General features: G+C 42.5%; 3 protein-coding genes across 7 annotated transcripts in view; 2 read left to right on the forward strand and 1 right to left on the reverse strand.

Moving 5' to 3' along the window:
• Window positions 1–281: 281 nt before the first annotated feature.
• Pcyt1b (phosphate cytidylyltransferase 1B, choline) lies at window positions 282–71,111 on the reverse strand. 4 transcript variants are annotated; one of them, XM_075958890.1, is made up of 8 exons: window positions 70,722–71,111; window positions 43,181–43,280; window positions 36,995–37,111; window positions 25,776–25,927; window positions 23,429–23,507; window positions 17,701–17,843; window positions 14,607–14,795; window positions 282–3,616 (listed from the first exon to the last, which is right to left on the reverse strand). In XM_075958890.1, the coding sequence occupies exons 1-8, from the start codon at window positions 70,836–70,838 to the stop codon at window positions 3,404–3,406; spliced, it is 1,110 nt and encodes a 369-aa protein (XP_075815005.1). In that variant the 5' UTR covers window positions 70,839–71,111; the 3' UTR covers window positions 282–3,403. The 4 variants fall into 4 exon arrangements, with proteins under 4 accessions (XP_075815005.1, XP_075815004.1, XP_075815003.1 ...); XM_075958889.1 differs by lacking the exon at window positions 70,722–71,111 and adding an exon at window positions 44,042–44,279 and having other exon boundaries at window positions 2,026–3,616; XM_075958888.1 differs by having other exon boundaries at window positions 3,274–3,610; window positions 70,722–70,940.
• A 1,716-nt stretch (window positions 71,112–72,827) lies between these two features.
• LOC142841350 (large ribosomal subunit protein uL1) lies at window positions 72,828–73,552 on the forward strand. Its single transcript, XM_075958190.1, has one exon. It carries the CDS (start codon window positions 72,861–72,863, stop codon window positions 73,512–73,514), a length of 654 nt encoding a protein of 217 aa, XP_075814305.1. The 5' UTR covers window positions 72,828–72,860; the 3' UTR covers window positions 73,515–73,552.
• A 65,161-nt stretch (window positions 73,553–138,713) lies between these two features.
• Pola1 (DNA polymerase alpha 1, catalytic subunit) overlaps window positions 138,714–144,179 on the forward strand; it is a 321,162-nt gene continuing 315,696 nt past the window's right edge. The window contains exons 1-2 of one of the 2 annotated variants that reach the window (XM_075958886.1): window positions 138,714–138,996; window positions 144,003–144,127. In XM_075958886.1, coding sequence (XP_075815001.1) covers window positions 138,954–138,996; window positions 144,003–144,127 — 168 coding nt within the window. In that variant the 5' untranslated portion in view covers window positions 138,714–138,953. The remainder of the gene's footprint in view (window positions 138,997–144,002; window positions 144,128–144,179) is intronic. The other variant, XM_075958887.1, reaches the window with a different exon arrangement.

The following is a 144,179-nucleotide window of genomic DNA, read 5'->3' on the forward strand; positions in this document are numbered from 1 at the left end:
TGGGGGTGGGGTGATTCCAGTAGTTGTCACTATTCAGCACCAGAGCAAATGCTTGGGCATAAGGTCATTCTTGAATCCAGATGAGTCATCGTCATATATATATATATATATATATATATATATATATATATATATATAGTAGAATTTTAAGTAGATAAGCTGTTCTTATGGCTTTGTCCCCAGACACACTGCAGTGACACAACAGAAAACTAGAGAAGAGGGGAAGTAGAAAATGCCCGATGAGCTCACTACACTTCCTTTCTTCTTTTCCTTTCTTTCTTCCTTCCGTCCTCTCTTGCTCCTTTCTAATCAGATGGTCGGAACAGGAGTGCTGCTGAGCAGATGTCTGAAAAACAAGCTCATCTGTGGGGTAGCACTGGGCATTAAAGTAAGTCCTGAAGGTGGAGGGAAAATTCGCTGTGTTCTTCCTGTGCCCGCCACCCACCGGGGTAGCTGCAGTATCTTATAGCCTAGGTTGTAGCGTGCTTGGGGCTCCTGAACCCACAGCAGGTCAGAAGCCACGCTCCATCTGTCATAGGGCTGCTTTACCATTGTCTCTGGCAGATCTGACAGGGAAAGTTCTTGACAGAAATGGACATCACATTACAACTCCACCCCTGTTGCTTGCCTGAAGGGAGTCGGCACTTGGTTTCAGGGGGCGCATGGGGGTTGCTAATATGCCAAAGAAGCTGGAGAGGCTAGGACCGTACCTGCTGCATGGGGAGCCACTAACCACGGAAATATTTGATAGGAAGCCTTCCTCCTTCACCCGTTAGGGCCCCAGTGATGCCTGGGAAAGTAGAAAATCCGAATCCTTTCATACTCACCAAATTAGTTTCTATTTTTTCCCATCTTCCCTTTCCCAACCTACCCCATTCCCTAAGTTACTTATGTCACTTTCTGGAGCAAAAAGAGCGTTTTCCTTGCCTTTTTTTTTTTGGCATTTCTGCTTACTTCCCCGAGCTTGCAGCAGAGTTTATGTTCTCATTACATTCTTAACTCACTTTTGGTCATGAGAATTGACCGACTGACTCAATCCCAGCTCCTGCTGGGTATGGGAGAGGTAAGGTAGGGTAAAGACTGGGAAAGACTGAGAGATGGCCAAGAAGGGCTAGAGGTTGGATAGCAGACTCCCCCATTTTTTTGTGGAAGGCTTTAGGAAGGTGAGGAGGTGCTGACAGAAATGAGGAGGAGATTTAAACCCACTTATGGCTTGTTTGGGCCTCTACCTGGAATGATTCCAGTGTTGGTCATTTCCCATCATTCATAGCTACCGTGGTACTCTCTGATGAGTCAGGATGGTATGTAGGGCCTGCAAAATTATAGTCGCCTGATATATCCACCCTACACTCTCCGCCTCAAAGCAAAACTTAGGTAAAAGTGGATCTCTCCATCCTGGGTCATGAAGTCAGCTTCTTAAAAAGGCCTCATCAAAGAGAGCTCCCCCCATGCAGCCTGAAGTGTCTTAAGACGGCACATTTCCTTTTATCTTTCTTTCCTCTCTCTGGGATCCTCTCTTCTCTTCTCTTGTCTCCCAATCTTTATTTGCTTGGTTCCTTTATGTGTCCTTTCACGGGCACAAGTGTCAGCTGGCTGAAATGGAAGGCATTCATGCATGACTTGTCCTGGTGGAAGGGCTGAGCTCAAGCAGTTACAATGGGAGAATGGAAGCCCTTGCCTCTGGACAGTGATGCTCTGAGAGGAACTTTCTCCCAGGCCGTGTTCCCAGCACCCCGTGTCTTCCATGCACTTTACCCAGTTCTGGAAGAACTGCCCAGAACAAGGAGGCTCCCAGCTGGCTTAGCCTCACAACTTGGCTTTGCAATAATCACCACTGATCTGCAGGTGAGCGGGGAGGTGGCTCAACCCCAGCACAAAGGGAAAAGACAGGGTGCTTTCTCCACTGATTGCCATCCAGAAGGTGTATCCCCAAAGCCTCTGAACAAAGGGATGCTTCTGCCAGCGGAGGTGAAGGGCTTTGCCCACAAGTCATAGGTTATGGCCTTCATTCTGCCAGTGCCGTCTGACTTTACCAGGAAAATCAGGAACTTTTATTTGTACCTAAGAGATTGACTCTAAACCTTAGCTGGACCTGCACATTCCCTACACATGATTGGGGAACAGTAGCCCCAAATGTTCTACAGTATTCTGAGAGTCTCCATCCCATCCAGAGAAGCTACGGCCAGACATAACCAGTGTCCCTTAGACTGTTCAAAGGATTGAGCATCCAATTCTTTGCAACTCTTCGGAGCTTCCTTTTACCCAAAATGGCATGGGTGAAGAAGAACAGGAATTTTCTGGGACAAAACATTTCTACAGGAATCTAACATTTGATTGAGCTTTTGACAAGGCGCCCAAGTCATGAGGGGACCAGTTGGTTCTTTAGAGAAAGCATTTCAGCGGGGGGTCAGGGAGAGAGTGGGAGAGGGGTAGATAGCAAAACACCACCACCGTATATTCGTATTGTGTATGGTCTACACCCTGGGCTGGCATAGTGGAGGATACATAGAACAGACACGTGCAGGTAGCACCCCCATCCATATACTAAGAGTTTGTTACATCAAAATGTTCCTCAAGGACTATGAACTGTGAAGTGGTCAGAATGGAGAGAGCCATCCTTTAAGAAGCTCCAGGAGATAGTTTCTCTTCTATTCATGGAGCCAAAGCAAAGCAGCCCTTGGTTGAGTGGGTGATTTCTTTTTAGACAAGACAGGTTTCCGTCTGTGATTCCGTCAGTTCGGGGAATTTCTGGAAAACAGTGTCATCATGCCAGTGATGGACAGTAGAGCCAGAAGCATGGCAGGCCTTAGGTGGCATTCACCTTGACACAACTGTCCTTTGAATGAGAAGTTAAGGTTCATACTTTTCTATCTGGCCAAAGCGAAGCTGGGTCAGAGTCATGGTCCTGGAGCGGGAAAGAGTTGACAGTTGCTTCTTCAGGTCTTAGTGGCTGCACCGAGAAGGCTGCACTCAGCCACCTCATCTGGAAGGGAATTCATTCTGGGAGAGTTTGGGAGATAGGAGGCCGCGTGCAAGGCTCTTAGAGGGCCGGAGCTAGCAGGGTGAGGCAGCATCGCTTCTGCAGGTGGCTTAATTTGGTACGGATGAATGTGTGGACCAAAGCAGAAGGCACCCCACTTCATGGTGTGCTCTGCACCTTTCCATAGCAGGGCTAAAGTGGGGGTGATTCTATGATGCTAAGAAGGTTTGTACGGGTTTTCAGGTTGGGAACCTCCATGCTGAGCCCAGGGCAGGCTGTACAGAGAAGGAAGAGGAGCTGGCCCCAGTTCCTTCCCATGGCTGAACTCTCTTCTCGCTGCTGAGCGGCAGCTCTCAACACCACCCAGGCAGCCCGGGACCCCTTCCCATCCTGTGTGCTGTGGCTCTTCTTGGCCAGGCACCTTTACTTCTCATCCTCATCCCCCTCACTCATGCTGCTGATGGAGGCTGAGGCTGCTTTGGGTGAGGAGGGGGGAGAGGTCTTGTTCGGGAGCCATGAGAAGGTGGGAGATGGTGAGCGGGAAGGGGACCGGCTCCGGGTTGGGCTGCTCACGGGGCTCTGCTTCGGAGATAAGGCCTGTAGCATCCGGCTGCTTCTCTCCTGGAACATCTGCTTCTAGAGAAAAGATTGAGAGATGGTCTCTGTTAACACAATGATTTCGAGTGCAGTTATGGAGAAAGGAAGGGCAGGATGGAGAGCCGGTTCACCAAAACACCGGCATCCACAGACATTCCATGTTGGCAAAGGCTATAAATAGGGAGAAATGAGTGAAATCTGGGGCCAGTAAGAAGTGACCTGTTACAGTTTCTACTGATGGATGAGACTTTGCTCCTCTTTTAGCTGTACAATTTAACTGCCAGGCAAAGTAGCAGTGTCCTAGATAGTGTTAGCGTCTTATAAAACAAAAACCTTTGTCTTCGTGGATATTAGGAGAAATCACACAATGAACAAAGCATGTGGTATATCAGACGGAAACGTGATTCATGAGAAAGATAAGGCAAGAGAAGATACCATGCCAGGCCTGGTGGCTGACACCTGCCTGCTCAGCACTTGGGAGTCTGAGGCAGGTGGAGTTTGAGACAAGCCTAGGGCTACAAGAGACTATCTGAAAGAGCAAGGTTACCACCCTGGGGCGCTGGGCTACAATTGCTAATGAGCTTCCCACGGAGGGCCTCGCTGAGGAAATGCTCTCTGGGCGAAGACCTGCAGGAGAGGAGGGAGAAAGGAGAAGCTCTCCAGCAGCCGAAATCAGTGGGAAGCCAGTTCCAGACAGTCTCAAGAAGACAGAAAGCCACTGAGCCAGGAAGAAGAAGCTGACCGCAGGACTGGCGGGGTCAGCTGCCTGAAAAGCATGAGGAAAAGAGTTAGGCGGAGATACTGGAGAAGTAGTGGGGGGCTGTCATGGGGGCTCTGGCAACCATTATGGGATGTCTGCATCGGCCCACTGTGGAGAACCATTCAGGCACGTTTAAAGGGACAGAGGGAGGAGCAAGACTGTGTGCAGGCATACATGCAGGCAGAATGCTGTATACATAATAAATAAATAAATCTTTAAAAAAAAAGACTGTCCTCCCAGCAACAGAGAGAGCTAGTGGAGAAGGGCGAGTGGGTGGCCTAGGGGAAGTGGTGGGGGGCACTGATTCACACAGGACCTTCTCTGAGGGGAAGAGAAACTTCTGGAGCCTTGCAAGTAAAAGAGGAGCACATTTGCTTCAGTCTTTTCCAGTGACCTCCCTAGCTATTGTGCCCGGAAGAGACTGCCTTGAAGACTGCAGTGACCGATTAATGAGGAACCCGTAGCGGTAAGAGTCTAAGACCATAATGGCTCCTGGCTCGGCCTCGTGGCTGGGAAGATAATGAGGAAATGGCCAGCATTTCTCCGCACACTGAAGTTGAGGTCTGCGAAACCCTTCTGTTTTATGTGCACTTGTGGGAACTCTGACATGTCGTCACAGTTGTGTGACTACCTCTACACTCTAGGCATAGGGGACTTGATCAGGGCCAAATGCTCTCAGGGCCCTTTGTCATCCATCACCGCCTGTCCTACTCTCAACACAGACCTATTTTCTGTCCAATAAGTTTTGGACATTTACCAGGATGGCATTTTAAATGGGACCCTACAGTATAAGCATGCGCTCTGGCTGACAGGCGGGATGCGGCACATAGGAGGAAGACGTCTCAAAGGTGACTCTAGTTTCTGCTGCTGGAACTGGAAAGTGGCGGTGCCATTTGCTGGGTTGAAGAATGCTATGGGATGAAAGGGGAGTTTGGTGCTAAAACTAGATTTTCCTTAATATTTTGGGGGAGAGTGTTTTTTTTTTGAGGCAGGGTCTCATGTAGCCCAGGCTGGCCTCAGACTCACTAAAGAACTGAAGCTGGCCTTGAGCTTGTGATCTTCCTGCCTCGGCCTCCTGTGTGCTGAAATTCCAGGTGTGTGCTTGTCCAGTCTCTGAGACTTCAGGTGACTGTTGCATGGTGCTTTGTTCTGGAATACTGAGGGAAGCCTTGTCTCATAAAAAGAAAGAAGAAAAGAAGAGGGGGATATAGAAGAAAGGGAAAGGGAGTGGAAATGGTAGGAGAAAAGAAGATAAAAAATGCAGAGGGTATTATAAAGTGAACTAGAAATGGCCAGCCTCACTATAGTAATCAAAGGATCAGAATGAGCCACTGCCATGCTCCAATAACTGCGCTAATCAGCCAGGGAAGAAACACTTTTTTACTGTATCAGATTGCTAACATTTCCTTAATTTGTAATGGTGAGTGTGGATGGGTGGATGGGTGCACAGTAAGGGGCCACGCTGCTGCCGCTGGGCGGACACTAACACACAGCACCTTCCTGGGAGGCAACAGCAAAAGCTTCTTTTCCCCCAAGGGATTAGAGATGTAAGGAAATATTTATAAGTATAGATATTGTAGTAGTATAACAAATAAAAGTGTAAACTTCTGAAACAAATTAGACAAAGGATATTTAACTTCAAGATGATATACTAAACAGCTGACCAAAAACAGGTTCTTTTTTGGGAAAAAACAATTTATTCATTTTATTTAATGTGTGTTTCTCTGCATGTGTGTGTACACCACGTGACTGCCTGGTGCCCTGCCCTCAGAGGTCAGAAGAGGGCTTCAGATGCCTTAGAACTGGGGTTACAGATGGGGATGGTTGTGAGCTGCCATGTGGGTGCTGAGAATCAAGCCTGGGCACTCCACAAAAGCATCAAGTGCTCTTAACTTTTGAGGTGTCTTTCCAGGCAAGAAAGTCAGGCTCTGAAAGAATCCTTACTAATGTGAAAAGTGCTCTGCAAATGCTCTAGAAAACCGGGTGGTTTAGGATCACACGGCCTGCATTATTCCAGTGCTCGAGAAGAAATGATGGAGATGTGTGTGCCACGGGACGGAGCGCAAGGGAGCTTTTGGTCTCTTAGTCTATGTGTATGTGTTCGGGCTGCTCAGAACTGAACCCAGAGCCTCACACTGTGAGACAGGTGCTCTGCCACTAATCTAGAGCCCCATCTCCCCCTTAGATTTTTAGACAGGATCTTTCTATGGAGCCTGTCCTGGAACTCACTCTGTAGACCAGGCTGGCCTCAAAGTCACAGAGATCCACTTGTCTCTGCTTCCAAAGTGCTGGGATTAAAGGTGTGTGCCACCACACCTGGCTTTTTATTTTTACTTTTTGAGACAGGGTCGCTCTAATTTGCCCAGGCTGCCCTTGAACTTGCAATCCTCCTGCCTTGCTCTCTCATGTAGCCGGGATTATAATACTGTGCCTCCAGGCCTGTCAAGTCATTGCCTTCAGAGTAGTTCTGTAATGAATAAATCCAGTCTTTCATGAGTGCTAGTTCCACATCTGTGGCTTTAACTGTCTGCAGATCAGACATGGCATTTACAATGACCATGTACAGACTTTCTCTAGCAATTGTTCCCTGAACAATATAGCACAATGCCTAATGCATTTACATCATATTAGCTATTATAGGTCATCAAAATCATTTTAAGTATATGGGGGATGTGTGTAGTTTTTTTGTGCCAACACTATGCCATTTTTATTTAAGGGGTTTGAGCATCCCCAGGTTTTGGTATCTGAAGGAAGCCCTGGACTGATTCCCCAAGAAATACAAAACAGTAGCTGCTGCATGTTGCTTTTGCCTTCATAAAATGTATTGTGATAGGAAGAACGAAATTCAAATAGCTGGCGAGGGAGGTCGGGCGGGCATTTCACTAGTGACATAGCCGGGAAACATTAAGACCTGAAGTACACCATTAACTCCTCCCTGCACTCATTTTCCTTCCTAAGCCCTAGTCTGGCACTTTTTAGAGCCTAAAGTTTCCCCTGGAAAATAGAATAGAGAAGCCATGCTGATCACTGAGATTCTTCCCAGACTGAAAATTCCACCTGTCTACAAATACAGCAATTATTAAGAGCACTGATAATTCTGCCAAAAGACAGCCAACCCCCGTGAAATCAAACAGGATAAAAAAAAAATAGTGCCGTACAACAGCATTACCTGAGATTAAGCCCATTTATGAGACAAAATCAAATGCCAAAAGGATTGGGTAGCCTATTATTAACAGTAACATTAAAAAAAATCCTTGAACTTCTAGCAGGCACTTTAAAATATGTGTTTTTATTACTATAATCTTTCAGCATATTTTTAGTGGCAGCCATTAGCCCTCCTGCTGTTAATGGATTGTCAGCATTTCCATTAGAAGCCCACTTTCTAAGAAATCTACATCTTGTCTACTGTAGTTTGAATCAAGCTCATAACTTGAGACTATTCCGCCTAAGGGGATGAAAGAATTTGAATCTTTAATAATAAACAGTGGTGTCACCCTTCACAAAATGTGCTACCCATGTAGAAGCAGCCGGGCCTGGACTTGCAGGTTCTCCGATCTGTTTCTGCTGGACTTTCCGGGGTGGTTTCCCTACAAAGGAGCTGAATTGAATCCAATCAGGAGACAGTTCATAATGAGCTTCCTGGGAAGAAAAGCACTTTAGAAATATAACAAATAATGAAGACCATGGCATGACATTTTCAAAGAGAAAAGGTATTTCAATTCAATCTTTTATTGTATTAACGGGTTTCCATTTAGAAAGTTTTCCCCAAGAAAATAATCCCATTTATAGTCCTGTCCATGTGAGAGTAATTTTCTGTTTGCCTCCTACAAAGTTTCCCCTTTTAAGAAGTATTTAGCATCTAGTGTGGCAATGAATATCTTGCTGAATGCCTTTAAAGGCTTTTGTGTCTCCTATACATCCTGGCATGTGAGTCAAAATGAAATGAAAAAAAAAAACAACCTAGTATGATCTCACTTGGACCTCTGGTAAGGAAGATGAAAGCCAAGAAGACACAAGAGTTGGTGTTTCCACTCTGACCAGATCGATAAACACCATCATCTACAGTGACTGAGCCTTCACCGTGGCTGACGCGGTCTTGGTGTCAGGCTGTGTTAGGAAGAAATTGTTATGAACTGGCTTAATCCTCTCGACAAACCTAGGAGGAGTAAAGCTGACTTTCCCCTTACAGTTGCTGTGACTGAGGTGCGGAGATGCAGAAGAACTTGTCAAGGTGGGCTGGGGTCAGGGCTGGGGCCGGGACTAGTGTTAGTCATGGAACACTGGACTAGCGTGTTTAAGGCACCGAATATACTTTAGAGAAGGAACTCACAAAAAGAAACCATTTATGAAATTACAATAACCACAAAAGAACTTGCCCAAGGCCACACAGCTAAGAAGTGAATCCATGCTCGTGAGCACCTCTCCTGTTTCAGGGCTAAAGGCTTTCATGTTTATGCAGTCTTTATTTGTATATTTGCTTAAAAATACATTTGTTAGCACTATCAAGTCTTGCGTGGAAAGGCTGGGAATGTGGCCCACCAATAAAGCACTGGCCAGGTTCTGGGCTCAGTCCCAAGCGTAGAAAGAGGAAAATGTTCCCAGTGTGCGATCTAGTTCACACGCACACGCTTCATGGCATCTCTTTTATCAAAATCAAAATGATTCTAAAAATTAGCAGTGTGCCTGAAATGACGATGATCACCATGTGACCCAGCAGTTTTGTGTCTATGTTTGTGCCCAAGAGACCTGGAAACGGGGACTCAAAAGGCTATGTGCCGAACACCGAAGGGTTCGTTGCAACATTATTCACAACTGCCCAAAGTGGCACAACCCAAGCATCTACCACCAGAGGGATGGACAAAGTAGATATGGTGTGTACCGGGGGGGGGGTGTAATATTATTCAGCTTTTAAAAGCTGCTACAACATTGATCCATGCTACAACACAGGTGAACCTTGTATATTTTAAGTATAATAAATACTGTATGATTCGACTTATATGGCTACCTAGAGTCATCACTCAAATTCAGAGAGAAAGTAGGTGGATGTTTTCAAGCAGCTTTTGTGTAGGATGTTTGTGCTTATAAGGTGCAGCATCTTTTTGGCACTGAAGAAACATCCTGGAGATAGATGGAGATGATGCTTACATGCTGGTATGAATGTACTTAATGCTTACTGCTTGAACATGGTTAAAATGGGACTGGCCGTGTAGCTCAGTGGTAGAGCACTTGTCTAGTATGCATGAGGTCCTGATTTTGATATTCAAGTGTGAAAATAAAAAGTTAAACTGGGTGATGGGGGTGCATAAATTTAATTCCAGCAGAGGGAGGCAGAGGCAGGTGAATCTCTGTGAGTTCGAGGCCAGCCTGGGCTACAGAGTGAGTTCCAGGACAGTCTCCAAAGTCTACACAGAGAAACCCTGTCTTGAGAAAAAAAAAGTTAAAATGGCAAATTTTATGATGTACATAAATCCATATGCCACAATTTGAAAAATAGCAGTGGATCATGCAATATATAAATTCCCCACTCCCAAATCACCTCCATAGTATTTTTAAAAAACAACAAATAATTGCATGTAACAAGTGGCACAGTCTGGTTGGCATGGGATCTACTAGACTAGTCTGGGCCAGAGGATAAGCTCCTGGTCTAAGATAAACTAAAAGTTTCCATTGGACTTGAGACCTTTGTCTTTGGTTGTTAAAAGATTCATATCACTGTAAAGCAACAGGGAAGAACTTTCTTTTCAAAGTCAAGGAAGTAATATAGTGGCGGACACCAGCCCGTGATTGAGGCGCTAATATTTCAATCAATGTTTCTGCTCTGTGAATTCAGATGCTTCGAACAAAAGTAGTGGAACTGCTTTAAGAAGACCAATACCGGGGGCTGGAGAGATGGCTCAGAGGTTGAGAGCACTGACTGTTCTTCCAGAGGTCCTGAGTTCAATTCCCAGCAACCACATGGTGGCTCACAACCATCTGTAATGAAATCTGGTGCCCTCTTCTGGCCTGCAGGGACACATGCAGACAGAACACTGTAAACAAAATAAATAAATCTTAAAAAAAAAAAAAGAAGACCTATACCCAGCCTGCATGCTGGGCCAACATCCCTTAACCCAGCATCCCTCACGAACTGCCATTTTAGAGACAAGCAGCATCAGCCCCAACATAAGGTGCTACTGCTTGGATCTGGACTGCCTGCCCAGGTGTCCATGTATTAAGGGTTTGTCCTTGCAGACTGGGAGGCTGGCCAGAAACCTCCCAAAAAGAGGCCAAATGAGAAGTCTTCTCATCATTGTGGCTGAACCCTCCTCCCTCTTCTTCCCTTTTGCCCCCTTCTCTTAGGTGTCACAAGGTGAGTGACTTCATCTCACAAGCTTCCGCCATGGTGCGCTGCCCTACCAAAAAGCCCCAAAGCCCCCCAAACAGTGAGCTCAGAGAATTTCTCTCATATTTTCCTCCCTCTCTTTTTTCTTGTTCTTTTCCCCATCAAAATGGCTTCTTTTTTACTACATACATCCTAAGAATGTATTACACATGTGCACATGTTAAAGACAACAGCTACCATGTGTGAAAACTAAGTTTAAAACTTTTGTATAGTTTGGTATTAGCCCTAAAAAGTTCATGTATGATAAATTAAACTCACTTCAGTAGTGTGCATGAAATCAACTTAGATGTTTCATTACAGTAATATAAAACACAGTAACTCAGAAGGCTTCTCTTGTCATTGGGAATGGATTATAGGCCACCTTCTGAGTATGACTCGAGAAAACTTAGAAAAATCAATTAATAGTAGTTAAATAAATAAAGTGATGTAAGTACAAAAAAGAAAATAACGATTTGGGCCCTAATAGCCCACCAGTCAGGCTGAGTAAGCAGGAATGGGAGAATCTATTATTGCAGTTAATAGGTTGCTGGCTTTAAATTGTTAAAATTGTCTTCATGGCAGACAGCCTCCGACAATGCCTCCTAGGGTCCCATTCCTGCTATTTGCATCTTTGTGTGGTGCCCACCCATGACAACAGCTAATTCCTTTGACCCACCTCTGCAGCGTAAATCTATGAGTCAGGTTGGGGGAGGCAGAGGAAGCAGGGGAAATAAGGTCATGAAGAGTTAGCAAGTCTGACTCTTCCAAAAAGAAATAGAAACACCAAGTCAACCAAGTCCGTCTGGTTTTGTTTTCGTTGGTCTTTGAGACAGGTCCTCACATGGTAGCCTAGCCTGGCCTGGACGTCAGATAGCACAGGCTGGCTTGGAGTTTATCGTAAAGTTCTGCCTGTTGGATTTGATCCACTAAACAGTAAACTGGGTCCAGTGCCATAAGCGAAGGAAGACAGTGTGCGTGGCGAGTTTGGGCCTCACCGCGTCCTTTGCAGATGTGAGGAAGGTCTGTGACTAGGCACTTCTCACAGTCCGTTCCCTCATGCAGGCACTCGGTGAAGAAAGGCCCGTGTGGAGTACCCACTGTGAGCGGCATGCGAAGCCGCACACCAATCCTGCTCTACCCAATTTGGGACCTTAAATCTTCCTATGTTGCACCTTTCTAAGTCGGGCTGCTCTGTAGCAGTACTGTACTTGCAGGTAATGCAGATCCCTGTTTTAAGAAATGAGTTCCAGTCACAAATCCACAAATAAAGAATTATTATAATAATAGCATATTCATGAAAAGCAAATTACTTATCATGGCGTTTAACATCCTTGTAACTATTCCTGTACTTTTAATGTCAACAGAAAAAAAGTAATGTCTAAGTTTGGCTGATACAGTAAATTAATGTTAATAACAGTTTTGACACTAATAGCAAGTTTTTCAAAGGAAAAACCTCCAGTCTCTAAGCTGGGTTCCATTTCTTAAAAATCACCTCCGCTCTCTGTCACCAGACTTCCTAAGAATAATTCCAGCTATGTTCTCACCTTTGCCGGGAGCCTAAAAAGCCTGGGGGTAGAAAGTTCCCATGAAATGATATTCTCGCCTTGCCTTTGCTCTCCCCAGGTGCAGAAAGCATCCACCCAGTGAGTCACAACTCGAGGGCTTCTGGCAGAGTTCCCTTTCTGAAGCGCGGTGAGCAAATGAGCTGCTATGTGGCGTCATTAAAAACCACTCACTGGGTCTTCAGAGTCAGGAAACTGTGAAGGAGCCAAGTACGGAGGCATACACTGAATCAAAAGGGCGAGTTCAGAATTCATATACTAATGAACAGAGAGCAGGGCGTTCACTTGCTCTGTCTTTGTGCTCTTCCATAGTGCCGTGCACAGACAAGACCGTTAATAAATCTAATCATCTGAACTGAAAATGAACCAAAAAAAAATGAGAAGGAACCCAGCGCATGGTTTCTGCTCTCTTGCCAGTCCTCACTGGGAGGTCTTAATGGCTCAGTTAGCCCGTCCCTTTCAAACTCAGCCTGCAGCTAGAATACCGGTGGCTTAATAACAACTCCTCTAACATGGTCGAGTCCACTAGACTTTAAGCATCTCTTCCGACTCTGAGAACGTGTTCTTTTCCTATACTAACAGAGTGTTTTACTTTTAGATAATCCTATAATGAATGAGCTCAAATGAGCAAAGACACTAGTGACAACCCATCAATAAAACAAGGAAGTAGACATGGATTTCCTTAGAGACTCCTCATATCATAGCAAGAAATCTTGGCTATTTAAGATTAAGGAAAGCAAATGGAATCACTTCCTTGCATTTTCAAAAGAAAGTTGGCTTGAGGCTAGAGAGTCCCAGCAATGTGTCTCGTCTCTCCACACCTAGAATGTGGGCTCACAGCAGTGTACGGGACGGCTGCCTTGTTACACAGGTGCTGAGGTCCAAACCCAGGTCCTCGTGAATACGTAGCAAACACTCCTATTTACTGAGACAGGAGGGATACTGGTGCTTTCTGGCTTCCATCTTAGCCAAGAAAACAGGAGTGCTGTGTTCAGGGAGAAACTCTGATTTAAAGGAATGAGTGAGGGTGATGGGGGAGAACACCTGACATCTTCTACCGGCCTCTCACACAGACATCCATATCCCACGAATGTACACGTGTACACATAGGAACATATACATAGTATTTCTTTCTAAAAAGGAAGTGAATTTAAAATTAAAGATATCTATTTGTCAAAACCCTCATCAGCTCTACTCTACAGTTATGAATCACATTTGCCTAAAGAATTTAGGTGAGGAAAAAATTATGCCTCTCCATCCTTGAATCATGGTCTCAGTCCCTTAAGACTTTTGGGACCTATACCAACAACTACATGCCAAGGAGGAATGGAAAATCAAGGTTTTATTGGCACAGTTACAAGGCAAGATTCTGCTGCTCCTTTTTCTCTCTAGTGACAGAGACCCTGATAGCTTGGGGTGGTAGAGTGGCGCCATTCTTTTACATTCTTCTTCCGGGGAGCATAATAACCTCTGTGTAGTTAATTAGAGCAGATGCTGAATACCCCCAGGAGACTTTCGATGGCCCGGACTGTTGACACATAGAAAGAGATCATGAGGATGGTCATTAGACCCTCATCCAAGATTCTGACCATCCCTCCCTGCACCTCCCTGCCAACTGTCATTCTGCCCTGGGTACCTATGGTCTTGAGAGCCGCTAGGATATATAAAGTATGGAAGGCCACCTGAAAGGGAACTGTACCTACTCAGCTATAGGAAATTTGTTACCCAATCTGAGCTGGGACTTGGGCTGATGTACATGTCTTGAAGTCATTCACATACCTGTTAGTAAGCCCTCACTCATTCTCGTTAAACCTGATGAACTCATTGTTTCAGCAAGCCAGAATTGAGCCGAGTCGTTACTTTGGTCTGTCATTGGTACTCTATCTGGGGTGAGTACATGTTTTTTCATGTCTCTCCCGGAAAATTTAATACAACACCTCCCCCAACACGAATGCCTACAGTTGAGCTAAGAGCCCTTGGACTTGACTTCCAACACAAGCCCCATGTTGCAGTGACTCACGTTACCTTTAGCCCTAAGCTTTGCATCACCTCCAGCTGGAAGGCTGGGATGAACTACAAGACCAACATCTGCAACACAAGACACTCAAAGGCAAGTGAATGCCTTCCAGGTTCTGAAAACAGAAACAGAGAAGACCCCACTTCGTGTGCCATTTGGCACCATTCTGAGGGATGAATCAGTAACTGAATATAGACATAGCCTTGGAGTGACTTGAGATGGTGTCTGAGCAGAGGCCACCGGATAAGGGACATCCTTGAGTAGCTCCATGCAAGGAAGATAAGCTGAAAATACCTGCTAGGTCAATGCCAATTAAAATAGCTACATACCCATGCGCCATCTGGCCCAAACAGTTCCAGGAAGTTGCCTATGAACTCTCTTGATTTTTCTTCCCACTTTTGAATTAGGTCGTGACTCTTCTCCTCTACTCTGTTAACAAATTCCTTTGATCTTTCCTCCACATTCTTGACCTTCTCCTTCATCTTGTCCACCTGGTTCTGGAAACGGTACTTCTTCTCCTGGTAAAAATCAACAGGATAGATTGTTTCAAGAGGACAGCAGGGAAGTCCATCTCTATTAGTTATGTTTTATATCAAGTTGGGTTTGCTCCTAATGTAAAGGGTAGATGTCATTTTCCCCAAGAGCTAGACTTTCCCAAGCATGTCTTACACATCATTCTATTTGGATCTATAAAGGGAAGTACAAACGTACTGTACCCAACATCTGTGAGTTGAAATTGTATGAGAACAGAATACAGGACCACAGAACTACCCTTCATTGAGCAAATACCCATACTCAGTTCTTTTGGAACATAGATAAAATGATGCATTGTATAAAGAATGGTTGATCAGGGTCTGCCTGAGAATTCTGTTTTACTAGGGTAGCGCTAAAACCAATACTGTTTATGTTAAGTTGTCCACCGACTGGATTTAGGACCTATGCCTCATGCTAAAATTGTCATCATAGTTTTTATGAGGCCAATTAAACTGCATTGGTTTCCTTGGCTATAAAGAAAGCTTTTATTTTGATCGCTTCTCTGGATTTTGTGCTTAGAGACTTTATACAAGGATGTTGTCTACCTATGTTCCAGGAAACCATATTGTGTTGAGCAAAACAGTAGTCACCTCTGAGCTTCAGTTTTCTCATCAGTAATGGGGTGATACCATCCCTGCCTCCCAGGGCTGTTGTGACAGTCAGGTAAGGTCACGCATGCAGATGTGTGGCTCAAAACCTGGCATTTGTTTCGCGTGTGTTGGTTCCGTTGTTGTCATAAAGCACCACGGACATTTATCTACATCCCCTACATTTTATCTCAGTGACAAACATAATATCACACAAAGGGTCTTCCCTTTTGAAATCTCAATATATTGTCTCCTTTATTTTTTTCTTTTTGTACTTTAGAATTTTGTAAAAAAAATACTTCAAATATTATGAAACTAGGTCAGAATTCCCCAATTTAGACCTTTCAAAACTGCGTTGCAACCTCAGGGTAGGGTTGGCTATGAGCGGTGTGTGTTGCTACTGAGCTATACGATCACACCTATGTGCTACAGGAAGGTACTCTGTCTTCTGTCACCAGCAGTGTGGTCTGAGATGAGCTGTTTAATCTTCTAGACTTCTGCTTTCTCACCTCTAAGTTGGATAGCATCATTACATTTACCATTACCAGTGGGCTTACCGCAAGTATTTCATGAGATAATGCAGGCAAGAAGAAACTCAGATGGGCATCTGATCAGCTCTTGATAAGTGTTAGCTGTTGTCTTTATATCGTGTTCTTCCATGTTTTGCTCAGCACTGGAAATGGCTGTTTTGTTTAGTGCTCAATGACAGCACATAACAGTAGAGTGAGCACCGGGCTGTGAGGCACGAGATTTGGAGAGGTACTGCCGCCCCACTTCTCCCTCACCCTCCCTTGGCCTTGTCTACTCTCTGGGCTCTGTTTGCCTTATCTCAAAGTCAAGGGACATGGATTGGATGACTGGTCCTCATCAGGTCTCTGCCACTTCTGAGGTTCTGTGATTCATTTACACGCCCATCCAACACATTCAATTTCCTCTGTGAGCTACAGCCAGGCTTGTTGTCATAGAAAGGCAGTAAGCACACCCCCACTGTCCTCACGGTTCCCTGAGCTAAGTGGCTTATCTAAAGACCATTTAAAGAGAGTGAGCAATAACTTTTGGAAATGGCTTGCTATGCTTGGATGGTTGACTGAATTCAATTTAAAAGAACAGACAGTTTAATTTATTGAAATAACCAGGGCTTTATTCTCTCTAAGATACCAAATCATCACGTTAGCTGAATTCTTTTCAGCCACGTGTTTGGGTGCCACTCGAACCCGGCATTTTCCATTTTGTTGCCTGGCTTGTATGAAGTTAGAGGGGCCTGAAGTCCAACACTCCCTGCTTTATCGGGACAATGAATAATCACCGACTTACAATTAATGAGCCCCTCCTATTTTGAAGGTACCAATGATCAGTTGTGTAAGATGCTGGATAATTAGAGCTGCACATAATTATAAATGCCTCCTTTTGCAGACAAATCACCCTTTGAGAATACAGTCTCTATTTGGGGGCTGGAATTCTGTATGCATGGAGAGCGTTTGTTTGGATCAAAATCATGGGCTCCTTGGAAGCCTGGTAACCTCAGTTGTCCAGACTCACTAACATCCCCCCAACCATGCAGCTCCTCTCTTTGCCTTGTAACAGCTTGTTTTGCTTGTTTTAAAGATTGTTTTAACAGCGCTCTATTATTAACCTAACAGCAGCTCTGTGGGAACAATAAGGGAGAAGTACAAAAGGAAGCCAAAGGCTTCAGGCTTTATTTAAGCAGCTGTAATTTCTCCGGACAATAAAAAAACGGCTGTTAAGGTTTCTAATGAGCATCTGTAAGGCCTTAATAAAATGAAAATTGTAAAACGTTAAAACAAGAAAGCATTTTCTCCTGGCTTAACATCTCATCGCTTCCGCCCGCCTCCCTTTCCTTTGAGAAGACAACACTTGCCTTTCCCAAGGGGCAGATGTTCCAGAAACCCTTTGCCACATCTGAAAACTAAAGAGGGGTTCGGGGGGGCAGGGGAGGGAAGCAAGGAAGCTCCATTATAAAATGTGAAGCTGCCTATGCCCCTTGGTTGACGCATGCTCCCTCGGAGGACACTGGTTTCCTTCATTACTGAGCCGGGCAGGTGTGGTGGCGCAGGCCTGTGTATCTAGCTCTTGGGAAGCTGAAGCAGGAGGGTCATGATTTTGGGGCCAGCCTGGGCAATACAGTGAGACCCTCTCTCAAAAGCTAAAACACACCATTGGGTTTTTGATGTGGATTAAATGAGACAATAATGACACTAAGAGCACCACCCAGTGCACAGCAGACAGCAGTCACGATAGTATAATACAAAGGCCCTCAGAGTGCACGGGGAGGTGCACTTACGTTTATAAAGCTGACGTTGAGTTCCTTGGCCGTGTATCCTCTCTGAAGATTGCGTCGGGCATACACATCATAGTCACGGACAATTCTGGTGATGATGTCTGATGTTGAGATGCCTTCTGTTCTTTGTGTTGGAACAAACATGCCTGTCCAAGTAAGAATAAAAAGATAAAGGGAAGATCACCTCATTCAGCCTCGTTCCTTTAATGATCCTTTTTTGCTGGATACAATTGGAGTTTCTGGGTAGCCAGAGAAGCCTTCTTTTCTGGCCCCAGCTGAGTCTTCCAGTCTCAATACCACATACTTCCTTTACCATGGCACTGCTTGGTCATCATCCCAGGCTTGGTCCAGGAGACACCATCCACTCACCCGGCTCCTGACATTTGCTCTCGCTCAGCTCTTCCTTTCTGTCCTTGGCACCCATTTCCCACCCCCACCATCCACAAGAGTTCTTCCTCACCCTCGGCAGTTCACCTTCAAGGCTGTACGTCCGTGACGTCTTTGCTGAAATCAACAAGAGTACTCCCAGCATTTGGAAGACAACGGTATCTTGAGTGACCAAAACCGAATGTCTAATGCCTGTCTCTATATAGACATGGACATTTGTTTGTGTGTTCTTTGTATTTTTTTTTAATTTTTTGCTTCTTTAAATCAAAACAGCAATGGACATTTTGAATGCAGTTTTGTCTTAATTGCCTTCGCATGGCCAGTGCCCAGAGCAGTCCACAGGAAGAGGCTCAGCAAATGCAGAGCGAAGGAATAGTAACAACTGAGTCAATGAATGAGTCAGATCCCAGCAAAGCTTCTTCCTTCTGGAAGTCTGCCTCACTCTGCCTCACGTTATCCCCGCAGGAAAAGAAGGAGTCTTTGTAGTCTCTGCCTAAGGACGTATGTATGACATGCTAGATGATCTTATCTCCTTTAAGAATAGCCTACTTGGCAGGGCGGTAGTGGTGCACGCCAGCACTTGGGAGGCAGAAGTAGGCGGATCTCTGTGAGTTTGAGGCCAGCCTGGTCTACAAGAGCTAGTTCCAGGACAGGAACCAAAGCCACAGAGAAACCCTGTCTCGAAAAACCAAAAAAAAGAAAAGAAAAGAAAAAAAAAGAATAGCCTACTCTTCATGGTGGTTTCACCACCCAAGACCCTGTCATCTGGAATATGTGGGAAAGAGTAGAAACAAACAAGCCCAAGGCTGCCAAGTTCTAATGGCTCCAAACACAGTAAGAACTGGATTCATGCTCAAAATTCTGTTGTCAACCAAAATCTTGTGTTGGCAATTGAGATCTTTCTAGTCCATATCAAGGGTTCTCAGTTTACAGCAAGTCACTTAAACCTCTGAAGGCAAGCCACTTGGCCTTAGTTTCCCTCACCTAAGAAGTTAGCTAGACAAGGTGATCCGGGCTCATCTGGGCCACTTTTCTTCCCCACTGTCCGATTTCACTCAATGTACAACAACAAACCTGTTCCTCAAATGCTTCCCTAATTCAACCACTTTTCTCCATCTTTAGTCAAACCAAACCACTTACTCAAAGATTACATCAAGAGCCTTGAAATCAATCCTTAGTCATGCCACTGTGTGTGTGTGTGTGTGAGTGACTGTACACGCGCATGTGTGTGTGTACATGCATGCAAGCCATGAATGCAGGTACCCAGGAAGGCTAAATGATTCCTGGAACTGTCATTACAAGCAGTTGTGAGCTGACTGGCGTGGATGGTAGGAACTGAACCCAGGTCCTTTGCAAGAGCGATATGCACTCTTAACCACTGAACCATCTCTCCAGCTCATGGGATGCCATTTTTGTCCACTTAAACACACACAGCCAACAAACACAGAGTCATCCTTCTAAATGCATGTTGCATGCCTGCCCATTCCTCTTCCTTGGCTGGCTACCATGTTTAGAATAAAGCCTTTAACTTGGTTCTGCCACAGCTTACACAGTCCCTTCCTGTGCTTCCTCCTCGTCTTAGTCTCATCTCCCAGCCCCTCTCCTCTTTACTCCCTCAGTCAAGGCTCCTGCACTCTACCAAGGAATGGGATTGTTTTGCTTATAGGCTGTGGCATTTGGAATGTAACTGGCCCCCATAAGCTCATAGGGAGTGGCACTATTAGGATATATGCCTAGGTGTGGAGTAGGTGTAGCCTTGTGGGAGGAAATGTGTCACAGTGGGCTTTGAGAACTCCTTTGTCAAGGTCTACTCTGGGTGGAGCACAGTTCACTTCCTGTTGCCTGCAGATCAAGATGTAGAACTCTGTCTTCTCCAGCACCATGTCTGTGTGCATGCCGCCACGTTTCCTTCCACGATGATAATGGACTAAAACCTCTGAAAATGTAAGCCACCTCAATTAAATGTTTTCCTTTATAAGAGTTGCCATGGTTGTGGTGTCTCTTCACTGCAATAGAAACCCTAACTGTGAAAAGTCTATGAAGCCGGGCCTGTTTCTAGCGACACCAAACTTCTTCAGTGTCCTAAAACTATCAGCTCTCCTCTTCTCTGTCTGTCACAGTCTCTGTCTGCTTAACTTAGTCACCGACTGGGCTTCAGGTTTAGTGTCGAGGAAATTACGTCTCAAGTCTCAAAGCAGATCTTCCTGTTTGTCAGCCCCGCTGCTCTTTTCCCTCAAATATTGCAAGGGCTTTGAGAAAACACCTCCCTTAGCAACTGTCTTTCTTGCCTTGGGTCTGTAGGAGGGACAGGACCACACCCTTCTTGCTTTCCTGGGTAGTCTCGTACCAGGTGACCAGCGGGCACTATTAGACTATGTTGCTCAATGAGTGACAAGATGAAGATGCTGAGCATCCTTCCAAAGCCAATCCTCTCTGAGTGCGTCTGGCTGGCTGCCCCACAGGGTCCCTTTGGGACCTTTAAAAACATGTCATCTGCACACTCACAGCATTGACAGCAGAGTGATACTGCTGCTCTTGGAGACAGAGCATCGGACTCTGGCCCAGGGCTCAGAGGACAGAGTTGGAGTTGGCCACTAGGCCTGAAACTTCTCTGATCATTTTCTAGAAGAGTGAAACCAAATGCATGAAATGGAAGGTAGAAAGCGCAAACATATAGCCACAGGGAGGCAAAGAGAACTCCCACTCAACCAAGTATGGGAGCAGGGCTTTGGCAGGTGGTGGCTCCCTGTGTGACCCCTGAGTCAGCAGGTCTGGGACAGACAGCATCCTCACCTGAATTTGAACAGTTGGAGACTGTCTGCGGAAAACCTATCCTGTCTTTCTTCAGGACTGATGAAATGTGAAGGTTCTTTAGCTACTAATTGATTTTAGCAAGTCACTTAGACACCAGGGATACGATCTTGCCCTGTCTGAAGTCAGAGACTTGGGTCTTTACGACTGAGTAACGAGAGCAGATTTGGAGCTGGGGGGATTTGCTTTGGCTGCTTGAGAGGTAGGGCTCTGAAAGAAGCCAAGCCCTCTGCTGACATAATGAGGCACCCAGCTTCCTCCAAATCCTAATTATTGCTCTGCTAAAAATATTCAGTAATGAGCATGATCAGAGAACCGTTTTTATCATGCTTTTCAGAACTGCAGCGTTTGGTTATGGAGGCTATTTTAAGAAGCAGCAAAGCACATGTTAATAAAGCAACTTTCAACAGTAGTAGGCACTATCGGAATGACAATGAGTAACGTGGGCCTCACAGTCTATTTCGTCTCGGCGCCATCTTCCTGTCCAGCTTTGCTAGAGGATTCTGACGCTCGGCTCTGACAAACAGAGCCCAATGTTGTACTGCTTAATTTATACCCATGATGTCTCTGGCTTCTTTTAAAGTGATTTTTGACTTTCCAAATAGACTGCAGAGTAGAGAAGCTGCATGTGGGTGCTCAGATAATTTCTGAGATGCTCTCTTCCGCAGTGGCTACTCTATGGCCATTCTCTATGCATATCCCAACTAGATCTTCCTCCCAGTGAGGAGCCAGTAGAGGAGATTCGGGGACCACAAGGAAGGAGCTCTGTGCAAACGAAGTCACATACCCTTACTTAGTCTCAGGCCCGCACTTCCAAGGAAACAAAATGCCACCTAACTCTTCATTTCAGAAAGTGAACTGTGAAGGGTCACATGGGCAAGCTACCCATGTTCCATTGCATGGCCCCATGAGCAGCACCAACTGGACACAGTGGATTACAGTTTTTAAACAGGAAGAGGACACGAAGGTAGAAGATGAGAGTATTGGGGGCCTTAGAAGGCTGTGGAGAGTATTTGGCTTGGCCATGATCAAGATACATAGGATACATGTATGAAACTCTCAAGGAATAAATTTAAGAAAGCAAATGTTTTAGAAAGAGATACACAATACACAAAAGAAGAATATAGAAAACTAACTCCTAAAAAAGAGGCCCACACTCCTTTGCTCTTGAATTTGGGTTAGCCTCAGTGACTTGCTTATACTTAAAAGGTTATATAGATGATGGCCACAGGAAGCCTTATAGAAACGTTAAATTTGCTTGCTCTCTAGACAGTCGCTCCCAGCCTTCATGAAGCTCAAGTAACATGGAGACAATGTGTTTGTGCCCCAGTGACAACCAGAGCTGAGCTCCTGGCTTACAGTTAGGGGACAGCTCCTTCTTTCAGCATCTAGCTTGAAAGAGTCAAGCAAAAAGTTTTCAGCCTATGGTAGAGGTGGTAGAGGGTTTGCCCAGTGTATGGGAAGCTCTAGGCTTAATCCCCTGTACCACATTTTATAAAAACAACAAGCATGGTGGCCCATGCCTTTAATCTCAGCTCTTGGGAAGCAGGAACAGGCCAGCTCTGGGAGTTCTAGGCCAGCCAAATGTACATAGTGGTTTCTAGGCCAGCCGGAGCTACAGAGTAAGAGTTTGTTCCAAAAAAAAAGATAAAGATAAAAGAAGCATGCAGCCAAGGCTCCTGTTAAGACCCTGCCCCACAAGAATCATGAACAAAACTAGTGTTCTGAAATCACTATCGCCGGGTGTGGTGATGCACAACTTTAATCCCAGAACTCAGGAGGCAGAGGCAGGTGGATTTCTGTGAGTTCAAGGCCACCCTGGCCTACAGAGCTAGTTCCAGGACAGCCAGGGCTATTACATAGAGAAAACCTGTCTCAAAAAAACAATATCTATATATATCTATCTGTCTATCTATCTATCTATCTATCTATCTATCTATCTATCTATCTATCTATCTATCTATCTATTAAAATCACTACCTTGGGAGTCATTTTGCTGTTATTCCTCCTTTACTGAGACCACTCACCCGGGAAGGAAACTACTACCAGATGCTGAGGAGCTCTTGAACAGCAATGCAGTTAACCATGGGGGTCTCTTAGCTGATCCCAATCCCTGGTCTATGTGTCTGCTGCTGTTTTTAAGGAAGAGTTGTCGTGCAGCTCAGACCTTAAGAAGGTATTTGTCCCCCATGCCCTGACCCATCATGATGGGACTCATGCACCGAGCAGGTTTTCTCTCCCTCCCCTCTGCCAGCTCTTTCTCAGCTTCTCTGCAGCTTTCCAAGTTGGAAGTGCACGAGATCTCTTCTCTTTGAACTCCTTGCTAGCAAGGTTGCGACTGAAAGATGGCAGGCCCCCAGTTCTTACCAAGTTCTCCTGAGTTCTGAGAGAGTCCTTGCAAAGAGGATGGTACAGACCTGGCTGCTCCGGTGACAGCGGCTGTCCCAACACTCTGCATATACACGTTGTAGGCCCAGAGCAGCTGTTGTCTTAGGCTTGCCTGCGTGCTGTAGTGGACAGGAAAATGGCTCACCTGCTTCCTTTATATGCTTATAAACATCGTCAGAGCCAGCAGAGGAATATGGAATGTCATCATGAGCCACAAAGTCAATCTGGTGAAGGAAGACCAACAGGAAATTACCACTGACGTGGATGGGTAGGTTTAGAGATTTGGAAAGGGCTGGTGACTCCTCCCCTCTCCACCCCAATGTGGCCCCAGAACGCTGTCCTCTGGGCATAACAAGCCATGACCGTCTCCATCAGAGCTGCTGTGACAACATCAAGAGCCCCTCAAGGTCAGCCTCACAGAAGCAGTCCCTGTCATCTGAGTTGACCCCAACTTACATCTGGACTTCCTCTCCAAGCCGTCCTGTTGTCAGGTGGGCTGCCCTCTTGGGGTGACTAATTTTTTTTATCAATTCAACAAGATCTAGTCTCACCCTGGAAACATCTCTGAGCATGTCTGTGGGGGGATTCTTGGTTAGGTTAACTGAGGGGCAAGACCAACCCTGAACGTGGGTGGCACCATTCTCTGGCCTTGGCTCCTGAACCAAATGAAAAGGAGAAAGTGGGCTGAACCCAAGCTTTCACTGCTCTCTGCTTCCTGACTCTGGATGCAGTGTGGCCAGCTGCTTCCTGCTTCCTGCTTCCACACATCCATCCATTGTCATGAGGAACTGCATCCCCTGGACTTTACAAAATAAATCCTTCCTTTCTCCCTCCCTGCTTCCCTTCCTCCCTTTCTTCTTTGCTCTGCTGAGGTACTTTGTGGCAACAATGGGACAAGTAACTCATATGCATTCTTGAACAATTTTCCTCTAGTCCTCATGTCTGTTTCCTACCTCACCAAGTAAACATTCTCTGCCCAGATTTTAAAGCTGTTAACTGTGGGCCTTTAGTCCACCTCAAGAAGCAGTTTTGATTAATACTTTAATTTTCTAAGGTATCATTCCTACCTAGCACTTACAAGTTATAAAACCCATAAATGGGAAGGAGGAAGTTAGTTAGGATTCCTCGGTCTCAATACCGGCAGGGGCTAAGTAAACTTTTGGGTGTGTGTGTACAGGTGTCCTGTACATTGGTAGATGCCGAGCAGCATTTCATACCTCCACCCACTAGAGGTCAGTGGCACTCCCTAGCAATGACAACCGAAATACTTCCAGACAATACCCTTTGGGGTGCAAATTCAAAGAAGAATTTCTGTATTAAATGATATGTAACAGTGCTTAAAAATAGAAACCCATGCATGGCAAGCACTCAATATCTATTTTATTACCCTTGTTGTTACTAATTCTCTCTCCATACTCAAGCTTACTTCCCCCTCTTCAGTGCATATTAATAACAACTCAGGGTAGCCATGACACCGAACCCACTTCATATAATAACAAAGTCCTCTGCATAGTGCTGGGTATATGGTAAATAATAAATGACATTCAGCATGGTCATTATTAATATCCTCTAAAATGCCTGTCATATACTGAATATACAATATATGCTAAGTAAAAAAAGTATGATTGCTGGTAGTAAACCATATTGTAGTTTTTCCTCCTTTCTTTTCATTCTCACCAGGAAATTGTCTCCTCTGCTATTACCCATGCACATTTATCAGTGTTCTCTATTCTCTTCTGCATTGCAAATTTAAAAATAGAAAAGAAAATTCTTAGAACAGCTTAATCTTATTTTTTTTTGTACTGCTTATAAAAGGAAAGAATAGCTCCTAGTGTGGGGCTGGGAGGGAGATACAAAGAACATAATTTGATGCAGATCAAAAGAATGTCTCATGTTTTCAACTAATAAAATTCTTATGTCAGTAGGAACCTCAGAGTCACAAAATCATTGCTATACAGTTCTTTCCTTAAAGCCTCACCCCTGACCTCCCAGGTAAGATGTGTGTACATTTGTTCCATGCCTAAGGATGCCCGTAAGTGTGAGTACCAACAATGATGCTGTTGATGGTAGTAACAATGGCATCCTTGGAGCGCCTGCCATGGACAGCCAGCTTTCCAAGTATTTTACTTGGATTTTTTTTCATTAGCTCCTTCAAATGGTACCACAAGGAGGACAGAAGTCTCATGCAGTTCTGCAGATGAAGTGGCAGAGTCCAGAGTGGCTAAGAATCTTGCTCATGGTTCTTTAGAGAAAGAGGGAGGCAGTATTGGACCTGGCTAGCCTGGCTCTAATACCTGCACCCAAGGCAAGGAAAAGATGGCAATCCTTAGCTCCGGACAAAAGAGAAGTGTTACATCAAGTGACGCCACATGTCAGCTCCTAAAGCTTCCCCTTTCAGAAACTGGGAGAGTCTCCAGGTTTCCTGCAGGCTCAGTTACAGAGCCAGAGCCCCTAATCTGGCTCCTGGAAGAACATGGAAGGAAGAGCGGTACCTTGTGTTTTTCCAGGAACTCTGGCGTGAGAGTCCATGGTGCGTCTCTGATGACTTCGTCCACGTAGCGGCAGTGTCTCAGGGCTTCGTATCTTTCTGCCTCATTCATCACAGTAAAACCTTTGAACTTGTGAGTAAGGTCATCACTGCAGACTGAAACAGGCAAAGGTATTAAATGCTGTTGCCACCCACCCTGTGGTCGTTCTGGTTTCTTAGGCAAAACAAATGGACTGTGCTTTCACTAGGTGCCTAACATCAGTGAACTTGGGCTGTTTTCGCTTTGTTGTTATAGGAACAAAGGATTATGAGAGGAAAGCAAACCTAAATCCACTAGGAATTCGGAGTTTCGTTTTACTGCTAATTATAGCTGCATTCTCTTCTGAGGCCTTTATCAAAATTATTCTGTACGCTATCTAATGTGACTTTACTATCTTTTCCTCCTCCTAGCTCACCCTTTGGTGAATGTTATTATTCAGAAATGAAAGGGCCATGAGGAACCAGATGAAGAGACAACAGAAAGAGAGAAGAGGAGCCAAGAAGCCTGCATCAAGGCTGGACCAATCAATTTCAATTCCAATTCTTTCACAAAATTATTGTACTTAGTAACCCAGTTAGGACAGGGACACACACACACACACACACACACACACACACACACACACACACACAGGAGGGAGGGAGGGAGGGAGGGAGGCAAAGGGAGAGAGAGAGAGGTCCCTGGATAGAGATCCAGTCACTCCACATTAAGCTACACAACAGAGAGGTGAAAATTATACACTAGAAGATCTGATCTAACAGAGTTCAGCCTTCCCATAACTTCCCGTCCTTCCCGGATATAAAGCCCTTAAATGGAAATAGTCATTTCCTTTACCTTCAGCCTTAGAAAGGAGTGAGGTTTTTTTATCTTTTGAAGCTTTATTAAAAATGTTTTAGGCCAAGAGGTGGTAGTGCACGCCTTTAATCCCAGCTCTTGGGAGGTAGAGGCAGGTGGATCTCTATGAGTTAGAGGCCAGCTCGGTATACAAAATGACTTCCGGAACAGCCAGATTTACACACAGAGAAACTCTGTCTCAAAAAAAAAATTATTTTAAAATGAACAAAACAAAAATCATACTTACTCGCCTACATTTTGGTTAGCTAAGTCAGATTTCCTAATGTTCCCTGTGTACCAGGAAGAAAGGTCACAACAAGTACAGGTCCTGCTGAGCATCTTGCTGAAACTGGTCAGAGTTGCCCTCACAGCTTCTTGTAATGAAATTTTCCCACCCTTTGTAGTATTATGTACACATAGTAAACTCTCTGATCTTAAGGGTTAAGGTGACATTTACAGACAAAAGTACTTTTTTTTTTAAAAATGTGTAGCCCAGGCTGGCCTCGAACTCGTGATCCTCCTGCCTCTGCCTCCTTCAGCAAATCCTACCGGCGTGCGCCACCACAACCGGCCAAAAGTACTTTTTTTTTCTGGAACTAAATCTGTTCTGTCCCCTGAACCAAATCTGGCCACAGAGTAGTAGCTACCTGCCATGCTCGGCATCCAGAAAACTTGCCTTTATAGCTCCTTCGCACATCTAATGTCCAAGTTATCATTTCTGGAAATATTCCTCTGACCCTGGTGCTCTCGATCAAAGGATGCAAAGTTTCAGTTAGACTGGAGGAACACATTTTAGGGATCTCATGCATTGCAAGGTGACCACTTGATAATAAAGTGTGGTCTACTTTAAGATTGCTAAAACAGATTCTAGACACCCTCACAACATCAACAAAAAAAGCGAGACAGGTAAGGTGATGGATATGTTATCATATGGATATAATTGCTATATAATTACCTTGATTTCTATCATGTACATATAGATCAAAACATCAAATTGCACCTAATAAATATACACAATTATTATGTCAATAACAGTCATGTCTCTTAATAACAAGGGCAAGTTCTGAGAAGTGCATTGCTAGTTGATTTCACGGCTGTGCAAACACTGATGCATGCATTTATACAAACTTAGATGGTACAGATCAATAACTAGATTCTGCCTTTTGATGCAACCAAGAGACACAGTAAATACAAGATGCACAGGGCTGCCCATGTAAGACTGAAGAATGATTTACAGTAAGCTATTTAAACAAGTAGGTATACTCTAAATTAACAATAGAAAATAGAGTCTAGCCAGGGTTTGGCGGTATATACCTACAATCCCAGGACCAGGGAGGCTGAGGCAGGAGGATCATGAATTTAAGGCCAGCCTGGGATACAGAACAAAACCCTGTCTCAAACACAAATAGTTGTTTTATACAGTGTATAGACTTTATTTTTTTAGGTGGGAACTCAATGTGTAGCTCAGGCTGACTTTTACCTTGAGGTCCTCTTGCCTCAATCTTCAAGGTTTGGGGATTATAGGTGTACATCACCATGGCCAGTGTGGCTGTTTCAGCTTCTGATGAATAGTGCCTGGCCATAGTAGGTTCTTAACAAAGATTTCTTGAGTACATTAACGGTGTCTGATGCATAAAGATGCTCAATAAATAAATTTTTATCAGCAGGTACACTTTAACAACACATATGCACATGAGACTAATGAATCTAGAGGTATACACACAAAAAAGCTACATAGCTCCTATATGTTCATATCCTCTGTAAATACTTCCTGAGATGCTTTCTGTTGTAGCAGTTTAAGTGATCAAAACATCGCTGCATGGAGCTTATTAAATAGAATGGTGTCTGAGTCAGCCCTCTGGAGGCAGAGGCAGGAGGATCTCTATGAGTTCCAGGCCAGCCTGGTCTACATAGTGGGCCCTAGTTCAGCTTGGGCTACATCCCGAGACCCTGTCTCAAAAGATAAAAATACCGGTGTGATCACTTACTTATCTCCCATTAATTCACAATGACCCTTTGACTCTGAAAGCCATTTCTCTCTGTTTTGAAGATCTCAGAGGAGTCAATGTCAGCTGACCAAAACCACTTTGTTTTGGTCACTTACAGAGGGCCAACATCAAAGCCATGGTGCAGTCTTTAAGACTGTACAGCTGAGTGTGCCCCAGAGGAAGTAAAGTAGAAGCAGTTAGCAGGGGTGTTGCCTATGGGCCAACATTGCTCCCTTTGTCAGTGTGTGGGATTTTACAGTCCTTTCAATCAAATGGGAAAACAATTTGCTTTTTTTTTTTTCGAGACAGGGTTTCTCTGTGGTTTTGGAGCCTGTCCTGGAACTAGCTCTTGTAGACCAGTCTGGTCTTGAACTCACAGAGATCCACCTGCCTCTGCCTCCCGAGTGCTGGGATTAAAGGCATGCGCCACCAAACAATTTGCTTGTTATCAGTGTTTTAGGGATGTTCTATCGGGAATTCACCAAGGCCAGCTGGCCTGCGTCCGCAAAAGCATGGGATAAAACCGGACTTGCTGAACATAGCGGACATTGAGGACTACTGAGAACTCAAGAACAATGGCAATGGGTTTTTGATCCTACTGCATGTACTGGCTTTGGGGGAGCCTAGGCAGTTTGGATGCTCACCTTACTAAACCTGGATGGAGGTGGGCGGTCCTTGGACTTCCCGCAGGGCAGGGAACCCTGATTGCTCTTAGAGCTGATGAGGGAAAGGGACTTGATCGGGGGAGGGGGAGGGAAATGGGAGGCGGTGGCGGGGAGGAGGCAGAAATCCTTAATAAATAAATAAATTTAATAAAAAAAGTCACCCTGGAGTGAAAACCAGTCTATAATGGCTATGTCTGTTGTAGCATATTGCCACAGCTACATGTATCATGGAATGTTCTTTAGCTGGCCAGCGTAACCTAGAGGCAGCACTTCTTTACATGGTTAAATAAATCTAATGAGTATTTTTAAAAGATTCTCTCTCTCTCTCTCTCTCTCTCTCTCTCTCTCTCTCTCTGTGCACGCACGTGCTCCTCGGGGGGTCTTAATTCCGTGGGTCTCTGGTGAGATCCACTCAGCTTGTCTTTGACAAGCTTCATACAGGATTCTGATCCTTTATAACACGTGCAAGTCCCCTGAGGCATAATAGGAACAACTTGAGCGAAGAGAACAGCTTGCCTCTAAAGGGTCCACGCGCTCAGAGGCAGTAGAGGGTGTGTGTGTGGGGGGGCAGGTAGCAGGGCCATAATTACTATGCATTGACTCACTGATTGTGTCAGCTTTTGATTCCATACATAGGAACCATATATGGGCCACACTATTCTATTTACAAGTAGACCTAGGAGTTTTTCAATATTCTCCCAGAACTTTATTAAGATACTAACTCCATCAGGAATCATGCTGAGTAGAAATGGACTTCAGATCTGTCAGTTTTATCTTTCAGAGAGCCCAAAACTAGGTCTGGCACAGATCCCCCCTTTTTGAACTGCACCTGAGCAGTTTCATATGACTTCTACACGCCCACGATAATGGCCTCCCGATAGAGCGCAAAGAAAACAAACATCCTGTTTGTGGCAACACATAGCTTCTCTCACACTCGGGAGTGACCTCAAGAAGCAGCTGAGCGCGCCAACCCCGTATTGTCTAAACACTAATTATGCCCAAAGCAGCATTGTTGTCCTTGAGCCTTGGCAAATGTACTCTGACAACCAGATGGAGGACTCCAAGCGGTGGGATCCCATGGATGAATTCATGGCACTCTCTGGAAGCTCGGCTGCCGCTAACCTAGCCCGGCAGCTCACTGTGCTCCCAGTGAAGCACCCTGCAGGAGAAAAAAATAGCATAGGACTTGGATTTGGAACCCCCAAAGACTCGGATTCTAATCCCGGCTCTGCTCCTCTCCCACAGGGAAAGTTCTTCTAATAGTCTGGTCTTTGGAATAGGGTGAAATTTTGAGAACTCAGTTTGATGATCCACATGAACGAAGAGTGATGCTTGAAAATATTAGCCATTTATTAATAATAGTAGTAATATAGGGCCATTAGGAGAACTATTCCTTTCGTCTTTGTGCTGTCTTTCCCTTACCCTAACTCCAATTGCTTGTCTGGGTTCTGGCTACAAACCCCATGGCAAAGTGCTAATGATCAGGATGCTGGAGGACATTGGCTTCCTGGCTACAGCTCCTTGGCGGACTTGTATAGGGGAGAAGGTAACAGAAGAGAAGGTTCCTTCAAGCAGTGAGCAAAAGGTCAAATGTCTATGGAAACCACAAGAAGCAGGGCTAGTGGCAAAACCTAGAGAGATGTGGGATGAATGTCTCTAGTAATCAGTGTTCACATCTGGGTGCAGGCTTTAGGTTCTTCCCTTTGCTTGAGGGAGAGGCTGGTGTTTGGTGAGACTTACCCTTTAAAAAAATGTTCAGGCTTGACTCTGTGGATAAGAGAGCACTGGTTGTTCTACCAGAGGACCCAGGTTCAATTCCCAGCAGCCACATGGCAGCTTACAACCACCTGCAACTCTAGTTCCAGGGGATTTGACACCCTCACATAGATATACATGCAAGCAAAACACCAATGCATAGAAAATAAAAATAAATAAATAAATAAAAAAGAAAAATGTTTAGGCCTAAAGAAATCTTATTTGCTGCAAAATTTTAATTTATTGAGCTACACCTTAATGTTAAAAATGGATTAAACAGTACTTTGTAAGTAGATATTCTCAGTTTATTAAAATGCTGCCAACATGGTAAGATTGTACAGAAAAATTTTTCCAAACTTTACTGGTTGTGTGCTTAAAATTATACATGCAAGTATTGTAATCGTAATGAAAATATGGAAGTGTCTGTTACTCAAGCTGAAAAGTAAACCTCAGCATTTCTAGCTTCTGGTCCTTTGGAGACCAGTGAAGTGGCTCAGCAGCTAAAAGCAGTTGAGGCCACGCCTGACAATCTGAGTTCAATTCCTGAGACCTCTATGGTAGAAGGCGAGAACCATCTCCTGCAAGTGATCCTCTGACCTCCACACATGTGCCATGGTGCACACATGTCCACATGGGTATGCATGCACAGACACACACACAATAAATAAATAATTTCTGCTGAACACCAAAGACTGCCACCAAGAAGTTGTCCATGTACTTGGACAAACACAGTGGTTTTGTGAATGAAACCTTAGCTTAGTATCACCGGGAAGGAAACAGCAGATGTAATTAGTAGGACCCACCCTTGCAGTTTGCCACAAGCCTCTTTATTTGTTCACACATAAACTTGAGAGTCCCCCATTCAACCAATGATACCGAATAGCTTTTCTTGCAGTGTCCTAACTTCCCTCGGGCTAGAGCAGTCTGCTGTTAAGTTAGCTTGTGACACTCTGAAAAGGTAATCGAAGACAAAGGACTCCTTGTACCGGGTACACAGAGCCTCAAGGGCCTGCAGAGGTGACCGGGTACTTGAGAACAGGGAGCTTTAAAGGAGCCAATGTCCAGAACATCAACTTCTGGCAGTATAATTTCTTAAAATGAATATGCCAGGGAAAGTCTTTAGATCTGAAACTGCCTTCATCGCAGCTAGGAAAGAGGCTCATGCAAACCTCACTATGGAGCGTTGCAAAGGGAGAGGAGCAACACAGTAGCACAAACCTTAAAGACCTCGCTAACGCTGTGACCCTTTAATACAGTTCCTCATGTTGTGCTGACCCCAACCATACAATTTTTTTTTTTTGCTGTAACTTTGCTACCCTTACAAATCGCAATGTAAATATCTGAGGTACAGGCTATTTGCTGTGCACTCCCTGTGAAAGGGTCCTTCAGCTTGTGAAGGGGTAGCGACCCACAGGTTGAGAACCACTGCTCTAGTGCCTCCTTGTCTTTCCCTCCCACACACATTTCTATTACAGGTGAAAGCTGGTGTTAGGAAGCAAACAGAGTAGAATGGAGAATGATGCAAATTTTGGCCTAACAATTTTGCTTCTGCTTCTCTCATGTATTATCAAAGAACACATGGATCTTGAGGGGCAAAGTCCAGGAATTCAAAAGCAAAAGGAGCACTGGAAAGAAATATTGAATGTGAAAAATAGCTTTTTCAGGTAGTTAACAGTAAGCCTTTTGCCAGCTATTCTCAACACTCATATTGAATCCTAAAAATGGCTTTTCTCTTGTAGTTAAGAGTAAGCACTTTTTCCAGCTATTCACTTCAAAATCACTTTAATAAGCCAGAGCTGTATGGGCTGGATCTCAAAAATATATCTGGGATATTTCCAGAATTGTAAAATTTTTAAGATACACTGGAATAAAGGCTTGGGTATATCTTTATATGCATTACATTATCTTTTACATGCATTATTTTAAAGGAAGATAAAAACCTATTTTATTAATTCCCATCATAAAATATTTCATTTAGAGATAGACTTTACTGAATTTCATCTTCTAAAATGTTTCTTTCCTACCTCCTCATGATAAAAAATAAAGTTACCTACAATTGGTTTTTAGTAATATGCCTCTTTCTCTCTTTAAATAGGTAGGAAACTTTTAATCATGGTACCTAATAAAGATAATTATTTCTGATTTTTATATTTGATTTTATGGAATTATTCCTGAAAGCCAAACATTACAATAACACACACACACACACACACACTGTTTAAAGAATGACTAACATGCCTTTTATTTTACTTTGTTTTGTTTATTTATTTATTTGAGATAGGGTTTCTCTGTGAATCTCTGGCTGTCTTAGAACTCATTCTGTAGACCAGGCTGGCCTCAAACTCAAAGATCCACCTGCCTTTGTCTCCAAAGTGCTGGAATTAAAGGTGTGCACCACTATGCGTAGCTCAGAATAACATGACTTTAAAAAACATATTTCTCACTGGATGGTGGTGGTGGCACACACCTTTAACCTTGGCACTAGGAAGGCAGAGGCAGGTGGAGTTCGAGGTCACCCTCTTCTACAAAGCGAGTTCCAGGATAGCCAGGACTACACAGAGAAACCCTGTTTCTAAAAACCAAAACTGAAAAAAAATTTTTTCGTGTGAGACTCTGTCTCCAAGGTGAGGGAGGGGGGCAAGCAGGATGGAGAGATGGTTTAGCAGTTAAAACCAACTACTGCTCCTGATTCCCAGCATCCTCATCACCTGGCTTACAACCGGGCTTGCAAACACCTGTAACTTCTGCTCTAGGGACATGCAACACCTTTGGCTTCCACAGGTGCCTGCTCTCAGGTGCACACTCCTTTCCCCACCCCCACATATATGTACACATCTTTAAAATAGGAAAATAATTCTTTAAAAAAATCTATATTTCTCCTTGTATAAATACCCTATAATCTTATCTGTGAATTGTATCACACTGCAAAAAATTAAGGATGCTGGTTCATTGTCTTGTTTATAACATTTGTTGATTTTATTATTTTATCTTAAATGATTTTATATAATATATGTTATGACCATTTCTCAGTCTTTTTCATAAGGCTTCCTGGAATGTATTAATATAGTTGAATTAAAAGCCATTATGTTGGTTTCCAGATTTTAGTAAATCTGATAGCAAGGGCTCTGTTGTGGAATATTTGTATATTCTGTGAAGATAAACTGCTGTGATTGGTTTAGTAAAAAGCTGAATGGCCAACAGCTAGGCAGGAAGAGGTTAGGTGGGATTTCTGGGGACAGAGAGGACTCTGGGAAGAAGAGAGGTAGAGAGATGCCAACTCTAAAGAAGTTAAATATATAGTACAGATCAGAGGTAACCAAGCCACGAGGTAAACATAGATTAAAATAGGGGTTAATTAAATTATAAGAGCGAGTTGAGGAAAGGTCTAACCTAGGGCCAAGCTTTCATAATTAATAATCAGTCTCCATGCCATGATTTGTGAGCTGGTGGCCCAAAGAAAAATCTGTCTACAGGACTCATTTTGCCAATTAGATTAGAAGGTATGTTCTGCAAATTCAGTAGGCTAAAATCCCAACCCCAACACTTTGATTTTTTTTAAAAAAATGTTTTAAAAGTAAATACATAAAAAGACATTCTTTCAGCAATTGTTAGATCAGCAATGGTGTAACACAATTACCAATACTTCCATTTCTCTCTCATTTTGCATGTATCTGCTTGAATAAGTTGCTTTCAAGTAAAGACATAAGGGTGATAATTAAGAGCCATTTGATAATTCTTGATAAAACCTATTGTTATAAATTTCCATAGAGGGAAAAGAACAAATGATTCTAAAAGCTTATAACAAATCTCTTTGCAGGTCAGAGCCATTTTCAGTCCATTCTTTGCGACAAACAAATAAGACTGCTTTTGTGACAATAATAATAAAATTGTTTTTGTGAGTTAGGGAAAATACTTCAAGGAGCTGAGTGATATCACTTTAACCAACTCCTTGCATTCCTACCTGGACATTTGTGGGAACCAATATTTCAATACTTAGTACAGTAATGGAAACATAAACAACATTCTTGTTATACTTTGCCTCAGTCTGGCAATAAGTTTTGTTCACCCACAGGTACATCCATAAATAAGAATATCCTATTCATTTTAAGGGCAAAATTGCTGATCAAATGTATCTTTATGCTTAATGATCACTTATGAAAATGCATTCTGTGGTACTTGGTTGTGCTCTGAGATACACACATATTTCTCTTCTAGAGACTATGACAGAGGCAACTAAAGGTTTACAAGCACTGAAGTATCACACTAGGAATATTACAGACAAGAACGAATTTGAGGAGAAAAGGGGAAATTTATAAAATATTCAAAAATTACTTTTTTGTATTCTGTAAATGTATAATGGCACACTTCAAAGTTTTTAGATTCCACTGGAGGCATTTAAGTGATTGAGAAACAACTTTATTTAACCAAATTTCATTGTTTTTAGATATGCAGGTTTTATTGAGTAGCTCAAACTGGCCTGCAACTTGCTACATAGCCCAGGCTAGCCTAAAACTCATGATTCTCCTACCTTAACCTCCCCAGTTCTGGGATTACAGTTATGTACCAGCATATCTGGCTCTGTGTGGAATGTTAAAGAGTTTAAATGTCATCACAACATTGTTCAAAGTATATATATATATATATATATATATATATATATATATATATATATATACATACATACTCTGGTGGACCCACAGGTCACATAGTAAATTGTGACCTACCCATACCAAACCACATCTGAACTCAGATCATCTAAATGACATGAGCCCACATGCTGCAGACGTCTTCCCAGGGCTCCAGTAGCCCAGAAGATTCCAAGTGGCAATACTCTCTCTGGAGACAGGACAAAGGTAAGTGGGGGCAAAATAGTTTCTCCTTTGAGTCCCTTCATATGACTTGCCTATTAGCCATTGCTTTTACCATTGTGTCAAAGAATTCCATCCAATAGTCACATGGTTAGCACCCTTAGCAAAATCTGCAAGTTTTCCCTCTGAAATCACAAGAAAGTAGTTTAATACTTGCATAATATAACATGATATTAGATGCTAGAATGTCCTGGCTGTACGTGTTTTTCCCTCTTGGAGATCTCAAGGTTTATAGTGCCTAGTCCAGTGCAGCACCACAGAAACTGATCCCAGCAGATGGATATGAAATTAAACACAATGAACGGATGTACTGCTTCAAGAGCTACAGAAGCAACGTGCAAGTCTTCACAGTCAAATGCTACATTCTCACCAAAACTGGAATAGCTAAGCCTTCTGGAGGATGAAATGTTAGTCCGCATCAAGCCATGTTTCTCTTTCTATACTCTTCAGAAGTATGTCAGCTCCTTCATTGTGAACCAAGATGCTCTGGATGTATAAATCTCCATTTCCTTATTACACTGCACTTAGTTGTACAAACAGATAGGCCTCTCTTATTAGCATGACGCTGTCCTAAGTGCTACAGGTCACACACTAGTAAAATAGATAACAACTTGTGCTCCACCAATCATCCTAAACCCTTCTAGTTCTCCAAGATTTGAAATCAGAATAATACTGCTTTTTCCTTCATCCTCTAGAAAACTTTAGAAGCATTAATTGGATCATGTCACAAATACCAGTAGAAAGGCATTAATGGAAAATATGAGGTGGCTACCCTTGGCAGTATCATTACTCTCTCTCTCTCTCTCTCTCTCTCTCTCTCTCTCTCTCTCTCTCTCTCTCTCTGTGTGTGTGTGTGTGTGTGTGTGTGTTACAATGGTACACAATCTCATGATGTAATTTCTCCTATAGTTTTAAAGGTCATTTTAAATTTCAAGTAGTGAACAAGTAAGGAGGTATAGGCTGAACTTGAAACATTAACAATGTCAGATTTTATTGATGGACATCTGAAAGGGATATTTTTCAGGAAGCATATTATAAGGAAGGGTCTGGAGAAAAAAAAATGCACTTCTTACCTCCTACCAACAAGTAGCTGTTGGGAAACAGTGTTTTTGCTTGCATAAGTGCCCTTGCATGACCTGAGTGGAAGAGGTCAAATATGCCATCTGCATACACTCTAACAGGCCTGTCAACTGTGGAAGAAAGAGACGGTTAACACAAATGCAGGATAAGGAAGTCCCAGACCTTCCATCAGTACAGTGCTATAAGTTTGCCTACAGAAGACACAATATCCACACGTTATCAGTTTAACATTAGTGCATGAAATTGACTTTTTAAAAATAGACTTTTCTAAAGGTGTCAAAATACAACAAAAAATTAAGAACCCAACACACAGTGTTATCTTCCGAGGAAGATAAACAGAGCACTGGCAGCTCTCTGCACCTCAGATAGACTCTAGATGTCTTGTTGACAATATTTCTGTCCTGCCCAGTCCTGTAGCCATTCAGTCCCAAAGAAACATACAGAGGCTTATATTAATTATAAATTGTTTGGCCAATTAGCTCATGCTTATTATTAACTAGCTCTTATAACTTAAATTAAGCCATAATTCTTATCTATGTTCAGTCATGTGGCTTGTTACCTTTTCTCAGTAAGGCATTCTCATCTTGCTTCCTCTACATCTGGCTGGTGACTGACTCTCTGCCTTTCTTCTTCCCAGAATTCTCCTAGTCTGGTTTCCCTGCCTATACTTCCTGCCTGGTTACTGGCCAATCAGCATTTTATTAAACTAATACAAGTGACAAATCTTTACAGTGTACAAGAGCCTTATCCCACACCAATATCTGAACCAGTGGAGTCTACCTGTTATTGGGAAAACTGAAATTCCCTTTTAGAGTTCTTTATCTTGTCAATTAAAGATTATAGAAATAACTTGGAAGGAGACCTGAGGATAATTTAGAGTTTAGGGGGAAATCCTGTCAGCCACCAGGAAGATGGATGGAGAAGTAGTCATGCATTTTAAGTGGAGAACGGAATAGAAATAGATGATTATTAAGAAAGGAAAAATCACCCTCAAGAATGGAAGTGAAGGGCTGGAGAGATAGCTCAGAGGTTAAGAGCACTGACTGCTCTTCCAGGGGTCCCAAGTCAAGTCTCAGTAACCACATGGTGACTCACAACCACCTATAATGAGATCAGGTGCCTCTTCTAGTGTGTAGGAAAATATTGTATACATAATAAATAAATAAAATATTTTTAAAAAAAGAATGGTAGTGAACTAATGTGCTGAACAGAGACCCCAAAGTATCCAACCATGTAGAATATGGTCTTTTTGAAGTTCCCTCCCCTCTCATTTGTATCTGAGGCTTTATTTCATACAGGCTCTGTCCCTTGGATGATGGCAGTGGCGGGGTAAGAACAGGCTTCTAATTTTTCTCTGCAAACTCTGTTTTTCATGTTAATTTTTTATAGATTTATTTATTTATTATGTATACAACATTCTGCCTTGATGTATGCCCACACACCAGAGGAGGGCGCCAGATCTCAGTACAGATGGTTGTGAGCCACCATGTGGTTTCTGGGAATTGAACTCAGGACCTCTGGAAGAGGAGCCAGTGCTCTTAACCTCTGAGCCATCTCTCCAGCCCTCATGTTAATTTTTTAGATGGGATTTTTCTATGGAAGCTTGGTTGGCTTGGAACTCACTGTGCAGACCAGACTGGCTTTGAACTCACAAAGATGTGTCTCTCTTTTCCTCCTGAGTGCTGGGATAAAGGCAAGTGCCACCACATGCAACCATGTTTATTTGGATATAGCTTTTAAAGTTCCTACACTTTCTCACATATTTGTTGGGAACATCAAGGCCTCAGGAATGGAAGAACTTGAAGAAAGACCTGAGTCCTGTTCTCAAAGACAGTGATGGTTTGGTATCTACTCTGTGCTCAGATTGTTGCTCAGTTTTCTGTCTATTGGTGGCTTAAGTGAGCTGTGATGGGAATGTTTTCATGCCAGAAATAGGCTCATTTCACCTCAGAAGGCAAAATGTGTCCCAGCATTTTGTGGTATAAGAGAAAAGGGGAGTCATCACCCAGACATAGAGGAAACAAGATGAGAATGCCCTACTTAGAAAAGGTACCACACCATGTGGCTAACACAGACAAGAATTATGGGTTAATGTAAGATATAAGAGTTAATAAGAAGCCTGAGCTAAAAGGTCAACCAGTTTATAATTTAAAAAGAGAAGGAGAGAGAAAAGGGGAATGTGGCCCAAAAGAGAAGGCAGTCAATGTATCAATTTTGTATATAGGCTGTATATAGGGTTGGTGCTCTGGGTTAGAAACAACCAATCAGTACTCTAGTCTTTTCTAGTCCTGTAGGATGCTATTGCTGAGCCAGACCAGAGACCCATTTTTCCTTCTAATGCTGAGTGGTTGGGTTTCACCAACATAGTGTATAAAGTAGGCACAAAATGGAGGAAGAGTGTTGTTGTTCTTTGGTATCATCATCCTGATGGCCAAGGAGGAGGAGTGGGGAAGAGGAAGGAGTAGGAGGCAAAAGGAGAGAGTACATGGATGCATGTCACAGTGTGCATGTGGAAGTGAGAGGATAATGTCAGAAATCAGTTCACTCCTACTGGGTTTCAGGGCTCAAAATCAGTCATCATGACAATGCAGCAAATATTTTTACCGAATGAATCATCTCACCAGCCTGCTGATTTTCTGTATAAACCTAAGAATCCTACTGGCTTTTAAAAATATAAGCATTTATTATATTAATGCTATCAAATAAAATATTTAAGGGATGGAGTATGGCCTCATTGTAGAGTGCCTGCTTCGCATGCACAAGGGCCTGAGTTCAAACTTCAGCACCACACACCAAAAAAAAAAAAAATGAGGAATCAAAAAAAAAAGGAACCATTGCAAAGTTCTATTAAATGATTTAGGATTTAGATTTAAAATTGTGATTAGTTATTGATGTAACCCAACCTCATTAATTTAGAACATAAAGAAATATTACATTAATAGATTCAGATGGTATAATGTTGCTAATAAATTAAATTTCTCCAATAAAAAATATGGAGATTTTTATGTCAAATTGAGAACTGCAACTATTTTCAATTATATCCTATTTTGAACAAACAGAATTGCTTTCGCAGGATTATACTGTATTCTAAATAAGTCGCAGTAAAACAGAAAATGCCCTGAAATAACAAACTGTCTAATGAGGGAGCTCAGATTTCAATGCTCTTATTCAATTGCGATTCAATTGAGGAAAATTTGTTTTAAGATCTAAATGCCACAAGAAAGCAGATGGCAGTTTTGTGGAAGTTTTTTGTTAATGATTCAGAGGTGATCAGGATAAATGAATTCAGGAAGCAGAGAGGAAGAAAAGTGAAGAAAGATGACATAATTACTGGGGAAAAGGCCATTTAGTAAATTTGAAGACTATCTGCAGAGTTGATTTTGCAGTAAGATCACTTTTTAAAATTGCAATGTGTCAGCAACTTCCTGACTGGGAAACTCCTAAGGCAAAGAGAGGAACCTGGTTTCCTGGTCTCTTCAAAGGGGGGGGGTGGGGAATGGGAAAGGAAGAGAGGGCCAAAGACGGAGGGAAGGAGGGTGGGGGGAGAGAGACAGAGACAGAGAGAGAGAGAGAGACAGAGAGAGAGAGTTGAGAGAAGTTGAAAATGCAGAGCAAACAGTTACAATGAAAGCATTGTTTTTCTGCTGTATCCACACAGCTTTAGGCCTACACCTTTGGCCTCCAGCGCCAGGCCTGAGCCTGTTTTCATTCAGCCCCAAGGCTAGCTGAGGTCAGCACTTCACCTGGAAGGCCCTTCGACTGGCTAAAGTAGTGGCTTGAGGCAAAAAGGATTGGAAGTCCTAGGTCTGCTCAGTTATGTCATACACCAGTTCTCTAGTCTTCTGGGATTTTTCAAAGATTAGAGGAGATAGGGGACAGGACAGCCTATCAAGTAGAACAGAAACTTAAGGTCCTTTTCTGCTCACATTTGAATCTTATCCTTTAACTTCAGGTCAATTCTGTTTGCCACGTTGTTGTTTCCATTTGAGTCTTTCTTAACCTCTCCTGCCCCCACCCTCATGGCCCACATAGCTCGTTTGTTGAAAGCCTGGTTCCCAGACCACAATTCTCTTGGGAGGTAGTGGAAACAAGGAGGTGAGGCCGAACTAAATCTTTCCTCTTCCTAACTCCTCCTCAGGTAGTTTATCAGAGTGATATAAAGCCTACACACCCGAATTTTCTTTTGAAACTCATTTGACATTTTTTGCTGGGCCAGTATTTCTCAGTATGTGCTCTCTAAGCGCCAACTTAAGTATCCTCCAGGCTGTTTGTTAAAGATGCAGGTGGACACCCCTTATTCCTGGTCTGAGGTCAGAGGAATGGTGGATACTAGGGAAACTCCTTCAAGGATTATTTTTATTATAGGATTTATGTGTGTGCACCTGCTTGTCTGTATGTGTACCGTGTGCATGCAGGTGCCCATGAAGGTCAGAAGGGAACATCAGATCCGCTGGGACTGGAGTTATAGACAGTTAGGAGCTACCATGTGGGCACTAGGAGTTGAACCTGGGTCCCCTGGAAGAGCTCTTATTGCTGAGCCATCTCTCCAGCCCCTTTGTGGGATTCTTTACACACTTAAGTATAAAAATGGATGAATGACCTCAGCACTTTTGAGGAATGCCCTTAGAAAGGAGGCAGAGTGTTGTGGCTCAGAGGGTCAAACTCTACAGCGTTCTGGAGCTGACCCCCGGTGCTACTACTCAACAGGTGTTCCCCAAGTAGCATCATTAGCTGGGAAGTTGTTAGAACTGCGGCTCCTTGGGTCCCACCCCATGTGAACAGAGTCAGTGGGGAGTCGCAGCCCTGTGTACGTTCACAAGTGCTCCTGGTGATTCTGCCGCAGGCTCCAGTGTTTAGAAGCCCTGGCACTGACCAGCGGAAATACCTGGCACAGTGCACAAACTTGCTAAGCCTTCGTTTCCTTAAGTGTGAAATACTGAAAGCACTGGCCATGTTGAGTTGGGAGAGGAAAATGGCAGGAGACACATGAAGACCTTCGCACCTTGTACATATTTAATAAATGGCAATCACTATTAGATAATCCACTGCCCCTTACCCATTGATTCCTTTAAGTTTAGGTTGGTGGGTTTTGCAGTGGCGGCGGTAGGAGCTCACTCTGTTGTGCCATCGTATGTCTCAACGCCTAACTCACTTGCCTAGTCCTCTTTTTCACTCCACCCTAACCAAGGAATGATCTACCCTTACTGCTAGACAACTGTCTCTTGGGCTTTCCTACACTGTTTCTATTCTCCTGTCCCAGAATAACTGTCTGCTTTCTGTAGACATGACCCAAAACATCTCCCAGAAGAACCAGCTAGCTTCTGCTCCCTCCCTGAGGTCTTGCCCCACCTCTCCAGGCCACGTGACTCTGCAGTCTCTGTGCTGTCGCTTACCATCAAGCTGTCCATTCATACACGTGCCTGTGGCTTTTCCTTCCTGTCTAATTGGCTTGGCTCTTTAATTAACACGAAAGCCCTTGGGAAGCAGAAATGGTAATTTATGGTTGCTTTTACATCTCTTCCCCCACTGGCCTTCTGACACTGGCTAAAGGGATGAGTGGAGTTATAAACTTCTAGGACAGAACTGTCTTTTTTTTTAAGGGCTCACTTAAAACGTAAAATGAAGACATTTCAGAAGAGTTACAATTATACTGGCTTAGTTCTTGAAAAGTGGTACTTTTAAAAGAATCTACCTGTCACCAAAAACCAATGGAGCAAGTCATTGTCCCTGTTTTGCCAATGAGAAGATGAATCCAGATCTTTTTCATGAATTGCCCGAGTCTGTAGAATTCATAAACGACAGAGCCGGGGCTTAAGCATTTATATTCTCCCCCATTTTTGCCTGGGCTACTTTGATTTATATGCAAACTATTGCTGTTTTGATTTTTTTAAAAGTGGGGTCTCACTCTGCACCCCAGGATATTCTGGAATAGTCACTATATAACCCATGGTGGCCTCAAACTCACAGTGTCTCTCCTGCTTCAATCTCCCCAGTGCTGAGATACCAGTCGCAAGGGACCGTCCCCAACTGGTCCTCAGCATTAATAAAAGTGCACAGTCCTCGTGCTGGGCTAGAATCACAAAACTCCACCCTGAAAGTGAGCACTGCTCACATAATGCTTTGCGATACTTCAAATGTCAAGATGAAGCCCATTTGCAAAATGAGAACAACAGCCTCACCTGGTGTTCCTAAGCGGGCCTGGGCAATGGTTAGTTTTTCATGAGGCGCTTGGCACTGGCAGCTGGATTCATCTGCGAAAGGAGCTGGTGCAGTCAAGGTCTAGAAGAGAAAAGAGAGAAGGGGAACGAATATTGTCTGATAAATAATTCTTCCGCACCATCAACCTCCCTTGAAGAGTGCTGTTTGGTAGATAGGTATGACCGAGAATAACATAGCCGGCTAGGATGGCTCACACCTGTCGTTCAAGTGTTCAACTCAAGAGGCCAAGACAGGGGGATCACAGTGAGTTCCTCAATATTCCCCCAATGGATCAGGCTTCAAGGAGTGAGGCCCAAGGGGCTAGGGGAAGTAGTGGAATACATCTGACGGGCCTGCCAGAGCAACAGTGCGCTCCTAGAAACCAAGCGTGGGCACAGTCCCTTCCCCCTCCTCTTTAACTGATGCATCAGGCATATTAAGAGCAAGTCCGGCATGGTGGCTCACACACGTAATCCCAACACTCAGGAGGCTGAGGCAGGAGAATGGAGAGTTCAAGGCCAACCTGACTAAGACTCTGTCTTAAAAAATAAGAACAAATAAAATCAAAAGAAGTCCTAGAGCTGCGCAGTGCCTACCATATGCCAGGGGCTGGATGAGATGACCTGGAGCCATCATCTCTTTCTGGCCTCCCAACACACTATGCTGCGTACACAGTCCCATCCTTCCATAGGATACCATCATCCTGGGCCTATTTTACAGAAAAGGCAACCGAGGCTCAGTAGGATTAAGAAATATGCTAAGTCATGCCCTTGGAAAATCATAATGCCCGGCTTTGAGCATATTCCAAGTGACAAGGGCAGTCTTCAGATATTTAGACTCACCCACACCCGGGACACTCGGCTGAAAGGAGCTTCATATTCGGAAGCGTGGCGCGACATCTCCTGTAATTCACACACGCACACACGCACGCACACACACACACACCAGCGTGGCCAATCACAAGTGCCGATGTCTCTTCAATGCAAAGGCCAACGCTGATAGCTGCAACCGGAGAGAGCCAAAAAGCACAGCAATTCTGGCGGGCTGCAGATAACTGCTCCTGTGGTAGCTTCCCCAGCTACCAATGGCTAGAGGCCCCGCCCCAGGCAGCCTGGGCTGACGCTCTGGGGAACGCTGTGAGAAAGATGTAGTCACTTGGAAGCTTGCCCAGGAAGTGGCCCTGCATTTTTTAGTCAGCCTCTTAAAATGAAAACCTCACTCTCTCCAGACAGAGGAAGACAAAGCGGGTGGTGTTTTTGTAAACAGGGCAATCCAGAGTTGTCCGTTTGCAGGCTTTGAGCTATGTCATTACCACAGTCCCCACTAAAATCTTCCTGGGTGCTTTGGTTTTGTTTTCCGAGCCAAGGTTCACTTGTCACTGTAAACACCGGGCACAGCGCTGCACGAATTGCTTATCAGAGCTGGAGACAGGTGCTAGTCCTTAGCTTGGGAAGATTTGATTGAGGACGGATCTAGACATTCGAGCAGGGGATGTGGCTTACTTCTGTCATTCACTCATTCATATTTCTTTAATCACTCATTCATTCACCCATATAGATGTCAGGTGCTATACTAAAATCTGAGGTTAGATGTACAGATAAGACTAGCCTATCCTTGCCCTTAAAAAATGGTTTTTAAAGATAGGGGCTTGGGCTTGTTATATATCCCGAGCTGACCTTGAACTCAGAATCCCCACGCCTGGTCTTCCCGAGTGCAGGGCTAGCAGGCCTGTACCTTCATGCCTGGAAGTTAGTCTTTGCTCTTGATGAGACCATGTTCTCCAAGACACAAGTTCTCTACACTGACAAGAACAGAACCCTGCCCTGGCCCCTATCCTATAGCCCCATTCACACCACCTTCCGCTCTGCAGTAGGAATTCTGCTGTAGTTCTGTCTGGAGATCTCCCAGTTAGCTGCCTGAGACTTCCGAACCTCCCACCTGTCCTTCAGGACTCTGGAAGCAAACCAAGACTTGGGGAAAAGAATTGGGAAATGTGATTCCATCTCTTTTGTCCTCAGTTACATTGAGGCGACTCTGTGGGCTCTAAAGGACCAGAGAAACATGTGGAATGCGGCACAGGAGTTCCATCTGTGTTTGTAAGACTCGTGTTCAAATATCCTTCGTAGCCCCTACTGAGTGCACACACTAATTAGACTCTTCCGGCTAAAAACACTCACTAAAGGTAGCGTAAGAGATGGGGCCTTATTTTAAGGCACAGAAGTGGAAAGAGGGAGTAGGCAGAATGTGGCCTCAGTGTGCCAAGAATTCTGCACCAACCTGGCTGTTCGAGCATGGGCTTCTTTCTGCTCCATTTCCATCCCTCTGCACCCTTCTACCACAGTCAAGTCTCTGCTTGCTTTCCATTCCCCAGAACTTTAGCTTATACATGGCTCCCTTCATAAGTTTCCCCAAAGACTGTTTTATTTATTTGCTTGTTTGTTTGTATTGGGACAAGGGCTTGCCAGGTATCCCAGGCTGACCTTGAATTTATAATCTTCTTCAGTGGTAGGTGGCCTAACAAAGCCCTGGGTACCATCTCCAGTACCATTAAAAAAATTGTAAAGTAGAATCTGTCGGGCTAAGTGCATATTTTCTTTTCTTTCTTTCTTTTTTTTTTTTTTGCAGTTTGAATCTGAGTGTATTTTGCAGCTCTCAAACGAGGGTTTTTATACAAGAAGAACAGGTATTACAATTCTTAAAAGATATGTTCAGTAAAGCAGTTACAAAGAACAAATTATCATAATCACCTGGCACAAGAAGGCACAAAACCAATCAAGTATTACATTTCCTGGTTAGTGGGGAAGCTCATATTTTCAAATCAGGTCACAACCAGAATTGTTTGGAGCTGTGGCAGGTATACTCTTGGGTCCAATACTTGTGGCACAGAAAGTCAGGGCTAACCCAACATTGCCCCGTTAGAGCTAGCCATACGTGTGGTGAGAAAGTTCTTTGACTTTGTGTGTTTCTAAAAGCAAGTTCTTTAACTTCTCTGAATTCAGTCTCATCTGTGAAAGGGTCACTATCTCGCACGACTGTTGTGAGAAGCGGAGCTCATAGGCACATTCTACCACTCTATTGTCCCTGCAGTTGCTGTACTTAGTCCTTACTCAGTAAACCACACACAGCACTACGTGTCTCTAGACAATGGTAGATAATGTAGGTCTCCATACAACCAAGCAAAACGCCTTCTGACAGCACAACCCAAAGTAGTAAAGTGGTTGCAAATGAGTGTCTTTATGTGCGTGTGCGTGTGCGTGTGTGTGTGCGTGTGCTCATCATGCCCATGTCTGGGGGGGGGGGGGGATAAGCCACACGCTTGTAGGAGCCCACGGAAGCCAGGAGAGGGCAGTCAATCTCCTGCACCTGAGTTACAGGCAATTGTGAGCCTCCTGACAAGGGTACTGCAAACCAAACCTAGGTCTCCTGGGAGAGCAGCAAGTTCTCTTAACCGCTGGGCCATCTCTCCAGACCTAAATGGGAATATCTTCCATTAATGATTCATTACTTGCTTCTGGTTTGTTTTTGCTATTGTGGGTCTTTTTAAAGATAGAGTCTTACTATCTTTCTAGGCCAGCTTAGCTGTAACTTGCTAGACAGCCTAAGCTAACCTGGAACTCATAATCCTCCTGCTGTACCCTTCAAATGTTTGGATTATATGTGCATTCCACCATGCATAGTCATTTCACTTATGTGTTTATACAAACAGTGAATCTTTATCAGATGATCTAAAATAAACGACTTTAGAAATATTTTATGTACTGGTCACAAATCTTATTAGACAAAGCATTGTCATAGCATAAGGAAGGTGTATTAAGAAGGTGTGGCATTTAAACAGAGAGAAAATTTTGAAATGACCTTTACTGAAAGACGAAGATAGCGTTTATGGGTACTGTGCAGTTTGCTGTTGATTCTCGTGACTTGGAAGCAGGGAAATGGGAGACCTGAAGCGATGGAAGACAGACAGAATCCTAGGTGCGGTGCAAGGGTGTGCTTGTGAGTGCAGCATGCGCACAGGGGAGCACCTGCAACAGCAGCTGCCAAGGAAAGAGCCTATGTTCCGTAATATACAAGACAACTATGCTTGGAACAGGGACAATGTAAAACTAAACAAGTGGCAGCCCCGCTTCCCGGAAGATTGCCTTTCAAAGTGATGCAGAAGAGCCCTTAGGTTGAGCATTAAACACTCTACAGGAACAGTGAGGTGGCTTAGTGGGGGAAGGTACCTTCCGTGCAAGTCTGGTAACCTAAGCTCACAGTTCCCAGAACCCACGGAAAGGCAGACAGAGAGAACTGCCTCCACAAAGTCGTTCTGTACAAGTATGACCTCTACACCCACGAATTAATAATGGTAATTGCAGATTTTAAATTAAAAGTAATTAAACTCTATATTCACCAAGACTTAGTGAGGGCCTGGCAAATACCAGCTACCTCCTGTGACTTCAAGTAATATTTGTTCAATCTGAACACTTCAGACTACATTTTTTTCTTTCTTTTCTTTTTCTTTTTTTAAATCCCTTTTCAGGAGCAGAACAAATCATTTGTCTACTAAGGAATGCTCATTAGCTTTTGTTTTCTCCACGTAAAAGCAATGGACCAACCTCAGAACAATTGGAAATAAGATGTGTGGGTCTCCTAGGAGGAGGGAGGATGGGGACAAACTGGCCCTTGAACTATCTAGATGGCTACACAGGACCAGCATCCCTATTTATTCCTCAGCATTTACCAAATCTCAAAAGCTTACTAGTGTACTCCGGATGTATTCCAGACATAGGCCTGACATAGGTAAGACATAAAAGCCAGGCCCAATAACACAGTAAAACAACTAAGTCTTTGATTGTATACATAGTGATTTGTATAAAATGTCAAATTGGTCAAATTTGCTCACTAGTTTGTACAACAGCTCTGTAAGATTTGTCCAGTTTCCCACGAACTATACAGGACCTGTCTTCAACAGTGATGCCGACTGATGACGAGAAGCAACAGCAGTGGTAGACCCTTGCCACTCAGTTGTCTTTTTGGCTCTCTCTGAACTAAGGAAATGCTCAAGATTCTTAGACAGGACAAGGAGACCTCATAGAGAAGATACCGAAGCTCCTGATAACCAGGAAGGGTAAGCCTCAGCAATCAACTGAAGGAGTAAATGCATGTGGCCGATGTTTTTACCCCAACTTAGAGAAGCAAGGCAGATGTCTCGCATGTAGCCTTTGTGAGCCTCATCTTGGACCAACTCTAAGGCACCCAGATTCTGTTTTCTACTGTTTATTAGAATAAACTACACAGCTAAGAGATGCACGATTGTCCGGAAGGTAGATTTAAAAGAAGGAACAAATAAAGGCAAGGAAGAGAAGTGACTCCAGGCAGCAATCCACCACAGTGAAGAGCGGCCCTTTCAGAAGAGCAGAAGAACGTAGCTAAAGAGGCACACACAGCTTTCGGTCATTTCATAGCTGGAACCAAAGTCCCATTCTTGTCAACATACAAATCTTAGAAATCAAGTGACTAGTATAGTGGGGGCCATTGGAACCATAGCTCCCTGGAGAAGCGTGGGCCAAGCTGAAAGCTGGAGAGACACAGGAGATTGCTGTTCAGCATAAGAGTGAGGACTTTCAAGGAATAAGGAGCCCTGGCCCAGTGTGCTGAACCTCACACATACAAGGGCCTTGTGAGACCATAGACTTGGTGCTAGGCCACAGTCAAAGTTCTTCCTGCTCAATTTAAGATTTCAGAATACCCAGTCATTGCTTGTGAAAATGCTTCCCTTTCGTCGCATGTTCCAGTTATGTAAACTATACCACAGGGTCATAAAAAGCCATACTCCCAAAAAGGCTTTCTAAGGGAAGGGTATTGTATAGTGGACATTGCTTGTGTAGAATCTCCTTGACTGAGACTTGTATAGAAGAGAATATTCAAGAGACTGAGGCAGGAGGCTCGTGAGTTCCCAGCCAGACTAGGTCAAATAGGAATTCAAGGGTAGCTAGGGCATGTGCAGGCGTGTGTATATGCACTTGTGTGCACATGCTCTTGCACATGAACACAGACATACATGCACACATATATATGCATGTATGTTCACACATATATATAGAGAGAGCTATTAAGTGTACAATTCATCTCTTACTCAAGCGTAAAAAATGACACAAAGTACCTGAACTTATGCATAGTGCATCATTGACTGACAGCAGATTGAGAACCGCAAATTGAGAATTAAAAGAAGACTTCATAAAAAATTCTATTTTCTCATCTCTGAACATAATTTTAAACCCACATTTAATTAATCACAACAGTTTGAAGTCTTTTTGAAGATAGAAAAGAAAGAAAACAAAACACCTAACAGTTGACCAGAGGTCTGACATACACAAGTCACTAGATTTTTGAATTGGATCATTGATTATGGAGACGCCTACATCAGATAGCTTACCAGTAGAATCCCATGGAGTGGAGGCTAATGAGGCCCAGAATGTGGCTCAACACCAAGAAGTATACATTTTCTCATTCTGTTAAGTATAGTGTATACATATTAAGAAGTAATAGGCATCATTGCGAAGAGTGGGGCAGATATATATGTGTCAACAAGGAACTATCCCTAAGATATTTCACTGAATGCAAATTGAAAATCCATACACAGAATAAATGCATGTTAATACTGTATAATATTATTTTGTGATAAAAAGCGGGGAAAGAGTGATACAGAAATATATAAAAATTATACTGGCATGATTATGCCATTGTTCACTTGTGACTATTTAAACTAACAGGATACTTAAAATGAAACAAAATTTAAAACATAATCTCAGTCATGCTAGCCCCATTTGAAGTATTCAGTAACCACATATGGCCAATAGTGATATTGGGCAGTGTAGACAGAGAACATTCTTGTCATCTCCCAGCACTCGGGAGGCAGAGGCAGGCGGATCTCTGTGAGTTCGAGACCAGCCTGGTCTACAGAGCTAGTTCCAGGACAGGCTCCAAAGCCACAGAGAAACCCTGTCTCGAAAAACCAAAAAAAAAAAAAAAAAGAAAGTACAACTTAGCCTAGGAAAACCTCAGACACTTAATTACCTCTTTAGAGAGAAAATACATGCTGCTATTTTGCTTTGTTCTTATGACCAGAACATAGTCATGCAATTCACAAGATATAAAATAAATTTAAAGTATTTCCTCCTCTGTGATTTCAGAGTTGCAGCTAATTTAATCAAGGGTCAGTTATCCTGAATATAGAGGAGCAGGTCTTATAGGAAAGAAGAGCTATTAACCTATTATCTACAAACTAGCTGATATAATTCCTATGTATAGGGAAGTTTTAGAACTCGTTTGTGCTTTTGAAGGATTTAAATCACTGTCATAATATCTACCCATTATTTATTTGCCCAACATTTTATAGCACTTGAGTAATACTTGTGTGTAAGTAGTGTTGTGGATTCTGAGATCACATCAGAGGCACAGCAGCCCAAAATAGAGTTCAGTAATGATAAACAATGAACATAGCATAAAATATCTAGCGTGTTAAGTGGTGATCACATGCTATGTAAAAATAAGGTGAGGAAAGGCAACAGGGAGCTCAGGAGCAAGTGAGATAGAAAGAAAAATGGCAGGCCTGGAATCTCGGTTACTGGAGGCTGAAGGTCAAGATCTGCCTGGGCTAAAGTGAGTTCAAAGCTAGCCTGGCCCGTTTAGTGGGACCTTGTCTCCAAACAAAAGTAAGAAAAGGCTTAGGAAGTACCTTAGTTGTAGCGTTTGCCTAGGGAGGACAAGAGTTTAGGTTCAATTCCCAGCAGAAAAGGAGGAGAAAGAAGGAAGCAAGCAAGCATGACTTGATCTTTTTGTTTACGTAGGTGTGTGAGTGTGGCATATGTGTGGAGGTGTGGGTGTGTGCACACCTGTGCTGTGTATCTGGAGGTCAGAGGAGCATGTCCACTGTCTGTGAGTGTGCACACCTGTGCTGTGTATCTGGAGGTCAGAGGAGCATGTCCACTGTCCTCTAACATCCTGTGCTGTGTATCTGGAGGTCAGAGGAGCATGTCCACTGTCCTCTAACATCCTGTGCTGTGTATCTGGAGGTCAGAGGAGCATGTCCACTGTCCTCTAACATCCTGTGCTGTGTATCTGGAGGTCAGAGGAGCATGTCCACTGTCTGTGAGTGTGCACACCTGTGCTGTGTATCTGGAGGTCAGAGGAGCATGTCCACTGTCTGTGAGTGTGCACACCTGTGCTGTGTATCTGGAGGTCAGAGGAGCATGTCCACTGTCTGTGAGTGTGCACACCTGTGCTGTGTATCTGGAGGTCAGAGGAGCATGTCCACTGTCCTCTAACATCCTGTGCTGTGTATCTGGAGGTCAGAGGAGCATGTCCACTGTCTGTGAGTGTGCACACCTGTGCTGTGTATCTGGAGGTCAGAGGAGCATGTCCACTGTCCTCTAACATCCTGTGCTGTGTATCTGGAGGTCAGAGGAGCATGTCCACTGTCCTCTAACATCCTGTGCTGTGTATCTGGAGGTCAGAGGAGCATGTCCACTGTCCTCTAACATCCTGTGCTGTGTATCTGGAGGTCAGAGGAGCATGTCCACTGTCCTCTAACATCCTGTGCTGTGTATCTGGAGGTCAGAGGAGCATGTCCACTGTCCTCTAACATCCTGTGCTGTGTATCTGGAGGTCAGAGGAGCATGTCCACTGTCCTCTAACATCCTGTGCTGTGTATCTGGAGGTCAGAGGAGCATGTCCACTGTCCTCTAACATCCTGTGCTGTGTATCTGGAGGTCAGAGGAGCATGTCCACTGTCCTCTAACATTCTGCCTTTTTTCTTTTAGCCGGGGTCTCTCACTGAAACTGAAGCTGGCAGCTAACAAGTCCTAGTAATCCTCCTATTTCTCCCTCCTAAGGTACTGGATTCTATGTGTGCACGTAACAACATCTGCTTTTGTTTGCTTGCTAGTTTTAACACGGGTGCTGGAATCAAAACCCGAGCTCTCATGTTTGGGCAGCAAGCACTCTTTCCCAATGAGTCATCTGTTTAGTCTCTGGTCTTTGTGCTCTTTTTGAGACAAGGTCTATGTACCTCAGGCTGGTCTTGAACTCACTATCTGGTGATGGCCTGAATTCTTGATTCTCTTTCCTTAGCTTCTCCTATGCTGAGATTACAGGCATGCAGTACCACACTTTAGCAGCCAAGTTGAGAATAAACTGTTAAGAGCTCTAAGGTAGAAACAAAACCAGTGCAGTAGAGGTAATAAGAAATCAGAGTTTACACAGATTTTGGATAAATTAAATTTGATGGGGAGCTAGGATGATTCTAAAGTAACTGGGCAGAAGAACTGGGGCACCTGGATTGCCATTCTCTGGATAGGAAAGGCACTAGAAGAGGAAATCTGTGGGAGAACCGATTCGAAGATTTGGGGTTCTGTTCTCCCTCACTTTGATATTCCTGTTAGATCTCCAGGTAGGTAGGGATGTCAGGCCTGTATGTACAAGCCTGAAGTTTGGGAATAGGAATATGACTAGATATAAGTGATAGCAAGAGTAACTGGAATAAATTCACATTATAACACTTAGAAGCATGAGTGCAGGTAGAAGAGGGGTCCGAGTTGGCAAATGAGGGGACACTAAATTTGTAGCCAGTCTTTCCCCACCATTATGGAAACTCCAAGAAAGCAAGGACTTGGTCTGCCATTTCCCCAGTGCAGTACCTGATGAAGTAGACCCTTAACAAACACTTGTTGAATCACTAGAAAAAAGTGATTATGATAAAGACAGAAATAGGCAGGAAACTCAGGAAGGAAGCACACATATTAACAGTATGCTATCAGAATCTCTTATCATCATAGTATACATTTTAGAAAACTAGGGAAAGCTAAGAGAAGAAAACAAGTCTTCAATAATTCTGTTTTCTGGAGTCAACTGCGGCTAATACTTTTTAGGTTTCGTCTCAGCCTTTCTGGTATGCCATATTACATAGTAACAACTTCAGAATTTCACTGCATAAGCCCCTTACCACCCAGAAAAATCATAATTTTATCATATCACTTAAATAATTTTCAACCTCACTAATTTGGAAGGCAATAAAATATTACACTGAATAGAAAAATCATAAATAGAGCAGGAGAGATGGCTCAGTGTTTAAAACTGCAGACTGCTCTTGGCAGAGGACCCAAGTTCAGTTCCTAGCACCCACATTAGACAATTCACAGCAGCCTGTAGCTCCAGATGCAGGGAATTGGTTTTTTTTTTTTGGTTTTTCGAGACAGGGAATTGGATAGCGTCTTCTGGATTCCATGGACACTTGTGCGTACACATGCACACACCCATACACAGACATGCACACATACACATAAGTAAAAATAAAATAAATCTTTAAAAAAAGAAAAGTCAAGCCGGGCATTGGTGGCACAAGCCATTGATCCCAGCACTCGGGAGGCAGAGGCAGGCAGATCTCTGTGAGCTTGAGGACAGCCTGGTCTACAAAGCAAGTTCCAGGACAGGTAGGGCTGTTACACAGAGAAACCCTGTCTTGAAAAACAAAAACAAAAATAAAAAAAGAAAACGACGAGAGAAAAGGGAAGAAAAGAAAAGCCACAAAATCATAAATATTTCCTTATTGTTGAGGGTTAATTTTAATTTTTTTCTTAATTAAAGTAACATTCTAAACATAATTGTGAATCTCTGATTATTTTATTTGGATAGATGCCTTGAAGCTAAATCACTCAGATCAAGGCTGTAAACATTTTAAAGATAAACATTTGAAAAATGTTTTAACATATATTGGTAAATTACCTTCTACAAAAGTTGAATTATTTACACTCACATTGCAATGGATGAAAAAAATGCCATCTCACTTTGTCAATTTTATAGACCAAAAACGGCATCATGCTGTTTCAATTTGCATTATTTTGATTAGAAGAAAGATTGAACATCTTTCAAATGTTTATTAGCCATTTGTATTTTCTTCTGAGAATAACCTATCCTTTGCCCATTTTTCTATTGTTGGGAATAAGTAGGCTGAAACTGTTTAAAAGCAAAACAACATAACACAGTTAAAGAGTTACCTGAAATATCTTTTAAAAATGCATTTGCAACTTTATTTAGATTTGCCGTGTAAGAGCTCCATTAAGGAAAAACCTACATAGCTACTTCATTGCAGTCATCTGGACATCTGAGGGTTGTAGTTATGAACACACCGTGGCTGTGCGCTCATGCACAGAGCTGTGCAAAATCAAGGCAGATAAAGTCCTGGCACGAACTGGATCAGGGAGGGAGTCCCAAAGTACCACCACTACCTGAGGAGCTATTGACAGTTAATGGCTGCGGGGAGATGGGGAATTGGTTTTCTTCAGGGATGCAGCACCTAAGAGCCTATTTATGCTTCAGTAAATGGTCCCACGCCCATGTCCACACAGGCAGTAAGTACTAAGTGAACTCAGTGAGCTTAAAAATAAAAAAGCTCATGAAGTTAAGAGGGAAACATGCTGAAGGGGATGCGGGAGTCATTGGAGAAGAGGGCATGGGGGATGGGGGTGAGTTCAATAGTTTGGTTTTTAAAAGCATAAAAATTAGGGCAGTTGTGTGTGGTGGTGCATGACTTTAATCCCAGCTTGAGAGGCAGAAGCTGGTGTATATCTGTATGTTTGAGGCCATCCTGGGTTACACAAAGAGTTCCAGGATAGCCGAGGATACAGAGTAAGATCTCATCTCAAAAACAAAACAAAACCACAAAAATTAAAAAGACAAAACAAAATAAAGTGAGTGTCTAGGCACATGCATCTAAGTCAGACTGGTAATCACAGCCCTCTGCAGATCTGGGGTGAGATACTGTATTGCCCCGGGCTTTCTAAAAACACTGGCCACCCATAAACTGCAAGGCTCCCATGTGGCTACCTTCAGAACACACAGCAGTGGCTTTCAAATAGCATGAAGAATCCTAGAACTAAACCTGAACGCACGTTTCCCTGATTATAAAATGTCTGTCTCCTTCCCTCACATTTTAATGGGTTCAAGATTAGGAGGTGTCTCCCAATAAATCTTGCCGTATAATCAGTGTTGGCTGGTGTTTCATGTGTCACACCTCTGAAATGGAAATGCGGTTTACAGTTAACAGATCTCAGATTTGTGGCATTAATAGGCACTGGTACTAAGAAAAGAAGCCTTCCTTGGAGGTAAGAAATTCCTTACTCGAAGTTATGTTTCCTCAGGCAGTTGAGCTTCAAGAAGCAGCCACAGATTGTATTCCTATCCCCTTTCCATCCCCACCCAAATCCTCAGGTGGTTTAAAAAGAGTAAAAATTGGCAGCTTAAAGCTTGCTTTTTTGGGGGGCAAAGAAGGAAATATAGATGAGGTTTTTTTTATTTTTTTAATAGACTCTGGGTAAGGGCTGAAAGTGAAACTCAGCAAGAGAATGCTTACCTGGCATGTGCCAGTCTGCGGGTGCTAGCTAAACATCAGAAGATAAGATCAGGTGGGGGGGAAGGAGCCCGCAGGAGTGCGGAGCGCCTGCTGTAGTCGTCAGCATTTTAGAGAGGTAGACTACAAAGACGGCTTTAACTCTAAGCAGTCCCAGAAACCAGGAGAATAAAGGTACCAGGTAGTATCATTGTTCTTCTGTTTAAGAAAAAGAAAAGCTAGCTGGGCGGTGGTGGCACACGCCTTTAATCCCAGCACTGGGGAGGCAGAGGCAGGCGGATCTCTGTGAGTTCAAGGCCAGCCTGATCTACAAGAGCTAGTTCCAGGACAGGAACCAAAAGCTACGGAGAAACCCTGTCTCAAAAATAAAAAAAGAAAGAAAGAAAGAAAGAAAAGCTATTGAGAAAAGACCAGCATTCCTGGTGGCAAGTTCTGGAAGAAATCCCCTGCACCTTGCTGCCTTAAACGGTATGTTGCATGATGTGGTCGCAGCCCCTACAAGTTCAATAACAGCTCCTAGATGAAGACAGTTTTGTTTTGAAGGTTCGCCTTCATAGCACTCTTCTCCATGCAAGGAAGAGCCCCAGACCAAAAAGAAAAACAGAACCCATCCCCAAAATACAAAACAACGAAATAGCTGAGAAGAGCATTTCTATAACGGACACAACACACAGTCTCCAAACGCAGATCTCCCCATTACAGCACCACCCAGGGGTAAGATTTGAAATACGTAGCCTATTGGTTCCTTGTGCAAAAAGCAGAACACAATGCTGTTGAGGGAGCTGCGGGGGACTGCTTTTTGTCTCGCCCGGCTCCCACACGGCTAGCTTTACACCAGAAATAACAACACACAAATTATATTCTTTTAAACACTGCTTGGCCCATTATATCTAGCCTCTTCTCGGCTAACTCTTGCACCTGGAGTAGCCCATTTCTAATAATGTGTGTAGCACCCCACGGTGCGCTTACTGGGGAGATTCTAGCCTACGTCCATCCTGGGTCTGAGCTGCATCACGTCTGCCCGGGAGAGGGGAGCATGGCATCTTTCTGAAGTGTCTTACCTCACTTCCTCTTCCTCCCAGCATTCTGTTCTGTTTATTCCTCCCACCTATGTTCTAACCTATGAGGGCCAAGCAGTTTCTTTATTTTTTAACCAATGACCTTCCTCCATCACAATGCGATTGACAGTGAGTGACTCCTGCGCATACACACACACACACACACACACACACATATATATAATATATATATTTCCTTTTCATCTCAGTAGTCAAGAAAGGCAGCATCACTAATACCTAATTCTAACATATGAATTTATACCAGCATTCCATCCCTGTTGTGGTAAAGTCTATATATAGTGTCTGTGGCAGTTTGAATGTAATTGGCCCCCATAAGCTCATAGGGAGTGGCATTATTAGGAGGGGTGACTTTGTTGGAGTAGGGGTGGCCTTGTTGGAGGATGTGTGTCACTGTGGGGGTGGCCTTGGAGGTTTCCCTTGTCCAAGCTTTGCTCAGTGTGACACCCATTTCCTGTTACCTGCAGGCCAAGATGTAAGAACTCTCTCAGTTCCTTCTCTAGCACCATGTGTGCTTACATGCTGCCTTGCTTCCTGCCGTGACAATAATGGCTAACCCTCTGAACTGGAAGCCACCCCAATTAAATGTTTTCCTTTATAAGAGTTGTCATGGTGTCTCTCTTTTTTTTTTTTTTTTGGATTTTCGAGACAGGGTTTCTCCGTAGCTTTTGGTTCCTGTCCCAGAACTAGCTCTTGTAGTCCAGGCTGGCCTCGAACTCACAGAGATCTGCCTGCCTCTGCCTCCCGAGTGCTGGGATTAAAGGCATGCGCCACCACTGCCCGGCTGTCATGGTGTCTCTTCACAGTAAGAGAAACCCTAAGTCAGTGGCCTAAGGGGAGAGTTCAAATTGGATGGCCTGGCTTGTAGTTCACCTAGGCTTTGATCGACGCCCTTGTGGCAGATACTCCCAAGAGCAGATAGTGGCTTGAAACATTTCTTGCAATGAAGGCCTGGAGAGATGGCTCCATGGTTAGGAGCCCATGCTGCTCTTACAGAGGACCTGAATTTGTTTCCCAGCACCCACATCCAGGCAGCTCACAGATGCCTATTTCTCCAGGAGGATCCCATGCTTCTGACCTCTGAGGGAATCCACATTCAGGTGCCTATCCCCCACATATACATAATCTAAAATAATGAGTCTTTCAAAAAATATGTATTATAACAAAATAGAGAAGCAAAAATAAAAGCAGCAGAGGTGAAGAGAAGAAAATGGTAGACCTTAGATTGGGGACGTAATTCAATTGGCAGAGGACTTGCCTAGCATATACAAAGCCATGAATTCCAATCCCCAGCATCACACAAAACCAGGCTTGATGTCACATGCCTATAATCTCAGGACGGGGGAGGTATAAACAGGAGGATCCAAAGGCCAAGGACATCTCTGTCTATACAGCAAGTTGGAGGTCTGTGTGGGATACGTTAGACCCTGTCTTAAAACAAAATAAAATGAAACAAACAAAAAATCAATGAGCCACAGAGGAGAAAAAAGAAGAAAAGGAGGAAGAAAGACAGAGGCTACTCTTACTCCCTGTATGAGGTCTGCATCAACCACATGGTTTGGCACAACCAATGATAACTTAACGCCATCTGACAAGAAGACAGCTGAAATGAAAATTAGTATGCAGAAGATTATTAGAAATGCCAAGATGCTCCAGTTTGAGCATATATCATACTTCAAGATATCAGCTAATGGAGGAATAGAAAGCTATTGTAATTATCACAGCCCTCTAAAATGAAGCATTCAGAACATGAAGACAAATGATTCTTTTAAGTTTCATGTTTCAAGTCATGGGATACTCAACCCAACACTTTAAACATGCTGTCATATGTAATGATAAATATTTAGAAGTAGTTTTTCAGTTTCCTGTAGTTTTAAAGAGAAAAAAAGTCTCTTCTTCCTGCCACAGTAAAACAAGTAACTAACATGTAGGAGGGGAAAAACCTGATGTCAAACTAAACTGCACACTTTTGTCAGAAAATATGTTTAGAAGACATATAGAAAACATTGCTGAGGATTGGAAGAAACAAGCATTAGAACAAATTATGTAGTGTAGGAGGTTTGCTATGCACTCAGATTGAGCACAGCTATTTCTAACGTGTCTCAGCTTGAAGCATGTGCAAGATCGAATTTTAATAATAAAAGTGCTTTTCTGAGCAATGGACAAATATGCTCCAAAAAAGACAGACTCTACAAAAAATTAAAATAAATTAGCCAAAGCTAATTTATGATTTTATGGAGAAACAATGGAATTATCAATAAGGCGATGGTGTTGTCCTTGGCTCCTGATCACCCATCTATATCAGGAATATCATTCTGTCTTCCTTATGGAAATCTTCCTCTATTAGCCCTCAAAATGTTGCTCCCAGGGTTCCGTCCTGGGAGACTGTGGCAGTGAAGAAGAGGGATTTAAGCAGAATTCCTGCAGAGACAGGTGGATGTGGGGAGGATTAGACAGCCCTAACAAGCGAGTGCTCTTTGGTTTTCCCCTTTAAGCCTTTACTATCAATCCATCCCATGCCCCTCCTATTATGCTGACTTCTAACATCACTGGTGAGCTGTCTGTCCATGTATTTTGTGGAAAGGAGACTATGTGCTACATATTACATCATGTCTGACTTGTGAGATTTAGCTGCATTCTGGCTGGTGATTGTCTGTTCTTCTTTCTCATTGCCATATAGCTATACTAGAACATATTTACCAGACAGTTTCTACTGAGCATTTGGGTTAAAACATACTAGGGAGTTGTGGGGGGGGTGGTCATCTGTACAGGTTTCTTTGGAGAGGAATTACTGGGTCAAAGTCTTTCCTTTGGTACTGGGATGTAGCTCAGTGATAGACCACATGTCTAAAACAAAAAGGCCCGAGCTCATTCTCCAGCATTGCAAAAACTAGTACTCTGAATTTCTAATTGTCCTACAAAGTCTAGATATCAGATTTGATTCCCACCCCCAGTCCTGAAAATTAAGAATGTGCCATGGAAGGGTTAAATACAGCATTCTTCCAACTACAGCCACACACGTTGTTTCTGAACCCTTGGGGGCTCGAGCAGATAACTTGTGGCTCACTGGTTTGAGGCGTATATGTAGCTTAGAAGTCAGACAGATTCAATTTGAAATCCCTGCTTAATCCATTGGTATCTAGTGTTTGGGATTTTTTCCCCTTGATTTTCTTATAATGTGGGGGAATGGTGGTTCTTATTCCACGAGTCTCTGGCCTGTTTAAATGTGTTGAACATACATAGGGCATTCAACACAGTGCCCAATATAGTGTGACTATGTGACTATGAATGGCTATACCATTTCTCCATCACCTACAGAGAAAAATGAGTAAGACCGCCAGCCTGGAGCCAGCATAGAACAATTACCTTATAACTAAACAATTTGGCGCTACAATACACTTTATTATGTGACTGTGCCTACAGTCACTATTAGGCATGCTAGAGATGAAGCATAGAAACCTGTGTGTCCTAGGAACGTGCTTTCAACATCATTCATCTGGCAATAAGCTCCACACATCATTCACGATGTTTCTATTAACCTATTATTGCTGTTGTTATTTTTCTTAAATGCCCATTTAAATAACCCTCAGCGTCCTTTTACACTGATGTCAGGTTCAGCATGCATGAATTACGGAGTGGAAAACAAAAACACCAAGTCAAAGACTTTGGCTGGAGGGAGGAGATTATATGAAAATGAATCCTGCTCAATAGGCTAGCCCTGTGGGGTCCTGCACATTATTACACAGGCTTACACTACCAGGGCTTGCTGCTTTACTTTCTAATCACTGTGTTTTCAAGTCCGCCTTCAAGAGCATTGAGTGCTAAACTGTCTTTCCCCAAGCAGGGTCAGCTTCTCCCAGCCTCCCTTATAACCCAGTTCATGCTGGGATAAAGAGGAAGGTAGGAATGTTAAAACAATAATACTATGGTCCGAGGCCAGCAACGGGTAATCAGACCCTAGCAAGGTAGACGCTGTTACCTGGGAGATTATTGGAAGAAAATAGGCCCCGCTTGCAATGCCTTAGCTTGTTCCTACCTTCCTCCTTTTCTTCTTTTCATCCTGCCCCCTGTGATCAGAGGAAATAATTCTTTTTCTATGTATATTTCCCTATGAGTCACTGAGAAGCTTTGCTCGGGCTTTAGCTAAAGACACAGGAGCTTCAAGACTATTGCTTTTCCTGTTGCTGAATTTTAACCCCAAGCACTGAACTTAGATGGACAGCGTCTGTTAAGAAAGCTCCTCTAATTCAATGTGATACTGCCAAGCCTCGAAGAAAGCCAATGTTTCAAACCTCAGTATTATGAAACAGGTAAATTAGGAGGTTATTGTTCACATGAAGAGAAGATTCAACATAGCTTTCTTTAAACAATGAATAGAATATAACAAATACAATTTGGAATACATTCAATCTTTTGAGGAGGCACCTGAGACAAAAAAGCAGAAGTCAGAAGTGGTTTGTGCAAGATTAATGTAAAATTTCAAAGTACTTTGTGAATATTTCTTACACTTATTTAGCCAGTGTGTCTTATCATGAGATTATTCAACCTATCTTGGCCAAAAATGAATAAAACGAAACAGAAGTGAGGAGTGGCAGAGGCTTTTGGCTCAAGTCAAACACACCTACCACAGTGGCTCCCACTCCACGGCAAACAGTCGCCTATTTCCCTCATCTGGGCTGCTAGAATTGGGGTATAGAAGAAAAGTGATTTGCTTAGGTCCACATAATAATTGCAGGACAAAACTGTGACCGAACGACCCAGCAGGCTTTAGTGAGTGAAGACTAGGTTTCAGCTTCACCAGCCCGCAGCTCTTTCACTGTGGGCCAGTCCAGCTCACTCTGGCTAATCCTAGGTTCATCTTGTTGGCAGCTGATGAAGCTCCAGAGGCCATGAAGGACCAGGCTTGCTCTCATCATTCTGCCTTATCAAAACCCAACATACCCTTTCCCGTCTCTCTCTGTGTGTGTGTGTGTGCGTTTGTGTGTGTATGTGTGTGCATGCACGTGCGTGTATGGAAGTCAAAGGTTGATTTCAGGTGTCCTACTTAATCATTCTCCACTTTGGTTTTTGTTTGTTTGTTTGTTTAATTGGTTGGTTTGTTGGTTCATTGGTTTGGTTTTGAGACAGAGTATCACTCTAATCTTAGAGCTTGTTTAATTGGCTAGATTGGAAGGACAGTCCCAGAGAGCTTCTCACTCCACAGAGCTGGGATCATAGGCTTGTGCCGCTGGGCCCAATTTCTGGATCAAATGCAGATCTTCATGCCTGTGTGGTAAGTATTTTACCAAATGACCTGTCTCTCCAGCCATTTCTACCTGTCGGACTCCTGGTCTGACAACACTCTGTGACAGGACCCAACATCCCAGAATACTACAGAATGATACTTTTGCACCTGCCAGAACCAAGCCACTATTACTTTCCCTCTCCCTTTAGAGATGCTATCAGATAAGAGGGACCTTCAATTTTCTCTGTTCTTTCTCCTAACTTAATTGAGCCCAAACATTCTTTTCCTACCTGAAGCCAATTTTTCTATATTGCGTGGGTGCCCGACCTCTTGAGGCTCAGGGGAATAGCATCCATTGTTGTCTATGCCACCTTCGCCTTCTCCCTCTTCCACTGTCCCTTCCCCATTTACATTTAAGTACGAGTTCTGTCATCTTAAAAGAATGACCCAATCAAAACCTTTGGCATCTTGGGTGAATGGAAGGAAAGAAAACCAGAAGAAAAAGAAAGAAAGATGGAAGGAGTGAAGGAAAGAAGAAAGAAGGATAGTTTCTCTTGCTTCTAAATGCTTCTTTTCCCTCCTCTGGACACAACAGATTCTATTTGCTTTCCCCCTCAGTTAAGCATCCCCTTCCTCTAAAGTGTCCTTAGCCTAATGCCTGCTGTCTGTCCTCTACTCCCAGGGCTTTACCAAAACATAACCACTGACCGTTTCCTGAATCCAATGTGAAATTCTTCCTTCTGTCTTTTCACCTCATTTGATCTCTCTGCTGATTGGGATGTTCTCTCTGGGAACTTACCCTCCCCTTGATACCCTGATCTCTCAGTCATTTAAGCAATATATTTCTCTTTCCTTTCCAAAATCCTTCCTCTATTGGCTTTTTAAGTGTCTTCCTTGGGCTTCTGGCCTGGAAATATTTGGGCATAAAATTAGATTAAATTTAGCCATATTTCATGTACACACAGGCAAGAATTAGGAATATTCTAGTAGATTTAATTACAGCTCTTCTGTTCTCCTCCCCAAGAACACACAAGGATGTTTTAGCGTGCATTGATCCTGTGCTGGCTGGTTTTCTGTCAGCCTGACACAAGCTAGTCATCTGAGAAGAAGAAACCTCAATCAAGAAAATGCCTCCAAAAGACTGGGCTGTGTGCAACTCTGTGGAGTATTTTCTTGATTGACTGATGTAGAGGGGCCCAGTTTGTTTTCTTAGTTAGTGATTTATGAGGGAGGGTTCACCCATTGTCGATTGGGACACTCCTTGACTGGTGGTCCTGGGTTCTATAAGAAACCAGGCTGAACAAGCCAGGAAGCAGCTCGCCTCCATGGCCTTCGCCTTAACACCTGCCTCCAGAGTCCTGCTTTGGCTTCCTGAGACACACTGTGACTTGGGATATGGGAGCCAAATCAACCCTTTCCTCCCCAAGTTGCTTGTGGTCAGGGTGTTTCACCCCAGCAATAGTAACCTGTAGTGAGTGATAAGGCACGGCGGGCCTGTTTTTTGTCCATCTGGCTCCCGCACAGCTAGCTTTACACCCAAAATAACAACACACAAATTGTATTATTTAAACACTGCCTGGCCCATTAGCTCTAGCTTCTTACTGGCTAACTCTCACATCTTGATTAACCCATTTCTCATAATCTGTGTAGCACCACAAAGTGGTGGCTTACTGGGAAGATTCTAACCGCGGTCAGTCTTGGGTAGGAGAAGCACAGCGTCTGCCTGACTCTGCTTTCTTCCTCCCAGAATCCTGTTTGGCCTACTCCATCCACCTAAGGGTTGGCCTATCAAAAGGCCAAGGCAGTTTCTTTATTGACCAATGAAAATAACACATAGACAGATGACCCTCCTACATCAGTAACCCTGACTAAGACAAGCCCCTAGAGTTAGCCTTGTCACAGGGCTGTCTAGGGTGACCAATGATTGGTTTTGGTTAGATTTGGATTTTGTGTTATTGTTTGGTTAGTTGGCTGGTTTCTGTTTTTTTGTTTGTTTGTTTGTTTATTGTTTTTTCAAGACAGGGTTTCTCTGTGTAACAGACCTAGCTGTCCTGGAACTTGCTCTGTAGACCAGGTTGGCCTTGAACTCACAGAGATCTATCTTCCTCTGCCTCCCAAGTGCTGGGATTTAAAGGCAGACACCATCAAGCCTAGTCCAAAGCAAATCTTTTGGAGGCATTTCTTAACTGAGAGTCTCTCTCCTCAAATGACTTCTATTTCGGTCAAGTTGGCATAAATCTAGCCAGGACAGCACCTTAGCCTCCAAGTGCTGGTATTACAGGAGTGAGTCACCCACCATTAATATTATCCTGAGGCATCTTTCCTGATAATTATTTCAATCCACTTCCTTCGAAATTCAGAAGGTGACCCACTTTCACTGTTATCAATTAGATGTCCATCTCTTTTATGCAGCTTCTACAATTTCTACCTTCCGTTTAAAAGTCTCCCTGGAGCTCCACAAACACTGACTAGATAATAGTAAATGGAAATCCCCATGGTGTCTTTCACATCACCCACACACTCTTCCTTCTTGATGCTCCCCTGCAGTGACGGTACCTGCTTGCTGGATCTAGGAAAACTAGTCTTCCTTGACCCTGCCCCACTCTTAGACTAAATTATCAAATCCTGATGCATTTGTCTCTTTACTATCTCCCAATTCTGTCCAGTTCTTTCCCCACTTACCCCCATAACCTCAAACTCATTAACTCCCATCTAGATTACTGTTATAGCCTACTAACTGAAACAGAATAGGTTAACATAGAAAATACAAGAGTACAAAATGAGAGGTGGTGTTCAACTTTTCTTCTGGCTACATGTATGTATGTGTGTATTAAACACCGAAGCTTCCTCTTTTTTGGCAGTACTGGGGTTGGACCTAGGTCCTCATGGATGCTAGGCAAGTGGTCTATCACCGAGCTACAATCCCAGCCCTAAATGAACTGTACACTATAAAAAGTACTTATTATTGTGAATTCTCAGAGCTCATCATAAACCGGACTAGGCAAAAAGGTGTCTGAGTTTCCTCTAAAGCTATATGTGGCCACTGTGCCCTTGAAACTCTATTCTGAATGGAGATATATCTTAAGTGTACTGGATTTTAGACTTTGCATGAATAAACAGTAGCAAATGGCTCAGTGGGTAAGAGTACATGTTACCCAAGCCTGGTGGCCAGAGTTCAGACCCCCAGAACCCATGTGAATGCTGGATGTGGTGGCACATCTCTGCCATCACGTGTGCCGGCTCATGCACCTCACACGCAATCATATACACACACACATCATATGCACACAAATATATACAAATAATTTTAGATGGGTGGCATTTTGACATAATAGTAATCAATGATATATGACATTAAATAAGATATAGTTTTACAATTGATTTTAGTTTTTAAACTGTGACTGCTATATAACTTTAAATTATATGTGTGACCTGAATTATATTTCTATTGGATAGCACTGCTCTAAAGGCTGGCGTGTGCCACTCACAACAGGTCAATGAGACCCTAACAAATAGACTTATCCTTTGTGTGTGTGTGTGTGTGTGTGTGTGTGTGTGTGTGTGTGCGCGCACATGTGAAGATACACTTGTCGGTATGGAGGCCAGATATTAACATTGGGTGTCCTCCTCAATTGCCCTTCACATTGGATTTTGAGATAGAGACTCTTACCAAACCTGAAGATTACCAGTTCAGCAAAATTGGCTAGCCAACAAGTCTAGGGAATCTTCCTGCCTCCACCTTCTCAGTGCTGGGATTATAGATGTGTGCTACCATGCCTAGCTTTTACGTCGGTGCTAGGTATCAAACTCAGGTCTTCATGTTTGCAAGACAAGCTCTTTACCAACTGAGTCATTGTCTTAGCTCCAGACTGTTTCCTTTCTTGTCCCAATATATATATGGCTTATATAAAAGAGAATCAGGAAATAAAATCTTTCCCTCCAATGGTGGGACTTTTCTTAACTTGGGGATAAGGTTAACAGAGTCTTCCCTGATGGGAAGTACTGCTCAATGGATAAAATATAGCTTTTTAAGAAAGCCCAACCAAGGGCTGCAGAAATGGCTCAGAGGTTAAGAGCATGGGACTGCTCTTGCAGAGGTTTTTTTTTTTTTTCTTGCAGAGGTCTTGAGTTCAATTTCCAGCACCTACATGGTGACTCACAACCACCTGTAGTGAGATTTGGTGCCCCCTTCTGGTCTGTAGGGACACATGCAGGCAGAACATTATACATAATGAACAAATTCATCTTCAAAATTTTTTTAAAGAGAGCTTAATATATTAAAGTCACACTTACAAAAAATGTTATTTTAAGGGATTTCAGCATCCTGGCATGCATACACATACCAGACTACTGTCTTATAGTAAGTGGAAGTGATTTTTAAAGGTGGGACCTGGAGTCACTTATTTCTCTCCACATCACCTGGTAAATTACTGTATTTAGAAGTTGCCGGCCCTTGACTGGCTGTGAATCTGCTTGGTAAGGGATTGAGGTTTCTCTCAGTTACTTTCTAAAGTCCTGTATTATTTGGATGCTTTAACTCCCAGCTATCTGAATGATGACCTATGCATCCTTGTGATTTCTATATGCCCAAACACCAAAATAAATCAAAGTACTGATCTTTTATTTGACTTAAGCTTTTTCTTCCCATAAGGGGTTTAGCATTAGACAAATGGGTGCTTGGAAGAATAGTGAGAGGAATAAATTCATTGATTCCATGGGCAATAATACACCTGACTACTATCAATCTGTAAGAAATGGATGTTGCATTTGTACAGGGATCCAGAAGGAAGATGTCTAACTATAACCTTGGGCAGAATTCCAGTTGGCCAGAGTAAACAACCAAGGAAGCTTATGGTCATTTATTTCCACCAATACAGCACATTAAAAGCCTCTTGCTCTTAAAACCCATGCTCCTCTAAGTGGCTAAACAGATGATGATACTAGTAAAGGAAACATGCTGGTAGCTGGAAGACCAGTCATCTTTTTGAGTACCAGTGGGTGAGTATCTACATCCCAACTGACATAATGCACCTTCTGCAAGACAGCAGTCTCTTGGCACTACTCCACTTTGAAGTAAAACCCCAAATGAACTCCTGCTAACGTGGCATATTGAACCAGCCATTTTTTTTATTTCCAAAGCCTTCTAAGCTGATCAGTACCACATCCATCTTCATGGAACTGACTACTGCAGGCTAGAATTATAGCTTCCTTCTACCATCAGAATGGATCCCTAGAAGAACTTGACCAAGGTCATTAACTAAATCCTCAAGCAGACAGCTTTTAGGACAGCTGGTCCTTGTTTCTAGAGCCCCTGCTGGCCCCAGAGGATTTGTCTAGGCATAGTCAAAGGGCTAGGGAGACTTGAGGACAGGCCATGCCTGAAAGAAGTGCTCCTCCCTCAGGAGTTAGGTTTCCAAGGACGGTTGTTACATCATATTACCTAAGGCCACTCAGTTTTTCTTCTTCACGTCCAAGCTTCTGAGTCCCCTTACATCATATTTTAGCAGAAAACATTAAAAAACAGAAAACCAGTGAAGAATAAATATAATAATGAAAAATTCTTAGAAACATCTCTAACTGTATACTATAGTAATAAGGGCAATAAGGTTATACTCCTGAAATATAAACTACCACAAAAGTGAAATAAATTGCAGTGATTACTTTTTTTTTTTTTGGTTTTTCGAGACAGGGTTTTTCTGTAGTTTTGTAGCCTGTCCTGGATCTAGCTCTGTAGACCAGGCTGGCCTCAAACTCACAGAGATCCGCCTGCCTCTGCCTCCCTAGTGCTGGGATTAAAGGCGTGCACCAGTATTGCAGGGCTCGGTGATTACTTTTACAATTTCTTCAGCAATGCTAATTTATTCTCTTTAGTCTTTTCCTTTTGAATTTTTCTGCAATGTGGACTAAAGCAGCTTGGAAGACTATGTGTTTCTCCCTTCAGAAAAATTTCACCTTGAGTCAGGTGGTGGTGGCGCACTCCTTAATCCCAGCACTCGGGAGGCAGAGACAGATGGATCTCTGTGAGTTTGAGGCCTGCCTGGTCTACAGAGTGAATTCCAGGACAGGCTTCAAAGCTACACAGAGAAATCCTATCTTAAAAAAGGAAAAAAAATCACCTTGAAGTATGATTCAATAGCATCAATACCATTATAGATTTGCACCTAAAATGATATGGATCCCTTTAAAGCCTAGTTTATTCAGGAGATGCCAGCTTCTGTCTTCCTTTTGATGACTGGGGAATTTGAGTATGGAGTTTCATTCCTAAGCAGACCTCCCTCAAATCATTCATGAACTTTCCAAAGATACTTAATACAACCCAATATCCGCAACAATATCTGTTGACAGATGTATCATGAGTGACCCACACATGATCAGGGGGCATGGATGAATGGAGTGAATGGAGAAACACAGACTTTATAGCATTTGGATAACAAAGTTATTAGCAGTGCTTCATGATCAACAGAAAGAACTAGGTAACATGAAATGGTAATTTCCCATTTTACTGCGCTCCTCCTCCTTATCATCATCAAAAACCTTCAAGTAGCATGAGCCTTAGTTACTGAAATAAAATCCCAGGTGAAAGAAGTTAGTTGTGATAATGAAATAAAAATATAGAAGATAGCAAACTAGCAAGGCGGTGGTGGCGCACGCCTTTCATCCCAGCACTCGGGAGGCAGAGGCAGGCGGATCTCTCTGAGTTTGAGGCCAGCCTGGTCTTCAAGAGCTAGATCCAGGACAGCTAGGGCTGTTATACAGTGAAACCCCATCTCGAAAAACAACAAACAAGAACATAAAAAACTAACTCTACAGTGATCAAAGTTTGTTCCTAAGAAAAATGAATTTTCATAAAATTTAGTTTAAGCAGGAATTTAAACAGTCAATTTCAGCAGGCCATGGAAACTTTTTATCAAAGTAGATCAAAACAATTATTTCAACAGCTCAGTTTTGGTACCTGCCTCTCATACCTCTGCTGTGTTTGCATCACACACACCCCACCACCAAAAAGACAGAAGAGACTGTATCTCCCTTGAAGAGTATGTTCTACAGGAATGAGTTTATACTCTTCAGGTAGATTGTTCTGGGCTTAGTACCTAGTGGAGATCCTTCAACGTGCCAAAAAAAGTTACTTATATTCTCTGAAGGAATTCTCTCAATTCCTTCTTTCTGAAAAAGGGTGGAAGGTGAAGATGTGGCGCCCGAGAGAAGCTGTGGAAAGAGAACGTGGAAAAGCAAACAGAACCTGATTATCTGTGCCCACCTCTCTCAGGCCAGCAAACCATGGAGCAGAGTAGCTTAGAGATGAAAGGGGACGAAAAGAAGGAGCATGCATTTCTCTCCACTGCCCTCTCTGTTCAAACACAGATGGTTTCAAGTTTGGGTATTGCATTTACTTAAATACATATTTATATGTCTATATAGTATATATAATCTGGGAGATTTTGTAACAGACCATTAGTGGTCAATTTTTTCCCCGGTGCTAAAGTGTAAATTGTTTAGTGGCTCAGAGGAATCCTATAGTAAGCAACTGATCATAACAATTTACATGACATAAGTGCACAGATGTTACAGGAGACATGTCATCCAGGCACTGGATAAAGAGATAAGAAGCTGCTAATACTAAACTACCAAAACACATGCTTCACAACATAAAAACTGCTCTGCTTATAGCATCCCGTTTTTCTGATTTCAGAAAGTTGATCCAAGCCTGCCTTCAAAACCTTATTTAAAGAAATAACACTTTCATAATAGGCTAGCATTGGAATCTATAAGCACAGATTATGGAGGGGGGGCTCACAGAAAATTCTACATAAAAAATATCCTTTTAAAAAACCGTCTCTCTAGTCTCTAGACTCCACAGCCAATGAAAACATTTTACGTTTAACTTGGGGGAATCACTGAAGAAAGGATGACTCCTGTGTGTGTCTTGGATTTGGGGGTTCAAAGAGCAGTTTCCCCAAGTGCTATAGGACTTCAAGCCACAGGAAAGGCACAACCCATTTGACATGTTTTTAATTCCTTGAGGCTACTTTGCTAAAGTGTTTGAGAAGAAACTTCCCCATTTATCTAAGGGATCAGAACCAGTAGCAAAGAAGCTGATCAATGGGGCCGCAGTTACTGAGAAGGAAGCTCATACCCTGTTTCTGTACTTTCATTCTTAAAGGCATACAACCCCATTCTAAAAAAATGTAGTGTCTCCAGGTTGCCAGTGCCTGACGAGAAACCTCCAGTACCCTCCGAAAAGGTTCACGCTTCATTTTAAATGCAAATTATTTCTAGATGCATCCTCGATGCACTATTTATTCTGAAACTATCAAAGGAATAAGGGAGTTGTGCGTCCATGTCATTTTAATTTTTTCCAAAACAGGCATTAGATATAAAAAGAAGAAAAAGAGAAGAAAGAAAGGAAAAAAAAACAGTCGAGGAGGGCAGATCATTCCCAAGCTAAAATTTAGAACTTCACCAGGGAAGCAGTTCAAGGTTTGTGAAGAAAAAAAAACCATTTTAAAAACTGTACTGTAGAATTTTTGCCTCTAGATGACAATGCACCTACAAGAGGAGAAAAGATCATTCTTTCTCCTCCCCAAACCCCCAAAACACAACATATCCCGAGAAGCCCGTTTCCTACCCAGCCAATACAATAATGCCTTGTAAGCTGAGAACTGTGTCCGGTATAGGAGCTAAGTATAAACAGCTGAGAAGGATTAGGCTGCCGCTCCATTCTCATTTACATGAAAATCCTGTCAGCATCGCTTTTTCCTCGCTGGCTGCGGGCACAGAAGGAACTCTTTTGTGCCATAGCCACGCATTCATTTCCATCCTTTGTCTTTACTTACCAGTCGAGGCTGTGGGCATGTGTGCTCTATTTCCTCCATGGTTTCTGAGGGAGGCTCATTGGAAAGGGATTTTGGGATACCTGTTTCTGACTCAGCATCAGTGGTAAGTACTGGCATGGCCAGTGAATGCTCCCTCCAGCTCTACACCCTCTGGGAGTCTCCTCCCAGGCAGAGAATGTTTTCTTTGTCACGTATTTTTCTCTTCCCTACCCATCCCCCTTCTTCTTCCCTTCTTTTTTGTCTTCCCTGGGGGGAAGTAAAAAGGTTACCCCCCCCAACTCCACACACACACACCACCCCTTTCTTTCTCAGAGAAGCCCAGAGGCAGGGCCTCAGTTTATCACTATAACAACCAGACAGCACTGGAGCGTCTGGTGCGGATACAGTATCCTCATTTGCATGGAGCGCGCTGGTTGGTTACTGTCATCATAGTACCACTCCACCTGGGAGCGGCCCGGGCCCATTGGCTGGCCTGCTGTACCCACGGGGCCTGAACTTGCTTTTGTTTTTTGTATTGAATTCACTTGTGAAGGTCTCTGTCCCTGCCTGGTAAGGACTCCCTGCACTTCCTAGATAAGATAAAGCTGTTTCCTGAGTTGCCCCAAATGCCTCGCTAAAGAGCATAGCTATAAAGGACCGTGTCCCTGGCATGAGTGTGTGATGTAGTTGTAGTCAGAATATCTGCTAAATAGGAGTCACTCTGAAGACAGCCCCTTTAAAGCCCCAAGCCCCAAACCACTGGGCCAATTGCCAGCTGCCTCTGAGAGCTTCTCAGGGAAGTCACCGAGGGCACCTGAGTGTTCACCTTTTGGACTGCATTAAACAGGAACACTGGCAGACGCCTAAAGCCTGTCGTAATGGTGGAGTCTCTACCTGGGGCTGCTACAAGAGGAACTTTGAAGGAGGTAGCTTGTCTTTGACAGCTTGCCTCCCAGGTCTGACTGTGCTTTCTTCCTCCCTCAGCCTCTCTTTGCCTTTTAGTCTTACTGTGAACTTACCCAGCATCCCTATAGGATAGGACCTATGCTCTCATTTTATCAGTTTCAAGCCCCTTTTCCTAGGCACCCTGGTCTCGTCCAAGTGCTTATGGCAATTCGAGACAAACCACAGAATGATGTGCCTTAGTGTTTACATTGTCCTAGAGCATCAGTTGAAGAGGAGCATGCTGAAGACACACGTTCAAAGGACAGAACTTGCAAAGCTATTTGTTCTAGCGAATGGCTGTGTTTTAATATTAGTAAGAAATAAAATCGCTAGTTTTTATTAAGCCCAGATGCAGTGCCAAGTACTTAACTTAGATCTTCCTTAATCTTCATAAGAACCCAAAGCATATCCTATTATTATCCCCACTTTATAAGTAAGGAAATTGCAACTTAGAGTAATTGCTTAAGGTCTCAGAGTTCATAAGCAATGGAGCTGACGTCTGAAGAATGCAGAGTGGGGAGCAGAGATGCAGCAAGTACAGCAGAAAGGGAACTAAGGAAGACTCCACTTCACACAAATCTTATGCTTCGAAATCTTTCATTTTTGTCTCTAACCATGATTTTTAGCCAAGTGTGGTCCCAGACCAGCAGTGATAACATCACAGTCACCACCAGGGAATGTTCGATAAATGAAAATTATTACTCCCATGACAGAACCAAAACCAAATTTTGTAGGTTTGAGATGTGGCCTGCACTTGCATTTTTAATGAACTTCTTGGTAATTGTGACAACACCAGGTATAGGGACCATAATTTGAGAAACAGTACTTCAAAGGGTGGAATGAAAGTAGCCAGTGCTCAGGAGGCAGAAGCAGGTGGATCTCTGTGAGTTTGAGGCCAGCCTGGTCTACAGGGTGAGTTCCAGGACAGCCAGGGTTGTTACACAGAGAAACCCTGTCTCAAAACAAAACAAACAAGAGCAAACAAACAAAAGTCTTTTTCAAGAATTGAGGAGGATCAAATGGATACATTATCATCCTCCATGAATTCAAATGTGCCCTGCTAATGTAAAGAGACACTGTTTTTATTACCCCTCAAATAACAAAGAGCTAGCCTTAAAAGAAGAAAAATGGATACTACAGCAGAGTATTCCTTAAATTGACTGTTAAGAACCTGTTAATCGTCTCTTCCTTCCGGTTCCCGCAGCCTCTCCAGCCATGAGCAGCAAAGTCTCTCGCGACACCCTGTACGAGGCGGTGCGGGAGGTCCTGCACGGGAACCAGCGCAAGCGCCGCAAGTTTCTGGAAACGGTGGAGCTGCAAATCAGCCTGAAGAACTACGACCCCCAGAAGGACAAGCGTTTCTCGGGCACCGTCAGGCTCAAGTCCACCCCTCGCCCCAAGTTCTCGGTGTGCGTCCTGGGGGACCAGCAGCACTGCGATGAGGCCAAGGCCGTGGATATCCCCCACATGGACATCGAGGCGCTGAAGAAGCTCAATAAGAACAAGAAGTTGGTCAAAAAACTGGCCAAGAAGTATGACGCCTTTCTGGCCTCTGAGTCTCTGATCAAGCAGATTCCGCGTATCCTGGGCCCAGGCCTGAACAAGGCTGGCAAGTTCCCTTCCCTGCTGACACACAATGAAAACATGGTGGCCAAAGTGGACGAGGTGAAGTCCACGATCAAGTTCCAGATGAAGAAGGTGCTGTGTCTGGCTGTTGCTGTCGGCCACGTGAAGATGACGGACGACGAGCTGGTCTACAACATCCACTTGGCTGTCAATTTCTTGGTGTCCTTGCTCAAGAAGAACTGGCAAAATGTCCGGGCTTTGTATATCAAGAGCACCATGGGCAAGCCCCAGCGTCTTTACTAGGATGCCCCAATAAACCTTCCTGCTACTCTAAAAAGAAAAAAAAAAAGAACCTGTTAATCTAAGCTGCTGAGGTGGTGCTCACTTTCAATCCAGCACTCGGGAGGCAGAGACAGGCAGATCTGTGAATTTGGTCTATAGAGTGAGTTCCAGGACAGCTAGAGCTACGCAGAGAAACCCTGTCTCAAAAAAATCCAACCAAAACAAAACAAAAACCTGGCCATTTAAATCAGGAATACATCACTTGATAGCATATTACCTGTGCTTAAGAGAATTCTAGGGGCTAGAAAGACGGCTCAGTGGTTAAGATGACATACGGCTGCTTTTGCAGAGGATGTGAGTTCAGTTGTCAGCACCTACACTGGACACCTCACAACCACATGTAAATCCAGCTCCTAGGAGATCCGATGCCTCTGGCCTCAGCAAGCACTGCCCTTCACATACATACACCCCTCTCCTCCTCAGATATATGTATACACAAACATTTAAAACTAGCTCGAGGAGAAGAGAACTTTAGCTATGTGAAAAGCCCAGCAACTATTGAGTCATCTCAAGAGGGGTCTTTTCCTTCCGATTCTACCTGCCCTTCTAGAAGCACAAACTCCTCAAGCTACAGGTTTCATTATACTGAGGTGATCCGTGTGTAAGAAGCAAACCCTGAACTGTATTTTAAAATAGAAATTGCTTTATTGTAGTGAACTCACAAATAAAAACATCATACAATTAGATTAAAGTAGCCACTCAAACAGCCGGTCCCAAACTCTGTACATCTCAGTGAATTTCTATATGGTTAGAACAGTCACTCAGAAACCCTGGAGCTTCAGTTAGGCTTTTACGCTTTCCTTTTGATTTAAAAGCCCCTTTCCAGCTACGGTGGATGACGTGAAAATGCCATCGTCATTCTTACTCTTGATAATATTTTCCATCTGGATTTTTTTTTTTTTGCCTAAGGGAAGTGATTCTCAAAGTGCTGTCTCCTGAGGAGCAGTCACAAAAATACTGACTACTTGTCAGACACTCTCACCCATCTCAGACTGAAGGAGAAACTGAGGTAGTGGAGGCCAGGAATCTGGCTTTTTACCAGAAACCCTTGGTTTAGTAGGTATTGTAACACGCTAAAGTTTGTGGGCATTGAGCTACAATCACATGTTCACACTGGAAAGCACCTAACTCCCAGGGCATTCTGGGTCACTGAGATGCCAATTTGGTTCTTAGCTGGTTCTTGAATTCCCTCTCTAGAATAGGAGGCTCACCATAGGGTAGGAAGTTTGCTTGTTCTGATGTCTAGCTGGTTCCTGAAGCCCTCTTGTTCCAGAGCCTGGACCGTAGCCTTGTACTCCAAGCCTTTTCTGTCTCAAGATTGGCAAATACCCTTCCCTCTCCTGTATTTTTCCTGTCCCAGCAAACCAAAGGCTGCCTCTCCACAAGATGCCGATCTTCACTGAGTAACCTATGTCAGACTCTTATCCATCCTTAGGTCTTGAACCTGGAAGCTCAGGCTTCTAGTTGCCCTGGGAGTCAACTGTATAACCATGGCCATGACTACTCGTCCTATCCCAGCCTATTCTTGGCTTTTTCCAAACCCTTTCCCTGCAGCTGATATCACAGCTGTGGGCCACCATAAGCAGCTACATTGCCCTTGTAATTGGGACAAGTAACATTACCCTCCTTCTAAAAGGCATCAAGAGCTAGGAGTGAGGCAGGATTGGTTAGCACACGTGCAACTAGAAAAACATGTGGATCTCAATGCAAAGAAATAAGAAAGCTAAAGTAAGGGGGAAGAGTGTGGCTTTCTATCTGTAATTACCAGAGGCAGAGGATGCAAACCGGGGCAGCTTATTAGAAACCTCCCCCTGAGGCACATCTAGATTTTATAAGCTCTCCCTCTCTGGTTGAATTTCATTTGAGTCACATCCCCAGGTGTCCCTCTGTGGCTCAAGGTGAAGGGTTAAACCCTGACAGTCTAGAGAAAACCAACCACATTAAGTAATGAAATTCACGCACAAATCCTTTTCATCCACTCCAGGAGAATGATGGTAATAAACATGCTCCACAATGGGGAGCATTTCGCGCTTTTTGGAGTGCTTCCCCTCATTAGATGATATCATTGGAGCACAAAATTGATTGTTGAAAAGTTTCAAATGATTCAGACTGATTAGGTGACTTACCCAGCAATTACATAGGAAATGATAAAAGTCCCCATTAACATTCTTGCCCACTAAGCTATACCGGTTCACTGTTCAGTAGAAACCTGATTTACTTTGTCAACAAAATCCTTGGGTGATTCCGGTATATCTCTTCATCCATTATATCCTTTATTCGTCTTCTACTGAAGTCATGAGACAGGAAACACTCTTCACTTTGATTCATATAGTTCATTTCAAATATGTACGCCCATAGATCTGAACTTATTGTGGTGCTCGCGTTTACTCATGATAGAAAAATCAAACATTTTTGTTAAGAGCAAGGTTCATACAAGACCATGATCCATAAAGGTCACCGGGGGGTGGGGATGTAACAGAACTTCGAAACTTTTTTTTAAAGAAAAAAAATTCAAGAAGATAACATTAAAATGCTTGTTTTCTTCTTAAAATGTATTTTCTACTTTTCTCAACTCCAATAGTAACCAAGAAAGAGTTAGTCTTCACTCATTTAACCAAAATATCCTGATTCTGAGTGCAGTTTTGTGATACTAAGGAGCAACTACATAAACCCCAAACCTCAAACCTACTGTATAATCAAACTGTGGCTAACTACCTCTGATCTGACATCTAGTCTCTGAAAGAAACAAGCTGGCTCAGTAGGTAAAGGCACTGCCAAACCTGCTAACCCGAGTTCACCTGTGGGTCTCATGTGGTATAAAGGAAAGAACAGCTCCCTCATGTTGTCCTCTGACTTCCACAACATGCTGTGGCATGTAAGTGACAGGCGGAAACATGTGCACATACACACACAAACACATACACCTCATAAGTAAATGTAATTAAAACACTTTTAAAAAGCCCAAATATTTGACACCAAAGGAGACAGAGAATAATGGCTGTACCTGTGTTTGAGAAAGTCTTGAAAAGAAATACATTTTTTCTCAAAATACAATGCAATTCTCTAAATACTGATGATTAAACTCCATAGACGTATGATCTATTTTGTTTTGCTGTTGTACACCAGATATAACGGGGATTTGGGTCAGAAATTAGAGTTGCCATTAGCTGTAAAAAAAATCATTCTTACTGACATTAGCAGCTGTGTAGTCAGTAAAGAATTATTGTTGCTATCACTTGGTGGTATTTATAAACACTTTTCTATTCTAAGTGCTTTACAATCACTTATTGTCTAATTAATATCTAATCATCTGTTTACAAGTAATAATCACACATGTAGTGCAGTTTAATCAAAACTCCAAGTGCTGCCGCCATCACGCTCAGAATGTTGTGTAAATTTTGGTCTCTCCCTCATGGGATTTGAGTCTAACATGACTGAAACACTTAATATTATAGAGAAAAATGGGTAAAAATTCCCCACTTGGATTTGTGTATACTTTAAAGGTAAAACTAGGTAAGGCTTTTGCATACTAAATTCACTGACTGGATGTCAGTAGATGTCTTAGTTAGGGTTTCTATTGCTGTTAAGAGACTCCATGACCACAGCAACTCGTATAAAGGAAAACATTTTAATTGGGTGGCTTGCTTTCAGTTCAGGGTTCAGTCCATTATCATCATGGCGGGACATGGTGGCATGGAGGCAGACATGGTGCTGGAGAAGTAGTTGAGAGTTCTATATTTTGCAGGCAATAGGAAATGATCTGAGACATTAGGAAGTATCTTGAGCATATCTGAGACCTCAAAGCCTGCCACCACAGTGGTACACTTCCTCCAACAAGGCCACACCTACTCCAACAAAGCCACACTTCCTAATAGTGTCACTCCCTTTGGGGGGCATCTTCTTTCAAACCACCACAGTAGACAAGTAAAACTCTAGTTTTCTACACATAATAACTTCATTTCATGAATCTATGAAATTTTTGTTTGCTTAACCCAAGATATTGAATGGTAGGTGTGGCGTGATTAATAAAAGCTCAGAGACTGATACTGGGGTTCAACCTGAAGACCCCAAAACCAAAGCAGCCAGCCACTGGCTCTTAACTAGACCTCAGTCTAAAAATGACCACCTGCCTCCGGAAATCTCAGAATGAGACTATGACTAGCAGCTGTTTCCTCCCGTTTTTTTTTCAATTCCTGTCTTTTTATTTATTCATACACTGCAGGCCAGAAGAGGGCTCTAGACCTCTTTACAGATGGCTGTGAGCCACCATGTGGTTGCCGGGAATTGAACTCAGGACCTTTGGAAGATCAGGCAATGCTCTTAACCACTGAGCCATCTCTCCAGCCCTCCTCCCATTTTATAATCCTCTCTAGGGCTGGGATTAAAGGCATGCACCATTGGGAATAAAGGGATGCACTGTCTGGTTTCTATGGGAACTAGTGTGGCTACAGGGATTAAAGGTGTGTGTTACCACTGCCTGGCTGTAAGGCTGACCCGTGTGGCTATTTTACTCTCCCAGTCTCTAGGCAAGCTTTATTTATTAAAATACAATGGACATGCCACTACAGGTAGTTTCAATAATTGTACAACGCCAGAGAGCAAGTTATTGCAACCACTAGTCACAGTCACAGTGATTTTAGTGAGAATCAAATCTACCAAAAGTGGGTGAAGGGAATTCAACCAGGTGGTAGTCTGGACAAAGTGACAACTGGTGTGATCACCTGCCAGTCTTCATTATTTACTTTAAACGGTGTACTCCTGTCTCCCTTCAGTATCACCCCAAGTTATTCTATATGCCGTCATGGGAACCATGAAAGGATCAGAGTACATGAATGGTATGGTTTCCTATTCCAGTGGTTTTTCTCATAAGTAGAAATGTTAAGTCAGAGTGCTTGCCTTCTCAAGGCTTTTGACTTGTGTTTTTTGATGCTGTTATCAAATTATCCCCCAAATGTTTGATCACATTTCATTCCCTTATATCCACTTAAACAGCTGTCTTTCTTGTTTAGAATCTGCCTTAAATGGTTTTATTATTATTTTTTGTTTTTGTTTTTATGAGACAGGGTTTCTCTGTGTGTAGTCCTGGCCATTCGGGAACTCACTCTGTAGACCAGGCTGACCGCAAACCCAAAGATCCACTTGCCTCTGCCTCCCAAATGCTGGGATTAAAGGTGTGCGCCACCACCTCCAGCCATCTATTCTTTCTTTAAAAAAAAAGAAGAAGAAGACAAGGTCACACTGTGCAGTTTAAGTGTGAACTTCCTATCTTACAAATAACCTAACCCTACTTCTTGAGATTTGGTGTTACAGATGTGCGCCACAGAACTCAGTTTCCCAATACTGCAGCATATACCCTAGAGTCCCAAGGGTTTTCCCAGGACTTATCCAAGTATGACATGAAGGAGTCTTACAAGCAATAAGCTATCACGACAAGATGCCAGGATAGATGCATTCATTTATAAGTAGATTGTTGTTATGGTCCTTGGATTTATACTAACAGATTTTTAAATGACCTGGTTTCCAATGTGACCGACCATCTTGCAAAATCTGACTCAAAATCTTTGAATGCCCACACAGAGTGTGTTGAATTTTCTGTTAGTTTTCTATAATTGCCATAACAATTTATCACAGAGTTAATGGGTTTAAATATACAAATTTATTATCTCAAAGTTCTGGACCAAAGTAAAAAAAACTGAAGTGGGCCTTCCCGTATGAAAAACCAATGTGGCCACATGAATGCATTTCTGGAAGCTCGAAGGAATAATCTGGTTCCTTGCTGGTCTGCCTTCTACATGGTGCTCACGTTTCTTGGTCTGCTTTCTTCCATGAGCAAAGCAGCAATCATATCTCTCAAGCCTCCATGTCAATAATCTCATCTTCTAAATCTCCGGCGCCTCCTTTCACTTAGGAGGACTTTGGGGATGGCCTTGGGTCATCTGGATAATTCAGAGCTATTCTGCCCATCTTGAGATCTTAACTTCCATCTGCAGAGTCCCTGCTGGCGTGGAGGGTGATGTAGTCTCAGCTTCTGAGGACTAGAGCAGGCATCTTTGGGAGGCTGTTGTCCTCTCATTCTTCCTGCTGCACATTCCTTAGTGGGAGCCTGACCTGACACCACATATTGAGATAGAAGAATACACGGCTTGTAGTTTCAATACCTCGTAATTACGAGACTGTACTCCGTGTCAAGTGCAGGACTATGCCCAGTTTGCAGATAACAAGCAGCACTTGGAGACATTAAATGATTTTCCCAGGGTCTCAGAGCTTGTGCAAACCTGAGTTTGAAGTTCAGGGCTGTGGCACTTCAAAGCCTCTGTTCACTGCACACGGCTTCAGCGTCTCAGCGTTTGCAATGCTCTGATCAGTTTGCTCTCTTTGGATAGCCTTTGTATTGAAAGCTTTTCATTTGGTTTAGATGACATTTAATGATACAAATTAGCCAGATAAAAGCTTTTAGGAAGCCCCATATATCTCCTATTTTACTCAATCAAAAGATATTATTGTAGAACATCATTAGGAAACACACATTGAAGATGATACCCTGACTGGGGGGTGCAGTTCAGTCTCAATGGTTCAGCACTTGAGTGTGTACTAGCCTCTGAGCTCTAGCCACAGCCAGGAAAGGAAAAGTGCCTTCATATCCCCTATACGTCTCTCAGAAAGTGACATTGCCATCACCACAACACGAGTTACTCTGCACTGTGAGCTGAAATGGATTCATTAGGCCCTCTTCTCTATGAGTGGTGTGTAAATCTCCAAAAAAATAACTGACACTAGCAAAAAATTATCTTTGCCCAGCCCCACCAGTATACCAAATGCCCTGTTTTTGTTTGGTTTGGTTTGGGTTTGGGTTATTGTTTTGGTTTTTCAATATAAGGTTGTTCTGTATCTAGCTGTCCTGAAACTCGCTCAGTCGACCAGGCTAGCCTCATACTCACAGAGATCTGACTGCCTCTGACTCCTGAGTGCTGGGGTTAAAGGCGAACACCACCACTGCCTACCAAATGCCCTATTCTTTTTTTATTTTATTAAGAATCTTTTAACATTCCGAGAGTCCAGTTTTATCCCATGCTTTTTCAGTCACAGTCCAGCTGGCCTTGGTGAGCTCCCAATACATCAGCTCCGCTGTCTCAGTGGGTGGGTGCACCCCTCGTGGTCCCGACTTCTTTGCTCTTGTTCTCCCTCCTTCTGCTCCTCATTGGGACCTTGGGAGCTCAGTCCAGTGCTCCAGTGTGGGTCTCTGTCTCTATCTCCATCCATCACCAGATGAAGGTTCTATGATGATATGCAAGATATTTGTCAGGGGTTTTGATCCTACGTAATGTGCTGGCTTTGTGGGAGCCTACCCAGTTTGGATGTTCACCTTCCTAGATATGGACGGAGGGGGGAGGACCTAGGACTTACCACAGGGCAGGGAACCCTGACAGCTCTTTGGACTGTCAGGGGGAGGGGGAAAGGGGTTGGGGGTGGGGGAGAAGGGTGGGAGGAGGGGGAGAAGGGTGGGAGGAGGGGGAGGGAAATGGGAGGCTGGGAGGAGGTGGAAACTTGTTTTTTTTCTCATTTTCTCAATAAAAAAAGATTTTTTAAAAAAGGATCTTTTAATAAATCTTTTCTCATTTTACATAGTTTTCCCCATTCCCACTCTCTCCCCTCCTCCTGCTTCCCCCATCTTACCCCCCCCACTCCATCACCCATTCCTCAGAAAGGGTAAGGTTTCCCATGGAGAGTCAACAAAGTCTGACATTTTACTTTGAGGCAAGACCAAGCCCTCCCCCACTATATCTAGGCTCAGCAAGGTCCCCCTCCAAAGAGAATGTACTCCTAGTTGCCAGGTCAAGCACTAGGGATAAATCCTGGTCCCACTGCCAGTGACCCCACAGACTGTCCAAGCCTCACAACTGTCCCCCACATTCAGTGGGCCTAGTTTGGTCCTATTCAGGTTTCCCCCGCTATCACTCCAGAGTCAGTGAGCTCTCATTAACTCAGGTCAGCTATTTCTGTGGATATTACCACCATGGTCTTGACCCCTTTGGTCATATTATTGTCCCCCCCCCCCTCTTGCGCTGGTCTCGGGTAACTTGGCCAAGGGTTTCACTGTAGATCTCTGTATCTTCTTCCATCAGTTGCTAGTTGAAGGTTCTATGATGACAGTTAAGGTGGTCATCAATCTGTTTAGGCGTCCTCTCCACTGTTGCTTAGGGTCTTAGCTGGGGTCATTCTTATGGATTCCTGGGAATTTCCCTAGTGCTATATTTCTCAATAGCCCTTTAATTGCTCCCTCAACCAAGGTATCTCTTTCCTTTCTCTCCCTTATTTGTCCTTCCCCTTCTTGAGCATCCCATTCCCTCATGTTCTCTTTCTCCCTCCCCTTCTTCCCGCCTAATTTCTCAGGAGATTTTGTCTGTTTCCCTTTCCTAGGGGGATCCATGTATGCCTCTCTTAAGGTTCTCCTTGTTACCTAGCTTCTCTGGGATCATGGATGGTTATCCTTTGTTTTACATCTAATATCCACTTATGAGTGGTACATACCATGTTTATCTGTCTGGGTCTGGGTTACCTCACTCAGGATGTTTTCTTTCCCCCTAGTTCCATCTATTTGCCTGCATATTTCAAGATGTCATTGATTTTTACCACTGAGTAGTATCCCATTGTGTAAATACACCACATTTTCTTTATCCACTCTTCAGTTATGCGACATCTAGGTTGTTTCCAGGTTCTGGCTATTACGAATAATGCTGCTATGAACACAGTTGAGCAAGTGTTCTTGTGGTATGAGTGTGCATCCTTTGGGTATATGACCAAAGTGATATTGCTGGGTCCTGAGGTAGAATGATTCTCAATTTTCTGAGAAACCGCCATACTGATATCCAAAGTGGTTGTACAAGTTTGCACTCCCACCAGCAATGGAGGAGTGCTCCCCTTACTCCACATCTGTTGTGTGGAGCGGTGGGCTGTGTCCCGCCACCTGGCTAGCTTTACCCGAAATAATTACATGGAAACTGTATTTTTTTAAACACTGCTTGGCCCATTAGCTCTAGCCTCTTACTGGCTAGCTCTCACATCTAGATTAACCCATTTCTAATAATCTGTGTACCACCATGAGATGGTAGCTTACCAGTAAGATCCTAACCTGCGTCTGCCTTGGAGAAGAGAATCATGGAGACTGCCTTACTTGGCTTTCTTTCTCCCAGAATTCTGTTCAGTCTACTCCGCCTACCTAATTTTCTGTCCTATTAAAGGGCCAAGGCAGTCTCTTTATTTAACCAGTGAAATTAACACAAAACAGAAGACTCTCCCCCATCACACATCCTCTCCAGCATAATCTATCATTGGTGTTTTTGATCTTAGCCATTCTGACTGGTATAAGATGGCATCTCAGAGTCATTTTGATTTGCATTTTCATGATGGCTAAGGATATTGAGCAATTCCTTAAGTGTCTTTTGGCCATTTGCAATTCTTCTTTTGAGAATTTAGGTCTATACCTCATTTTTTTTAATTGTATTATTTGGTAATTTGATGTCTAGTTTCTTGAGTTCTTTATATATTTTGGAGATCAGTTCTCTGTCTGATGTGGGGTTAGTGAAGATCTTTTCCTATTCAGTAGGCTGCTGTGGTCTTTGCCTTACAGAAGTTTCTCAGTTTCAGGAGGTACCAGTTAATAATTGTTGCTCTCAGTGTTTGTGCTACTGGTGTTATATTTAGGAAGTGGTCTCCTTTGCTCATGCATTCAAGGCTACTTCCCACTTTCTTATCAGTGAAGTTCAGTGTGACTGGAGTTATGGTGAGGTATTTGATCCATTTGGACTTAAGTTTTATGCATGAGGATAGATATGGATCTATTTGCATTCTTTTACACTTTGACTTCCAGTTATTCCAGCACCATTTGTTGAAGATGCTTTCCTTTTTCCATTGTATAATTTTAGCATCTTTGTCAAAACTCAGGTGTTCATACATGTGTGGGTCAATATCAGGGTCTTCCATTTCAAGTGCTGGAATAGAGGCATGACCCACCAATGCCTACCAAATGCCCTGTTCTTACAAAAAAAAGAGCCTAACACTTCAAGGTTTTAAGTTCATTCCTAAATAAAGCTTTGCATCATCTCTGTTTCACTCCCTAAGGTTCTTATAATATTCTTAATTGTCAACTTGACTACATCTGGAATCAAACTAAAACTCAAATGGCTGGGCACATCTGTGAGGGAATTTCCCTTAATTAAATCATTTGTAGTGGGCAAACCCACTTCTAATATGTATCTTTTAGATGGGAAGACACCAGCTCTTTTGAGGTAGAAATATCCTTTTTTTCTTTTTTTCAGATAGGGTTTCTCTGTGAAACTTAGCTGTTCTTGGTTGTCCTAGAACTCAATCTATAGACCAGCCTGGCCTTGCAGTCACAGAGATCTGCCTGCCTCTGCCTCCCAAATGCTGGGATTAAAGGCATGTGTCACCGTGACTGGGAAAATCCATTTTTAATTAGGGCTACACCTTCTGCAGGCAGCCTATATAAGGAACATGTGAGAAGAACACTTGCTGTCTCTTTGCCTGCTTGCTCTTGCTCTCCCTAGAAAGTTTGTAGCTTCATTGGTATCAGAGCTTACTTCTGGATTCTGACATATACTAAACACCAGCTGAGACATCCAGCCTCATGGATTGAACAACTGCTGTATTCTTAGACCATCTCATTTTAGACAATGGCTATTGTTGTACTAGCTGGACCATAACCCATAAACCATTCTAATAAATAATATATATATATATATATATATATTCATGTTGCTCTACAATGGTGTTGCTGAACCCCTGTGAACTTGGACAAAATTACAACATATGTGTATGTATATGTATATACAATGAATATATATATATATATTCATTATATAAGTTATGTTCCTCTAGAAAACCCTGATTAATACAGTTCTCAATCTTGATTATAAAGAGAATTACTTGGAGAGTTTTCAATGACACAGAGGCTTGTTTTTATTTATTTATTTTTGAAAACAGGTTTCTCTGTAGCTTTGGAGCCTGTCCTGGAACTATCTCTTATAGACCAGGCTGGTCTCGAACTCACAGAGATCCACCTGTCTCTGCCTCCCAAGTGCTGGGATTAAAGGCGTGTGCCACCACTGCCCGGCTCTAAGGCTTGGTTTTTATGCCCTAGAGATTCTGGTCTAATATACTTGGAGCATAATATCTGGCAATCAGACAGGGCAATAGACACCTGTATCTCCATACTTGGAAAGCTAAGGCGAGAGGGTTGCTGCAAGTTCAGGTCTAGTCTGGCCTATGCTGTGATTTCCAAGCCAGCTTGGGCTATAGAACAAGAGCCTTTTCAAAACAAAACAAGCATGGATTTAAACACTTTTTACACTTATTGTGTGTGTGTGTGCTCACATATGCCTGTGTCACCATGCATACATGGATGTGACAACTTGTGGGAGTTGGTCCTCTCCTTCCACCAGGGGGATTTCTGGAACTGAATTCAGGTTTTACTCAGGTTGGCAGTCTTAATGGAAAGTACCTTTACCCTCTGAGCCTTAACCCCAACTGTTAAATTTTTCCCCAAGAATCCTCATTATGTTTGCTTCATGAGAAAATAGCTATTATTATTTGTGTTTCCAAAAGTTTTCTATATAAAAAGTTTTAATAGGCACCAAAGCAATAATTTAAACACATAGCCTACTAAAGCATTAGGAGGAGCTATGTAAAATAACTCTCTAATCATGAGTAGAGTAACTGTATGCAAGTCAGTGGCCTTCTGCAGAAGCCCATCCTTGCTATAAGCATTTTTCATATAATTTATTTATTTATTATGTATACAATATTCTGTCTGTGTATATGTTTGCAGGCCAGAAGAGGGCACCAGACCCCATTACAGATGGTTGTGAGCCACCATGTGGTTGCTGGGAATTGAACTCAGTACCTTTGGAAGAGCAGGCAATGCTCTTAACCTCTGAGCCATTGCTCCCACCCAGCTGTAAGCATTTTTTCTTGAGTAAGTAAATAAGTGAGAATGGGATAAACATAATGTCAAAGAAGAGAAATCTTTTATTCCTGCAAAATAATAAATTGAATAAATTCACTATCATTCAGCCATAGGAACTCACAAGGAAGAAAACCTACCATTGTTTTCTACACTTTAGAAATGAAATTTCCATCATGGCAACTCATCAAGGTGACTCATGAAAATCAGAGATTCTAATTCAGCGGACCCATCAATTTGAATTTTGTCCAGGTTCACATGTGTTCAGCAACACTGTTGTAAGCAATGATGAAAATATAGTTAGTACAGAGACTCGGGAGGTAAACCTGCAGATAGTGATGCTCGTGAGTATCATATATCAATCCTTTTTAAAATGATAGAAAATGGCAAAAGAACTTAGGATCCAACTTGAAGAGACGTCTGCTAGCCAAGATAGCAACAATAAGTCAAACAACAATAAGAAAGAGCATTGTGACGGATTGAAGCCTACCAAATCAGTTTAAGTCTGCAAGTTCATAGTAATGTCTCAAGAAAAGAAGGGGCACAGAACAGCTGCGGTTGTCAGTCACCATATATGCCTGGTGTGATGGTGCAGCTCTGTGACCCCATCACTTGGGAGATAGACAAAAGGATTAAGAGTTCAGAGTTATCCTCAACTACCTACTGTGTTTTCATCCAGCCTGGGCTTATGTGAGACCCTGTCTCAGAAACAAAAAAATGAAACAAAACCACCAAAACCTTCACTTGTCTGAACTGAAGTGCTGGATATTTTGAAACTTGGGAGCTAGAGAAAGAATCAAGTGTTTTATCTTTTGTTATGAACCTTTTCTATCCTTACTGTTCCTCTGAGTCATCAAATAGGGAGGAGGAGTCATCAAATAGGAAGGAGGAGTCATCAAATAGGGAGAAGGAGTCATCAAATAGGAAGGAGGAGTCATCAAATAGGGAGGAGGAGTCATCAAATAGGAAGGAGGAGTCATCAAATAGGGAGTTAGTGACACCAGCCCTTCTTTGTTTTGCTGACTATGTCACTGATAAACTCTCTGAATCTAAAAGTTGCTTATTGCATTTTTATCAGTCAAGTCAGCCAAACCTTGGCCTAGCTTTTGTGGTCCGCATGTGCATGACAAGTATCCCACCCGGAACATCAATAATATAGAGGTTGAGAATCCCCTAAATGAGCAGGACGGGCTATGAGTTGATCGTACTGAAGCAAGACAGGGAGCTCATGCGCATTAAAAATGGGAACGCACAGCATTCTCTAAATGTGCATAAGTTTGAAACTTTTCTTGAACAAAAATATATTCTTAATTTTTTTATTTAAAGAAAAGACAAATACTTGGGGTGGGAGAAACGGCTCAGTGGTTATAAGTAGTGCCTGCTCTTCCAGAGGACCCTGATTTGGTTCCCAGCACCCACGTGGCCGTGTACATCTGCATGTGACGCCCGCTCCAGGAGATCCAATGCCGTCTTCTGTCCTCTGCAGGCAGCAGGCCAGAGTGTATATTCATATATGTAGTCACTCACACATACACATAAAATAAAAGCAAATTGTAAAAAAGAGAAATACTGGTTCCCTTGGCTTTATTAGGTCTCTGACACTCTAAATGCATATATCCAGGCAATGTGTATATATGTGCAAGAGCTGCCGCCAGGCTTCTACTAAGTTCCAAAACATCTGTTCTTGAGCATATCTCTTAACCTCTGGAAACTTCAGTTTCATCGAGATGAAATGAGGTTGGCAACGCCTCTGAGGGGCTTGTGGCAATTAGTGAGAGGCTGAGTATTTACCCGGGTGCCTTCTGTGAACACCTTACTAGAGCTACTTGTTCTTTCTGTCTGGTGCTCCCCAGTGCAGAAATACAAAGAACCCTTTCATGTGTCTGGGTGAGTGTTTTTGACCCAGTCCAGTTCTTTTCAAATGGCTCCATGGAAAGTCTAGGTGACCCTGTTATGAAGTGTTTTGTTTTGAGCCTTGAGAACAGCAAACACTCTGAGGACCCATGGGATGGAGGGTGAGAAGGGAGGTAGTAATTATTTCAACAGGTGATGCATTGGCAGTTTTGCCCTAGGAGGGACATTTAACAGTTTCCAGGGACAGTTGGAGTTGTCACACCTTGATGAAGAGGGATTCTACTGGTTTTTAATGGTCTGAGGCCTGGGATCTTTTGAAGCATCCTGTGACGCACAGCCATTCCTTGCAATACAGAATTATCTGGCCTCACTTAGCTGTAGCAACAACAAAGAGAAAGCCTGGGTTACGGTGACTGAAATTCTTTGATGAAGCTTTTCCTTAGTACCTAACTTTGCCTTTCTTTGTTCTTTTTACCCAACATGAGCAGGTTAGCAGAGGCGTGCTCACGAGAGTTCATTCCAAATGTGATTACTGTAGCTTGGTAGCCCTAAATTGTTATCATGTCTTTGTGAAAAGAGAATCTGAGTGCTGTTCTGATTCCATTGCCTTTGAGCTTCAAATTACCAAGTTCCGAGCTTACACTGCTTGCCTTCTTAATTAATAAACTGCGAGAGCAGGGCAGCTCTTCATTAACTAGTGGCAAGGATGCTCTTTTCCTGACAGCTCTGCAGTCTTTGTCTTTGCCAGTGGGGAGAATTCGGATGAACGTATTCATCACCACAAGGGTTGTATTTCTTTTGTTTAAATAACCCATTTCAGTCAGGAGTAGTGGTGCACACTTATAATCCTAGCACTCAGGAGGCTGAGTCAGGAGGCTTGCCATTAGTTCAAGGCCAGCCTGGGATATAGAGCGAGGACTTGTCTTTGGGAAAAAAAAAATGTAATCTCCATTTAGATGCTGGCTGCCTACCATGGTCACTATTAAATAGAAACCATTATATATCATGTGCCCTCCATCCCTTTTTATAGTCAAGAAGCTTGAAGTTAAGGTCTATAATACTATATGCCCAGAAAGAAAGAGGTTAAATATGTATTCAACTCACAAACAGCGTAGCCTTAAATGGGAACCGTGTCTTTAAAAATGGGTCTTTGCAGGCTGGAGAGATGGCTCAGGAGTTAAGAACACTGGTTGCTCTTCCAGAGATCCTGAGTTTAATTCCAAGCAACGACATGGTGGCTCACAACCATCTATAGTGGGATCTGATACCCTCTTCTGGCATAAAGGCATGTACATATAGATAGGGCACTCGTATACATAAAATAAATAAATAAATAAATAAATCTAAAAAATGTGTCTTTGCGTTTCCTAAGTACTTATCACAAAGGATATAGGTCCTCAGTATACAGTAGACCCGAAGAGTAGCAGTCAGCCACACACAAAAAAAAATTTTCCTGCCTGGTTACTAGCCTTTTAACAGTATATATTTGAAGAGCAAATATGGCTCCCTTAAATAACTACCAAGTTAACTAACCTGCCAAAACACACCAAAGATGTTGGCCATTTCTTTCAGGAGTTCCAAGAGCTCTCTGAAGGCTTACAACTAGTAGACAAGCTAGTCTAAATCACCAGGTGCTTTTGCTTTAGCTGAGCTTTCCTAAGGCCTGTGTATGCCCACTGTACTTGCGATTGTCTTATAGTCTAGTTAACTATTGCTCAACCAGCTAATTATGGTAGCACACTGAGCATTTGGGAGGTCGAGGCAGAAATATCTTCAGTTTGAGACCTGCCAAGGTTACAGAGACCTTGTCACATTTTTTTTTAAAAATGCAAGGCCCTTGTTTTCTCAGGTTTTTTTCCTTCCTTTTCCTTAATAAATCTACATTTACTTTGCAAGAAATTATGCAAAAAAGTTATCTTTAACCGAATTGGGAAGATACAGTTATATGACTCTGAAAACTGTCACTGAATTGTTTGTTGAGACCAAGATAACTGTCAAAGTTGAGGGATAAAATTATAAAAGGCTTATCTGGTGATTCTGTACTCAGAATATTTTAGAAGGCTCTTAAGCTGCCATTCCAATTAGAATAAAGCAAAACCAGTAACCATAGACAGTGCACGTGCGTTTGCCTAAAGAAAATAATACAAGGCTTCAGAACACTGCTTGGTGGCCCGATCAAAGCACTGGAAAATGTTTAATGTATGTACTTACCATTTTCAAAATGAGGCTCCATTCTAACCATTTTTTCAATGGATCACACTCGTACATCTCATTGTATAGATTAGTGCCCAGAGCAATGCCTAGAGGTTGCAACTCTCTCCAACTTTGTACAATGGAGAAAACCCTACAAAACTTTGATGGACATTATCATGAATTATTTGTGTGATAGTTTAAGAAAATCCTTCATGCTGGGTATGATGATGCATGCAGTCACCCTAGCATTTGGGAGGCTGAGAGTTGACAGTTTGAGGCCAGCCTGGCCACCTAGCAAGATTGTATAAAAAAAAGGTACTTCAATTGCCACTGTAGACAAAGGTATAGCAGCTGCATGGTATACATATATGTACAAGTCTTATTTCTTTCTCTTGGAGGAAGGTCTAGCCCCCACCCTCTGTGGGATAACTGAGTTGGAGTTGTGAGCTGATGAGTCTGCCCTCTGTGGTAGCCATAAGCATTCAGACATTATATTCCTATGGTAACCCTTGGAATCACACAGGATTTGAGGAGGAGAGCCTTTTAAATAACAATCCCAGTATCTTGGTTTTTGGTGCCAATGTTAAGGTCAATTAAGTTAGGGGTTGCTGTCTAGTTGAAGTTGGTCTACTTAACATTGAACCATGCCTCAAAAGGCTGGGTTGTAACATATTCTTTCTCATGAATAATCTAGAGATGACCCTTGATGGAGAAACTTCAGAGTATTCCTGGGCAAGAAAAAAATATGTATAGAATAAACAGCAATTTAGATTCCTTTTACTTATTCAACAAAAATTTCCTAAACATTACTAGAAGCCACGATTCCAGATGTAAGTCTCTACTTTGAATGTAGAATATGTAGAACAAACACTTAGAAATTGGTTTGGGGTTTAGAGGCATGTAGCTCAATGGTAGATAGTTCAAGGCCCCATGTTCAATCTCGATCATTCTTCCCACGAAAAAAAAAAACAAAGTGATTTTTTTGTAAATATATTAAAAACTCTCATCATATTGGGTTTTTATTTCAAAAGAAATCATTTAAATTCTTCCATGATTTTTCCTTTCCAGTGTGTAAGTGTGTTTGAGTGTGTGTGTGAGTGTGTATGTGAGTATGTGTGTGTTGTGTGTGAGTGTGTGTGTGTGTCTTCCTGTATTGCTCTCTCCACTTTATTTTTTGACACAGGGCCTCTAACTGAACCTGAAGGTCACCATTTTGGCTAGGTTAGCTGTCCAACAAGCTCCTGGGATTTGAACTCAGGTCCTCTTGCTGCCAAAGAAAGTTCTTTTATCCACGGAGTCACTTCCTTAGCCTCTTATGCTTTTATTCATGATTTAACTCATGTTACTAAGAAAACAACAAATTTAAACTGGGTAGTGGTACTGGTGCATGCCTTTAATCCCAGCACTCAGGAAGCAGAGGCAGGCAGATCTACAAAAGATAGTTCCAGGACAACTAAGGCACACAGAGAAACACTGTATTGAATCCTACCCCCGACCAAAAAAAAAAAAAAAAAAAAAACAGAGTGGAAGCAGATGTCTCTTTATCCTTGGGCATACTTACCAATTTTTGAAATTCTTTACCTCTGTGTATATAACACCTGTGTCTGTCTTTTTGTGTGTGTGCACACATGTGAGAAAGACTTTGTCATTCCTGGGAAAACAAAGAAAACTATTTTTGCTGTGGTTTTGAAACAAGCGCTTGCTGTTGCTGTCCACGCTGACCTTGAACTCATAGCAATCCTCCAACTCCTGGCAATATTCCATCCTCAACCTCCCAAGTGCTGGGATTATATGCATGCTACATCATGCTGGGCTCAAAGAGAACTTTTAATATCCAAGGCAAGATTGAAATAAAAACATTATTTTATGCCAATTCTTCCATTTTATTTATTTCTGTGATATTTAAGAGCTGATTCCAGGTCCTTCAGAATAAAAACAAAAATGAAAGGAAAAGATAAGACTCTTCCCCCACCCGCCTCCTAGCTCTCAATGTCGGGAAACAGGAGAACTCTGGCCACAAGGCTAGAGCCTCCTGTTCCATGTCTTTTTGCCTGATCACTGGGCCATTTCAGCAAGCAGGGAGGCTTTAGGGTGGCTTTAGAGAATTTAGACCCACCAAGGCTTCCTTGGGGACCACAGTGGGTGAGGTATAAGGAGAAGTTACTGTATTCTTGAGAGTCAGCTTGTGCTTCGCCTGTCAATATCCAGAGGAAGAAGTAGTAGCTAGGCAATCTATGGCAGTTATTATAAATTTGCTGATTGTTTGGCCCTTGGGGAAATCTACCATAGTCTCCAAAGGCCAGCTGACTGTGCTAAGGAAGCTGAAGGGTGTACAATACACACGGTTCCTATACCATGAAGGTTCATATACAGTGATTACAGAAAGATGGGAAAGAAGGCCTAATGATATTTTAGAATAAAAAGTTAATAACTTCTTTCCTTTGTTTGTTTTTGAGAAAAGGTTGCATTATGTAGCCCTGTCAGGGCCTGGAATCCCTTAAGTAGACCAGGCTGGCTTTGAACTCACAGAGATCTGTCCGCCTCTGCCTCCAAAAAGTGCTAGGATTTAGGTGTGTGCCACCACACCTAACTTTGCCTTAGGTGGCTTTTAAAAATGTTCAGTTATCTAAAAGTTCTGAATCTTGCCGATTCTAAAGAGTTTAATGACTTCCAGGAAAAGCACAAAGATTGAGTGCACCTCACATTAAAGTGAGTCTGTTAATTTTTCTTGTCTCACCTTATGGCCTGTTGCCTAGCCATTTTCACTAAGGAAAAAGAAGAAACAACAGATACTATTCTTTGGTGCATGGGGAAATGTGCTCAAAGTGCATTATATACTTACATGAGTATGTCCTTATGGAATCCAGTACAATGTACAATGAATATATGACAAGAAAAAAGTATTACTCTTTGATATGACTGGTTTTAGCAAGCTGTAAGAAACCAACCACCCCAGCTATGAATTTAAAAATACAAGTGCTTGCCTGGGAGTGTAGCACAGAGGTAAAGTACTTAACAGTGCCCTGGGTTTGATGCCCAGCATGTCAAACACACACACACACACACACACACACACACACACACACACACACACACACACACACACTGTGTGCTGTTTTCTGAACAAAATATCTTGAAATTTTTTATTTTTTGTTATCCAGTTCTTCCTTCTAAGGGAGTCAGCCAATTTGCTTTCTAAATCACACTCCTCTTCTCCCTTTCCAGTGCCCAGAAGTTAGTTCTTTCTCATAAACAGGCCCTTATCTCACCACAAAGCCCAGAAAGCACAGACTGGGTACAAAAGAAGCAAATATGAGGCCGGTTTCCATTGGATTCTTGGATTCTGTTTGGAAAATCAGAGTCCTCTTGAGCAAGTGGGACCTTGAAAGACCTGTCCCTCAATTAGCAGGTGGTTATTTAATCGCATTGTGAGAGGCAGTACACTGGACCCATGGGAACAGCCTTCCAGGGTTTGCATGGGTTATAATGGAAGAAGTAAGGGTTTTGAAAATGGTTCCTGAACTGGTCAAAATGTCAGTGCAAAGCTTTTTTTTTTGTTTTTTGTTTTTTGTTTTGTTTTTTTTTTGCTACCAACTTACTGTATGTTCCAAATGAAGAGAACAAAATCAGTAGCATAAAATGATTTTACACAGAATTCAGAAACAGCAAAAGGGTTACTAGAAATAAGTAGGCTAACCACATTATTCTCTACAAGGGCACCTTAGGGGATCCCCATTTTAATGAATAAATAAAAATGATGTGTAATTATCATATCAATTGCTTGCAACTAAGTGAGTGCTTCTGGAGTTATTTGATGGTGCTTAAAAATCTTTGGTCTCTGAAGTGCATTTAGCAGTCTCCTTGACTCTTCTCTATATTATTAATTTACAGATCAAAGTTAACTTGGCACTATGCAAATGAGGAGACTTCCAATGAATGAGATTTTAATGTAAATTTTACAATATTACTTGTAACGGAACTGCAATGTATTTTCAGAATATGGGTCATCATATTTAAAAGAAGTATATAGTTTAAAACCTTACTATTTAATAGAACTTTCTGTGATTATGGAATATTCTATAATTACATTGTCCAAATAAAGATAGTCTCATGAGCTATATGTAGCTACTGAGCATTTGAGATGTGATTATTGCAGCTGAGGAATTAACTTTTAATTTATATTTAATTTTAATTAACTTACATTTAAATAGTTAGGGCTGGGAGATAGCTTAGATGCTATGAGTCAGCACTTAATGCCTTGGTTCAGTTCCCAGCACCTATATGGTGGTTCACAACCAACTATAGCTCCAGTTCCAGAGGAGCTTATGCCTCTTTTGAACACATAAAACAGTAATTTTAAATAGTTATGTGTAGCTAGTAGCTAGCTTCCTTGTTTGGCAGGATAGGTTTCGGTTTGTAATTATTTATTTTATTTTATTTTTGCCGTGAACTACTTACATTTCCTTATACTGATTTGATTTTTTAATCTGTATTTTGGGTTTGGATTTGGGGATTGGACCCAGAGCCTCATGTATGTTAAGCACACACTCAACACTTAGCTACAAGCCCAGTCCCGGCCTTTTATTTTCTTAATGAGAGCTTTGCTATGTAACTCAGGCTGGCCTTGAACCTGAAATTCTTCTGCCTCAGTCTCTTGTAAGTGCTGCAATTAACAACGTGAGCCCCCACCATAACAATCTACCTGACTATTTTCTAGAAAGCAAGTTTGTCCCTGTTTTCTAAATCTAACCAAGGATCTGACAATAACTTACAAGAGACAAGAGAAACAAACATTAGCCACATTTTGTTTCTCCCTTTTAAAACTCATCTCAAGATGGACAGGATGTTACTTTCGTTTTCAGTTGAATGAGACACAGGCCTGCCACATTCACATACATAGGAGTTTATCCTTCCATCAATTTTGATATTTAAAGCCAAAACAAAGAAGAAAGCATTGGCATTACCTTGCGTGAGAATTTGGGAGTGCAGCTGGCCTCATCCATGGTGCATTTGTGATGTCCCACTATGTTCGGCCCCAACTTTCTGTTTTCTCTATGGTCTTCTCCCCTTACAAGTCCTTTTTGAGTCACAGGGTGAAATGTTTGTGGCTCTAGATGTACACGAGACACTTGGCTGAAAGGTCAAGGCAGCTTGCTCTGACCAGTGCTGACAGATAAGCCCCAAAGGACTAGGAGTGTCTAGTTTATTGGCTAAGCAGAGGTTCAAGTTGTCCAGTGCCTTTGCTTTATTTGATTTGTCACAAGCATCCTCTTGTCCCCTCTGGGCTGTTGCTCATTGACAATTGCTGTGCTCGGGACTGGCACTCGGTGGCTGTGGTGGCTGTTGTGGGGATAGGCAGGTTGTGCTGAAAGCTGCAGTTGTAAAGAAGGCCATTGTTTGATCTACCCTGTCCCTCCCTGGAGCTATGGCAACAAATTCCGTTGGTGAATTAACTATGTCATTGTGTGCTGGCTCAACTGATTATGCTCCTGGAATGACAAACATTTTCTTTTTTCCCCACTCCAAAGATTAAAAAGTACCAAAAGCCTTGACGTCTTGACTCAGCAAGAACTTTTTTAGGTGGGAAAATAAAGCATTTAAGTATACTTTAATTGACTCTAATAAGATTTTATCCTTTGTAAGGAGCCATCTCCTTACTAGCATCTAGGTAAGCACTGTTGATAATGAATTGGTCCTTTTTGGCAATGCGAAGTCTTCCTAATTTGAGTTACAGTAATGCTCCCTCATTCCCCAGACACACGGTACGTGGAAAGAACTCTAAAGATGTATGTGTTTGAACCAGTTGGGAAAAAGGGTTTTTGTTTTTTTTTAAGATGTGGTTGTACCAAAGTACTATGGGAAATTTGGCTGCTGATTCATACTTCTCTATTCAGGATGAAAACAGTTATCCTGAGTCTCCCTTAGCCAAGGTAATGACATCCTCAGTTTCATCCCAGCTGGAAAGCTCTTAGCAGTTGTCCCTATATTCGAATTTCTAGCACTCATGAACAGGTTTGGTTTTGACTGGTTTTGACCTGTTCTGACCAGTCCAGACCAGTTTTGACCAGTTCAGCCCGGTTTGGACCGGTTCAGCCTGGTTTAGACTGGTTCAGACCAGTTCAGACAGGTCTCGACCTGTCCAGACCTGTCCACACGGGTCCAGGCCGGACCAAACCTGTTCATGAGTTGACCATGGAATTTTTCTGGGTACTCTGTTAATTCCCAGTTGAGTACTGTTGGGAGAGTCTCCATGGGTTTCCTAATGTGGTAGAGTGCCATTCTTGGATCCACTTCCTTAAGGCCCTGAAAGAGTTGAGACGGAGAGGAATTTATAGAAGATTTCGAAAGCAAGGCTGACACAAGAGACATTATCATACAAAGGGGGAAGCAATGGCAGCAGCTCCCCTTGGTCGTCTTCTCTTTGCGGTCAGGTCTTCTTTCCAACTGGTGACTCTTAAGAGCAACCCCAAATGCGCAAAGGTAAGAGCAGCTTCCTGCAGGGATCCTGATCTCCTTCCTCCTCTGCCACTGCTGGATGTGCTGGCCTTTCTCAGACTAATGACAATTAGCTTCTTTCACCATCTGTCTGTGCCCTCCTAGGCTTCTTCTCACTGCCCCTTTCTCAGTGATGCTAGAACTAGTTTCTGTGATAAATACTTCTCTCCACAGCTTGCTTCCCTGACTGAGTTTATCCTGATTTCCTTTTGGTCAGGTAGTTTGAGGACTGTTAAGAGAGAATCTTCAGCATGGCAGAGTTTAGGGAACACTAGGGAGAATGGCCCACAGAACTTGGCTTTAAGTCATTGGAGGAGTTGAATAAAACAGATGTAAGGCTTTCTTTCGGGGTTAAACAGCCCAATATGGTGAGTCTCATGTATTCCCTCAGTCTTCAGGAAGACGTTGCAGTCACTGGTCCTCAGAGAAAATGGTATTAGTGGGAACAAAGTATGTCAGTGCCATCACAAGACACATACCTGAACCTGAACAGAGGCCAAGTATCCTCTGGTAGGCTAGGAGGTTGTTAAGGAGGGATAATGGAGTGTGCCTCAACTCCAAAGCTGAATTTGTTTGTCTTGTTTTTTGGAGAGAGGATGTCTCTGTGTAGCTCTGGATGTCCTGGAACTCACTTTGAAGGCCAATCTGGCCTTGAACTCGGAGATCCACCTGCCTCTGCCTCCTGAGCACTAGGATTAAAGGCAGTAATCACCATGCCTGGTGAATTGTCTTCTTTTTGTATTAAGTCAGCAATTTGCCTTCTTAGTACCTCACTGGTAGGCAGAGGATACTCTGAATCAAGGCTTGGATCTCACACTAAAGGCTCTTTCTTTGACTCCCAATCTCTGAGAATTCCATGGATCGGAAGGATTGAATACACATCTAGAGACCCATCCCTCTTCTACAATACTCTGGAGTCATCAGCCCATGAATCCTGAACTACTGCTAAGGCATTCTTAGTCTCTTCCTTGGGGTCACCTTGGGTTAAACCCTGTTGCTGCAGAATGACACATTTCTAGACACAAGGGGGTGTAATTGGTTCTTCTTCTTCTTTTCTTTTTGGGGGCCCACCACCCAGCACCCAAATACATATACCACAAAGACTTATTCTTACTTAGGAATGCCCGACCTTATGTTGGTTTGTTTCTACCAACTTTTGTAACTTAAATTATCCCATTGCTCTTTAACTATGTTTTGCCTCTAGGATTTTTACCTTTCTTTATTCTATATATCTTCCTTTACTTTCTACTCTGTGTCTGGCTGTGTCTGGCTGGGTGGTTGGCCCCTGGCGTCCTCCTCTACCCCTTTTCCCCTCTTCCCTCCTCGCTCTCTTTCCTTGATTTCTCCTCCTATTTACTCTCTCTGCCTGCCAACCCAACCTAGAGATTTCCTGTCTAGCCATCGGCTGTTCAGCTCTGTATTTGGCCAATCAGGCGTTTTAGGCAGGCAAAGTAACACAGCTTTACAGAATTAAACAAATGCAACAACAAGAATACAACACATTTTTGCATCATTAAACAAATATTCCACAGCATAAATGAATGTAACACATCTTAAACTAATATTCTACAACAAGGGGGTTGATGAACAGAGACTTTTACCAGGAGGACTGAATAAAACCTGGTATAGTTCCATCCTGTAGTACAGGCACAGAGGGAGTTTCAGCTTCTCTTCTCACTTTTCCAACAAGTCATTTGGTACCCTAGGTTATTTATGGGGTAAATTTGTCAAGTTATGATAATGGTTATATATAGTAATGTGTATATATATGTGTATAATTTCTAACTTTTAAACACATAGGCTTATAATACATGGATTTCCATTTTATACTCTTGCTCTGACACCACAAATGTTAGAGGCAGGTCTGACTAAAAGTATTCTAAATCATCTAAATCATTGTGGAAATGAACGAGTTGACATTTTCTTGTGATTTTAATTATGGATAATTATAGATAGTATGTTAATTTCATTACCTCTGAATATATGAACAATACTATTTTCCAAATCTAAGTAACTAAGAGCTAGATTCTTTACTAAAGTCAAATAATTTACTCTATACCTAGGATACTTTTACAATATAGTAGTTGGTTTATTTATTGCAGTGAAGGGAGATCTGACCCTGGACCTTGTGCATATTGGGCAACGTATTAGTGAGCCATACCTTCAGCTGCAAGCTTTAAAAATTATTATAAAAATTAATAAAAGAGGCTGGGTGGAGGTGGTGCATGCCTTTAATTCCAGCACTTGGGAAGAAGAGGCAGGTGAATCTCAGTGAGTTCGAGGCCAGCCTGGTCTACAAAGCAAGTTCCAGGATAGCCAGGGCTACACAGAGAAATCTTGTCTCATAAAAACAAACAAACAAAAAGGAATAAAAATATCCCTGTATCATTTTGTAAACTGACCCTCATCATTTGCCATGTGCTCGACAGCTAATAAGGCTGTAGAAAAGTGTTTGGTTGTGAATTCATCTGAGGCTGCTTTGGGGATCTTAGCTCCTAGATGATACCATGGAACAAATGAAGACATGGGAGCCTGCTTGGGGGCTCTTGGGAGCAAGTGGTTAGTTATGACTCCCTACTTCTTTTACCTGCTGATGTTCTAGAGTTAGCTATCAACACTTATTAAATGGAACACAAAATATGGAACATGTATTTAAAAAGTGTGAACTGGGGCTGGAGAGATGTCTCAGCGGTTAAGAGCATTGCCTGCTCTTCCAAAGGTCCTGAGTTCAATTCCTAGCAACCACATGGTGGCTCACAACCATCTATAATGAGGTCTGGTGCCCTCTTCTGGACTACAGGCATACATGCAGACAGAATATTGTATACATAATAAATAAATATTTTTAAAAAAGTATGAACTACAATCAGATTCCATCCATGTGATGTCAAAATCTATCCAAATTCAAGCTTAGGGTGTAAGTATATTTGTTTCCACTGAATTTTTAAAATATCAGTTTCTAAAAACTGAAGACAGAAAATTCTATCCCACATGGTCCCACAGCCATTCAGTCCTGAAGAAACACACAGAGGCTTGTATTAATTACAAACTGTTTGGCCTATTATCTCAGGATTATTATTAAGTAGCTCTTACAACTCAAATTAACCCATAATTCTTATCTATGTTTAGCCATATGGCTTGGTACCTTTTCTCAGTAAGGCATTCTCATCTTGCTTCCTCCCCATCTGGCTGGTGACTGACTCTCCTCCTTTCCTCTTCACAGAATTCTCTTAGTCTGGTTTCCCCGTATATATTTTCTGCCCGGGTACTGGCCAATTGGCGTTTTATTAAACCAGTATGAGTGACAAATCTTTACAATGTACAAGAGCATTATACCACATCAAAAACAAATTAAGATTTATTTATGCATATGAGTGTTTTGCCTGCAAATATGTATGTGCACCACAAGCAAGATTGGAGCCCATGGAGATCAGAAGGACATGTCAGATACCCTGTAACTGGAGTTAAATATTCTTCTTCAAGAATAACAAAGTGCTCTTAACTACTGAGCCAGCTCTTCAGCCCCAACTGGACTTTCTGAATACCTGTTTTGTGCCAAGCCTGAAGTCAGATAGAAACTGGCTCTTTTTTATTGCTCTCTATTTTATTTTTAATAGCTTCTTTTATTTTTGAAATTGTAATATAATTACATCATTTCCCCTTTCCTTTTCTTCCCTCCAAACCCTCCCCTGTTCTCTTTCAAATTCAAGGCCTTAACCAGGCAGTAGTAGCACATACCTTTAATTCCAGCCCTTTGGGAGGCAGAGGCAGGTGGATCTCTCTGAGTTCAAGGTCAGTAAGTTCCAAGACAAGCTCCAAAGCTAGAGAGAAACACTGTCTCAAAAAACAAAACAAACAAATGAGTGATCAAATTCATGTTCTTTTTTCATTAATTGTTATTGCATATATATATATATATATATATATATATATATATATAAAACATATGTATTCTAATAGATTGTTGTGTGAGCTGCAGGCTGAGTTCCTGCCACCCCAGTTCCTGCACGGCTAGCTTTACACCAGAAATAACAACACACAAATTGTATTCTTTTAAACACTGCTTGGCCCATTATATCTAGCCTCTTCTCTGCTAACTCTCTCACCAGGACTAGCCCATTTCTAATAATGTGTGTAGCACCACTAGGTGTGCTTACCAAGAAGATTCTAGCCTACGTCCATCCTGGGTCGGAGCTTCATTGATCGCGTCTGCCCGGGAGAGGGGAGCATGGCCTCTGAGCTCACTTCCTCTTCCTCCCAGCATTCTGTTCTGTTTACTCCTCCCACCTATGTTTTAACCTATGAGGGCCAAGCAGTTTCTTTATTTTTTAACCAATGACCTTCCTCCATCAATAGATATTCTCATATATATGTATATCAGCAGAGACGGCTCATTCATTCCCCAGCTATTCAGACTCGAATAATCACAAAGAAAGTGTATTAATCACAACCCTGCTTGGCCAATAGCTTAGGTTTCTTATTAACTAACTCTTACATCTTAAATCAACTCATTTCTATTAATTTGTTTATCACCATGAGGCTGTGGTCTACTGGTAAGTTTCTGGGGCATCTGTATCCTTCGGCAGCTACATGGCATCTCTCCTTTTGATTCTGCCTACTCTCTATATATCTCTTCCAGTCTGGCTATATTCTGCCCTGCTATAGGCCAAAGTAGTTTCTTTATTAACCCAATTGTAATAAAACATATTCATAGCATACAGAAGGGAGTCCCACATCATATGTATGTATGTATATATTCCCAAATATTTAAGTACAATATTCTCAGTCTGTATAAATGTTACTTTTATGTATGTTTTCAGGACTGACCATTTAGCACACCAGTAAGCAATTGGTGTGCTCCTCTCTGGGGAAGATGATTCCTCCTGCTGTCTCTCAGCATTCCTTAGTTGTCTCTAGTTCTTTGTGTAGGGTTGAGCATTCGTATCCCCTTCCATCTAGGTTAGCATGCCATTGTTGATGTCCTTGCTCATCTAATGTTTAGGCAGTCATGTTAGTGAGACTTTTTGAGTATAGCTTCTGACATTCTCAGAAAACAGTTTCACAGTAAACTCCCTTTTATGGAACTCTGAATCAGTTTATGAATACTATTAAGTTGAATATTTTTGGAGCTATGTCTCAGTGTTACAGTACTTGCCTAGTGTGTTCGAATACTGGGGTTATCACTCAGAACTGAGAAAAGAATATTCTCCCAACTTAGGTAATACGTTCTACCACTCCCAACTCACTCTGTTACTTTCCTTACCCTGCTTTGTTTCGTTTCATAATAGCAGCCTCTAAAGGGACATATTATAGATATTGACTTATTAATTTTCTTTCTTAGAAGAGTGTAGTAAGGACAAGGATTTTGCTTCAGGGCTAATATCCCAAATGCCTGGCACATACTAAGTGCTTAAGAAATATTTTGTTAATGAATGTAATTGAAATTACAATATTTTCCTATTTTTGGTGCGGTTTTGTATATACAGAGTATTGCTAGAAAAAGAGGAATGGTTTGAGAGTGATAGGATTTTTTGGTTTTTGTTTTTAGTTTTGAAAGACCTTGAGGAAGTTTAATAAGATTAATATTACATGGTGGAGTTAGGATCTGGGTAAGTATTGATGTCAAAGAAAAAAAAATACTACATTGAGAAATGGTAGCTATCAAAGGCCATAGGAATGTATTAGCCTTTCTTTTAAATCCACAGTAATTTTCATTGTAGTAACACAGAGAAACAATCTAGATCCAAGAAAATAACTATCTCAAGTATGGTGAATCATTAGCCATTAACAAAACTTCTCTAAGCTATTAAAGTGGTATGACAAATAATTCTGAAATTCTTTCCTTTTCCTTCACCTCATAGCAATTATTTTAATGGGTCACAGGGTTTTTTTTTCAATAGCAGAAAAAAACTGCCTATTTGGTGTAAAAATGATCAGGAGGAAAACTGAACACAATATATTTCATAATTAATTCTGTCTCCTGTCTGTCTCTGTCTCTCCCCCTCCCCCCTGTCTCTCTCTCTCACACACACATACACACACACACTCCCACATCTAGAACATCTCTTTGTAATGTTTCCCTTGCATGATACTTTAGTTGTCTAAAAGCAATTTTAGTCTTTATTGAGTTTCTCTAAATAATGAGATTCTTGACATTTTGTTAAAAGTAATGATGAGTAGATGCTTCTCAGGACTAGACTGCAGCCATAAGAAGGATCTGGTGGGGTATCTAGAAATACAAAATTTCTAGACAGAGTGAGTTGGGAGCATATTCTTTTCTCAGTTCTGAGTGATAACCCCAGTATTTGAACACAATAGGCAAGTGTTACAACACTGAGACGTATCTTTAACTATATTCAACTTACTAGCATTCATAAACTGATTGTAGCAGAAGGAAAGCAAGAGTCTTGTCTACAGCCCCCCCCAATGTTTGCTAACAGCCCTTGCATGAGTAATGATTTTGATGATTGAGGGGGAAAAAAGCAAAAAACAAACAAAAACAACAAAAAAGGCGAAGCATTGCTTCATTCTTTCTTCCCTTCCCTCTCCTTCATACTGTCATTTGTTTTGGCAAGTGAGTCTTAGCCTTGAAATCTGGATCTCAACGAAGCTGCTTTCTGGGGTGGACTACGAGCATAGGATGGACATAGAACCTGCAAGCACTTGAATCTGGAACTTCCCAGCTTCCAGAGCTATGAAAAATAAAGTTCTATTTGTTTATGAATCACTCAGTTTATAGTACTTTCTTACAAAGTACCCCAACTGTCTGAAAGATCCCCCAAATTAATATACAGGTTCAATGTGATCGCAGTCAAAATTACTGTGAGTGTTTTGCTGGAAACTGATTCCAAAGATTTTTATGAGCATGCAAAGACCTGGTTATCTGGAATTATTGTGAAAAGAGGAGCAATGATGAAGAACTTGGATTTTAATTTTTTAAGATTACATGTTATTTATTCTGTATGTGTACATGGACACACCACAGCATGCTTGTGGAAGTTCAGGGGACAACTTTTAGTAGCTGAGTCTCCCTCCCACTGTGTGGGTCTCGGGGATTGAATTCAGGTCCTCAGGCTTAGTAGCTGGCACTGTTACCCCCTGGGCCATCTTACCATCCCAGGGTCCCTAATTTATATATATATATATATATATATATATATATATATATATATATATATATATATATGCTGCACTAGTTTTCCTTTCTGTAAGAGCAATGATCAACCGTGCTGACAATACAGAAGAAAAAAAAGCTTGTCATTGCGGCACACACTTTTAATCCCAGCACTTGGGAGGCAGAGGCAGGTGGATCTCTGTGAGTTTGTGGCCAGACTCGTCTATAGAGGGAGTTCCAGGACTACAAAGGAAAGGAAACACTGTCTCCAAACAAACAAGCAAACATCCAAAACCAAAACAACAAGAAGAAAATCTGTGTTTTAGCTCCATGAAGGCAATTGGAGGATGACTGAACAGACTTTGCTCTGTTTCTGTGGGTGCCATGATGGTGACTATAGTCAAGAAAGGCAAACCAGAGGTTAAAAGGGTGGCAAAAACAGTCACAATAATTCAGCAACGAAACGCATACCAGAGAGAAGATTTATTTATTTTGAAGACATGTAGGGATTATACTCAATAATAAAAGTGAAATCTTACCATCACAGGCCGAGTTGCAAAGGAATGGGCATGCTTATGGCTTACGATTGCAGGCAATGCTGGCAGAGACTTCTGCTTCTTCCAGGTACTTGTAAAACAAACAAAAAAATGCAACAAACAAAAACATCAGAAATGCTTTCTCCTTCTCTCTCCAAAGTGAAATGAAAATATAAGAGAGAGTTGTGTTGGTGCCTAGGTATAGCAAGCTTATTTTGGAAACCTTTCCCAAAATGTCTCTATCACAGTGGCCTGTTTTCCATAGGGAAAACTCTTTTCTTTTTATTTATTAGATTAAAAGAAAAACCAATCCAAATTCTCACTCCCTCCCCTCCTCCCATTCTCTCCACACACACCCCAACTCCCCCACCAAACCTAAGAGAGGGTAAGGCACATTGCTTTGTGGAAGGTCCAAGGTTCTCCCTACTATATTTAAGCTGAACAAGGTATCCATCCAAAGAGAATAGGATCCCCAAAAGCCAGTACAAGCAGTAGAGATAAATCTCAGTGCCACTGCCAGTTGCCCCTCAGTCTGCCCCAGCCATACAACTGTCAACCACATTAAGAGGGACTAGTTTGGTCCTATAATTGTTCCTTCCCAATCCAGCTGGAGTTGGTGAGCTCCCATTAGCTCAGGTAAACTGTTTCAGTGGGTGTCCCCATCATGGTCTTGACCTCTTTGCTCATATTCTCACTCTTCCTGCTCTTCAACTGGACCTTGGGAGCTCAGTCCAGTGCTCTGCTGTGGGTCTTTGCCTCTGTTTCCATCTGTTGTTAGACGAAGGTTCTATGGTGATATTTAAGATAATCATCAGTCTGACAACAAGGCAAGGCTAATTCAGACACCCTCTCCTCTATTGCTTAGGGTCTTAGCTGGGGTCATCCTTGTAGATTCCTGGGAATTTTTCTAGAGCCAGGTTTCTTGCTAACCCATAGGGAAAACTCTTATGAGACCAAACTTATGTCAAGTCTTTTATTTGAGGAAAAGGGACTTTGGCCCTCTCTATCTTTCTTGTCACACCTAAAGAAAAAAATGAGACCAATCATAATCAATAAGGGGCAAAATCTAGAGAAAATCAGCTAGAAACATCACAGTTAGGGGAAGAATTAGAAGGTTGGGATAGAAGGCTATAATGGAATACACCTGTAATTAGAATATCAGTAGCAGCAGAAAGAGAAAAGTATCTTTGGGGAACTTTGGGGAAGAAAGTATCTTTGTATCTTTGAAGTAATAATGGCTAAGAACTCTCCCAGTGACAATAATGTGACCACTACAAAGCATGCATCTGGGAAGCTCAGAGGACACCAGAAATTCCCAGACGAGAGCAGAAGACACCTCCAGGAATATCACATTCCAATGTAAAAAATCTGTGTCTGGTTGGTTGGTTTTATTTTGAGATGGTATCTCATTAGGTAGCCCAGGCTGCCCTTGAACTTACTTACGTACAGCCTTCTAGCCTCAGCTCACTGATGGCTTTGCCAGCTCCACCATGCTTGACCAGAGTGAAGACTGAACAAGTTTTAAAAACACTGTTACAGAAGAAGAATGGTCAGGGCTATAGTGCACTTATTAGAGACCATATGAAAGGAAAGCAAAACAAAATCTTTAAACTATTGAAAGAAAAAGCCTGCCAAAAAGCGTTCTATAGCTAGGAAAGCTAACGGCCCCAAGGGAAGAAAAACTATGTGATCAAGAACAACCCATAGAGTTTTAAAAACCAAGGATTTTTCCACTTGCTTAGAACAAAAGCATAGACAGAATTGGAAATCCTAAAGCAAATCTTAGCAAATGAAAAAGAAAAGATGTAAGTTCACCTTTGTTGTCTTTCTTTTCTCTCATTTTTAAAGATTTATTTATTCATTATGTATACAGTAGTGTTCTTTCTACAGGCCAGAAGATGGTGCCAGATCTCATTAGAGATGGTTGTGAGCCACCAGGTGGCTGCTGGGACTTGAACTCAGAACCTCTGAAAGAGCAGCTAGTACTTTTAACCTCTGAGCCATCTCTCCAGCCCGTCTTTCTTTTTTTTTCCACATTTATGGAAAATAGTTTTTTTCACATAATATACTCTGATAATGGTTTCCCCTTCCTCTATTGCCCCCAGTTCCTCTCCACTTCTCCTTCTATCTGGAACCACCCCCTTTCTGTCTGTCATAGGAAACAAACAGACTTCTAAAAGACTATACTAGACTATATTATACTGTAACATACTATTACAAAAAAAAGCTAACACATCAGATAGGACAAATCAAACAGCAGGAGGAAAAGAGCTGAAAAAAGACACAAGAAACAGAAAGTCAGAGACCCACTTGTTTGCACACTTAGGAATACCATAAAAACACTATACTGGAAGCCATGATAATAGATGCAAAGGATTGTTAGGGTAAAAAGCGGGAAAATATATGAGTTAGATAAGTTAAAATGAAAATAAGATAAAAATTAAAAAAACAAGAGAAGCCTTGACATGGCGTTATGAGACAAAGACCTTCCCAAGATGCCCCTGAATTCGTCCTCTAATGGCTATCTACTGCTGAGCATGTAGCCTACCCTTGAAGAGTAGTTTGTTTTCCCAGTGAGACTCCCTTGGGGAAAAGTAATTTTTTATTAAGCAGTGCTTATCTATGGAGATAGCTTCTGGGTTAAGGATGGTGCCATGTGTCCACTTCTTTCAGCTCTTGTACCCCATCTGGTGCAGACCCGTGCAGGCCCTATGCATGCTGCCACAGGCTCTGTGAGTTCATGTGTGTTGTTTATGTTGATTTAGAGGGCCTTGTTTTCTTTGTTGTTTTTTTCTACCCTCACCTGTCTTCCATCCCCTCTGCTTCTTACACTGTCTCTACCTCTTGTTTCCCAGGGTTCCCTGAGACCTGAGGGGAGGAATTTAATGAGATAATCCCTTATAAGTTCCATGGTCTCTCACTCTCTGCATAATGTCTGGCTGTGGGTCTTTGTGTTTGTTCCCATCTGCCGCAGGAAGAAGCTTCTCTGATGATTTCATTTTTAATGGTTGAATAATACTCCATTGTGCAAATGTAGCACATTTCCTTTTTTATCATTTTTTATTTATTTTACATACCAACCAGTTCCCCTTCCCTTCTCTCCTCCAGCTTCCTTCCCCACCTCCACTCAATGGCCCTGTTCACTGCTCCTCCATCTCCCCTTAGATGGGATAAGGCCTCCCATGGGAATCAACAAAGCAAGGCCTACGAAGTGGAGGCAGGACCAAGCTCCTCCCCCCTGCATCAAGGCTAAACAAGGCAGCCCATCACAGGGAATGGTTCCAAAAATCAAGCTCATGTATCAGGAACAGGTCCTGGTCCCACTGCTAGGGGCCCCATAAAAGACCAAGCCACACAATTGCCATCCAGATGCAGATGGCCTAGGTCAGTCCCAAGCCGGTTCCCTAGCTGTCCGGCCAGAGTCCATGAGTTCCCACAAACTCATGCCAGCTGTCTCTGCAGGGTTCGCCATTATGATCTTAACCCCCCTTGCTCATACAATCCCTCCATCCTCTCTCTTCAAATGGACTCCTGGAGCTCGGCCCAGTGCTTGGCTGTGGATCTCTGCATCTGCTTCCATCGGGTACTGGATGATGACACTTAGGGCAGTCAGTGATCTGATTACAGGGAAAGGCCAGTTCGGGCTCCTGCTCCACTATTGCTAGGAGTGTTAACTGGAGTCATCCCTGTGGGTTCCTGGGATCCCACACAGGTTCCCTGTCACCAGGTTTCTCCCTAACCCTACAATGGCCTTCTCTATCAAGGTATCTCCCCCATTACTCTCCCACTCCATCCAGTCCACATCTCAACCATCCTGATCCTTCATGTTCCCATCCCCCCATTCCTTTCCCCCTACTCCCCCCAACTCCCAGTTTACCCAGGATATCCCTTCTACTTCCTCTTCCCAGAGAGATCCATTCATCTTTCATAGGGTCCCCCTTGCTACCTAGCTTCTCTGCGGCTGAGGATTGTAGCCTGATTATCCTTGGCTTTACATCTAATATCCACTTATGAGTACACAATGTTTGTCTTTCTGGGTCTGGGTTACCTAACTCGGGATGATTTTTTCCCTAGTTCCGTCCATTTACCTGCAAATTTCATGATGTCATTGTTTTTTGGGGGCTGAGTAATATTCCATTGTGCAGATACACCACATTTTCTTCCTCCATTTTTCAGTCGAGGGGCATCTAGGTTGTTTCCAGGTTCTGGCTATTACAAATAATGCTGCTATGAACATAGTTGAGCAAGTGTCCTTGGGGTATGATTGAGCATCCTTTCGGTATATGCCCAAGACTGGTATCACTGGATCTTGAGGTAGATTGATTCCCAAGTTTCGGAGAAACCTCCACACTGCTTTCCAAAGGGACTGTACAAGTTTACTCTCCCACCTTACTCCACATCCTCTCCAACATAGACTGCTATTAGCATTTTTGCTTTTGTCCATTCTGACGGGTATAATATGGTGTCTCAGAGTCGTTCTGATTTGCATTTCCCTGATAGAAAAGGATGTTGAACACCTCTTTAAGTGTATTTGAGAGTCTTCTGTTGAGAATTCTCTGTTTAAATCTGTTCCTCACTTATAATGTGACTACTTGGTATTTTGATGTCTAACTTATTGAGTTCTTTATATATTTGGGATATCAGCACTCTGTCAGATGCGGGGTTGGTGAACATCTTTTCTCATTGTGTAGTCCTTTGCGTTACAGAAGCCTTTCAGATTCTGGAGGTCCCATTTGTTAATTGTCAATCTCAGTGTCTGTGCTACTGCTGTTATATGCAGGGAGGAGTCTCCTGTGCCAATGAGTTCAAGGATACTTCCCACTTTCTCTTCTATCAGGTTCAGTGTAACTGGATTAATGTTGAGATCTTGGATCCACTTGGACTTGAGTTTTGTGCAGGGTGGATAAAAAATATGGATCTATTTGCATTCCATTGATATTAAGAGATATTAATGACCACTGATTGTGAATTACTGTTATTTTTTGGTGGTAGCATTTGTGTGTTTCCCTTGTTTGCAGTTTGCTAGTGTAAGGTTATCTGTTGCCTGTGGTTTTTTTTTTTTGTGGATGCAGTTAGCTTCCTTGGGTTGAAGTTTTCCTTCTAGTACTTTCTGTAGGGCTGGATTTGTGGACAGGTATTGTTTAAATCTGCTTTTGTCATGAAATATCTTGTTTTCTATGACTATGTTGATTGAAAGTTTTGCTGGGTATGTTATCCATGGTCCCTTAGTGTCTGTAAAACATCTGTTCAGGGCCTTTTGGCTTTTATAGTCTCCATGAAGAAGTTGGGTGTAATTCTGATATTTCTGCCTTTATATGTTACTTGGCCTTTTTCCTTTATAGTTCTTAAAATTCTTTCTTTGTTCTGCATGTTTAGTTTTTGATTATTATGTGGTGAGGGGACATTTTCTTTTCTAGCCTATTTGGTGTTCTAGAAACATCTTGTACCTTTATAGGTGTGTCCTTCTTTAGGTTGGGAAAGTTTTCTTCTATGATTTTGTTGAATATGTTTGCCATGCCTTTGAGTGAGATTCTTCTATCTTTTCATGGTGTCCCAGATTTCCTAGATTTTTTGGTTAGGAATTTATTGGATTTAACATTTTCTTTGACTGATGGATCTACCATATCTTCAGTGTCTAGATTCTCTCTTCCATGTCTTGTATTCTGTTGGTGATGCATGCATCTGTAATTCCTCTTCACTTCCCCAGACTGTCCATTTCTAGAATTCCCTCTGTGGTTTCTTTATTGTTTCTATTTCAGTTTTCAAGTCTTCAACTGTTTCATTCACCTGTTTGATTTTTTTTCTTGAATTTCTTTGTTTTCTCTAAGGGATTCATTGATTTTTTTTCCAATTTTTTTGTTTGTCTTTTCCTCGACTTCTTTAAGGGAATTTTTCGTTTCCTCTTTAAGAGCCTCTATTATCATCATAAAGTAATTTTCAGTTTGTTTTCTTGTGTTTCAGCTGCATTGCAATGTTCAGGTTTTGCTGTTGTAGGATTGCTGGGTTCTGGTGGTGCCATGTTGCTCTTTTGTTTGTCAAATGTATTTTCACAGTGGCATTTATTCATCTTTTCTTACAACTGGTGTGGTTTGTACCTGTGCCTGTTCATCCTATTGTTGTGGTTTGGACCTGTGCCTGATTTTCCAACTGGTGATTTTCACCTGTTCCTATGTAGTCTGCAGGAGTTGTGGGGGAGGGTTGGCCATGGGGAGGATGTTCAGGTGCTGGGGGTTGGGTGGTAGAGCACGTCTTGCCAGGACAGTGTCCAGTGAGTGGTAGGGGTTGGTGCACAGGGCTTCTCATCTGCCTGCAGGCTGGTGGGGAGTGGAACGGAACAATGGAGTTCCACTAGAGGTGGGGGCAGGGTTCAGTTGCCTTGCTGATGCTGGGATGGGAGGGGGAGGGGTACAAGATGTACCCTGGAGTTCAGTTAGGCTAGTCACTCACCTGGCTTTCTAACTAGCGTTTTTTTGTGTCTGTGTCTATGTAGTCTACTGGAGTTGTGGGGTAGGCTGGCGACACGGAGAATGCTCAGGCGTGTGGGGTTGGGCAGCAAAGTGGGTCTTGCCAGGACAGTGGCCTGTGAATGGCAAGGGTTGGGGCTCAGCTTAGAGTCAGGTCACTTGCCTGCTGCAGGCTGGTGGGCGTGCACCACAGCAGTCAGCACATTTTCTTTAACCATTCATCTGTTGAGGGACATCTTGATTACATTTTTGGCTATTATAAATAGAGCATCAGTGGACAGTGGTGGCGCAAGACTTTAATCCCAGCACTTGGGAGGCAGAGGCAGGCGGAGTACAAGCGAGATCCGGGACTGAGTCCATAGCTACTGGGAAACACTGTTTCAAAAAACCAAAATAAATAAGTAAGTAAGTAAATAAATAAATAAATAAAGCATCAATGACCATGATTGAACAAGTGTCTCTGTGGTAGGGTGAAGCATCCTTTGGTATATGTCCAAGAGTGGTGTAGCTGAATCTTGAGGTATATCAATTCCCATCTTGGTGAGGAACTACTATACTGATTACTATAGTGACTATGTCAATTTGTACTCCTACTAGCAAGGAATGAACGGCTCCTCTTACTTCACATCCTTGCCAGCATGAGCTGTTACTTGTTTTATTGAACTTAGCCATTCTGAGGGGTGTAAGATGAAATCACAAAGTGGCTTTGATTTATATTCCCCTGATGACCAAGGATATTGAACATTAAGTGTTTCTCAGCCATTTGAGAGTTCTCTGTTGAGAATTTCCTGTTTAGAGCTTGTGATGGTTTGAATAAGAATGGCCCCATAGATTCACATATTTGAATGTTTGGTCATCAGGAAGTGGTACTACTTGAGACAGATTAGAAGGTATGACCTTGTTGGAGGAAGTTTGTCACTGGGGGCATGCTTGAAGTGGGTCACCAGGGTAGGCTTTGCTGTAGTTGTCCTTGAACTCTCTTGCTTCTCAGAGTTCTTCTATTTATTTTCTCTGTCTACCAGCCCCACCTATCCTTTCTCCTGCCCTGCTATTGGCTGTTCAACTCTTTCTTAGACCAATCAGGTGTTTTAGACAAGCAAAGTAACACAGCTTCACAGAGTTAAACAAATGCAATGTAAAAGAATGCAACACATCTTCGCATCATTAAAGCAAATGTTCCACAGCGTAAACAAATGTAACACATCTTAATATTTCACAACACTTTGCAAAAGCCCAAGCCAGTCTCAATATCTGTCTCTTCCTGCAGCCTCCAGATCTGGATGCAGAACTCTCAACTACTTCTCTAGCACCATGTCTACTTGCATGCTGTCGTGCTCCTTGCCATGATGACAATGGATGAAATCTCTGAAACTGTAAGCAAGCACCAATTAAATGCTTTCTTTTATAAGAGTTGCCAGGTTAGAGAGATGATTCAATGGTTAAGAGCACTGGCTGGTCTCCCAGAGGTTCTGAGTTCAATTCCCAGCAACCACATGGTGGCTTACAACCATCTCTAGTGGGATATGATGCCCTCTTCTGGTATAAAGTTGTATGTGCAGATAGAGCACCCAATTCTTAAAATTAATTAATTAATTTAAAAAAGTTGCCATGGTCATGGTGTCTCTTCAGAGCACTAGAATACTAAGAGAGAGCTGTCCTATTAAAGGGCCAGGGTGGTTTCTTTATTACCCAATGAAATCAACACAAAACAGAAGACTCTCCCATATCAGGTATATTATATTTACTTACTTTCATTTGTTGGACTATCCTTGCATGTATGGGATGAAGTCTATTTGATCATGGTGCATGATGTTTTTGATGTGTTCTTGAATTTTGTTTGCAAGCATTTTATTGAGACTTTGCATCTATGTTCATAAGGGAGATTGATCTGTAATTCTCTTTCTTTGTTGAGTCTTTATGTGGTTTGGGTATCGAGGTAACTGTGGCCTCATAAAATTAATTAGGCAATGCTCCTTCTGTTTCTATTTTATAGAATAATTTAAGGACAATAAGAATTATCTCTTCTTTGAAAGTCTGGTAGAATTCTGTGATAAAACCATGTGGCCCTGGACTTTTTTTGGGGGGAGATTTTAATGACTGTTTCTATTTCACTTTGGGTTATAGGTCTGTTTAAATTGCTTATCTAATCTTGATTTAACTTTAGTAAATTGTATTTATTTAAATGTTTTCAATTTCTTTGGAGTATAGATTTTTAAAAGTATATCCTTTTGATTCTCTGGATTTCCTTGGTGTCTGTTATGTCCTCTTCTTCATCTCTAATTTTGTTAATTTGGATATTCTTTCTCTCTGTATTTTACTTAATTTTTATAAGGGTTTGTCAATCTTAATGATTTTCTTAAAGAACAAACTCCTTGTTTCATTGATTGTTTCTTCTTGGTTTTGTTAGTTAGTTTCTATTTTATTGATTTCAGCCCCGAGTGTGATTATTTATTGCTGTGTACTCCTTTTAGATGTGATTTCTTCCTTTTGTTCTTAAACTTTCAGGTGTGCTCTTAAATTACTAGTATGAGATCTCTCCATTTTTTTATTGTATAAAAGCCTTCATTGTATCCCATAAGTTTGAGTATGTTGTGTATTTATTTTCATTAATCCTAGAAAGTCTTTAATTTATTTCCTAATTTTGTCTTGAGTCATTTTTCTTTTTTTCCTGCTTTTGATGTAATTGTATCCAATCTTTATTTAGTTTACTTTGTTCTTCAAGGAGATTTATTTATGATTTACTACATGCATGGATGATTTATTGTATGCATGTGTCACTAGGAAAGTTTTCACCAAATTGTGTTGTGCTTACATATGCCTAAATTAAACTATTCAGGGTGAACCAACACTGGCTACTTAGTCATTGTGTTAGTTAGGGTTTCTATTGCTGTGAAGAGACATCATGACCATAGCAGCTCTTATAAAGGAAAACATATGATTGGAGGGGTCTCAGTATATTTCAGAGGTTTAGTCCATTTTCGTTAATGCCGGAAGCAAGGCAGCATGCACACAGATGTGATCCTGGAAAAGGAGCTGACGGTTCTTGCATCTTGGCCATCAGGCAACAGGAAGTGGATCCTCTCACTGTGTATGGGCTTGAGATTGTATAAGACCTCAAAGCCCCCCTCAGCAGTGACACACTTCCTCCAACAAGACCACATCTACTTTAGCAAGGCCCCTAAGACATGAAAGCAAGCATCTGGCCCACGAACTCCTTTTTCTGCCTCACAGAGGAAAGGCCTCGTGTTTCTTCTTCATTCACTTCTTCTAAACCTATTAACAGAGTCCCTGCATCCCATGTTATTGACACTACCATTAAGGGAGTGGTGGGGTGGGGGACAGCAAATATAGTTCCTGGGCCTAGGAGAAGAATGACAGTGGCTAAGCATGCATGCGCTATTATAGCAGTAACAGGGACTCCGCACTCCAAGAAGAGCCTGAGTAAAGACAAACACCTTAGTCTGGGGTTAAAAGAGACAGGCGAAGAGCTTTTCATTGGGGAAAGAATATTGGGAGCAATACATTGACTTAGGGATGCACTACAGTGGTATGTTTAGAAACTTCAGGCCTGGTTCCACACCATATTTCTTTGGGCAACTCACTTCAATTCTTGGTCTCTTTGCTCAGACATCAAACAGGAAAGTTCGTGGTAACTGAATTAGAAAGTCCTGAGCACAAAGGTGAGAAACAAGTGAACCTCCAGTTGTTGGCTGTTGTTTTTTTTATAACATTATTTCCCTCAATCTTTGTATTAGGGTGTGCAACAGTGAATTGATCTATTTTTTTTTAAATTTAGCAGTTAGTTGTTCATTTTCCATGAGTTCGTAAACTTTCTGTTGTTTCTGTTTTGATCTCCAGTTTCAATCTGTCATGGTCTGAAATTATCTCTTCCATCTCTTGTATTCTATTGGTAAGACTTATCTCTGAGTTTCCTGTTCAAGTTTATCAATTTTTCATTTCTAGATTTCCATCAGATTGTCTTTTCTTTTCGTTTCTTTCCTTTCTTTCTCCTGAGACAGGGTTTTTCTACGTATCTCTGGCAGCCCTGGAATTCGCTTTGTAGACTAGGCTGGCCTTGAACTCACTGCTTCTTGAGTGCTGGAATTAAAGGTGAGTACCACCTTGCCTGGAGCAGTTCATGTTTTCTTTCTTTTTTCTTTTTTTTTTTTAAGTTTTGAGACGGGGTTTCTCTGTATCTTTGGAGTCTATCCTGGAACTAGCTCTGTAGACCAGACTGGCCTTGAACTCACAGAGATCCACCTGCCTCTGACTCCTGAGTGCTAGGATGAAAGGCAAGTGCCACCACCACCCGGCTTCAGTTTGGGTTTTCTTTATTGATTCTATTTTCACTTTTATATCTTGAACTGTTTCATTCATTTCTTTCCTCTATGTTTTCATAGATTTCTTTAAGTGATTTATTTATTTCCTCTATCATATTCATAAGGCTATCTTAAACTCCGTGTCTTGTGCTTTAGATATGTTGTAATTCTCAGGGTTCTCTTGGAGACGTATTTTTCCGGATGTTAATAATTGTGTTGTTATGCTGGTGTTCAGACATCCGCATTTAGGAAGATTGTAGTTCTAGGTGCTGATATTTGGTCTTGTCTTTGTTGGGTGGGTGTTTTGTTCCTTGGTTTCTGTTGTCCTCTCATTCTTTAGGAGAGTGTGGTGGCTATGTGTTGCATGGTAGGGAATTCTTCTGGGATCCTAAGAGGTGTGACTATTTGGAGTTCCAGGAAAATGTGTTTCTAGGTATTGGGAAATGACACAGGAATGAGGATGGGCTAGGGGCTGGGACATAGGTCAACAGGAGGGAGAAATGCAGGAGATGCCACCAAGGTCTGATTAGTTCCTTGGCAATAGGAGAAGGGGTCACAGTAGATGATCTGCTATAGAGCTGGGGGTGAGACTGGGGATTGGACTTGGGGAAAAGGAGGAAGACGTAAAGATCTGCAGTTAGCCTACCTGTTTCCCTGCCTGAAGTGCCACATGAATTCTCAGGGAATGCCTGCTGGAGTTGGGGGGGTGGGATAATTCGATGCCTCTGGGCAGGAAGTTTGGAGGGGGATATCTGTGTGATTCACTGGAGATGGGAGCAGGGTGGAATGGGAGCATGCAGCTGGGCACCAAAGAGTAGGATGAGACTGGGGTAGTGGATTTGGAGGAGCAAAGGGAAAGGTGAAGAGCTGCAGTTAGCTTAACTGCTTCTCTGGCTGGAGTCTCGTCTTTGTTTTCATTCCCATTGTTGTGGATATGTAATAATTCTCTCTCTCTCTCTCTCTCTCTCTCTCTCTCTCTCTCTCTCTCTCTCTCTCTGTGTGTGTGTGTGTTTAAAGCTTAGTTGTCTGAATTTTGTTATTTTGGTTTTATATTTTTTGTATGACTTTGAAATAGTCATACAACAAAAATGTTATGTCAGTTATCAAAGTCTTTCACTATTCCTAATACTGTTTATGTATTCATTATTCCTAATGTCCTGTCCATCTATTTTATATCAAAAGACGGGTACCCTTAGAGATTGCTAAAATTTTTTATCGTTTTAGATAATTACCATATTTAAGTGATTATTCTCTGGTAGGAAATTAAATGTTACTTACAATGCTTTCTTGGTTTTTTTTCCTTTTATATGTGGCATTCAAATAACTTATTATATGCATGGTCTTCAAAAAATAAATCTGTAAAAGCACACAAAAAAGCAGTAAAGACTTTTTCAGACAAATAAAAACAGAAAGAAACTCATCACCAGCCTCCTCCTACAAGAAATGTTAACAGAATTTGGGCAGAAGGAAAATGTGGTAATTCTGTGTGGAGACCCAAAAATGTGAGCCTATTCCACATTATCTGAAGGTCAGAGAGTTTGAGCTTATTTTTACTCTTTCAAAGTTGTTGACAATAGGTGTGGCTACAAAACAAGATATCCTGATCTAGGGTGTGGTTCCTTGGTGTTTGGGACATTAAGATGGCCCATATATGTAGATGCACTCTACCTTGACCAGAGGTCAGAGAATTCCAGCGTACTTCTGCTCTTTCTTCTGAAATAGGAGGTTTGACTTAGCGAGTAAAGGGTCTAGGGTCCATTCACTGCCCCAGACAGCAAATGTTTTTCTCAAGAATTAATGGCAAAAGTACATGAAAAATAAACATGAATTCAGAATTTAATATTTGTTGAGTTGCCCTCCCAGCGCTATCCTATGTCTCTGTGTTTCTTTCTTATCTCTGTTCCTCCTACCTAACATTTCTAATCCTCATGCCCCTACCCAGGACTGTACAAACCCACCATGGTAAGGATTGTGGCAGAAGTCATTCCAAAAAGGTGGCTCACAACAGTTCAGAAATTGGGATCTGTATGAAGAAAGAAACCTATAAGATACAGAACAAATTAAGCCAAAATACATTTTTCTACTTTCCTTACTCCTAGTTAATCTAAAACAACCATTTCAAACAGCACAGTGACTATGTTTTGGCTACTTATAGCATATGAATAAGTGAAGTGAATGCCACCAATGGACGGAAGCAAGGGGATGAGGAGGTGGGTGAAATTACCTGGAGCGAGTGAGAAGGAGACACGGAAGACCAACAAACCCATTTAGGAGTTTATTAGAGGGGGTGCTTACAGGCCTGGGAATCGGTATGCAGAGAGCATGAGAGATGGTGCGTCCAGCTTTTAAAAGCTGCCTAGCACATGCGCACAGGGGGTTGGCGTTACTACATCACATTGATGACGCAGATGATGGGCGACTCATACGTGTGCCCACGGGTTTAGCTGAGTCATATGTGGATGTAACCACACATGTGCACATGTGGGTCACATGGGGCTTTTTGTAACTGAGGGCCTGACTGTACATGTCTGCCTTTAGAACCCAGAAGTGCAGCCTTATCTGTGGCTGAATAATTACATTCCACCCTTTTGTTTATTATAACAATGGGGGGGTTGGGGAGTCTTAATGGATGGGAATGGGGTGTCGTAAGGTCTCTTATGACTGCTTCATGCTGACTTTGTGGGCATCGAGGCGTTGAGATGCTTGACTATGTCCTGGGGTGGCTGATTACTGTTGTATTTTCTAGACTCTGAGGAACTGGCTGGTTGACAGCTTGGACTACGCAAGATGCTGGAAAAGCAGAAAATTATGCCTGGAAAAAATTTTAGATCCCAGTGATTAAGAGAAGAGAGTCCCAAGATGGAAGATGGGGGGGGGTTCTTTTTGGGTGGGGTGGAGGAGGGAATTTTCCAGGGGTTCCTGAGACCAGGAATGATAAAGGAAGAATTAAATGATACTTATTCTGGGTGAATCTGGTCTGTTTAGGTAGGTTCAATTGACTCCCTGGAGCTTATTTTAAAAATGTTTGAGAAGAAATAAATTTTAGACATACTAAAAGTTTATGATTACAACGATAGGGTGGAAAATGGTGAAGAAGGAGGAAATTATTGAAAAGCGTAATTATTAGACCCTTTAATGTTTTACCTGAAGTAAATCCTAAGGCACTGGTTTTCCTTTTGCATCATGGTATTACCTTAACATCCAGGAAACACTGCTTCAGTCAGTGATAAACCTGTTATGTTAAAGTCTGTCTTGTGAGTTTTTGAGTTTGGGGCTACAAACTCATTATTGTTTTTTTACCATCTGGGCTTTTGACAGTATTTGTACCTCCAGCTCTATGTTTAATGTGGTCCCTGTAATAACAGCTGAGGGGTTAACTGGAAATTTAAGCATGACATTGAAGATGTGGAGAAGTTGGTAAAGCAGATAGGAGAAAGAGGAAGAGGTAGAGTATATTCAGTTTTGGCACAGGAGAGTTGAGTAAGGATGAGGCTTTTATTTTTCTGAAACTGGAGAGAGAGTGGCTGAACTTGGTGTCCTCTGGAACTTAAGGGAACAGGGACCTGTTTGAGTTACTGTATATGAGGGAGTATCTTGAGCTGGAAGAGTAAAAGGTTTAAGATGCGACAGGTGAATCCAATGAGGAAGTCCCTCGAGCTTGGCATCTGTGGGAGTTACAAGAATCACTTTAAAGGAGCCCTGCCATTTAGGTGAAAGGGGTGAGGGGTGTTGGTCTGGGAGAGAGAATAGTACCTGATCCCCTATTTTAATTGGCGGTGGGCATGAATTAACACATGGTTGAGGTAATGAGTAGTCGGTAAAATCCCATAATAGGGAGCGTAGAATGGGATAACAGTGGAGTAAGCAGGAGATCAGGAAGGGGAGAGGTTTTAGGTGAGAGGATGGGAGTTGAAACTGGCCGATCATACATGATTGCAAAGGGCGAGATGAAAAGGGGGCATTTGGGGAGAGCCCTAAGCCTAAGGAGGGCCAGAGGCAAAAGTTTTACCCAGTCGAGGTGAAGCTCCTGTAATATTTTAACAAGAACATTTTTTAAAGAATGGTTAGTTCATTCTACCTTCCCTGAAGACTGAAGGTGGTATGGGATATGAAAATGCCAAGAGATGTTAAGAGCCTTGGACAAATTTTGGGAAATCTGGGAAGTGAACTCTGGGCCATTATTTGAGATTCCAGACTGGGGGATGATTTCTTGGAGAACATGGGAAACTGTCTGGGCTCTCTTATTAGTGATGAGAAATGCTTCAATCCACCCAGACATTGTGTCCACTGAGACCAGGAGATATTTAACTCTTCTGACCATTGGCATATGAGTAAAATCCAGCTGCCAGTTAGTTCCTGGAAGGGAGCCCCTGGCCTGGTGGATGGGAAAGAGAAGCTACAGTATTTGGTCTTGGGATCTGACTTTTGACAGATTTGACAAGAGGCAGTGATAGCTTTTAAGAACTCTGAGTCCTCACGGGTGGGTTGGAGGTGAGCCTTGACAAAATAAAACAGAGCTTTGCTATTAGGATGAAGGAGCTGATGTAGGTAGGACAGAATTTGCTGGGTGTCAGGGGTGTCTGTGAGAATGTGGGCTGTACTGAATGAACCCCCTGAGGTGATTGAGGTAGGTTTGGGCTTTGGAATGCTGCTGTTTTAGCTGCTCGGTCAGCCCGGTTATTTCCCTTGGAAATAATGGAACTGTCGGTATGATGAGACCAATAGTGAATAATTCCTATAGCTTTGGGGAGATGGGAGGCTTTTAACAGGTCCATAATGTAAACTGAGTTAGTTATGGATCCTCCTTTTGTTGTAAGAAGCCCATGTTCCTTCCAGATAGCTGCATGGGACAGGAGGATATGAAAGGCATATATGGAGTCTGTGTAAACATTTAAAGAGTGTCCTTTTGCTAACTGGAAGGCATGGGTAAGAGCTATCAACTCAGCCTGTTGGTTAGTGGTATTGGCAGGGAGTGCCTGTGACTCCACTATCTCCATATCTGATACTATGCCAGAGCCTGCTCTATGGGTCCCATCACATAAAAAGGAGCTGCCATCTGTGTACCAGGTATATGTGGCCTGGGACAGTTTGCCCTCCTGTATATGTGAGGGGTGGGGCAGTAGATTCTCTAAGATCTCTATGCAGGAGTAAGATGAGGAGTAATTAATGTTGAGGTAGGAGATTTGAGATATTAAGGGTTGGACAGCATTGGAAAGTGAGTGTGGCATCTTCTACCAGTGCCACCTGGAAGTAAAGAACTCAGGAAGGGGGTAAAGTTTGTAAGCCTTTGTAAGTTAAGAGATGGGACAGATTGTGGTGGGAGAAGACAGTGGTGGGTGACCCAAAGGTTGGTTTCTCTGACTCATGAATAAGAAGCTCAAGGGCTGATAAAGCACATATGAAGGGTGCCCAGCTCTGAGTTGTAGTAATATGAAAGGCGGGGCTGCATCCCCGGCACCCAGGCCGCCTGGCTAGCTTATGCCCCGAAATAACAACACACAAATTGTATTCTTTTAAACACTGCTTGGCCCATTATATCTAGCCTCTTCTCGGCTAACTCTTGCACCTGGACTAGCCCATTTCTAATAATCTGTATAGCCCATGAGATGGCTTACCAGGGAGATTCTAGCCTACGTCCATCCTGGGTCGGAGCTTCATCGCGTGCATCTGCCCTGGGGAGGGGAGCATGGCGTCTCTGCTCCAGAGAGCAGAGCTGTCGAATTTGTCCGGGAGAGGGGAGCATGGCATCTCTGAGCTCACTTCCTCTTCCTCCCAGCATTTTGTTCTGTTTACTCCTCCCACCTATGTTTTAACCTATCAGGGTCAAGCAGTTTCTTTATTGCTTAACCAATGAAATCAACAGATTGATATATGACACTCCCACATCACTGAGTGGTGAGGTCCATCTTCTTTGACAGGTATGCTACAGGTAAAAAGGAAGGTCCCAGCTGATGTCCTAGGACTCAAAGGGCATATCCCTCTTTCTCTGCTACATAGAGTGATACGAAACTAGTTAAATCTGGGAAATGAAGAGCTGGGGCCTGGATAAGGGCTTGCTGGAGTCTCTGGAAAAGTTTAGTAATGAGATGGAGAAGGGGCTCATACAGAGAGCCAAGAGCTGCCTTCTATGAGGGACAGACAAGGAGAAAAAAAAGAGGGGATCCAGGAATGCAGGAAACCAGCTATTCCTAGGAATGATAAAACCTCTTCTTTTGTGGAAGGAACTGCAAGGAACTGAATTAGTTTCTTTCTGTCTAGGGAAATAGCCTTTTGTGTTGGGGTTATAGTTCATCCCAAATAAATGACCTGAGGGGTAGACATTTGGGCCTTAGAAGGTGAGATTCTATAGCCCCTTTTGGACAGGAAATTTAAAAGAGCAAGGGTATCAGTTTTGCTGATCTCCAATGATGGACTGCAAGGTAAAATGTCATCCACATACTGTATGAGTTTAGACTTAGGGAGAGAAAGTGAGAGCAGGTCAGAAACTAAAGCCTGACCAAACAGGTGTGGGCTGTCCCTGAATCCCTGGGGAAGGACAGTCCAGGTGAGCTGTGTGGAGAAGTGAGTGTCAGGATCAGTCCAGGTGAAGGCAAAGATGTTTTGAGATTGAGAGCTAAGGGGAATAGAGAAAAAGCATCCTTGAGGTCTAGAACTGAGAAGTAGGAGGTTCCTAGAGGAATAGTGGAAATAAGTGTGTAAGGATTAGGCACTAATCTACAGGATGAAGAGGGACCACTGTGGAGTTAATGATCTGGAGGTCTTAGCCAGACAATAGGTTCCATTAGGTTTTTTAACAGCAAATATAGAGATGTTAAAGGGAGAAGAGGTGGGGCGAAGTAGGTTTTTTCTTAAAAGGTCAGAAATGATAGGCTTAAGTCCCTTAAGGCTCTGGAGAGAGAGGGGGTACTGAGCTTGGATAATGAACTTAGTAGGATCTTGTAATTGGATAATGATTGGGGAATGGTGTTTAGCAATGGAGGGGTTTTGGGTGTCCCAGATTTGGGAGTCCACCTGGGAGGCTGGTAGAGGAAAAGACACATTAGGGTTGAAAGGTTGAGAGGCTAGGAGAAGGAGGAGTGGAGGTACTGACGAGTCTCGGGTAAATGGGAGGAGCAAATGAAATGGAAGCTCCTACTTTTGCTAAAAAAAATCCCTTCCCATAAGAGGTACTGGACAGGTTGGCATGACTAAAAATGAATGAGTGAGATAAATACCCTTAAAAACAGTTAAGTGGTGGGGTCTGCTGAGGTAGATAAGGCTGTGCCCATACCCCGACAATAGGGAAACTAGAAGGAGAGGTAGGCCCCCAGAATTCCCTCAGTATCGAGTATGTGGCTCCCATGTCCAAGAGAAAGGAGATGGACCGTCCTGATACCATGATGTTTACCCATGGCTCCCTGTTACAGATGACGGTTGTGGTTGGGCCAAAGGAGTCCGGGCAGTTTCACTCGTCCATAGTCAGACCTAGAAAGTCAACTTGGAAATTTTTTTGGGTTTGATGTCTCCATGCCACTACATGCACGAGGACAATCTACTGCCCAAGGTCTCATGGGACCAAGATGAGGATTAGGGCATGCTTGGGCCCAGTAACCAATTCCTACCACATTTGAAACATGGGCTTGGTGGTTCTTAAGCTCTGGCGGGGCAAGGGAGCTTTTATAATTTTTTTAAAAAATGCTGCAAGATCCCTGGTGGCAGTAGAAATGCTGTAGGTCCCAAATGGTGGTAGCGGGCCATGTGGTGGCAGACAATGGGCCCTGGGGGCAGCCAGTCCTAGGCAGAGACGGCTGCCGGTCCCAGAGTGGTGGCCCAAGTGGTGGTGGCAGGCATGTGGCAGCAGGCAGCAGGCCCCAGGCAGAGACGGCTGCTGGTCCCTGAGCAATGGCTGGTCTCAGGCAGGGAGACACGTGGTAGGCGGGCAAAAGACAGAAACATGGATAGACACGACTTGCAGAGTGAGGTTGAATATTTATTCAGGGGGTTATGAAAGGGGAAGGAAGAAGGGGAAGAGAGAGAGAGAAGAGGAGAAAGAGACAGAAGGGGGAAGCAGAGAAGTGGGGAGAGAGGCAGAAGTGAAGATGCCTCTCTGAGAGGAAGATGGAAAAGAGAGCAAGCTCAGGCTGGAAGCTGAAGATCAGCCTGCCTCAGCAGATGGGGAGGGAGTGGGCGTGGCTTGTCTTTTAAAGGGACCAGGGGCCAAAACCATAACATTCTCAGGTCTTCCTTATAATAAAAAGCAGGAGATTAGACACCACAGTTTGAAGGAATTGGGGTGGTGAATTCTCAAAACTGCTTCCTGCTGATTTGTGGGCATCATCTTTGTGGGGTTGAGCCTGAGAAGGCTGTGTTCTGGGAATCTGAGAAGGCTGTGTGCTGGTCACATCCTGGCATAGCTGGTCTCTTTGCTTCTGACTGGTGCCTGTGGCATGGAAATGTCTGATATCTCTTATCCTGTTTAAGGTATTGGCAGAACAAAGAACAACGTTAAATTAAGGAAAAAAAGTTTTTAGGACTAGGGAATTGAGGTGGTATCTGACATGTTTAAGATGGATTCTTTAATTCTGCTCCCTGGAACTCACAAGAACTCTTTGGGTTTGTGAAGACAGAAGTTTTAGACACATAATGACTGTAGTATATTTTTTTTTTTGGTTTTTCGATATTTTTGTATAATGAAAAGTATTTTTTAAGACTATGAAAGGCAACATAAGAGAGAAATTTGATTTGAAATTTGTTTGGTGAGGTAACCTGGCAAAACCTCTCAGCTATCAAACTGTCAGAGATCTTTGAGAAGGATAAGATTTTACTTGAGTTGCTGATTAAAAAATAACAGAGAACTTACTTGGTTGGCACCCAGAGCTACTCTTTTGGGTCCTCCATGGTCGCTGAAGGTTGCACTTCACCTTTGCTGGTTAGCGCCAGGCCTGCCAGGCTTCAGAAGACCCTGTGGACTAAGAAATCTGTAGGAAGACATGCCTACCTTGACCTGAGCAGCTAGGCTGTCAATTCCAGCAATTCTGTCTACATCTAGAGGTCTTTAGTTTAGATGAAAGGCAGTTTTCCCCAATGGTCAGCACTCGGCAGTCAAAGCGAACTGCAGAAGGGCATTGTTCTGTTTGCCCATTTGTCTTCTGTCTTCTTTGGAGGAAATAAGAGTCTGCAGCTAGGAGCCAACCTGTCTTTTTTTGTTATGAAAAGGTTTTTAATAATGAAATACTTAAATATCACATTCCCCAGATCTCTGAGCAGTTGAGGGCTGTTTATTATGTATAGCTGCAGTATAGAATCTGTCTGGAAGGTTGGGTCTGAGCTTGAGTGTACTGGCTCCTAACAGGTAAGATTTACACTCGTCAAAGGGCAGAAAGAAGAAAAAAACTGCTTGTAATATAAGGTTAGTGACAGAATTGACAATGGTAGAGAACAGTTTAATATATTTTTAAGAGACTTAAAAGTACATACCAGTTTAAAATAAGAGACTTATGATTTTGTAGTCTGAAATGAGATGTAATGAACAATTATTATAGGTAGAAAGAGTGAACAGGAATTGGGCAACGTGAATGCTTTTGATGGACCCTATCAAAGCCATGCCATTGCGCAAAACACATGTAACAGAGTTAACAAGAGGATTTTAGTGAAAACCGGAGAAAAGGGCAGGGTATACATAAGTAAACCTGGGAGATCTTGATCACCTGACCTGGCCCTCAGCCAAGATGGTGAAAAAGTCACCTGACCCCAGTCAAAATGGAGGCATCCACGTGTTGTATGAAAAAAGTCATAATTTTTGAGCTGTAAGGATTTTAAGCGTAATAAGAGGACCTAAAGGCGTGATCTGCTCAGTTGCTGTAAGCCGCAAAGGGGGGGTGCGCAAAAGGCTGGAACCTAAAAAACTGCACCATGCCATGGCTGGAATTGAAAAGGCTGGCTGGAATTTAAAAGAGCTGGGGAGCCGGTTGCTATCCAGAGCCAAAATCGTGAAAACCCACGAAACAGCATGAACACCCAAGACCACATGGAAGAGCATCCTCTGTCCACAGGTGGGGTGCTATGGCCTAGCTGGATCTGGTCGGATGACCCAGAAACCAGGGAGGCTGGGGGGGGGGTGGCGCTCTGAGCGGCAATTATGATGACAGAAGAGAAAAAGGAGAAGAAATGAAAAAAAAGATAAAAAAACTGAGGACCCTGGGTCCCCAGTTGAGTGCACTGTACGTGGAGTGTACAGTGCTAACGCATAGGCGGACTGACCCCCAGGATCAGTCCAAATACGATTCTGGTAAAGGAAAGCAACCCTAGCAGAACGGGGAGAGACTCACCAATTGAAGCAGCAAAGGTGGCAACAAAGTCACCTGACCCCAATCAAAATGGCGGCAGCCACATGTTGTACGGAGAAGTCACTCAGTTAAGATGGCGGTGAAGTCACTTGACCACAGTTAAGATGGTGGTGAGGTCACATGACCTCAGTCAAAATGGCAGCAGTCACATGCTACATGAAAAAGCTACTCAGTTAAGATGGAAGTGAAGTCACCTGACTTTAGTTAAGATGGTGGTAAGGTCACATGACCTCAGTCAAAATGGCAGCAGTCACATGTTGTGTGAAAAAAAGCCATAATTTTTGAGCTGTAGGGGTTTTAAGCTCAATAAGAGATAGAAAAGCCACAAATTTTGAGCTGCAGGTATTTTAAGCTTAATAATAAGAGAGACCTAGAAGCGTGATCCACCCTGTCGCTGAGCCGCCATGCCACTGGCTGTGGCAGGGAGCAAAAGACTGGGATTGAAAAAAACCGGACCATGCTATGGCTGGAATTGATAAAAGCTGGGGGAAAGACATGGATGGTTGCTATCCACAGCTGAAATTGTGAAAACCCGTGAAATGGCAATACCCAAGGCCTATAATGGGACATCTCCCTGTATAGGTAGGGTGTAAATCGGCGCGAACACTCAGGACCCGTGATCCGGGCATCCCCTGACTCCGGGTGGGGTGTTATGTCCTGGCTGGATCCAGTTGGCGTGACTCAAAAGCCAGAGAGGCCAGAGGCTGCTCCAAGCAGCCTTTTATGACGAGGGAAAGAAAGGAAAAGAAAAGAAATGAAAAAAAAGAGAAAGAAAGATCTGAGGGACCCTGGGCCCTCAGTCACGGGTGGATTGGCCCCGGCCATTCCAAACATAATTTAAGCTGCGGGAAGCAACCATAGCAGAATGGGGAAAACTTACCAATGGAAGCCGGTGGCGAGAGTAGGAAAACACCTGGTTCAGGATACCAATCTCTGGAGAGGAACTGGAGTGGGAGAGCCTATCTGAATCATGGCACCAATTTTATAATTTTTTAAAAAATGCTGCAAGATCCCTGGTGGCAGTAGGCAGCAGAAATGCTGTCGGTCCCAAATGGTGGTAGTGGGCCAAGTGGCGGCAGACAGTGGGCCCTGGGAGCAGCCAGTCCCAGGCAGAGGCAGCTGCCGGTCCCAGAGCAGTGGTGACAGGCCATGTGGTGGCAGGCAGCGGGCCTTAGGCAGAAATGGCTGCTGGTCCCTGAGCAGTGGCTGGTCCCAGGCAGGGAGACATATGGCGGGCGGGCAGAAGACAGAAACAAGGATAGACACGACTTGCAGAGTGAGGTTGAATATTTATTTAGGGGGTTATACAGGGGGAAGGGGGCAGAGAGAGAGAAGAGGAGAAAGAGACAGAGAAGGGGGGAAGCAGAGAAATGGGGAGAGAGGCAGAAGCAAAACTGCCTCTCCGAGAGGAAGATGGAAAAGAGAGCGAGCTCAGGCTAGAAGCTGAAGATAAGCCTGCCTCAGCGGATGGGGAGGGAGTGGGCATGGCTTGTCTCTTAAAGAGACCAGGGGCTAAAACGATAATAGGAGCAGTACTGACAACACGGATTGGGCGGTCTGTCACCTCGGCTGGTTGGGATGCCATGGCTACCACGTGACAGTGATTGTGGGCTTTATCATTTCTTGCATGGTACACTTTAAAAGCCAACTCTAAGACTTTTGCCTGCGGGGTCAAGGGGCCTTTCTCCAAATGTTTAAGTTTAGCCCTAATGTCAGAGTACCACTGATTAAAAAAAATAAATTATGAGTAACTCTCTGCCTTCCATGGTTTCTGGATCTAAGATCTGCTGTAACAGAGCTTTTGTGAGGCATTCCAAAAATGTGGAAGGATTTTCCTTTGTATCTTGAATGATCTCTGAGAGCTTAGTATAGTTTACTAGCTTGAGGGCAGGTTTATGAAGACCTGCCAGGAGGCAAGTCAAAAACCAGTCCCTAGCTAAAATCCCACCCAGAGTATTATAATCCCAGTGTGGGTCTTGCTCTGCGACTGTCTCTGCTCTGGGAGGGTGGGAGGCAAGAGTTTGGTGAATCTCATCTACATGTAGTCTGGCCTGCTCCCAAACTCACCTGCACTCTCAGGAAGTAGGTTATTAGATAGGATCATATAGATGTCATGAAAGGTAAGATTATAAGACTGGGTAAGATATTGGAATTGTTTTATGAAAGTGATAGAATTAGATGTATAGGACCCCAGTTTTTGTTTTATATGGGAGAGTTCTGAGAGTGAGAAAGGAACATGTACCCTAATCAATCCATCTACATTGGGCACCTCTCACAACAGGAGAACTGCAGCTGGCTTGGCTTGGTTAGGGTTAGCTTCCATAGCAGCACGTGAGTGTGTGAGAGGAGGTGGGTGACAGAGCAGGGCGGCTGCTTTGGCCAGGCACTGGAGATAAAGAATGATTCAGCAGGGCTACTGGAGCAGGTAGTGGCAGGGGAGAGAGAGCTGAAGAACAAGCAAAGGGAGGTGGCAATGTAGAGGGAGGTAAAAGAGCAGAAGTATCTGCCTGTTGAGGTTGGGAAGATGTGGATTCCTTGGCATGGTCAGAAGCAGTGGGTAAAGGAACCTGTGTAGAAACAGGAGAAGGAGCTAAAGGGACAAGAGTAGAAGTTGGGGCTTCAGGAGCTAAAGAGACAGGGGTAGAAGCTGGGGCTGAAGGGACAGGAGTAGGAACTGGGGTTGAAGGAGCAATGGCAGGGGCTGAAGCGACAGGAGTAGAAACTGGGGAGATGGAGGTAGCTGCCCACTGAGGTTGTGTTGAACTCTAGTGTCCAAACACCGAGAAGGAGTCACCCCCAGGGGCCATCTCATACACCACAGCTGATGCAAAAGCATGAGGATTTTATTAATTCTGTCATGACAGAGTCCCCCAGCACTCGGGAAGCCAAGGGACCCCGAATAGCTGGTACAATCTACTTTTAAAGGGGCCACAGAAGCAAGGGGGGTTGTTCTTTGACTATTCTGATTGGCTTATTTGAAAGGGCTATTACCAACAATTGACTGGAGAGCTGTTGCCAGATCAGATGAGGTAAGAGGTCATTTTGACCTCTTTTCCCAGGGGACGGAACCAAAGCATACGTATATGGGTACTCAGTTCAGGAACTGAGTATGTGCGAGTGTAGCTGTTAGGTCCTTGGTTCCCAGGGGAGGAGGGGAAGCACTATGGCACAGAGGCTGAGAGGATTCAGAATTGTCAAAAATGGCTTCAGGATTGTCTTAAAGTCTTACAGTTGAAAAGGCAGGGTCCAGAGCAGAAGTAGAGGGTTCTTTTGATACAGATGGCATAGCCAGGAACATGTGAGCAAGTGTACAACTTGCAAGGACAGAGGGCTTAGGCTTAGAGCCTAAATAGTGAAAGGCTTGGATGTAAGGAAACTCCTTCCCTTTGCCTGTAGGCTGACAGTAGTTAGAAAACTCCCATAAAATATTGGGATCAAAGGTGCTGTTAGGCAGCTACTTTAGATTTCTATCTAAATTGTAACGAGGCCTTTTTTTTTAAAACAAAGGTGGACAAGTGTGGGAATCTGTAGGTAGGGCATTAAGACCTGGGGTTTCAAGGCCTCTAGAAGGCATCCCAGTGGGGAGGCTGGGTTGATGGGTTTGGATGGCTTGCTTCCCATAGTTGAGAACGTGAAAACTCACGAAATGGAGACACCACAAGGCCCACAGTGAGATGTCTCTTGACTATGGGTGGGGTGTGAATCAGCGTGTCACAAGACCTGTGGGAGGGCATCCCCTTGCCACGGGTGGGACAGTTAGGCCTGTCTAGATCCTGTCGGGGTGACTTGGAACCCTGCAAGCCCAGAGGCTGCTCTGATTGGCCTCAACGGCAAGAAAAGAAAAATGGAAAAAAAAGAGAAAGGAGGATCTTAGGGACCCTGGGCCCTAAGTCACGGGTGGATCCATCCTGGGCCATTCCAAACACAATCTCAACTGAGGGAAGCAATCCACAGATTGAAGACTGTGGTTGGGGGCAGTCCCCCCATTTCTAGGAACACCAGAGGGTTGCTGGAGCTCAATGGTCAATTCCTCAGGTTTGGAGAAAGCATTAAGCTGGCCAGAATGGGGAAACTCACCAATTCGGAGAAATCGTGCTCAGGCATATGGAACACGTGGTTGTTTTGGAGAAAATCCCCAGTTTCGGATCCCGATACCAGGAGAGGAACCTGGGGTGGGAGAGCCTCTCGACTCTTCGGTACCAATAAAAGTACCTTGCATTTGGCTCATCCGGTAAAGGGTGCCTTCTGACAAGTCTAACCTGCATTTATTCATTCCCAGGGATCTATACGGTGAAAGGAGAAAAAACTTTACTAAGTTGTTCCCTGACTACCATATCATGTCTCTCACACACACACACACACACACACACACACACACACACACACACACACACACACACACACGTGCACATGCACATGTAAACACACAATAAATACATAAATAAGATTAAAAATATTTTATTAATTCTTAACAAATTTCATACAATGTATTTTGATCATATTCACCCAACTCCTGTCCTTAATGTTTCCCATTTCCACCCCATCTCTTAACTTTCCTAAATAAATGAAATAAAATTTTGACAAAAGTTTTATTAAGTTTTTGAGAATTTCATACACTGTATTTTAATCATACTCATCCCAAACTTTTCCGGTTCTTCCATATCTACCACTATCTCCCTGGTTCCGCAACTTTGTGCCCTCTTTTTGTTTTTGATAACCTACTAAGTCCAGTTTGGCGACCCATATATTCCTGGGTGTAGGAGTCATCCTCTAGAGAATTGTTGAGCTACCAGTGGTCATACTTTTAAAGAAAACTGACTCTTTCCCTCAGAAGCTCCTCAGTTAGGGCTAGGAGTGGTAATAAAAAGCTTTACCCCTTATCAAGCACACATCTCTTTGCAACGGATAGAGATTACTATAGAAAACCATAGCCAATTAAAATGCAGAGCTGTGGAGCCCAGTCCCAATGGGTATATCTAAAAAAAAGGAAATTAAGAAGAAAAATTACCTGCATTTCAGTATAGTTTGGAAGTGGACTTATGTAATTTTAATATGTATACTTGTAAATCTCAGGGCACTCACTAATAAGTTAAAAATACATTAAATCCTATACCAAAAGAGGAAATAAAAAAGAGACATATGAACTGCTCCATTGAAGCAGAAAATGAAACAATATATGCAGTGAGAGAGAAAAGGTTATGAGTAGCTAACAACACATGTAAAAACTCTCCCTATCAGTAGTCACCCGAGAAGTCCGTCCTGCTAAGATTCACAACAGCATATTAATATGCAGCAGTAGGAAGGAATTTAAAATAGGATCCGACAGTACTGCTGAGGATGGACAATGCCTGGATCTCACATTGCTGGGGGAATACAAAGTGCCTCAGCCACCTTAAAATTTGCAGTTTGTTTACCATGTATTTACCAGAAATCCCTGCTGTAAGTATTTATCCAAGAGAAATAAAACATGTCTGTATAAATGATTATAAAAAATAGTGCATACACAGGTTAGTATTTGTCCATGGTTAAATCAAGATGCTACCATTGGGAGGTACTGGGTAAATTGTCCACACATCTGTGGCCGCATAGAGTTTGGCTGATTATTTGTGTACTGGGTAAAGAGTATGTGGGCTCTTTCTGCATTGCTTTTTACAACTGCATGTGAATTTACAATCATCTAGAATTAAGAAGTTTCATTAAAAATTTAAGAAAATGTACAACCTGAAAAATTCAAGTAAGGATTAAGAGGCTGCATGAGGAATGTGTCCACTGAGTCAAGAAGGTACAGACATCCTGAGTACAGGCATCAGTAAGTGCAGCTAGACATGATTTATGGCAACAGAGGAGAATGAGATTAAATGTCAATCAAGAGGTAATGTTTTCTTTGGCTCTAAGGATAACTTAGATATGTTCTGAAGGGAATTCTATATATTTCTATATAATATATCATATAAGCATATCTAGCATATATTATATTATGTACTTATATAATATAAACTACATGTTATTTTATATATATATAAAGTTTTTTATATATAAACTTTTCAACATATTTGCCTTCAAAGTAATGTTTGACATACATCCTTCCCCCTGCTTTCAGTACCTTTTGTTTTCTGTTTCCAGGATGATCGTTTAAAGCAAATGGTTATAAAACAAACTCTTGATTGTCCCATGACAGTTTGGGTCAGTTTGTTGTCCTAGCGGGAATTAGTCAGTAAGTATTTAAGGACTAAGGAAAGTGGAATATAAATTGTCTTTACTGCTGAAAGCACAAGGGTAACACAAGGAAGGAACCAATGATATAACTGCACTGAAAGGAATTTTCTGTAGTAATAGGAGCGGTGGGGCTGCGTCCCCAGCACCCCGGCCGCCTGCTAGCTTATGCCCCGAAATAACAACACACAAATTGTATTCTTTTAAACACTGCTTGGCCCATTATATCTAGCCTCTTCTCGGCTAACTCTCGCATCTGGACTAGCCCATTTCTAATCATGTGTGTAGCACCCCAAGGTGCGCTTACCGGGAAGATTCTAGCCTATGTCCATCCTGGGTCGGAGCTTCATCGCGTCTGCCCGGGAGAGGGGAGCATGGCGTCTCTGAGCTCACTTCCTCTTCCTCCCAGCATTCTGTTCTGTTTACTCCTCCCACCTATGTTTTAACCTATGAGGGCCAAGCAGTTTCTTTATTGCTTAACCAATGAAATCAACAGATTGATATATGACACTCCCATATCAATTTTCTATTTCCAAATCTTAGACTACAGAGATTCTAGCAGATTCAATTCTTTTGATGAAAGATGCTTAATGACAAGAGTAAGATCTTTTGCAATATTTCTAGTAATGTTACTGCTGACTTTGTATAAAATCCTTCCATAAACCTAGTTATCTTTCAGTTTACAGGAAGCCATAGGACTGAATAACATGAGATACAGGTAAAGGAGGAGCCCTTCTTCCTTATGGTAGGAGCTGGACCCAAGCACTTCTGCTACATATTGTTTGGTTGAATGTTTCCTTACAGGTTACCCATCCCACTGATGTTCAGCAATGCTCCAGTAAGGATCCTTGTTCCCAGCTTTGGCTGCATATTGGAATCTCGTCCTCTAAAGGTCTGGCATTTGGAAGAACCACTCAGATGATTCAAATATGCAGCCAGGCTGAGAACCACTGTGTTATAGAATACTGGCCAGATGTAATTTATGAAATACTCATGCTGCCTTTCTCTTCTGAAATTCATATTGACCATCTTTGCTAACCTTGTTTAAATTTCGTATTAGATTTTTAAAATTGTATTTACATATTTACTTAGTGTGTGTGATGTGGTGTGTGTGAATGTTCCACAGTACATGTATGGTAGTCAAAAGACAACTTGTGGGAATCAGTTATCTGGGGGTCCTTCTGCTATGTGGGTCCTGGGGATGAAATTCAGGTTGCCGAGCTTAGCAGCATGCTTCCTTATCTGTTCAGTCATCTTATTGCCCTATCTAGTAACATTAATACTTGCTAGATGAGTTCAAGTTTTCCATTCCAGAGTGGTAGTTTTCCCTGATGTTTTAGACGGTCTTGAAACAGAGTAGTGCTACGTGGAGGAAGTTTTATTCAGAGTGACATTGCATATTCACACAATGATCCAAGGCCCTGTTATCACCAAAGTTTTTTGACTGGCTAATAATTCATTTTAAGGACTTATAGTTAACAATGTTCTGTAAGAGAGCAGGGATAAGGACATTATGCATTGGCTAAATGGCTAAAATTTACAAATGTACAAAAGTGTTTCTCAAAGACAGTTAATTTTCATTCTATATTTCTGGTTACATTAATGCTGTTTAATTAAGATGTATATGATGTACTTGTGGGTAATCCTTGCCACTTGGGAGATAGAGGCAAGTTATCAGGAGTTCAATGCCAGTCTGGGCTATAAAACAAACAAAACAAAAAACTAAAAAAGAAGAAAGAAAATCTCTCTCACAAAGCTATTTACAGGCAAATATATGATTAATGAGGTTTTATAATCATCCCCATAAAATGGAATTTTCTGTCCAGAAGTTCCTCAGGCTCTAGGGATTAGGATTCAAGTCATCCAAGGCGATAGCCTTATTATATTCTGGTCTTCAAGATTAAGTCTTTTAGGCTGTAAAACATAGTAACATATCTACATGATCAACACACATTTAAGTTACTGTTCATTTTTCTAGACTTAGCTAATAGTTGCTCGATTGTTACTAACAATATGACATGGAACAGTTATGAAATGAAACAATTAATGTCTAATTTTAGTATCTCTTCCCCCTCCTCTCAACTTAGTAGAACTGGAAAGCCAGATCTTACCAAATTATTTTGCCTTCAAGGAATGAATGAGAAAAGATGTTGAATTTACTCTTTAATGACCAAACACAGTGAGAGACAAGACAGAGATATTTAAGAAGGTCAAGCCTCATAGAGAGACTCTCTGGTTAGTGAGAGTGTGCCTCTGGACTATGGCCTGGGAATGCCTAGTGCTGGCCTTCTGTGGGGAAGGATTCTTAGGGTTACCCTTCTGAGTCTTCACAGCCCAGATTTTTGTCGTTAGTGTTGTAAATATTGGTTAGATTCTCTTTGAACACTCAAGGATATTCCCTTGGGGACAGTCCTACTTTTCTTAAACTCATAAAAGATATTTGTTAACTAGAACAATAACCTATTAGTTGATTGTATGAATTGTCACTTTTCAATTGAAGAATGCTTTTATCCTCTGTCCAGTATTATTCTTTGAACATAAGTGTCTGAGATATTAACCAGGATATTTTTTAGTTCATGTGAAGTAAACGTAAAGCAAAAACATCACAATGGAGTGTCAGTAGGGATAGTTGAAATAGCAGCAGAAACCGATTTTCAGTGGAAAGAAGGAAGGAGGGAGGGCAGGCAGGCGGCTATGGTGATGACAATGAAGACAAGGGAAATCATGAGTGAAGAAAAGAGAATATCACGTAACTCACAGACTGTCTAGGAGAACCCAGCTGAAGTGGGCAGGGACAAAAGGAAACCATTAAAAGGAAATCTCTAGTAAGCTCACACTTTTGAGCTTTCTGGTAAAGGGCATCGTGGCTATTTCTGAATTTGGCCTGGATACTGGCATTTGCAGTGGTTCTTTATACTGTCCAACTTGTGTGCGCATGAATGTGCATGCATGTGTGCATGCATGCGTGCCACTAGCTCCAAAATCAAAATCCCTTGTGGAAATGGCCGATGAGACATGTTCATGCTGTAGCTAACAGCATTGCTATGACAGAAACATTTTCAGTTTGTAGGCTGATAGTTTGTGTTTTCCAAAATCCAGAATATGGGAAGCGACTGACATACACCAGAAGGAATTTAAGTACTATGCAATCAGAATAATAACACAAATCCATTGTGAATTAATTAAGGGACTATTTGTGTTAAAGCTCTGGAAACACTGGTGGTGCACCTGTTTGTCTCTTTTCCGTGCTAGATTCGTTAATTTTAATCTGTCGGGTCCCTGGTTTTTGATGCTCTCAACCATTCTTGTTTTAGATGTGACATGGATTTCACTTTGAACTAAACTATCTTTATTGGGTGTTAACTCAGTTGGTCTCAGTTTCAGAGTATTTGCTCTTAGGTCAAGCACTTAACCAAACTCCATTAGGATCAGCCACTACAGCACCTCATGGGCACAGGGTGGCAAATGACATCCAGAGTAGTATGCTTTGTCCACGAGTAGGAGGAGAGGCCCTTCAATAGTCACTAGTGCCATGCATCTTTTTAGGTAGGTAAGACAAAAGAGGACTCTTAACATTTTATGCAGAAGGGGAAATGGTTTGCCCTAGGGCACAGTTGTATATCTCTCCTATCACCCAGACTCTTTGTGGGCCATTAAGAGCGTATTATGCAAGTTCTGTTACTGTTCGCTTATTATTCCCCCTAGCAGATGATCCTCTTTTCACAGCCACGAATTTATAATTTTGCCTAGTTGAGCTTAGAATCTTCATATGACCTTAAAGCCGATTTTGCCAATATACCTAAAGAAAAGTAAGCACGGGGTCTAGATTCATGTGAACAAACTCACGTAAATATTGAAACCAAAGTGCTCATTTGGTGATTTTCCATGGGAGCATACCTAGGAAGAATGTCAGAATATAATCTCACTGGCTAGTGTATTGGGGGATATTCGATGACACTGTGAACCCCGAGTTTGCACTGGCATTTATTTAATAAAACTCAGCTGAGTCAGGAGGCTGAGTAGCATCTAGTTAACAAAAAGCAATCATAGAGCATAAGAGAGCGTCTCAAAGAGATAGAGAGGTGCACCAGAAGGAGTGGGAAGTGATTTGGAGTGGCGTGGGTTTTGTTTGTTTGTTTTGTGGAGGGGAAGAACACTTATTTTTTGGGAGATGCCAACAAGGAGAGAGGGTTAGCTAGTTGCTATTCAACCTGTCTGAGCTAGCAGGTTTTCACCCCAGCCTTTGAATCTCGAATTTTATTTATAAATAGAATGATAAGGTGTAGCACAAATAATAAAAATTCAGAGACATATAGGGGTTAAATCTGAAGATCAGAGAAGCAGCCACTAGAGAGACCTTTTAACTCTAGCAATGCTCAGATAGAAGGGGCAATTCTCAGGCTGCCTCAGACTTCACACTCCAGTGAGTTCCCGTCTCTTCCCCTTTATATTCCTCTCTCTGACTAGCCATATTGCTCCTGTCTCCACCTCCCTACTGCTGGGATTAAAGGTGTGTGACTCCCAAACACTAGGATTAAAGGTGTGAGCCACCATCACTTGGATCTGCTTCTGGGTCGCTCTGGTGTAGCCCAGGGTAGCCTTGAACTCACAGAGATTCCAAGAGGCTCTGTCTCCTGAGTCCTGGGATTAAAGGTGTGTGCCACCAATCCCTGGGCTCTAGTGGCTTAGCTTTGCTCTCTGATCTCCAGGCAAACTTTATTTATTAAAATAAAAATATTACTACAATAGAGATCTGGTTAAAGCTACCTTTAGCAGCAGCGGCTGAACCAGTGGCTGTGAGAACAAAAATTCCTGCCAGTCTGTTGCCCAGCTACTGCTAGAGAAATGCGTTGCCAACTGTTGAGTGACAGTAGATTAAGGCATAGTCACTGTGCCAAAGACAAAACAACACTAGTGTAGTTGTTGCCCCCTAACTTCCTTTCTTTTCTCCCCTGGTCTCTCCCTGCTCCTATTTCTTTCTTCTCTCTCAAAGAAAAAAAAAATTAGTTTATAAAAAAGGTTGCTGGAGAAGGAGAAAATAATTTCCAGAAAAGTTATCCTTGCCCAACATATCTCAAGAGCCTTGAGCAATACCAGAAGGACAGTAGGCACTTGAACATTTGGTGAATGAGTGGATGCTATGGGAGTTATTTGTCTGCTCTTAACTGTTACTGCCATTTAGATGAAATTGACAGACAATCACCAGAGACATTGTACAATGGAAAAAGGGTGTCAGCTTTTTTTACACAAATTAAGAGGCTGTATCTCTCATCTAGTACTAATTTTATTAAGTTTCAATAAGTAAGAAAAAGATGAAAGTAAAAAAGAAGTATATTTTATAGAAATAGGTTCTGCTAAATATGAAAGAAAACTCAAAAATAGTGCCTTTTGGTAGGTTTGATAGTTACTTCTCTCTCATGTAGAAGTCTGGAGTTAGCTTAAGGATGTTACGGTGGCCCCTAACTAGAGACCCATATTCTTAAAATTCTGTTCTACATTTTCAGCTTGTGACTTTCCTTTTCAGTCATTCCATGACCCATCAAATCTGTGTTGCTGGAAGAGACCAATAAAGGAGAAGAAAAAGAAAAAAAAAGAATTTTAATTTCAAATGTTCTTTAATTTCAAATATCTTTAAGTACCCGTGTCTTTCCCAGCACTCTGTAGTGAAACCACATTTTTGTGGTATAGAAATTTGTTAAAAGCTAAGCCTTTTTTTGATAAAGAAATACAATTTCATTTTGGTCAATGCATCTAGCTGAAAATTCATGTTCCATTACTAAGACGAAGAAAGAACATAGATGTCTTGCTTGTCCTCCTCACGTGGTTAATTAGGAAGGCCAGTGTGGGTCAGCGTGTGTAAAGTATCAACATAATCAAAAAGGTATATCATAATCAGATGTATTTACTGATCGAAGTTTCTGCTAGCTGAAACACTTGCTGTCATCATTTTCACTGTTATATCCTTTTGGTTACATGTTTATATTGATAACACCCACATAAAATTATTACTTCTCTTTTAGGTGCTGTTTTTTTTTCTTGAGACAAGATCTTACTATGTAGCTTAGAATGGCCTGCTATCCTCCTGCCTCAGCACCTTGAGTGCTAAGATTATAGGCATGTGCCTTTGCACCCAGCTCAGATGGTGGGATCTTTAATTTAGAAAAAAAAAGTATTTATTTTTATTTTAGAAAAAAAGTATTTCATTTACATATTTTGTGCTCATGTATGTGTGTTTGTGTCTGTTAAGACTGAGGAAAACTTGTGGAAATCAGTTCTCTCCTGCTACCTTCCACCATGTAGGTTCAGAGGAGCAGACTCAGTCAGCATGGGCAGCAAGCACCTTTACCCATGGGCTATTTCACTGCTCCAGATGATGGGATCTTAAAAGCTCTGTACAGACATTATTTCAATTAAAGGCATATGCCACCCCCCCACATATTTTCAATTATTTCAATTAAATTTCACAGTAATTCCTTAGATAAGTAGAAACATTTTATAAAAGAAAGAACTTTGGTCTCTGAAACCAGTCCAAGGTTATATAGAAGTGTATGACTCAAAGCCCAAGCCTACCTGAGCTTTGCATTCTCCCAACATTAGAAACAGAAAGTATTTATAATTCAACCATCTTGGCAAAATACACGTTTTGCTTATGGATTTCATATATCTAAGCATTTGATAGATTGTTGCAATTAAGTATGTACACATCAATTTACCCTTTGCTCTTTTAAATATGAAATATCATTAAGCACTTCCCATTTTTTTGTTTTCACAATTATTATTATTTGATGTTCGACCATTAAACCTTCCGTCTTGTTTTTCCTCTATCCACCTCTCTTTTTTGAGGCAGGGTCTTTCTTGTAGCCCATGCTGGTCTAAAACTTAATAGTCTATTTTGGGGTCAAAGCTATCTTCCTGTCTCAGCCTCCCAAGAGTAAAGTTTACTGATAACTGTTTTTTTCCTTTCAGGTAAGAGTTGTATTTTTTTTTAAATCAACAACTGTTTCTTAAAAGAAATAAGCAGCCGGGCAGTGGTGGTGGCACACGCCTTTAATCCCAGCACTCGGGAGGCAGAGGCAGGTGGATCTCTGTGAGTTCGAGGTCAGCCTGTTCTACAGAGCGAGTTCCAGAACAGGCCCCAAAGCTACAGAGAAACCATCTCAGAAACAACAAACAAACAAACAAAAGAAAGAAAGAAAGAAAAGAAGAAATAAGCAAATACCCAAACACAAACCACATAAGTCATTTTGTTCTTTTTCCAAGTGCATTATGTCAGGACTCATGAGGTCAGATTGTTCCTCTTGGGAGGCTGCCACTTTAGTATTTTGCTCAATAAAGATGTTGCACAAACTTTCAGGTTGTGACACACGTTTTTTGTGGATAATCACACTCGGAGAGACCAGGCAAGAAACAGACTGCGTATCACCATCTGATTGTGCATCAAGGATGTCTCTTTTGAGGAGGCGGGGCAGGGAGGACAGAGATGGAGCAGCGACTGGGAGACAGTGTCCCTTCCGTTTATGCCCGCCCGCATTTCTTTTCCCAGAAAATCATCTCTGATGACCAGAGAACCCCTTTTCCCACGAATCCTGCAGGGTTTTTTTAAAAACAGCGTGCGTGCGCCTGCGCAGTGTCCTAAGGAGGTTTCTTTTCAGCGCCCGCCCGCTTTCTCCCTCAGTTCTCAGGCCTTGCTGGTTCCCGCTTTCCCTCGGGGTCATCACGGGGCGCCAAAAGCGCTCCCGCGGGAAGGCCGGGGGCGGGACGCGGCTCGGCGGGCGCTGAACGTCAGTGGCCTTCCGGGCGGAAGTCCACAGCCTCCCGAGCTGCTGATTGGCTTTGCTACTGGCGCCTATCTCGGCCCCCGCGCCAGTTTCGGGCTGCTTGGCGGGGAACCGGGAGATTGTCCGAGCATGGCGCCTGTCCACGGCGACGACGGCGACCTGGGCGCAAGCGGTGAGCGATGAGCCCTTGCTCAGGGCATCTGGCTGGGAGTGTGGGGGTAGCGGCATGGTTGAGGGGAGCGCGGGGGGTGGGGGTCTCCGCTGTGGATTCTTCGGAAGGTGGCGCGCTTTCGGACCGCCCCTCGGGTCTGTTTGGCGGGTGACCTTAATCTTTCTGGGCGGAGACCCTAGGGCTGTTGGACAGGGCTTCCTCCCGGGGTCAGCGGCTGAAGGGCTTTTCGGGGGAGGGTCCCTTCTCGTGTGACAGGTTCCGCAGTTGGTGGCTCTTTTCATGTCCTTGGATGAGTCGCACGCACGTGCGGGTTCCAACTTCCTGGCAAGCTGTGGCGGCGGTTTTTGCCCTCTCCGACCGAGGTGTCTGGCCGGGATGGAGCATGCGTGTGCCTCTGTTTCTAAGAAGTCCCAGCGAGCTCGGTAGCAGTGATATTGAGGACAGCACTGCGAGTGCTGTCACAGATGCATTTTGTCGCTACACGGTCAGGGCTTTTCACGTCCTACAGGGAAATAAATGCTTCATGTGCTGCAGAGAAATAGTGTTCAGGTCTAGTCATTTTGGGCGAAGTTTGCAAAAAAAAAAAAATCAGCTGTAGCGTTTTGGATGCCCTGGCTATCAGGCAGTTTGTGAGCAGCAATCTTTAATTTCCTGAAGTTATTTCCCAAAGTAGAACTCGCAAATGCAGACGGCCTTGCTTGATTTCTGATTCGCAGCGGCGTTCAACTGAAGTGTAACTGAACTTCAGTTCGAACTTCAAATCAGGTACTTTCTTAGCCCCACGTCACATGGCCTGTCACTCACCGTGCATCGCCATTAATGAGCTCTTGCTTCCTAATCACTTTTAAATCACAGGTTTCAGATTTTCTTAGCCTTTCCCATTTGTGAAGACACAATTGTTTTTGGAGAGTCGACTAGTCAGGATTACAAATGGAATGTGGGATGTGGGTGCGTGAACAGCCTGCACCCCCCCCCATCAGTGATTTGTCTCAAGCCCATTCTTCACCCTAAAAAACTGTACTCCATCTGTGAACATCAAGAAATCACGCTTTGGAGGATACTGTGCAATCTTGAGACCCCTCTTAAGTCATAGTGTTGATTAAGTATTTGCTGGGGGACTTGTGACTGGAATTTTTCCTTTAGAGCAGACCAGAAGGTTGTTATGTGAAAGACTGCTGTAGGTTACTGTCTCTTCCTGCTTTGGGGGAGGGTTGAGCTTCTCCAAGTGGTGGTTTGGAAACAATATTTGAATCTTTGTGTTGTTCCCCATTGTTATTCTTTTTTACCAACTTGCTTACATGAAGCATTAGAGACATGTTTTTTTTTTTAAAAAAGAGAACACAGTCTTTTTGTGTTGGAAGGTGGAGCACCTGGACAGCAGAAAGTACCAAGGTGTGTAATTAGCTGTTGTTGTACATAGAAAGCCACTGGGGACTTGAATGATAGAAAGTGTGGTATATTGGTTTGTTGAGCAAATATTTATTATGTAGGTACTCGGCATAGGCATTCTGCCAGGCTCTGGCATTAGCATGCTGGGTAGAATGGGTGTGGCTTCTGCCTTCATGGACTGGAGAAAGTAAACATTCATATGCAGTGCCACACTGAGTCTCCCCTGAGGAAACTGTTTGCTTTAGTTTTGCTTTCTGAAGCTAGACCAAAGCATTCACTAGGTGTGATGTGTGGAGTGTTTGTGTATATGTGTTTTTTTATCCTATAACTACATACATACATGCATGCACAGACACACACACACACACACACACCCCTAGACATTTACATATGCACACTGAATTTCTCCTGTACTGCTAAGTACAAAATAAGATAGCCATTCTTATTTAATTCTTACACCTTTATGTAAGAAATATTAAGCTTTATGAGGCAGATGTGTTTCCCCCTTTTCATGAGTGTGAAAGGGTCTTAAAAGATCTATAAGTAGCTTTTACTGTGTATGAAAAGAGACTGGGAGTTTAATGGTTTAAAAAAAGCCATATAGTCGTTCATTCAAGAAGCACTACAGCTACTGGAACCAACTCTAGTTACTTTAAATTGAAGAAATTTATTAGGATGCTGTGTTATTTGCAGTGATCCTGTAGGACTGGAAAGCCAGTCTGGGGCTGCTTAGCCAGAAACAGTGATTACCATTGTGCTACAAAACTGGGCCAGAGAAGAGGTCATTGCAAACTATGGAAAGGTATCGGATGGTGAAATTTATACCTTGAGATATACTGGCCTCACATTTTCAGTTCTGTAGTAGTTATGTTTTGCAAACTTCCTTAATACATGTCTCCTTCCTTGGGACATTAGCCTTCAATTTAAAATCTGTCATTGGGAGAGACTATTTTATATGTTCATAGCCTAGCTCCAAGGCGTCTGGGAAGGAAAACCTACTATAGCAGGTCAAAGGCTCTGTGAATCTTCAAGCCATAGGAGAGAATTTCTCAGTTTCAGATACTAGGCAGCTTAACAAGGTGAGCCTGTCATTGAGGCACATACCTACAGTTCTACCAGTTTGGAGGCTGGGGCTGGAGGATCTTCATTTAAGGACAGCCTGATTACCTAGCGAGACCTTGTCACAGAAAAAAAGTGAAATGTAATAAAACAAGACAGATGTTCATTGCTTAAGTGGCTTACTGGTGGTCGCATGTCACCCACTAAAAATGGCAGAACTGGGGCATCTGTTCTGTTATGTCTAGAATCTAGGCTCTAATTTCCCTACTTGCTGTGTATTCTTGCAAGGAAATTAGCTTCTACACTGGCTTTCTCTCAGTTTCTGGAAACAGTTCATTTTCTTCTCTTTGTAATTTGGCTCAGGTCTCTTCCTCTGTTTCTGTCACGTTTTATTCTGTTTTGTGATGTTGAAATTTTCCACTTCTTAGGCTTGCTGGAGACCTCTCCTGTGAAACCTTCCTCAATTTCCTGAAGTTATGGTTCTCTCCATTTCCACTGCATTCTTACTTTTTCTATGGCACCATTTAGGTCCTTTTGTATTACTTGACTGTGAGAACCTTGGGGACAAGGAAGCTGTCTTATTTGTATTTTTATTTCAGACTTTGTGCAGTGGTATAGTGTTGACTATGGAGTAAATCTGTTTTAAGATCTAGAGAGTTTGGGGTGGATGTCAAAATCTTGAATTTAATACACTGAATTCATCCTTAATGGCTATGCCCAATAATCTCTGGACCTTTTTCATGTAGGCCTGCTCAAAATTTTTTTAAATCATTTGAATGACACCCAAGATTTTGTGACTGTCATCAAGTATCTGCATTCTTTAATTTTCAATTAATACCTTTCTGAAAATATATTTAAAAGTCAAATGTGAATGTCAGATAATAGCCTGAGATGCTACAGAGATTCCATTTCCAGAAAGCTAGGGAGAAAACAAGATCTCTAATTATACTTTACCTTTTAGAGATACAGTTTTCAACAGTTTATAGCCAACATTGAATACACATTCTTTAGGTCTTATTTTCCGATTCAGTCAGACACTTAGTCAAACAACTTAATGTCACAAATGTTCCAGCATGGATGTTTTTAGGATGCCTCTTATCAATGTCTTTTTTCTGCCATTACTCTTTTTAGTACATCAATCAGTATCAAATAAAATAAAGCCATTTTACAGACATATTTGGCCGTCATGCTGAGCCTAAACTCATGGCTGCCAGGCAGCACTGTTGATTTGATCATTTGTCATGTGTATAAAAGTCTTAATTCTGTGGATGAAGTGTGTGTGATTGTGTGTGTATGTGTGTATGTATGTATTGGCCAGTTTGTGATGATCCAAAGCGTACATGGTCAAAAATTGAATGATTGAACACCAAGGTCTTTTGATATTTCACTAATTGTACAAAGGGCATTCCAACCATTGTGAATTTTTACTACAGTCCTATATTGTCATAATCTCTGAGTGCTCTTTTGAAATTCCTTCAGCCAGTTTGTTTCTCTGACATTCCAGGTGCTTTCTTTATACTTCCATCAGGGCATATGCTACTTAACATTGTTTTAGAGCCCCTCGCTTCTCATCTTTCATGTTAGATTGTACATTTCTATGCATTTAGGAACTATATCTTTTTCATCTCTCATAGCATCTTGTACTTTGCAAAGAATAGATGCTTTTTAACTCCTTTTGTTTTGACTAATGGAACACCAAGTAAATTATCCTTTACGACTCACTGAGTTGCTCATGGTCTGATGGAAATATTAAGTTTGATATCCATCTTTAATGTTTCTCTACATGATTTTGAGATTTTCCTCTTAGCAGAAGACTAGAACTAGTTAGTTTGCTGCTTAGTTTTAACACAAAGTAGGATCATCTGGGAAAAGGAAACCTCAGTTGAGAAAATGCCTCCATCAGGTTGGCCTGTAGGCAAAGTCCATGGAGGCCTTTTCTTGATTGATTACTGTGGGAGGGCCCAGCCCACTGTGGGAGGTGCCAACCCAGAGTAGGTGGTCCTGGGAGATATAGTTGATTGTGGTTTTGAGAGTAAATCAGTAAGCAGCATTCCTTTAATTTTTTTTCTTTTCCTGACTCAAGGTTCCTTCCCTGACTTAACATGAAATAAAAAAAAAAATAGACCTTTTCTTTCCGAAGTTGCTTGTGATTAGTGGCTTTATTATAATTACTACTACTATTATTTTGGTTTTTGAGACAGGGTATCACTGACCGCTAGCCCTGGCTGTCCTGGAACTCACTTTGTAGACCAGGCTGGCCTCAAACTCAGAGATCCACTTGCCCTTGCCTCTTGGGTGCTAGGATCAAAAGAGTGTGCCACCATGCCGGGCCTTGTAGTCAGTATTTTATCACAGCTACAGAGAAGTGAACAAGATAACTGGATTCAGCTGTTCTAACTGGAAATTGGAGGATCTTCATATTTGACCATGAGCTTTGTGAATTATTTTGCGTTCTAAAAATACTCACTTGGTTATGATTGTCCAGAAACAATCCTTTGGTTTTGAGGGAATATGGTTGGTAATTTTATAACATCTCATAAAACTTGGCTTTTTTTCAGCTGTATCAGATTCAGCGAGTTTTGTAGCTTCTCGAGCTCGTCGAGAAAAAAAATCAAAGAAAGGACGCCAAGAAGCTTTAGAGAGACTGAAAAAGGCTAAAGCTGGTGAGAAGTATAAATATGAAGTAAGTAATGTTTTAATCCTGTCTTTCATTTCACAGCCTTCAGGCAGTCCTG

This window comes from Microtus pennsylvanicus, chromosome X (genome assembly GCF_037038515.1).
Source record: "Microtus pennsylvanicus isolate mMicPen1 chromosome X, mMicPen1.hap1, whole genome shotgun sequence".
Classification (NCBI taxonomy): domain Eukaryota; kingdom Metazoa; phylum Chordata; class Mammalia; order Rodentia; family Cricetidae; genus Microtus; species Microtus pennsylvanicus.

Coding starts and splice junctions, on each gene's coding strand:
- Pcyt1b (XM_075958890.1), bottom strand. CDS start 70,838: ATGCCAGTACTTACCACTGATGCTGAGTCAGAAACAGGTATCCCAAAA. Junction 43,281..70,721: donor CATGCCCACAGCCTCGACTG/GTAAGTAAAGAC, acceptor TTTCTCTTCTAG/ACCTTGACTGCACCAGCTCC. Junction 23,508..25,775: donor AGTTCCTGGAAAAACACAAG/GTACCGCTCTTC, acceptor TTCCTTCACCAG/ATTGACTTTGTGGCTCATGA.
- LOC142841350 (XM_075958190.1), top strand. CDS start 72,861: ATGAGCAGCAAAGTCTCTCGCGACACCCTGTACGAGGCGGTGCGGGAG.